This window comes from Chelonia mydas, chromosome 20, assembly GCF_015237465.2.
Source record: "Chelonia mydas isolate rCheMyd1 chromosome 20, rCheMyd1.pri.v2, whole genome shotgun sequence".
Lineage (NCBI taxonomy): Eukaryota > Metazoa > Chordata > Testudines > Cheloniidae > Chelonia > Chelonia mydas.
This window is the reverse complement of record NC_051260.2, coordinates 7,995,757-8,136,970: the sequence shown is the minus strand read 5'-3', so window position 1 is coordinate 8,136,970 and position 141,214 is coordinate 7,995,757. Positions and strand designations below refer to the sequence as shown.

Here is a 141,214-nt window from a genome sequence, read left to right as displayed (position 1 = left end):
GTGCTCCAGCCCCGGAGCACCCACGGAATCGGCGCCTGTGACTCCTGGTTAGAGACTTAGACACCCCTCAGGGGTTTCCGAGCAGCAGCCGTGTTAGTCTGTATTCGCAAAAAGAACAGGAGGACTTGTGGCACCTTAGAGACTAAACAATTTATTTGAGCATAAGCTTTCGTGAGCTACAGCTCACTTCATTGGATGCGTAAAGTGGAAAATACAGTGAGGAGATTTATATACACACAGACCATGAAAAAATGGGTGTTTATCATACTCATTGTAAGGAGAGTGATCACCTAAGATGAGCTATTACCAGCAGGAGAGTGGGGTGGGGGGAGAGAAAACCTTTTGAAGTGATAATCAAGGTGGGCCATTTCCAGCACATTTCCAGGAGTTAACAAGAACGTCGGGGGGGGGGGGGGGGAGGATAAACAAGGGGACACCTGTGTCTTTGCCCTGTTTTTGTAACTTTCCACCACCCCCCCCCAGCCCCCAAAGTCCTTTCAGACAGAGGAGGAAGTATCTTTTCCCTGCATAAGCAAACCCCTTGAGCGTACTGATAGTCATTAAAGTTAAGCACTTCCCATTCTCCTCAGGCCCTGAGTTGGGGGGTGCAGGTCTGGTGGATAAACATTGAGTCAGAGGCTTTCCATGATCCAGCAATGTCAAACCTTCCTAATAGCAACCAGATCTCTGTGGCACAGCTTTCTGAAATCTGAAATTGGGCATGTGAACAGACAAGTGGAAAAATATATCAGAAACAGGCCATTAAACTTAGAAGTGGTTGTTAGAGAGACATGGTGGCTGAGGTAATAGCTTTATTGGACCAACTTCTGTTGGTGAGAGAGACCAGCTTTCGAGCTTACACAGAGCTCTTCTTCAGAAGAAGTGAATGGTCAGAGAAGGGTTGGAAGACCCAAAACTAGATGGATGGATGTTATGCAGCTGCAGAGTTTCCGAGGAATTGCTTCAAGACATACAGGAATGGAGAAGAAGGCCTCAAAGAGCCGACCCCATAGTGAGGGGAGCAAAGGTAAAGAGGAGGAAGACAGATTTCTGAACTCACCCCAACTCCCAAATCAGAAAACACTTTGCCCTGGGGTAAATGGGAGCAGAAGGTCCAGGGCAAGGGCAGGCCTGCCCCACAAATGCTGCTGTCTTATAATGGTTCAGAGCTCGCTGAGTGAGGAATCTGGAGTTTGATGTGAAGCTGAAGAGAGAGGCCTGGTCAGTGTCTGGGCAAGGCTTGTGGTGGGGAGCGAATTCCAGTATTTCAGTGCCTCAGGCCAGGTCTGTCAAAGTGATGAGTGATTTTGGGGGGGGACTCAGTCTGTGGGAGCCCAACCTGAGACACCTTCAAGGTGCTGAGCATCAGCCAGTGCTGAGCACCTGCGCTGGAAATCCTATCAGGTAGCCCCAAATCACTCATTACCTGGGAAATTTCAGAGTAACAGCCGTGTTAGTCTGTATTCGCAAAAAGAAAAGGAGGAGCATCCGATGAAGTGAGCTGTAGCTCACGAAAGCTCATGCTCAAATAAATTGGTTAGTCTCTAAGGTGCCACAAGTCCTCCTTTTCTTTTTACCTGGGAAATGTTAGCCTTAGGCATTTTGTTAGGAATCAGAAGGCAGCTGCCAGTGTGAATAACAGCCTGTGCGGCACACAGCCTTTGTACCGGTACAGCGGTCTCAGTTCACAACAGCCCCTGCTCCTGCCAAGTGCTTGTCATCCGTAACTCGCACGCACGTTACACAGGAGGTGGGATCACCGCCCCCATTTCACAGGTGGGGACACTGTTGGGAGAGGATTTTTAACCGATCTCATTACACTGGGACAAGCCCGGAGTTGACGAACTTATACTAGGCGAAGGGGGGTGGTGCTGGATAATCAGCTGAACATGAGCTCCCAGTGTGACACTCTGGGGCCAAAAGAACCAATACCACCCTGGGATGCAATAAACAGGGGAATCTCACGTAGGAGTAGAGAGGTTATTTGACCTCTGTCTTTGGCCCTGGTGCCACCATTTCTGGAATCCTGTGTCCAGTTCTGGTGCCCACAACTCATGGAGGCTGTTGATCAATTGGAAGGTTCAGAGAAGAGCCACGAGAATGATTAAAGGGTTAGAAAACCTGCCTTATAGTGAGAAACTCCAGGAGCTCGATCTATTTAGCTTAACAAAGCAGTGCCTATAGGTGCCTACGTGGGGAACAATATTTAATACTGGGCTCTGCAGTCTAGCCGAGAACAGTCTGAACACGATCCAGTGGCTGGAAGTTGAAGCTAGGCAAATTCAGACTGGAGATAAGGTAAATTTGTAATGAGGAGAGTAATTAGCCACTGGAACGATTTATCAGGGTCGTGGTGCGTTCTCCATCACTGACCGTTTTGCAATCAAAATTGGCTGTTTTTCTTAAAGCTCTGCTCTGGGGATTCTTTGGGGGCAGGTCCATGGGCTGTATTTTGCAGGAGGTCACAGTTGGCCCTTCTGGCCTTGGAATCTCTGACTCTAGGGCTCGGTGCGCCACCGCGGGTGGTCAGACAAACAGGTTTTACAGTGGGCTGGGATATAATACTGCAGATGTTACTGGACTAAGGTGTTCTGCCCACCCCATCTCCAAAATATAGAGCAGACAGAGAAGGGGTCCAGGGACGGGGATGGGAAATGATTAGAGGTCAGGAGAGGTTGACAAGGTTAGGAGTGTTTAGAAAGGAGGCCAGGATGAAGGGGGAGCAAGAGAATATGGGGTGCAGAGAAGGTAAGTCAGGTGTCCCCAATCCGTCTTTCTCATGAACACTGGACAAAAGCAAAAGGCAACACATTTACAGCTGATCAGAGGGTCACATGATGCATAAATAACCTGCAGAACTCCCTGCCCCGAGACAGCCTGGAGGCCAGGCATTCATCTGGAGTGTAAAAAAGGACTGGATGTTTATATGGAGAATGAGAAAGCCACATGACAAGATAGGAGGCTACAAACCCTCCCACTCCAGGGCATGAGACCGACATGAGTTGAGGGGAGTGGGCCACGGGAAGAAACTCTGTCCCACACCTCAGTTCTCTGCTAGGGGGTTTCTTGCACCTTCTGTGAAGCAGCCAGTAACTGGCCACTCTCAGAGTGGAGACACTGGGCCTCCTGGACCCTGGATCTTCTCTGCTCTGGACTATGGTGCTCAAGGTTATGAACTGCCAAACCCACTCAGACCAGGAACCCATCTAGCCCGGTATCCCATCTCTGATGGGCCAGCCCCAGCTGCTTCAGAGGAAAGTGCAAAAACTCCTGAACTGCCAGCTCTGGGATAAACTGCCTCCAAGGAAAATGCTCTCCTGCTCCCCCTCCCCACTGATATACGTTCTGACACAGGAGGATATCTAGCCCTTCCCAAACTCCTGCTACTTCTTAACCCTCGCTGTGATTATACTCTGGATAATCTCATTATCTATATAAATGTCCAGGCCTTTTGGGAATCCTGATAGATTTTGGGCCCCAATGGAATCCCGTGGCAGGGAGTTCCACAGGCTAATATGGGTTATGTGAAAAAGATTTTTCCTTTTATCAGTTTTTCATGTGCTGCCTTTCGCTGCACCATGATCCCCCGCCATACATAACCTCTCTCATATAGAGCCCTCCCCCAAAGAGCTCACACTCTAAACAGGGAAAGCAAGAATTATCACCCCATTTTACCCCAGGGGAAACAGAGGCACCGAGCAATTAGGTGACTTGACCGAGGCCACTCAGGGAGCCTGTAGCAGAGCCAGGAATGGAACCCAACTCTCCTGGGTCCCAGGCCACAGACTGGATCACAGGACCATCCTCCACCTTTTGCCCTTGCTTTGGGGCTGGACTGGAAGCACCAAAACACCCCTAGAAACACTGTTGCTGTGATGCCTCTGCATCCTGCTGGGCTGGCACAGGGAGCTCTGGAATCCTCTCAAGAGAGCCTGGAGACCGCCTGCTCCACAGAGCCTGCCTGCACGTTCATCCCCGGAGCAGTGCTGGGGAGAGGTCACAAGGTGGACGTTGCAGGGGGAGAACCTGGGAAAGCAGGGTCTTGTCGGTCAGCACCAGCAGCATGTCTCCTCCGTGTGGTCATCGGAGCAAGCAGGGAAGAGCTGTCCCGGTGACAAATTCCCTCCCCGGCGGCGCTCGCTGGTTTACATCCTGCTCGGAAACCGACAGAAGAGCTGAACAATTCTTGTGCTGGCTCCTTCCGCCCATTTTAATGACAGACTTGAGGGGGCACTGGAGTCATCTCTCAGCCCCCAGGCCCAGACAGGCTGGCGGTGCCTCTGAGGGAAGCTTGCTCAGTGGCTGCCTCTTTCCGGGCGCTGGGTGCAGGGTATCAGCCAGTCCAGCCCCTCTCCCCGTCACGGAGCGTAGCCCACCTGCATCTCAGCCGATCTCTGGGTGGGAGGAGCGTTCTGCCGCCGCATCCCCGCGTGGAGGCTGGAGTCGCTCCAGGCCTCACCTCCAGTGACGTTTCCGGCTGCCGCTCGCTGCACGCCTTCATTCACACGCAGAGAAAAGGTACAGCTGCAGCAGCATGTCCCCCGAGGGACGCGATTGTCGTCCTCCCCGAGTGCAATTTGTATGGCAGAAGGACCCACATGGGCCAGGACAATGGGGGAGTCTGTCCCTGCAGCTGGTCACCAGCCGTGCTGTGTGGCCTCGGGCAGTTTCTTCAAGAGCTTCTGGCTAAACACGAATGCCAGTTCCAGCACGTGCAGCCGGCCAGGGTAAATCCCAATGGGAGTGCAATTCCCAGTGGATGGCCATGCAAAGCTGCAGCATGGCGTAGGGTGTGACTGCATGGGGTGGGTTGGCAGAGAGGATGCTGCCAGCTGGGTGAGTAACACCTGCTGCTTTGTCTCCATCCCAGAGACTTTGTATTTGTTCTTTATTTGTTGTTTTTTTCTGAATCTGAACTAAAAGGGAAAGATGGTGCAGTGCTTCTGGCACTAGCCTGGGATTTAGGAGGGCTGGGTTCAGTTCTCTGCTCTGCTACTGACTTCCTGTATGACCTTGGGCAAGTCACCGCGGCCCAGATCATCACAGGCTCTGGGCCTTGGTCTCTCTGGCCCCAATACACAAAGGTACGTAGGTGTCACTGTGATCTTCCCCTAGCCTTAACTCACTCAGTGGCTCTGTACTTCCACTACCAGCTCCTGGGCGCCAATGGTCTGACTCCCAACATGCACACGGCTGCCTTACTAGGCACACGGACCCACTGATTGGCTGGCCATTTTTGCTCTACTGATGATTGGCTGGCAATTTTTTTCTCTGCTCTTATTCTCCAGTCATTTTTACTCTGCTGGTGATTGGCTGGGGTTGTTTGTTTTTTGCTGGCTCTGCTGATTGGCTGGTGTGGGGCAGAGAGCGGTGCACTGAAAACTTTTTCTGCCCTGCTGGCCAGCAGGATGGCCAGGGTGGGCACCCCTCTGCCTAGCTGGCATGCAGGCCCTGATCCAGTAGGCACGCTGCGGGGCTGCCTTACTCCACACGCTGCAGGGGACACAGAAGCACCCTCCCCTATACCTTCAGGCTGGGAGGCGGGGCTGAGGGATTCAGAATGTGGGAGGGGGCTGCGGGTTGGGGCCGGGGGTTGGGGTGCAGGAGGGGGTGAGGCCTCTGGGCTGGGGGTGTGGGCTCTGGACTGGGGCTGGGGATTGGGGCTCGGGTTAGGGGCACGGGCTTACCTCCTGCGGCTCCTGATTGGTAGTGCAGCGGGGCTAAGGCAGGCTGCCTACCTGTCTTGGCACCGCAGCCAGCAGGTCCGGCACCTAGGTGGGGGTCCAGGAGGCTCCGCACGCTGCTCTTGCCCTCAGGCATCGCTCCCCCAGCTCCCATTGGCCAGTTTCCGTCCAATGGGAGTGCGGAGGCAGTGCTTGGGGCAGGGGCAGCCTGCGGAGCCCCATGGCCTCCCTGCCGAGGAGCCAGACCTGCTGGCCACTTCCGGAGCGCAGCGCGGAGCCAGGACAGATAGGGACTAGCCTGTCTTAGCCCTGCAGCACCGCCGGCCGGACTTTTAATGCCCCAGTTGGCGGTGCTGGGCGGACCCGCCAGGGTCCCTTTTTGACCAGGCGTTCCAGTCAAAAACTAGACACTTGGTCACGCGACCCGAGTGATAGTTGCTATGTCGACAGGACCCATCTCCAGCATGGCTGCGTCTCCACTGTGGGGTTTGTTGGCAGAGCGATGTCAGTCACAGGGGTGGTTCTTTCACACGCCGACCGATGTAACCCTGCCAATATAACTTTCAAGTGTAGACCGGGCCTCAGTTTCTGTGACATACCCGGGTGTAGTCCAGACCCGTGGTTGTGTCACCCCTACCCTGCAGCCATGTGTGCCGTTCCCCGCCTGGGCCACTCACAGACAGCCTTCCAGGATGCAGGTCACACCCAGAGTGTCTGTGCGATGTGACAAAGTTCCACCTCTGCCTTGGTGGGTCCTGCACTTCTTGGCAGATTTGCTCGCCTCAGAAACTCACGGCTGCCTCAGTTTGCCCACTTTTGCGAGTGTCTCAATCCTGCCATCCACTCAGCTAACCTCATCACTGGCCAGCATGTGGGGAAAAGGAAGGAGAACAATCCCCGCAGTCTCTGCTGGTCCACCTAGTGGGTCGGGGGACAGGCCAGGGACCTTCCCCACTGGTGGGACCCACAGTCCAGGTCAACACCTCCTGTATCCAATAGAGAGTTGGGGGGATGAGGTGAACCCGGGCCCACCCTCTACTCTGGGTTCCAGCCCAGGGCCCTGTGGATCACAGCTGTCTACAGTGTTTCGTGTAATACCTGTGTGACAGCTACAACTCCCTAGGCTACTTCCTCATGGCCTCCTCCCAACACCTTCTGTATCCTCACCACAGGACCTTCCTTCTGATACCAGACAGCATTTGTACACCTCAGTCCTCCAGCAGCACGCCCTCTCACTCTCAGCTCCTTGCGCACCCCTCACTGACCGAAGTGAGGTCCTTTTTAAACCAGGTGCCCTGATTAGCCTGCCTGTCTAAACTGATTCAAGCAGCTTCTTAATTGGCTCCAAGTGTCCTAATTAGCCTGTGTGCCTTAATTGGTTCCAGCAAGTTCCTGATTGTTCTGGAACTGCCCCGTTACCTTACCCAGGGAAAAGGGACCTGCTTAACTTGGGGCTAATATATCTCTCTTCTATCACTCTCCTGTAGCCATCTGGCCCGACCCTGTCACAGTGAACCGCAGCCTGCCAGCCACACTTGGGTGACCTGGCTCTCACCAGCCTTGGTTAGACTGCAGGGTGACCCCAACACATCCCCAGGCTCAGATTTTGCCCCAGTAATGTATGTGCGGTATTGCCCAGCCCTCTTCTGGACAATACCGTAGTTAAATCTTTTATTCCCTTAAGGGAATAATATGCCAGTTTATTAGTTCAAATAGTTATTCAGACACTTCAATTTAAACACACTGGATTAGATAAAACAGTAAAAAAAAGCTGATTAATGACAAAGAGAGAGATTTTAAGTGAGTACAAGTAATGAGCCATAAAAGTCAGAAATGGTTTCAAGAAAAGCAAGATAAAACATTTACTTGTTTCAGAGTAACAGCCGTGTTAGTCTGTATTCGTAAAAAGAAAAGGAGTACTTGTGGCACCTTAGAGACTAACCAGTTTATTTGAGCATGAGCTTTCGTGAGCTACAGCTCACTTCATCGGATGCATAGCATATCGTGGAAACTGCAGAAGACATTATATACACACAGAGACCATGAAACAAAACTTCCTCCCACCCCACTCCCCCGCTGGCAACAGCTTATCTAAAGTGATCATCAAGTAGAGCCATTTCCAGCACAAATCCAGGTTTTCTCACCCTTTCCCCCCCCCACACACACATACAAACTCACTCTCCTGCTGGCAACAGCCCATCCCCCTTTGAAACCCCTCTTTATAATGCGCATGATAATCAAGGTGGGTCACCTCCAGCACTAATCCAGGTTTTCTCACCCCCCGCCCCCCCCCCCACACCCCCCCTCCAAAAACCACACACACAAACTCATTCTCCTGCTGGCAACAGCTCATCTTACAATGTGCACAGCAATAATCCAAGTTTAACCAGAACGTCTTGGGGGGGGTTTTGCAGGAAAAAAACAAGGGGAGACAGGCTACCTTGCATAATGACTTAGCCACTCCCAGTCTCTATTCAAGCCCAAATTAATAGTATCCAATTTGCAAATGAATTCCAATTCAGCAGTTTCTCGCTGGAGTCTGGATTTGAAGTTTTTTTGCTTTAAGATAGCGACCCTCATGTCTGTGATTGCGTGACCAGAGAGATTGAAGTGTTCTCCGACTGGTTTATGAATGTTATAATTCTTGACATCTGATTTGTGTCCATTTATTCTTTTACGTAGAGACTGTCCAGTTTGACCAATGTACATGGCAGAGGGGCATTGCTGGCACATGATGGCATATATCACATTGGTGGATGTGCAGGTGAACGAGCCTCTGATAGTGTGGCTGATGTTGTTAGGCCCTGTGATGGTGTCCCCTGAATAGATATGTGGGCACAGTTGGCAACGGGCTTTGTTGCAAGGATAGGTTCCTGGGCTAGTGGTTCTGTTGTGTGGTATGTGGTTGTTGGTGAGTATTCGCTTCAAGTTGGGGGGCTGTCTGTAGGCAAGGACTGGCCTTTCTCCCAAGATTTGTGAGAGTGTTGGGTCATCCTTCAGGATAGGTTGTAGATCCTTAATAATGCGTTGGAGGGGTTTTAGTTGGGGGCTGAAGGTGACGGCTAGTGGCGTTCTGTTATTTTCTTTGTTAGGCCTGTCCTGTAGTAGGTGACTTCTGGGAACTCTTCTGGCTCTATCAATCTGTTTCTTCACTTCCGCAGGTGGGTATTGTAGTTGTAAGAATGCTTGATAGAGATCTTGTAGGTGTTTGTCTCTGTCTGAGGGGTTGGAGCAAATGCGGTTGTATCGCAGAGCTTGGCTGTAGACGATGGATCGTGTGCCTGTCTCCCCTTGTTTTTTTCCTGCAAAACCCCCCCCAAGACGTTCTGGTTAAACTTGGATTATTGCTGTGCACATTGTAAGATGAGCTGTTGCCAGCAGGAGAATGAGTTTGTGTGTGTGGTTTTTGGAGGGGGGTGTGTGTGGGGGGGGGCGGGGGGTGAGAAAACCTGGATTAGTGCTGGAGGTGACCCACCTTGATTATCATGCGCATTATAAAGAGGGGTTTCAAAGGGGGATGGGCTGTTGCCAGCAGGAGAGTGAGTTTGTATGTGTGTGGGGGGGCGGGGGGGAAAGGGTGAGAAAACCTGGATTTGTGCTGGAAATGGCTCTACTTGATGATCACTTTAGATAAGCTGTTGCCAGCGGGGGAGTGGGGTGGGAGGAAGTTTTGTTTCATGGTCTCTGTGTGTATATAATGTCTTCTGTAGTTTCCACGATATGCTATGCATCCGATGAAGTGAGCTGTAGCTCACGAAAGCTCATGCTCAAATAAACTGGTTAGTCTCTAAGGTGCCACAAGTACTCCTTTTCTTTTTAAAACATTTACTAACGCCTAACTTAATGAACTACATTAGATTCAAGCAAAGCTTCTCACCACATGCTCCAGCTGATTACTGACCAAACTCTACGTCCAGGACCCCTCCTCCAGAGTCCAGCGCCTGCTTCCTTTGTCTCGTCACGTGTAGTGAATGTGATGGGGGGGGGGTGCCTTGGGGTGTTTGTCCCTCCTTTTATAGTTTCAGTCCCCTTCTTGAAAAACATTTCCAGCTGGGCACTAGGAGACAGAGAGTCTATGTGGAAGGATGTTCCCTGCTGCTTTTTCTCACCTGTTTGAGCTTCCTTTGTTTCCCTTCCTTCTTGATGACTCTGGTTACTGCTAAATGCAAATTAAGGTAAGCACACATTCCTTTGTGTAGGACAGACCTGTTTGCCAACTTCTGTTTGGACAGCAATGTGGGGTTTGGAGCATGCGTTACTAACACCAGACAGGGGACTCTTATAATTTCACGTAGAATGTTGCCACACATATTTTACCAGGACAACACTGACCAGAAAATTATGAGTTTTCAAATGATACCTTACAAGGCATAGCATGTGTGACGCTGCACGGAATCTGGGGGACACTTTACGATATTATGAATACCAATATTGTAAAATGGCAATGAGTTGTGCCAGGTGTGCCGGGTGGGGTATCTGCAAAGATGTGTGATTTGCCACGTAGGATAATCTTGTTTATATGTTTGTATCACCTTCCTATTATGAGTTATAGATACGTAGGGTATAGCTGTATTTCCAACTTGTGCTGTGCATCTGGGTGACACCCCCAGACAGCTTGGCATCAGCACTGCCTAGCTTGCTTGATGGCCCATCAAGGGACATTGACTGTACAATGAACCCATTGGGGTCAGGGATATGCCGTATGACTTAGCAAGGCATGCAGGGGCCTGCCTATGGACAGAACTCTGAGGCTTCCAGGTCACGTGCTGAGCACCTTGTGTTTGGAACAAAGGAAACCAAGCCGCCTGGCAAAAGACTATAAAAGGCAGCTGCATCTTCTCCATTTTGTCTTCAGTCCTGCTTCTTGTCTTCATTCCTGCTTCTTACCTCTGGACTAACCTTTCTACAAACAAAGCTCTGAACAAAGGACTGAATGACCCATCCAAGCTGTGGATGTGTTCCAGAGGCACTTTCAAACCAGCAAACTCACCAATACTGCTAGGAACCTGATATATGGACTTTGAAATCTTTGTATGTATGTGTCTGCTTTACCATTTAACATCTTCCGTCTTGTTCTTTCTATTTTCTTTATAATAAATCTTTAGTTTTAGACACTAAAGGATTAACTGGCAGTGTGATATTTTGGGTAAGATCCAAACCTATAGTGACCTGGAAACGTGGCTGACCACTTTGTATATGTGAGCAGAGTTTAAACTAACTTCTCACTATATTGGACCTCGGTGCTGATTGGGAGCCAGAGACTGGAATGCAATAAGGGGCTGCGTGATTTCTTTTTTGCTTCTTGATCACCAGTGTGGGGGATCAGAAGCACAGTTTGTGGCTGGTTGGGGAGTTAAACTTCAGTGTTACCCACCAGTCTTGGGAGTATTTGCTCTCCCTTTTGCACGCTGTCCTGAGGTTGGTGTTTCCAGTGAGGGCTGCCCTAGGCACACCAGGTCACACCTTGTACAAAGATTATTGCAGCAGTGTGTAAGGTGTGACTACAGGGGTATATTATTATAGTAAAGTGTAGGGTGTGACTACAGGGGTGTATTATTACAGTAGAGTGTAAGATGTGAATACAGGGGTGTATTTTACAGTAGCGTGTAGGGTGTGAATAGATGGGGTGTAATACAGTAGGGTGTGAACACAGGCTCTATTATTACAGTGACATGCAGGGTGTGAATACAGGGGTGTAGTATTACAATAATATGTAGGGTGTAAATAGAGAGGTATATTACAGTAGTGTGCAGTGTGTGAATACAGGGCTGTATTATTATAGCAGTGTGGAGGGTGTGAATAGAGGGATGTATTACAGTAATGTGCAGGGTGTGAATAAAGGGGTGTATTTTACAGTAGTGTGTAGGGTGTGAATACAAGGGTGCATTTTACAATAGAGTGTAGGGTGTGAATACAGGGGTGTATGATTGCAGTAGTGTGTAGGGTGTGAATACAGGGGTGTATGCTGTCACAGTTTCCCCAGCTGTGAAAGGGGATAGTAGCTTTGCCTCACACAGGTATTGGGAGGGATTGTGACGTGCTGAAGTACTACAGTAATGGGGGTCCGATACATCCCACCATGATAAAGTGGGGGGTAAATATAGCCCAAACCAAGGGCAAATACCAAGCCCCCTTGAGAGAGAGCATGGTGTGTTGGTCCCTCCACAAGGCCCAGACAGGCCAGCATGGGGGGCGCCTCCCCAGGACTGGTGCCTGGAAGAAGGATGGTTTCAGGCTCTGCATTGAAGCGAACAGGGGTCAGTTCCTGCTGCTGCCACCACAGAACCTGTAACTGACATTTTCCAAAGTGTTCAGCACCCCGGCTTTCAGTGGGGGGCAGGGGTGTCTCCATTGCTCCAAGCAGGAGGGGTGAGTTTAACGCTGCCTGAGATGGCTCACGAGCGTGGTGCAAACCTCGGGGCAGGCTGTTAGGAAGCAGGGCACAACCCCAAACTGGCTGTGAGATCTGTGCTGAGATTTCTCCAACCAGTCATTGAGGGTAAACTCCTCAGGCACTGTGCCAGCCTTAACCTGGAGTCACAGCCAGTCCCCCAGGGTACTCCCATCTATCTCGCCACCCAGGTGAGCATCCCCTTGTGACAGATGGTCCCTTACACTAGGGATCGCAGTAATGGTCAGGTTACTTCCAATCCCAAAGGACCGGTCACTTACCCCAGGTCAGTTGTACCTCAGATCTCACACCCACGATAACACTTGTAGCCAGTCCTATAATAAACTACATACAGATTTATTAACTAGAGAAAGGAAACCAGAGAGTTCTTTACAAGGGTGAAGCAGGTAAACACACACACATGCAGGCACGCGCGCGCACGCACACACACACACGCACCTTCCAATCTTAAGTTTCAGAAGGGATTAGAAGCGTCTCTAATCAGCAAGCTCCATGTGCCTGTCGGGCTGAGCCAGGCTAAGCAGCGAGGGAGCACCCACTTACGCTTAGAAACACCTGCCCCCCCCGAGGCCAAGCACCATAGAGATGCCAAGTTCCTTTTGTTTGGGGTTTTCATCTCCCTTCTGCCATGTGCTCTGAACTGCTGGGAGGACTCCACTTGCAGACTTCATCTTCACAGGGGGGAGACAGGACACATCTTTTGTCCTCTTGTTGAGGCTCCGTAGGGAAATTCCAGTCCCACAATAGTCCATCTGGTATCGATGGCCTTGTCTTTTGGGAAGGGCGTAACCAGAGGTGAAAGTAAGCCGGTACGCCCTGGTATGGCATACCGGCAAGAGCTGGTGCACCGTACTGGGGTGGATCGGCTTCCCCAGGTGCGATTTAAAGGGCCTGCGGCTCCCAGCAGCAGCTGGAGCCCCCGGCCCTTTAAATTGCTGCCAGAGCCCCGCTGCCGGAGCCCTGGGGTAGCGGTGGCGGGGCTGGGGCGGCAATTTAAAGGGCCCGAGGCGGTAGTGGCGGCCGAGCCCTGGGCCCTTTAAATCATCCCCGGAGCCCCGCTGCTGCCGATTCCCCAGGGCTCCGGCAGGCTCCGGGGATGATTTAAAGGGCTCAGGGCCGTAGTGGCGGCCGGAGCCCCATCCCCTGAGCCCTGCTGCCGGAGCCCTGGGAAGCGGCGGCAGGGTTCTGGGGATGATTTAAAGGTCCCAGGGCTCCGGCCGCCACTACCGCCCAGGGCCCTTTAAGTCGCTGCCAGAGGCCCCGGCTGCCGCTGTTACCCCGGGGAGGGGGAAGAGGCACTTGCCGGTACAGGGTGGGCAGGGGCTGGCTCTGACCTCCCCCAGCCCAGCCCCGTACCGGTGAGTCCCGAGACTTACTTTCAGCCCTGGGCGTAACACCTTCTGTTGAAGCTCAGCCCTTCACACTAGTGAATGTCTCTCTCCTGGCTGGTGATTTACACAGAGACTCACAATGCAAATGCACAAATATGACCTTACGATATGGGATCCAGAGGCTCTAAGTGAGATTAATGCTGCAGCAGCTCACAAGCATTCAATAAAGTCTAAACACTAAACACAGTCTTGTCACCCTAATATCTATCGTAACAACACGAGCACGCAGCTGAGCCAGACGAGTTCCAGCTCGGGGTTGGTCAGTGTTCAACTCAGACACGGGGACCTTGGCACGAGCTGGCGCCTGGTCTTCCCGCGTCACGCTGAGCACTTTGGGAAATCTGGCCACTAAGCTCTGGGCCTCAGTTTGCCCATCTGTAAATGGGGCCGAGCATTATCCTGTCCCAGGGGGTGCCTATGTAGAAGACGCTATTGCTGTGTGAAAGGCTCAGGTACTTGGTGGCGCGGCTGGAGTTAATCTGGCCGGGGCTGCAGATCAGGAATTGTTTTTACTGAGTGGGTTTGTAAAGCGGCGAATGCGCCAGAGCCGAGTGCTCAGCGGGGCCGAGCAACTGCGGGAGAAACAAACATGTTAATTAATTAAAGCCAATAAATCTTGGAAGCACTCGCCTGCCTCCCCATCACCACGCTTGGCACCACCTGCCAGCCAACAAACTCAGCTTTAACGAGCAAAGCAGCACTCCACTCCACATGGGACATCAGCCGGGCACAGCTGTGTGTGGGGGGAACCCAGACCGGGCGGGTGGGGAAAGCGGGGAGAGCGGCTCTGTGGATAGCAGCACCGTGACCCCAGGGTTAAGTCTGATGGTGTCATTGCTTGGCACTGGGTGGTGTGTGTCATACAGACTGGGGTTCCTTTGTGTCAGCTCTGGCTCCACGACTCAGCGCCAGGGGATGGTAGTGGGGTGGGGGGAGGAAATGTCCCTGTTTAAGGGCCCCTTCTCGCACCTGTGCCGGTTCCCTGTGCTCAGTGGCCCAGGAGGAGCTGTGCTCATAAGCTGCACCCAGTCTGTGGGGATGGTCACACCCAGGCTGGTCTATCAGCCGGGAAAGGACGCTGGTGTGGGCAGCGGACTGAGCGGTCTGGCCTGGCTCGAGGGGCCGGGGTGTCTATGTCGCTGAGGGCTCGGGCTGCAAGAGTCCAGTGGACGCGGGCCAGGCTGTCCCCCCTCCCCCAGTCACAGCCTTTGGGCAAAACGCCGAATCACAGGTGCCCCAGCACTGCACCTGGCCTCAGAGTCTGGGGCCTTCTGTCCAGTGACTGGGATGCTCTGAAATGCAAACTATTGACTGGAGAGGCCGTGAGTTGAGTGGGGGGCTGGGAGCCAGGACTCCTGGGTTCTCTCCCCAGCTCTGGGTAGGAGAGTGAAGTTTAATGGATTAGAGCAGAGGGGGCCAGGGCACCAGGACTGGGTTCTGTTCCCAGCTTGGGGCAAGTTACTTCACCTCTATGCCCACTTGTAAAATGGGGTAATGATGCCAAATCCCTTCCTGGCTGAGGCAGTGACACCGAGACCTGTATAACCCCTCATGGTGAGCGCACGACCCCTCCACACAACTGGCAGGAGTTCTGGCTCCCCCTCCCACCAGCGTCCTGGCCAGATTCCTTCCCTCAAGCCCCCTGCAGTTTCCCCTGGATGCGGGGCTCTTCTTCCCTTCCTGCCTAACTGGCTAGCAGTGTTGCTGTGCTCATTTAAACAGCTGCTGCACCTCACTCCAGAGGTGGCTGCTTGTCAGTGGTGGGAAGGACTTTCCTGTGAATGGCACAGGGCAGTGTTTGGTCAAACAGTGCTGGAAAAATGCCAGCGCAGTGATATTAGTGCATGAATGATGAGCCAGATCCTTTGCCTTTGGGCCCTGATCTGAGCGTGGCTGCCCTGATTTACCCTGGCGCTGGCCCCATCTCTGTCGAACCCTAAAATCAGACACACCTACGTCACCCAGCCACTGCTGCAGGGGAGGCTGCCTGAGCCCGGGGTGCTGTGGGGACCCAAGTGGCTCGGTGCAGCCGGCAGCAGGGGCTTTGGGGCAAGGATGAAATGAGCCAGTGCTAACAGCAAACGCCAGCCAGTAGTGGAGCTGAGCGTTTCCCTGAGCCTGCACCGAGTAGGAGGCTGTGGGTGGCTCTGGCTCCGTGGGGAGCCTGGGCCCGGCTGCCTGCAGAAGCGTGTTTGTCAATTCCAGAACCATTGGAGTGGGAAGGGATGATGGAGCCAGGGAGACCATGCAAAACTTCAACTTCTTGAGATATTTGTTGAGGTTTCACAGGTCCAGGTTGGGTCTTAGGGGGACTTCGTCCACAGCTCCCACCTGCAGAAGGCCCTGCACCTCCTGAGCGAGCAGGCTCTTGTGAGAGGGGACCCTGAAGAGGGATGTGGAGGTCGGGGGAACAGAAATAAATTGAAGGATATAACCCTGAGCCACAGTACTGAGGACCCATTGGTCCGATGTTATAGAGGCCCAGGCCTGGAGGAAAGGGGACAGGCGGCTGAAGAAAATCCGGGAAACAGGATCCAGGACACAGGCTGAAAGGTCGCCCTCGAGCGCACCCTCAAAATGCCCGCTCACCACCTTGCTGGTTGTAGGTGGAGCTCAAATGAGCGGAGACATTGGCTGGTGGCCTTACCAGCACTTATAGGTCTTGCCCTTCTTGCGGAAGGGCTCCAACCGAGGCTGACTTTGCAGCTTAAACCTCTTCCTTGCCAGCCCCAGGGTGTACAGGCCCAGGGTCCACAGGGTTGCCCTCAAGTCTTTTAGACCATGCAACTTGATATCTGTTTGTTCGGAGAACAATGCTAGAACGTCGAACGCGAGGTCCTGGATTGACTGCTGAACCTCCGTGGAAACGCCCGAGGATTGTAACCACTGGTCTCATGGAGATGGCTGCAGCCATGGTTCATGCCACAGAGTCTGCCATATCTGAGGCCGATTGGAGGGCTGCCCTTGCCACCGCCTTGCCCTCTTCGAGGATTGCCAGGAATTCCTTCCTGGGGTCCTCTGGCAGCAAGTCTGAGGACTTGGCCATGAACTGCCAGATGTTAAAGTCATAGCCGCCCAGAAAGGCCTGGTGGTTGGCCACTCGCAGCTGGAGGTTGGAAGATGAATACATTTTTCTTCCAAAGAGACCGAGCCTCTTTGCCGCTTTATTTTTAGGTGTCGCACCTGGTTGACTCTGCCTGTCTCGCTCATTGACTGCAGACACCACCAGTGAGCTTGGGGCAGGGTGAGTGTACAGGTATTCGTAACCCATAGCAAGCACAGAGTATTTACGTTCTGCCTGCTTGGAAATGGGGGGGCAGCGATGAAGGCATCTGCCACAGGCACTTAGTAATTTTTGCCACCCCCTTGTGCACCTGGCAGGGGCTGCCGAACTTAGCACGTCGAAGAGGGAGTCTGAGGGCTCGGCCAACTCCTTAGCTTCTAGCCCCAGGTTCGAGGCGACCCTCTTCAAAAGCTCTTGATGAGCCTTGGCATCATTCTGGGAAACCGGGTGAACGGGCCTCGTAACAGCTTCGTCAGGTGAGGATGAAGAGGGGGCAGGTACCGGCGGGTCTGCCACCACCGATGCCTCCTCCACCCTAATCTCTCCTGTACACACTGCAGAGGCCATCTACTCCAGCTCACGCTAGTACGAGCTGCAGAATCTTCAAAAGACATTAAAAAGCCATAAATTTAATGGCTTTTTATACTTTTTTTCAGCAAGAGTCAAAAGGACTGAATCTCTTGGGAACAAATCGAAGATACACTGGGACTCAAGTTCAAATTAGTCCAACCTGGGAAAATCTGCTGGCTTTCTCATGAGCGATACTTGACTCTTGTCTTAAAATTACTGCAGCCGTTATTACTGGCTTTGGAAAGTATCCACCAAGATAGGACAGATCTAAGTAGTGAGGTTGGTGGACTACTTTTGTTATTAAGTTGAGAGAAGACTATCACCATTCTCTCTTTTGTAAGTCTACTGTTGAAACCACTTGGGTCATTAAACAATGTCATCCAGGCATCTGTTACAGCAGTAGTAGCTCTTTGTCCAGCAATAGACGCTACCCTTGGATCAATCAGAGATATCCATTGAAAATTTACTGGAAGAAGCAAAGACTTCAGTCCAGAAGTTGACTAATGAAGGTACTGATATTAACTCCTTAAGTGAAGAGGACAAGAAGAGTTTGTTAAGCCAGCTGAAAACGTACACAGACTTGATTCTTATAAATCTACCATAGTGATTTCTGGATTCTGCTCAACCTCTACGGAGCTTTTACAGATCCCTGTCTTATAAAACACCGACAGCTGAGTGGAGTGAGGCACTGCCAGCAATGGGGCTGCCGTGTGCTCGGGACAGGATAGAGGATTTTGAACACTGAGTGGAATATCATACAATGAATGAATGAAGATTTAACTTAAACTTCTTTATCGTCACTAGTGGCTCGACCCGATCTTTGTGCTGTTTCCTGGGATGAAAGAAGTAGGAATTCATCTCTTGCTACTCCCAGTCACAACAGCCACAGCTGAGCGTTCTTCTTCCCCATTGAATAGAGTTTTGTGTTCTGAAAGAAGTCGCCTTCTGCCTGATCCTGAGCACATCATGAAGGACTGGAAGTAACAGACACACAAGAAGACACCAAAGAGTTGTGCAGAACTACCAGAAACCAAGACGGATGTAGATGGAGTGCTTCATAGTAGGCTTGAGTAGCCAAATTTAATTTTTGTGACGATTTTAAAACATGAGTTAAATCTAATAAAATGGTCATGAAACATTTTTCAGTTTTTACTATAGTGCCATACAGCCCACCTTCGCCCTCACAGTCTCAGCCCTCACCCCCCACCCCCGAATTTTCCAACACCGTCCCCTAATTTCATTTCCTGGGGAAAACACTGGGTCCATCCAACGCGGGGCACAATCAGATCAAAACCTCCAAAGTTGTGGTGGGACGGAGCTGTCATCCCACCCCAGCGTCACGTGCAAGCCTGTCCTGGGGCCAGGAAGCCAGCTCCTTACTTCCCGCTCCTGTTCAGGGGCCTTCAGACTCCCTCCGCCCTGGCCACACTCCCAACCTCAGGGGTCCCAGATGTAGCTCATCCGTGGCCACCAGTTCCACCCCCAGGGGCCTTGGGGGCTTTGCCTTCCGATCCAGCATGATGCCCACAGCGAAGGTTCCCAGAAATGTGCTCCACTCACCGGTGTCCATCAGTATCGGGTCCCACGAACTCCCAGGGCTCTGTCACCCGGCTGGGGCGTCAGCAGCACCGACTGAACCCAGTAGCTCTGGATCTAAGTGCGTGAGCTGGAGAGCCACAGCTAAGGAGCTCGACTCCCTGGTGCAAAGGGTGTAGCAGGCTCCCAGGGCTCTGTACATGGAGTGGCCACTGGAGGGGAGCAGAGCACCGAGCTGCAAGCGCAGGGGACAAAACATCAGGGGTGCCGAAATGGGGGTGGGCCCAGAGGGCCATGGCCCCATCACTTTTCCCAGCCATAAGGGCGAGCGACGGAGGGGACGGGGCAGAGAGGACTGGAGAGGAGCGAACGGGGGTGGGGGCGGGGGGGTCTTGGGAGGAAGAGGCAGCATGATGGCAGGGGCTGGTGGAGAAGGAGCGGAGTGAGCACGGGGTCTTGGGGAAAGAGGCGGAGCGAGGGCGGGGACGTGGGAAAGGGGGTGGGGTGAGGGCAGGGCCTGGGAAGGGTCAGCGCAGGGGCAGTGGCTCAGAGAGAAGGAGCAGGGCCCCAGGGGTGCGGCACGGGGGGGGGGGCCATAGTTCGGGTGCCTTTGCCCTCCCCCTCCCATCTTTAGGGCTCTTCCGCTGCTTCTGCAAAAGAGCCAGGTGATGCTCAATGAAGGTGAAAGCTATGCATTAAACTCTTTGATGCATAGGCCATAATTAACCTGTGAAACTCACCGCCACAAGGATTTGTGCTTAGTAGGGTTGGATCATGTGAACGTCCAGTCATGGTGGAGGGCATAAAGGACACCTAGCTGAAGTCAGGCATCAGGGCCAGACTCACAAACAAGTTCAGCTCCATTGAGACACCTAAAGGAAACAGGTGGATTCTCTAACATGCTCCAGCCCTGGTAGTTCCTCCTCAGCAATGCCACGAGATCTCCCAAGGAGAGGGGCTCCGCTTAGGCTCTGGGGCAGCTGGGCAGGTTATTCAATAACTGCCCCCAGGGGGCTCTCACCCCTGGGTCTGAGACAGGAGACTGGGCTAGCTGGATGCTTGGTCTGATCTGGATCAGCCGGCCCCGTGCTCCTTCGGCAAGGCAGAGAGGTTTGCTTCAGAGGCTGTCATTGCGGGGCAGGGCCAGGGGCACTGGTGTTGATGGATCGTGTGCGTGTGGGTCTAGGGATTGAGTCCCACATCAGCAGGGCTCCCAGGGAGCACGTTAGGAGCTGAGCTCAGGCGACGCCATCCCCGGTGGAGATTCAGTGTGCCAGGAACCGACTGTGGCTGGTTTCAGCACCCCCCTGGCGGCCTCAGCCCCACAGGGCTGAGCGCGGCCCGAGGGCGAATGAAGGGGTCTCCAGCTCAAGCAGGAATTCTAGTGGGGCAGGTCTCTGGGGTCTCTGTACAGCAGCTGAGACCAGACAGTCACAGTGGTCCCTTCTGGCCTTGAGATCTATGAATGAATGACCCCTCGTGCCCCTCTCTGCTCTCACTGGGGATGGGGAGGAGTTCACCCTGTCTCCCCCAAGGGAGGATGGGTAAGTCCGGGAGGAAAGGTGTGGTGTGGGACTGCCCTGCGGGAAATCCCGTTCCCCCCTCCCCGAGCGCTGGGCTCCCCACTGACCCTCAGTCTGGCGGTGAATTCCAGGGTGGAGACTTTTTAATAAATCAAAATCCTTCCTTTTAAATAACGCCTGAAATGGCTGGTTTCAGAGTAACAGCCGTGTTAGTCTGTATTCGCAAAAAGAAAAGGAGTACTTGTGGTACCTTAGAGACTAACCAATTTCTTTGAGCATGAGCTTTCGTGAGCTACAGCTCCGATGAAGTGAGCTGTAGCTCACGAAAGCTTATGCTCAAATAAATTGGTTAGTCTCTAAGGTGCCACAAGTACACCTGAAATGGCTGTGGCCTGGCAGCCCTGACTCTGGGGCCAGCTCCTGGCAAGGAGCAAAGCCATGAAGCGAAGGAGTCTGTGCCTGGGCCGGGGCTGCATGGGGCCAAGAACTGGCCAGCCGGAGCCAGTTCCCGTGGGTCCAAGCCACAGCCCATCCCAGAGGAGGTCTAACCATCCCATCTCCCTGCACAGGCCTTGGGGCTTCACTTTCATTGCTGGCAAGTTCAGCTGAGGAGCAATTTCCATCTCTCCAGAAAGGGAGATAGAGCAGCTGGGAAGGGGCAGTTAGCTAGTAGGTGGGTCAGTATCATCATCTCCATTATAGAGATGGGCAAACAGGCTCAGAGAGGGGCTGGGACTCACTCAAGTCCACAGCAGGGCCACAAATAGAACACAGGAGTCCTGCTTCCAGCTCCTCTGTTCAAGCCCACTAGACCACACTCCCCTGCCAGAGCTGGGGGTAGAACCCAGAAGTCCTGACTCCCAATCCCCTGTTCAAGCCCACTAGACCACACTCCCCTGCCAGAGCTGGGGGTAGAGCCCAGGAGTCCTGACTCCCAGCCTCTGGCTCTAACCACTCCACTATGCTACCTCCTTTTGGAAAGGGGATGCATGTTGTCACGCTGCCTGGAGCAGCTCACAACCGTGAGTGCCGAGTCAGGCAGACTCTCAGAAGCAGGGCAGATACCCCAAGCTGGTGGTATGTTCTGTAAGTAGATTTCACCAAGCCAGTAAGAAATGTGAACTCCTGAATTGCTGTACCAGCCTTACCATGGAATCACAGACCCGCCACCCAGACTCTCCAGGCTATCTTGCTGTCCAGACAAACTGGACTTTGTGATAAGATGGTTACTTACACTAAAAATCACATCACATTTAGGTTGCTCCCAAGAGACTGGCTGTCACTTACCCCAGATCAATTGGTACTTTAGATCTTACAAAAATGACAATGCTGGCAGCCAATTCCATAGTAAACTAAAGATTTATGAGCTAAGAAATGGAAATGGGAGTTCTAGAGATGTTAAAGCAGGTAAACTACACACACAGGTGATTCACACTTAGTAATGCCAAATGGCGGCAGTGACGTAATAAACTGAGAGTTTCCCAAAAGTCTTTTCGGGGTACCCAGGTTGTCTCTAGGGATCTCTGCTCTGCATCTGCTACACTTCCCTGTCGGAGTCCAAACAGTCTAGAGATGAGAGATCTTTCCTTGAATCCAGACTTCCAGCTTCTCACAGAAAACAAGCTGTCAGGGTCACTACCCACGAGGGCTTTTCCTCTGATGACAGTGAGTACGGAACGCATTTGCAGGCTTTGACCTCTGGTCATCACGCACAGTGACCACTTGCTTTGAAATTAGCACTTTTCTGTGAAAGTTTTTTATGAGCATTGCACAAGGCTTCTTTCTCGTTTGATGGTTCGTTTGATGGGTTATTTAGTTACAGAGGAATACACAATATAAATGTTTGCTACTCCATTATAATGGGATACAGAGAAGTGAAAACAATACAAGAAACATCCCACTAGTTTTCATGAAGTTTCAACACCAGCTACACTCTTATACATTTAACAATCACTTTGATCTACACTGATACACAAGGGAATTGGCCTGGGGCTCTGGCATGAGCTGGCACCTGCTCTGCCAGCATCACAAATGGGTATGCAAATATGTACAGCCCTTAAGCCCTATGGCAATATGGGAGCCAGCTCCGCGACCTGGAAGGTGCGCTCATTTGCAGTGCTTCAGGGAAGGGGTGGGCAAAGGGGGGTGGGGAGCCCAGGCTGCAGCTGTCAGTGGGCAGGGAGTTTGCTCAGCACGAAAGCCCTGTGCACCTCGCGGTAGGCATTGCGGAGCAGCACATAGGGGAAGCAGGTCTCCAGCATGTCGACCGTCAGGAAGGACGACTCCTCCACGATCTGAAAGAGACACGCAGAAGAGCAGCATCAGGGCCTGTCTCCACCACGTGTCCCAGCGTATGGCCCCACGGAGCAGGGGAACCCCGGGCACGTCTGCCACGTGGGCCTTCTGGAGACCTCTGGGTATTTCATGGGGTGGTCAGCAGCGGGGTTGGCAGCAATAATGGCAATTTTCCTAGAGAGAGCCAGGTGGCTGGGCATGTAGACCTCAGGGACTGGGCACCCTAGCGAGTCAGGAGTAAAGGACCAGCTGCAGGGAATGTCAGGGGGAAAGGCAGGGCTGGTGGCTAAGGGACTGCCTGGGGACTCAGCAGACCTGGGTTCTCCCCTGTCTCCCTGGGGAACTCGTCTCTGCTCTGTGCCTCAGTTTACCCATCTGTACTAAGGGGTGACCTACAGCAGTGAAGAAGGGATAATTCATTAATCTGTGATCCTGTAGGGCAACAGGCGAGAGAGGGGAGCGGTGACTTTCCTGAAGTCAGGGAGCAAGGCAATGGCAGTGCAGGGGATAGAACCCAGGAGTCCCGGCACCCTTTGCATGGAACAGCTAGGCAGGGGAGGCCAGTGTCCATAACTGAGTGTCTTGCCCTCCCCTTTGCTCTGCAGATGTTAAGGCTACAGCTGTGGCAGAAATTCACACTGACTCTTAAGTAAAAGTGCTTCAGAAAGAAAGAACAGTGCTGCCCCTGGGAAATGAGGGGCCGGGAGGGGGCTGTGACGGCTGGACATCAGGGGAAAGCTGGGCCATGTCTCCAGGAGAGTCAAGCACAGCGTTCACTTTCAAAAGGGCTTAGTCTGCTCCTTGGATGGGGCCTTCCTTCCCTGAAAGCCCTGGCGGAGCAGGGTGGGCAGACTGGGAGATGGGCGTGGGATCATAACTGGCAGCCCCCCCTTCCCCCACAGCACACCTAGCCATCGCCCGTGGCTGGGGGACGGGGACGGGGCATCAAGCTGGGGGCAGAACGTCTCCCCTGAAACTTCCCAGCAGGGAGAGGCTGGGTGAGAGGGGAGCCTCCGATGCCAGCGCTGGATGAATGGGGGGGGGGGGGGCAGTGGGTTTCCTTCTGTCTCTAGTGCATGTAGGTCAGGGCAGATGGACCCAGCACCCTCCATTCACAAGACCAAGGAGCCAGGGACAGGGGTGTAAGAACAATTTGTACTGGTTCCCCAGCACCTCTCGTTCCAGCACCCCTGGGCCCTGGCCAGGGATGAGCCCAGGGCCTGTGCCCACTCTGCTGTCCCTGCTCCCCAGGCAATGCTGCATGGGGCGGCCCATCCCCCCCAGGCACCCGAGGGGGTTGGGGTGGGGGCTCAGAGTGGACAGGGACTGCAACAGCCACGGAATCCAGTATCCCCGACCCCAGCTGTGGAATTTCCCTCTCACCCGGCTGCAGCCCTGCTGCCAGGCTCTGTGCTTGCCCGCCTAGGTGTCATAGGCCCATGGGTCTGGCTCAGCAGCCGAGCTAGGCACAGAGCCCATGTGCTGGGCTCAGCAGCGCTCTCCCCAGATGGGGACAATGAGCCCAGGCAGCCTCATTCATAAGCTCTAGATTGAAACATTTGCATTTAAATTGCTTTGCTGCCAACACCCTGCTCCCCGAATACCAATCACGGGCAGCGGACAGGGGAGCCCTCGCCTTCCCCAGACACAGCCGTCTCCTCCCATCAGGGCAGAAATCAATATCCTTCCAGTGCTAATGGAGACAGATAGCTGGCTGCCCAGCCTGCACGGGGGCTGGGACTGCCTGGCGCAAGGGGGTACAGAGTCTGGTGCCAATAGGGCAGCGCCAGGGGTAGCAGCTGCCTTCTTAGAGAACCCCCCTCTCACCTGCACCCCCTGCCCCACACATTAGAGGGGAATGACAGATGCATTAAACAGCCAAGGAGGGGTCTCTCCCCAATGGAGAGCAGCTAGGAAGTGGGGGACAGGGGAGGCTGGGTGCATGCTGTGATTTCGGCCCACTGAAGAAGAGGCTGGACCTGCTGATCTAAACTTCCAGGGACTGAAGCCCGGACCCCTCTGACAGCAGCTCAGCAGCCCCACTGAGGGTAAATCCAAGTAAGGGCCAACGGTACCCACAGTTCCAAAACCATCCACCAGGGAGCAGTGAGGAGGGCACACACCGGGCCCTGGCAGTGCAGGGGAAGAGGCATGAGCTCTGCCCTGGACGCAGCCTGCCGACCGCCTGCTCTCCGACTCCTCGGGGAAACCTGGGCCCGGCAGGGTGACTGTGGAATGCACTGACAGAGGGGCGTGGGCACAGTGCCCTCTAGCGCCGGCCCCAGGCATGACAGCTGCTTTCCTTGTGCAGTGGCAGGGGCTTGCGTGTGGGTTCGACCCCCGCTGAGTGCCAGAGCACTCGCCTACACAGGGGGCTGGGTGAGCAAAGAGACAGGGGCTCTGTCCATCTGTGGGGCCATGATCTCGCCCCAGAGACAGCGGCTCGGTCCCCAGGAGGGGACAGATCAGGCTGCCATGAGAGAGCAGTCACCCGGGAGGCAATGGCCCATCGCTGGGGCTGGACGTGAGAACCACTGGAAGCAGCTCGCCCTGCTCTGCCCCCAGCAGCACCAGGGCAGCTGGAAAGCCCAGGCTGCAGGGGGACAGCCTGAAACCTAACCCAAGGCCTGGGAAGGGAGCCTGTCTCTGCTCCGCTGACTGCTTTTATCCCCTGCCCTGGGAATAAGAGCAGGGGAGGAGGCAGCTGCGGGAGCTCATGGCTTTGGAAGCTCTGTGGGAGCCCAGCCTCACCTCCAGTCTGGGAGCAGCTCAGCACCGGGCCACCCAAATCCTACCCAGGCCCAGAGTGCGTGGGGGTGTCTCTTAGCCCGAGTGTCTGCCGGGGGGATCTGTCCATTGTCCCCAGCGCGCAGAAGCCTCACCAGGTGCATCAGCAGGGAGATGGATTCACGGTTCTTGGATCGGAGCTTGTCGGTCTCTTGTCCCAGCTGCAGGAGGCTCACGGACGCCAGCTGTGAGGAGGGAGAGAGAGATGAGCTCTCGGGCTCTGCCCGCGGCGCCTCAGCAGAGTCTCCAGTTAATGAGGGAAGCGAAGCCACAGAGCCCCCTGGCCGGGTCTGTTGCTTTGCAGAGCGTGGCTGGGCTAGGGCCTAGGGCAATGCCTCTGGGGCGTGGCGGGGAAGGGGTGGAGTGTCCGCGGTGCGTGGGGAAGGGCGCCGAGGGCACCTGAGGGGCTGAACTTTGCTAAACACGTCTCAGTAATGAAAACTGGCTCTAAAGATTAAGACCTGTTGGCTTCTCCAGTGCCTGGGGATGGGGCAGGGCAGAGGCCTGCCCTGAGCAGGGGCCCTGACGGCTCCTATTCCAGCCCCAGCGCGGCACCGAGCCTGGAGAGGGAGAAAGGGTTCCTGAAGTAGAGACTCACCGGGCACAGGGAGGCGGCTCTTCGCCCGCCCCCTTTCCTGGCCCCTGGGTTGGGGACCAGCTGGGGAAGCTCCGAGCTGGCAGGGAGCTAGCGCCAGGCCCTTTTGGAGCTTGGAACTGGAACATCGGGGAGCTTGTGACAGAGCAAATCAGTGACCTGCCTTCACCAGGATCAATGGGACCAAAGAGACGTCTGGGCTGGGAGACCGTCTCTGACACCAGCCTTAGCTGGGCCGGAGGAGCAAGGTGAAAATGCTCATGGGGCACCTGGCCAGCTGCCAACTGTGCATTGGCCAGAGGTGCAAAAGGGCTTAGCTCCCATTGTTCGGGGGGAGAGGGGGTTCTCCATTGTTCCTACTGGGGGGATTCGTTCTCAGCAGAGGAGGGGGATTCTCCATTGTTTGCGGCGGGGGGGGGCGGGAGGGGGACTCATCATTGTTTGCAGTGAGGGGAGGGGGCTCTCCATTGTTCACAGCAGGGGGAGAGGGATTTTCCATTGTTCTCAGTGAGGGGGGAGGGCAATTCTCCATTATTCGCAGCAGGGGGAGGGGAATTCTCCATTGTTCTCAATGAGGGAGGAGATTTTCCATTGTTCTCTGTGCAGGGAAGTGGATTTTCCATTGTTCTCAGTGCGGGGGAGGGGGATTCTCCACTGTTTGCAGCAGGGGGAGGGGAATTCTCCATTGCTGTCAGGGGGAGCTGCTGGGTGTTCAGCACTTTTGACAGTCCCTCCCCACCTGTCCAGTCCCATTAGCTGAATCTCAGAACCGGGTCAGCTCCCCATGCAGGGCCCAAAGAGAGGGACAGCCAGAGGCTCCCAGACTTGGGGGATGTTGACACACACCCAGATGAAAGGCTGGCTTTGCTCTCCCTAGTGCTGGGCCTAGGGTGACCAGACAGCAAGTGTGAAAAATCGGGACGGGGTGGGGGGGTAATAGGAGCCTATATAAGAAAAAGCCCCAAATATCGGGACTGTCCCTATAAAATCGGGACATCTGGTCACCCTAGCTGGGCCCAGACTCACACCTCCACTTCCACCTGCCTCGCCAAGCCATGTGCGGGATACAACATCCCCCCGATCCCAGCCAGCTGTGGTTTGGGGGGCAAGCCACGGCCCGGCCTCCTCGGCCCCCCTCTGCCACTCACACAGTCAGAATTGCTTCTTCCAGAGGCCTGGGCCCGCTCCCAGCTCAACCCCCTCCAACAGCCTGGGAGCTGCGTGGTGAGTGCTGCCATGTGCTGGGCACTGATCAGAGCAGGGCCCCCCTCGTGAGCAATGGTGGAATAACCTTCCTGACCCCACTCAGCCAGGGCACGGGGTTTGCCCTGAAGCGGGAGGAGATTACAGTCTGAGCCCATGTCTACAGGGCCGGGACTGCAACAGTGCTGTAGCCAAGCTGTTGTAATGGCATATTGTCAACACTTCCTACAGCCAGAGAAGGGGTTTTCCCATTGTGCTAGGAGCCCCTCACGGCCCCTCCAGGGATGCTAGCGGGCTTGATGGAAACATTTTTCCCTTGACCTGGCTGCATCGCCACGGAGGGCGTTGGTCACACACCCCTGGGCGCTACAGCTACATCGACCTAAACTTTTAAACTGTAGAACAGGCCTGAACAGACAGACTGACAGACCCATCTCCGCGAGCAAGCACCTCTTCGCTCCATGCCGGCACGCTGGGGTAGGCGAGAACGGCGCCCCCTAGTGCGTCACCGGCACCACTGGCCCCAAGCCATGGGGTGCGATGGAATCCCCACCCCTGAAACATTCCCAGCTGTTGTGGGCTGTGAGCTGCCCAGGGGGACGGCACTGATGATCTAACAGGCTATGTGATTCTTCATGCCCCCTGTGAAGGGCAACCCGGGCTTGGCACCTGTCCTCAGCATTATTTATCTCTGCAGATGCCTGGACACCTCCCCATGCCCTGCATCTGTCTCCAGATCTCTGTGCTGGCCGATGAGTGTGCAGCAGCGGGCAGCGAACGGGCATGCAGAGCCCAGATGGCTTGTTTTCGGCTGCCCCCCGCAGCTGAGAGCTCAGCGCTGCCTGCGCTTGGCATGCTCTCATTACCAGCCAGCTGTGAGGCTCTCCAAGGAGCGGCCTCAGCTCCTCCACCAGTGTCTGGGCTTTGCAAAGTGCCTGGATTTCCTCCCTGTAGAATGTGCACATTGATGCTGGGGTCTGCCCTCCGCCACATGAGAATACGTCAATGTATCTGATCTCACACACACCGAGGTCAGTTAGGAGCAGCTTCATTGCAGTAAATGGAGATACACCAGTGCAAGCGAGATCAGGAGCAGGCCTGAGTAACCAGCCCCCCTCAGCAGCTGAGCCATGCCAGTCACTCGGTGGCTCGGGCCCGCCAGACCCTTAGCCTAGTGCAGCGGGTCAGGACCTCAAAGTAGGTCAGGGCCCCGTTCTAATAGGGTCACCAGGGCTGCCTTGCTGGACTTGCTGGGGCCCAAGCCCAAGGGCATCATCCCTGGGTGGCGGGGCTCAGGTTACAGGCCCCCCACCTGGGGCAGAAGCCCTTGGGCTTCAGTTTTGGCCCCACCAGGCTTTGGAACCCAGCAGGGCTTGGGTGGGCTCAGGCTTCAGTCTCCCCTCCTGGGGTCGTGCAGTGATTTTTGTTGTCAGAAGGGGGTCACGGTGCAATGAAGTTTGAGAACCCCTGGCCTCGTGGATCCAGCACTGCACTAGCACCCAGGAGACTAGGCCTGTAGTCCTGGCTTCCTGCTGGGTGATAAGGCGACCAGACACCCTGTTTTTAAAGGGACAGTCCCATATTTAAATCCTCCTGACTTTTTCTTAAAAATGGGCAAATTATCCTGTATTTTCCGTCTCCCGCGTCATCAGTACTGGCGGGTCCTGCTGTTGGCCGGATCCCTGCTTGCCAGCCACCGGCCCACCAGCGGTGAGTGGCGGGTCCAGTGGCCAACAATGGGGGTGGGTGTGGAAGGCTGGTGGCCGGACAAAGCTGCAGCACGCAGGGCTGGCTGCTCTCCCTGCTGGTCTGTCAGTGCAGCCCCCGCTGTGTGCTGGCTCTCAGCCAGCAGTGACCTGCTCCCCGTCCCTTTTCCGGCTGGGATTGGCTGCGCACTGCAAGCTGCGGTGGCTGGTGAGTGCGGGCAGGCGCCAGCTGGTTACTTGCCACCTCTACTGCCCACCCATCAGCCCTTTACATGTTCCCCCTCTCGCTGTCCTCTCCCTGCTTTGCCCCTTTGCTCCCCTGCTCCCTGGCGGGGCCCGTCCCACTTCCAGCACTGTGCAAAGAACCAGCCCCTGGTCGGAGTGCTCAGCTCACCAGCAGCCTGGCTGGCAGGCTCCTTCCTTCCCCCACTGCCTCTGGCTGGGCTGGCGCCCCAGGGAAGCCCAAGACCCTCCTGCCCAGGGCGCTGACCAGGAGAAGCCAAGCCCTGCATGTGCCAAAGCCCTGCACAGCACAGGGGCTTAGAACCCTCTTCACCTGCCCCCCAGGGAGCATGGGGCTGCTCTGTCCCCTAAGCACTCTTCTCTGCTGAGCCACCTCTCTGGCCTGGTTTGCTAAAGGGCCCTGGGGCACAATGCATCCTTAGGGCTTAACCCCTTCCTGACCAAGCTGTAGCCAGGGGACAGGAGGCATCTGGATTATGTTGGTGGCCAGCAGCAGCCTGGAGATGTTAGCTGCCTTTCAACACTGTGTGGACAGGAAGGGACAAGCTGCTTCCATCCACTGGGCGGGGTGGTTTGGAGATGAGTTCTGCGAAGACACAGGCCACATCATGCGGACAAACACACCCACACGCCCACACCCATGCACCCCGCACCTGGAAGCAGCTCCCATCCCTTTCCTCCCTCCCAAAAGGCTGCTGCTGGCCACATTCTGCTGTGAACCATGGCAGAAACCTGGGGGGGGGTGGCGCATGTGACCCTGCATCCCCCCATCCCACGTGTTGCCTTGGGAAGACGCCTCCCCTGCGTGAGAGAGGTGTATGGGAGGGGGTGTCACCTGTCCTCGCATGAACCTTAAAGCCTGACAGATAAGAAGCTAAATAAAAAGAATCCAAGTTCGCAGCATTGCTTTTTAACAGGGGCTCAGTCAACTCGATGTTAATGTGAAGGTTTGTACGGCATAGTTCTGATTGATTGCCGTTGAACTCGCTTGAATACGAGCAATTTTACCAGGTGCCCTGGGTTCAGCATAGGGAAATATGGCCACCCTACTGGGTGACCTTGGGCAAAACTCTCTACCTTGGATTCCCACCGGTAAAACAGGGACCGTGATACTGCCCTCCTTTGTAAGGCACTTCAAGAGCTAGCAATGATTGAGACTGAGGTATTATTAGCTGGCAACGGTAGTAGTCTGTTATCCTCTAGGTGGACCAGGGAAACACTAGGGGAAATGCAGTTTCAGTTCCCTGTTCTGACACAGACTTCCTGCATGACTGTTACTCGAGGCATGTCCACACTTGCAGTTAAACACCCGCAGCTGGCCTGTATCAGCTGACGTGGGCTATGAGGCTGTTTAACTGTGGTGTCAAGCGGGGTGGGTCCCAGAGCCTGTGCTCAAGCATGAGCCTTAATATCTACACCACAATTCAACAGCCCCGGAGCCCGAACCCGAGTCAGCTGACACAGGCCAGCACGCACGCATTTAATAACAGTGTCGACATATCCTGAGTCTCTCTGTGCCTCAATTCCCCAGCCATATGATGGGGATGCTAGCCCTGCCCTGCCCCCACGGTGCGTGTGGGGATAGATACATTAAAGATTGGGAGATGCACAGATGTTACATCAATGACTAAGCTAGACCGATGCACAATTTGCAAGTCTGTTACACTGTGATGCTTCTTCAGTAGGAAGTGAACTGAGAACTAACAACTCTTTACACATTGTGGGCCATCTGGAGATGCCAGCTTTTTGTTACTATCATCCCCGGCCAGACCCAAACCAGCTGCTGATCCCTGAGCTCTCGGCAGGGTTTGTGGCTGCAGGTGAAACTCGTCCACAGAAAGGATGGCACTGGCTCGTTTTGCAATCTCTGATGTTTCTAATCAACAATGAATCAGGTTCACTCCCTAGCTAGCTGTTTTCCCACAGGCCAAAAATAATAGTCTGATGCACAAGTCTTTTCCAATCCCCCAATTTCTCCGTCCATCACTCACTGCGAGCCAGGGAGAATGGCACAAGATTGATTTTCCCTGGTGTCTGGCCTTGGGACTCCAGAATTGCATGGAGCAAGGGCTCAAAAGCATGGAAAGTCTGAAACACTCGGAGAGAAAAGAACCAGGAGGCACTGGGAACCAGGCAGTGGCTTGTCCCTCGCTAAATTCCCCCAGTTTAACAGATGCGCAGGCAAAGCTCTGCCAAGACTGAGCTGTGCAGATAGGAGTAAATTGCAATCTTATCCAATATGTCATCTTATTGCTCTCCAAAGGCTCTTGCTTGTTTCTCTTTCCTAGGAAGGAATTTAAATGCCTCTGAAGAGCCCAAACAAGAACTCCCTGGGGAAGGAATCACTGTTTATTGACAGCAGCAGCTGCTCCCTGCTATCCTCCCATGGGGCATGGTTAATTAGCTTCTGTTATAGTACAGCAGGCCTAGAGACCCAAAGGACAGGGCTGGCCACGCAAACACTGGGAGACAGCCCCTGCCTTAAAGACCTCACAGTGGAGAAAACAGACAAAGGGGAGGGGGCACAGAGGCAGGTGAAGTGACTTGTCCAAGGTCACACATCAGGTCAGTAGCAGAGCCAGGATTAGAACACAGCTCTTCCCAAATCCTAGCCTGGGCCTTACCCACCAGCCTATGCCAGAGCCTCCAGCCAGCCTTTACCCCATGTTCAGTCTGCAGCCTGTTTGTTCAGGGGGGAACTGGTTGCCCAGCCAGCCCAGCTGGACTCATTTGAGAACCATCCACCTGGATTTTAAATGAAGCCACCACCCACTTTGGACCGCCTAGAAGAGTCCCTTCCCCTGCCAGAGTGACTGGACTGCTCCATGCACTAGGCCATAAACCTCGTCCTTGTTATGCTCCGGCTCAACCAGGAATTAGCCCCGGGCCGTGCCATGGCCTGGGCTAGGCAGGAGCTCAGACTACACAGAATCACAAATCAGGACGTAAAGCCTTCAAGTTACAGAGAATCCGCCATTTACACTAGTTTACACCTGCAAGTGACCCGTGCCCCATGCTGCAGAGGAAGACGAAACCCCTCACGGTCTCTGCCAATCTGACCTGAGGGAAAATTCCTTCCCAACCCCAGATATGGTGATCTTAGACTCTGAGCATGTGGGCAAGACCCAGAGCTCTCCCTATCTAGTGTCCCATCACTGGCCAGTGGAGATATTTGCTGCTAGCTGTCACAGACTGGCTACATGCCATTGTGGGCAGTCCCGTCATCCCATCCCCGCCAGAAATGTATCAAGCTCAGTCAGCTGTGGTTTTTTGCCCCCACTGAAGGGCTGTGAATAAGAGAAAACCTGAAGAGAGAGATAACAGCACCAAGCTCTGGGCTGGCATCAAACACCATTACATACCTGCCAGAACCCGGCCATCCCACTCAGCTGTACCCTTCTCTGCTCAGCCCCCACCAGGCTCCTCTGAAGCCAATCAAGGGTTAGGAGTGCCAGGACCCAGCCATGTGCCTGCAGGGCATTTTGCAGGTGTGAGAGCGAGGGTACAAACCTCCTCTGTGCTGAAGTTACCCCCGCAGCGGATATCCCCCCACAACTCTGATTTTGAGGGGTGCTGAGAAGATAAAACACCAGCTAAAACCAATATGAGCAGTGGATGCTCAGCACCTTCTGAAAATCAGCCCCAGGCGCCTTGAGATGGAACCCACAAACAGTGGCCCTCCAAGTCATTCTTATAGATGTGGCTGTCACCTCCTGCTATAATCGGGGGCCAGCCGAGCAGCCTGGCAGCTCTACCCCTCCGGCTGCAGGCCCCTGAGAAGGGACTCACCCTTGACTGGCCATAAGAGCTCGATTTGATGTCCTCAGTTCTCACTGACCTTCAGCCCCTGGCTGCCTCTAGCATCCCAAAGCACTTTGCACATGTCAATGTACACCCACAGGTGGGTCAGTATCACCCCCCTTTTACAGAAGGGAACAACTGAGGCCAAGAGAAGGGACTTGCCCAAGCTCCCACAGTAGGATCAGGAATAGAACCCAGGAGTCCTGACTGCCAGGCCCCCAGCTCTAACCAATAGTCCTCAAAATAGAAGCCCAGAGTCCTGCCTCCCAGACTGCTGCTCTACCCTGGGCCCACACTCCCTTCAGCGCTCGGAGTAGATCCCAGGAGTCCTGACCCCAAGTCACCTTTGGCTAATGACGAGACCCCATGGAGCCCTCAGGCACACGCACACCCCATGTGGATGGGTTGGAACTGTTCTCAGTTAAAATCTCAGCTAGAAGAACTCACTGATAAGATTCACGTTCTTGCCAGCAATGGACAGATTTCCAGAGCAGCTCAGCCCCACAGCTCCCACTGGCTGCCTGAGATGGAGATGAGGGGGAGGGGGCTCTAGTGTGCTCAGTGACTCTCCTAATACGCAGGTACGGTGGGGATGGGTTCCCCATCACTTGCATGGGGAGCTGCTGGGTGCCCGGCGGGAGAAGGGAACCAGCTAGCATGTCAGCTACTTGCTCTGTTGCTGCCAGTGGGAGTCCCTGGCAGGGAGGTGGCTTGGCTGGAATGCAGGTGGCTGTGTCCCTCCCTATCACATTGGACACTCCCTGCCAGCTTCCTGTCTGGCAGGGCAGCAGGGACAGCCACTTACTGGGGCTGTCGCCCTTCCCCCAATGCCAGCCACTTCCAATGCCAGATACCTGGGAGCGGGAGGCCCCTCGGAACCCCGAATCCAAACTCAGTGGGAGATGAATCAGGCAGGTCCAGCCGGCCTTCCCCTCCCACATCCCTGTGCTGTGATTGCTGCGGGGTGATGCCATCCCCCACAGACCCCTGGCTGCCTTCACGCTTGCTAAACACCTGGCGGTGCCTAGGAGACGGTGCCTAGGAGACGGTGCCTAGGCGGTGCCTAGGATGACCCACCTCGTGGGACCCAGGCAGTATTTGCTGTGGTCACTGTGGGTGAGGCTCTCTAGCCGGTGCTAGGCAGGAGCTCAGACTGGGTGATCACCCTTCTGGCCTTAACAGCTGGGGAGCTACCAGCTGTCAGGCAGGACACTGGAGTAGCTGAATCCCTGGCCATTCCCATGTGCCTGGGTTGGACCATTTGGAGGATAAACAGACTGTCTCGGGCACGGCCCACCTAGAAGCAAGAGGTAGCTATGAATTCACTGAGCACCTCATAACCCACATCCTGCAAGCACCAGTTCAGCTGGGGAGAACCATTCAGTTCACCCTTGGGCGCAGTACTCCCAGTACGCTCTAGAGTGCAATACTTCCAATATGCTCTTGGAGGCAGTACTCCCAGCATGCCCTTGGGCGCAGTACTCCCAGTACGCTCTAGAGTGCAATACTCCCAATATGCTCTTGGAGGCAGTACTTCCAGCATGCCCTTGGGCGCAGTACTCCCAGTACGCTCTAGAGTGCAATACTCCCAATATGCTCTTGGAGGCAGTACTCCCAGCATGCCCTTGGGCGCAGTACTCCCAGTACGCTCTAGAGTGCAATACTCCCAATATGCTCTTGGAGGCAGTACTCCCAGCATGCCCTTGGGCGCAGTACTCCCAGTACGCTCTAGAGTGCAATACTCCCAATATGCTCTTGGAGGCAGTACTCCCAGCATGCCCTCAGGGGCAGTACACCTGGCGCACAAGCCCGCTGCGTGGAATGAGACCCGCCCGTAGCCGCTCACCAGCAGGAACTCCTTGAGGTGCGTTTCAATGTTCTTGCTGTGGACGGTGAAGAGCGCGGCAGACACCTGGATGATGGCTTTGGCCAGGCAGTGGATATTGTTGTTGTACCCTGCAGGGAGAAGGAGACAGGGGGGCTTGGCACTCACAGCTCACTGAACTGCGTCTGGACAGGGAGGCTCGGCTTGTCTCCCTACAGCACCCCCAGTGCACCCCCAGCACTGTTACAAAGACACCACCCCCGCATCTAAGGGCCCGATCCTGGGAGCACTTACACACGTGCATCTCAACCCCACTGAAGTCACTGGGGTGAGTCCAGCGCTTATGGCCTGAGGAGGTATTGGCAGCAGAGCTAGGCCAGTATTAATGCCATCGGCACGGCACCGAGGAGACCGCCTCTGGAACACTGGGTGCAGCTGTGGCCAGCCTGGTTGATGGGAATGAATACCGACTGGCAGAGGCACAGAGAAGGGCTGCTAAGATGGCCAGGGGACGGCGAACTGATCTTACAGAGGAGACTGGGTCAGCCTAGCAAGCGAGGCTGAGAGGGAGGGGGCTGCTCTCTGCAAACCCTTCCGGGGGAAATGCCAGGGATGGAGCAGAGCTATTGAAGCTAAAGGACAAGGCTGACACAGGAACCCCTGCAGATAAACTGGCCAGGGATAAACGGAGGCTGGAAATGAGAAGCAGGTTTCTAACCATCAGAGGAGGGAGGTTTGAGAACAGCCCCCCCATAGGCAAGAAGCCTCTTGAGTTGGAAGATGGAGCTTGAGATGTTTAGGAAGGGGATGATCTGACGGGGCTGCCGGCAATAGCAGGGGTTGGGATGTGAGCGTCCTTCCAGTCCTGTATTCCTGGGGCAGGATCAGGGCCTAATGCTGAGAAGTCCTCTGCTTGTCACTGATGTGACGTGTACGAGCAGCCCTGTCCCAGCAGGGAGACGTGGGCATTTTTCTTTTTTCGTTTCTGTATTTTTCTTGACAAATGAATTATGGAAATAATTAAACACGTCAGTTGGGGCAGGTTCCCTTGAAATGTGAGTCAGGCCTGTGTTAAACAGCTCCGGGACCTCACTCAGCCTTTCCACTAATGCAAGTTGGGGTTGGAGTGCGGAACAGCACTTGAAACAAGGGCCCGTTTTCTGGGAGTGTGTGTTTTGTAACAAGAACTTCCACAAACTGCCCTGCAGCCTGAGCATTTGCCCCCACCCCGGGGCCATTCACCCAGGAAAGCAGGGTGGTGTCCTGGGACGCCCCCTGCAGGGCAGGATGGGGATCAGTCATGGAGCAGTGACGGCAAAAAACCAGATGGCGCCACTGGGCCATTTATTGGCATGTGTGGCGGGTGAATAGATTCCGGCGTTTGGAAAGCAGCCCGTCCCGGCCTCTTACCGTCCATCTCGATGCTGTAAATGGAGAAGGGGTCGGAGGCGAGGAGCGGCAGAGATACAGCCACAAAGACCAGCAGCAGACAGGCTGACTTGTACTCCTCCTCAGGGGACAAGCTGTCTATCAGGCAGAGGGAGAAGATGTACAACCAGAGATTTCAGTAATATGCTCGGTTTACACTGTCCGTTCTTCTCCCCGGCTTGGCCACTTGACTTACAAATATATCTATACATATATATGTATATAAAATCACCCAGCGGCTGTGACAGGCCAGTAAATTATCTGATAGATGGAGTCAGGTCTCTGCTGCTCCGGAGCTTTGAGTTTTACTGAACATAACTGACACTGCTCAGATTCGCTTGAAGCTGCATGTGCACCATGGAAAAAATTGCCAAAGTGGTGGGGTAAGGGAGAGCTCCCTTGGGAGTCCCAGGCTGGTAGGCGGCATGCAGACAGCTGGGGGACCAGAGCCGCGGGGATCCCGGCTGTGTTCCCGGAACGTCCCTGGATCAGCTGCGGCACCTGTGACAATGCTACGTGTGTTCTTAAGGTGTATTTGTCATCCCTGCCCAAATCTTAATTGGCTTCACTCATTGCACGGTGGCAGCTACTGATGGCTTCTGCCTCCAGCGACAGATGCTTGAGGGTAAGGCAATTCCCCCTTCTAATGGGCTTCCGCTAATAACAAGCTCTTAATGAAGAGAACCCAAAGGTCACTATCATCATTCCCATTTTACAGCGGGGAAACTGAGGTACAGAGCAAGGCAGTGACTTGCTCAAGGTCACCTTAGCTCTTGTATCTTCAAAGCACTTGGCGAACTAAGACCTGGTCCTCACTGGAAAGGTGTCCTGTTTTGGGCATGTCAGGTGTGGGGGGTGATATTGTACTGATATAGTTACCCTGGCACCAGCCCTAGGGGGGATGGCATCCCATTCAGGAATAGCTGGACTGGCATAAAGCCCCTTTAAACTGGAATAACTGCATTCATGCTGGGTGGGGATGTACTGCTTGGACTAGACTGGGATAGTTAAAATGCTACCACTTTCTAGTGTAGACAGGGCCTAACCCATCCAGAGCCCCTCCTTTGTGGGAGCTGAGTATTGTTACAGACACAAACATCTCTAGCATACGTGTCTGGAAACTGGGACAGAAGCATGTGTCACAATTCACAATCACATGTTGAATGAGCGAGTGCAGCCAGAACCCAGGGCGGTGTCAGCGCTGGGAGACTGGGCTAGAGGGCAGCTCCCAGCCTGGCTCTTACCTGTCTTCAGGTTGGAAAGTGCAGTCACCAGGGCTGGGTCAATGTCGCATGGGATCCCGGCAGCCGTGGCCAGCTCGAAGATGCTCAAGGTGACCTGGGGGAAAGACCAGGAGAAGGGAGGGTGTCAGCAAGGCTGGAGAGCTCCCAGGCTCCCTTGCTTCTGTTCCATGTAATGAAACAGCTGCATGTTTATGGGGAAAACAGGGCAGCTGCTGTGAGTGCCTGGTCAGCAGGCCATGGGCTGCTGTGAGCTGGGGAGAAACAAGCCACTTGTGCCACAGATTGGCACAGCCTCCAGCAGGAACCACAGACAGACCTGTCATTCCCCTGGGAGCATCTCCCTTCCATGCAGAGGAGCTGCGTGCCCAGAGCCCACTGGGATGTGGACACTGGAATGTGTGAGGCACCAGAGGCTGAAGAAAATGGAGCCTGGCAGGGATCAGAAACCCTGTGGGGCAGCAGTCGGGACTGTCTCCCTGGAAACATGCAGAGCACAGTGGAAAGGAGCAACACGCTGGGACCAGCTGCTGAGAGATCTGCTCTCTGGGGTGTCCAGCAGCACAGCGGGCAATTACTGGACCCAAACTGTGGCAGAAGTGCTTGATATTAGCTCCTACTACAAGCCCCTGGTGTAGACATGATTTACGCCAGTGCAGCTGGCTGGAGGCCAAGCCATAAAGGGCTAGCCCCCCCAGTATGGACCTAGGGTTTCAAACAGGAGTGTAGCTCCCCCATCCCACGGCCTGTGTCACTAGACTGCTATTTTTAGTGCCCGAGCTCATACAAAGCTAGCGCATGTAGATGTAGCTGAGCTGGGAATTACGCTTCGCAGCGGCCGTGCAGAGACCCCGAGGTGTGAGCGAAAGCTAAGGCACTTGAGACAAGAGCCTGCCCCAGGTCTGACTTTGCCATGCCCTGTGTCCAGCCACGAGCCTGTGCCCAGCCTGACCGCCTCATGCCCTGTGCCCAGCTGGGAACCCGTGCCCGGTCTGACCGCCCCGTGCCCTGTGCCCAGCCGAGAGCCTGTGCCCGGTCTGACCGCCCCGTGCCCTGTGCCCAGCCGGGAACCCGTGCCTGGTCTGACCGCGCCGTGCCCTGTGCCCAGCCGAGAGCCCGTGCTCGGTCTGACCGCCCCGTCCCCGTGCCCAGCCGAGAGCCCGTGCCCGGTCTGACCGCCCCGTGCCCTGTGCCCAGCCGAGAGCCCGTGCCCGATCTGACCGCCCCGTGCCCTGTACCCAGCCGAGAGCCCGTGCCTGATCTGACCGCCCCATGCCCTGTGCTCAGCCGGGAACCCGTGCCCGGTCTGACCACCCCGTGCCCTGTGCCCAGCCGGAAGCCTGTGCCTGGTCTGACCGTACCGTGCCCTTTGACCAGCCGGGAGCCCGTGCCCAGTCTGACTGCGCCGTGCCCTGTGCCCAGCCGGGAGCCTGTGCCCCAACCAAACCCAACCAACCCAGGAGAATGCTCTGGGCAGAGACAACTGGAAGAGCCCGTAACTGTACGAGAGCAGACAAAATGGCACGAGGTGTTATCCACTGCAGAGGGGAAACTCTGCCAGCGGGCGTGCAAAGTGGAGCCCAGTTCTCTGGACTGGGTGAGCGCCACAAGGGGGAGGGAGACCGTATTAGGACGCCGCTCGTTAACACACACTGGCTGTGGATTGCATTCCATGTTTTCTTTTAGCTGTAATCTTGTTTCCAAATCCTTAAACTTGCTTTTAGCTGAATCTGTCTCAAGCTCTGTTAAATAAACTTCCATTTGCTTTTACTAGACCCCTGTCTAAGTGCCTTGTGCTACAGAGAGTATTGAACTGAGGTGAGACCCGTGCCCTGGGCGCTGTTTCCACAGAGGCAGTAGATCAGTGAATGCTACGGATGTCTGGAGGACAAGGGACAGGGCACTCATTTCCGCTTGTGGGCGCAGACAGGCTGAGAGCAAGTTAGTGATGCCCCTCGGACACCTCAGGTAACCCCCAAGTGTCACAATTAGCTGGCCCCCGAGCCCCAGAGAGAACCCTTTACTCCTCAGGAGGGTAAGGGCTGCGGCTGGGAGATAAGAGCCTTAGCACAGAGCATCTTAAGCCCAAGTTGTGTGTGCCGCTGGATGGTGCTGTCCCCCACCCCCGGCACTCTGACCCAACAGGGCCCTGAACACCCTCCACGAGCAGCTCCAAGCTCTTGGGATTGTGGCTGGGGAGCAGAGTGATCGAATCCACAGCCCCAAGCCGGGAGCCAGGCTGGGCACTGGCTGCTCCAACAGCCACGAAGCTCTGTAACTCTAGAGAGGGGATTTGGGGCTGGAAAGACGGTGACATTAGGAGCTCAGGATTAGCCCCCGACCCCGCCCCCTGGCTGGAGTGCCGGACCAAGGCAAGCCCCAGACCCCACTCCCGGGTGGGAGCTCGAGGGCCGTAGTTTGCCCACCTCTGTCACAGGGCAATGCCTTCAAGACCCCGTTAGTGGTTGTTTTATGCAGGGAGGCTTATAGCCCTTGCACACCTACATGGCCTGTTCTCACTATCCGTACAAATATGTGCTCCTTGCTGGAACCCTGCTGAGTTCTTGGGCTCATTGACATCCTGTGGCAGGGAGTTCCACAGGCTAAATGTGCAATACATATAAGACTATTGCCTGGCTCCGTTTAAACGTGTGTCAGTTTTGTCCAGTGCCACCTCATTCTGGTGTTGATGAGAAGGGTGAATAGGAGCATCTGGTCTCCCTTCCCCAGCGCATGCATGATTTTCTACTCCAGAACCATGCCTCTTGTATTCCTCTTTCCAAGCAGTTCCCCTCTCTTCTAATGTCTTCTACAGCATCCTTTGCACTGAGGGGGTCTCCTGCCCAGGCCATTGGCACACAGGACTCTGCCCTGGCTGCAGCCGTGCTCTGGGCAGCTCCTGGCTGGTCAGCACTCCGAGCTCTCTGTGGGTAGGCAGGGCTGACCAAGGCAGAGGGGCACAACCCGGGGATCTGCTCAGCACTGGCTCTCTCAGCACTAGGTCTAAAGATGCTGACTGCTTGCCCTGTGGCTGCCACACTCCCCCCAGCACGGTCTCGGAGCACTGCTTTGGCACTTTGCCAGCTCCTGGCACTAGCAGTGTTCCCATTCCTTCCCTCCCATCTGGAGGGTGAGCCGTGGGTTGGCTGCTGGGCAGCTCCAGCTGATGGCTTTGTAATGGACCAGCTCTGCTGGGGCTGTTTGACTGCTTGACTCTCTGCGGGGCGCTGCGATGACTGGATCTGCAAAGTTACCCGAAGCTCAATTAGTTCATAAGATGTTACAGTAACCACGGCAAATAGGTCCAGGTGTTTATAACGATGAATGTTGCAATAGGTGCAGAATACAAACAAACCACTGCTCGGTGTAAATCAAGGATGGTGGGGAGATCAGACTTGGTGAACAAGCAAATGTGGGAACAAAGTTAGCCATGCCAAGCCTGGCCTTACAGAAATGGATTTCACTAGTGGACAAAATAATGAGGCTAAAACATGTCACCCACTTGTACTCCTTTTTGGGGCTCTTAAAAGACGACTTTGAAAAAAAAAGAATAATCTTCCCCCAGCGCCTCCCCTGCCTGCAGCTCTGCAACTCAGCTAAGACTCTTCCTGGGGGGAAGGCCGGCTGGCCTTGCTCCTGTTTGGGGAACTTTGTCTCTACCTTGTGAGTGCTGAAAGTCATCCCCTTATCCTGGCATCCAGCCCTCAGCCCACCAGTGGGGATAGCTAATTACTAGCACCCCAAAGGCACGTAAGATCCTACATTATATTCCCTTCCCGGGTTATTTTCTGCTTTTCATCCAAATTTGCCTTGCCTAAGCAGAAAGGATCCAACCCAATGACAGCCCTGACCAGACTGTAACTAACCAGGCTCCAAGCAGTAGGTGTCATGGTTGACTCACCAGCCAAGCTACCTACTCGTAACTAACCAGCAGTCCAGTGTTCCAAAAACATCAGCAAAAGCTGTATTTCATCCATCTTTTCTATCCCGTCTCTCCTTCACCTTGGCTCTGTCTGTTAGAACAGGCCACAAGAATTCCCCTCACATCAGGCCTGAGAGTAAAATTAACCTTTTCCTTTTCATTGAGGAAAGATTGTTCTGAAAATAAGAAACTGGTATTTTGACTCCAGAAGGAGAGAGACTGTGGAAACGCTGGCTTTGATTTCTTCTTCTTTCATGTGTTTAATCAATAAGCTTCCAATGTGAACGCATGCTCCTGGGTATGCCCAACGCCCGCTGAAGCTATCTCGTGCTGTTTAACACTGGACAGTGACGGGGTTTAAAACCCCTTTCGCTCTTCAGGCCTTTGAGATCAATATCCGTACAACGGTCAGGGATTAGTGAGGGACAAGGAGCCCTGTCATAAATATAAAGGGAAGAGTAACCACCTTTCTGTATACAGTGCTATAAAATCCCTCCTGGCCAGATGCAAAATCCTTTCACCTGTAAAGGGTTAAGAAGCTAAGGTAACCTCGCTGACCCAAAAATGACCAATGAGGGGACAAGATACTTTCAAATCTGGAGGTGGGGAAAAAGGTTTTTGTCTGTCTATGTGATGCCTTTGCCAGGGACAGATCAAGGATGCAAGCCCTTCAACTCCTGTAAAGTTAGTAAGTAATCTGGCTAGAAAATGCTTTAAGTTTTCTTTATTTTGGCTTGTAAATTAGCTGTGCTGGAGGAAATGTGTATTCCTGTTTTTGTGTCTTTTTGTAACTTAAGGTTTTGCCTAGAGGGATTCTCTATGTTTTGAATCTGACTGCCTGTAAGATTATCTTCCATTCTGATCTTACAGAGTTGTTCTCTTATCTTTTTTTTTTTTTTGTTCCTCTAATAAAGTTCTGATTTTTAAGAATCTGATTGGGTTTTTTGGGTCTTAAAAATCCAAGGGGTTTGTGCTCATCTTGTTTATTCTCAAGCCTCCCCAGGAAAGGGGGTGTAAGGGCTTGGGGGGATATTTTGAGGAAATAGGAACTCCAAGTGGTCCTTTCCCTGTTCTTTGTCTAAAACACTAGGTGGTGGCAGCGTTTTACCTAATCCAAGGGCAAAGACTTTGTGCCTTAGGGAAGTTTTAACCTAAGCTGGTAGAAATAAGCTTAGGGGGTCTTTCATGCGGGGTCCCCACATCTGTACCCTAGAGTTCAGAGTGGGGAAGGAACCTTGACAAGCCCTAAGAGCAAGGTGCACCCTCACAACATCCCCTAGAGACAGGCTGCGAGGGTCAAGGCCCTAGGCCCTGTTATAGGCTGACAGGCTCTTTAAGGGCAGACAGGGCCCAGCCACCACCTGGACTGATTAGCTGCCTCCCAGCAGAGACCTGGTCCATATAAAGGGTTCGGCTCAGGGAGAGACTCAAAGGAGCAGGCAGGCTGTGCTGTACAGAGAGACTTGCCTTAGTCCTAGCTGGAGGGCCTGGGGAGTGCGGGGTTGCAGAGAGCAGCCCGTGGGAGCTGGCCAGGGCTCTGGGAAGAGTAGCTCTGGGAGCCTGTGCCCTGTACAGGTGCATCTGTGCTGTGTCTGGGAGTGAGCGACTTCTCGCTGCTTCCTGGTACATCCAGCATGACCTTGCCTTTCCTGATGCTCCAGTCCCTTACTCAAAAGAACCACACCGAGAACAACAAACCACAACCTTTTCTTTACCTGTGAATCTCCGGGTGTCTATGTTAACTGTATATAAGTGCCCGGAGCGTGACCCTTCGCTAACCAGCAAACTGAGTATAGATCCAGCCAACTATGTCACTGTGAAGCTCCCCAGCAGTACCCAGGCCCTTCACTACACTTGCTCTTAGCGTGAGAGTCTTGTCTGTGCCTGCTGTGGATCAGCTCCGTGACTCCACCAGCCTCTGACAGCACAAGCCTGGCCTCCCAGGCCTGCGCTGGCCTCGCTCTGTCTGTACAGGTCAGCGATAGGCACACACCAGCCCTGAGTGCTCTGAGCATCCCTCTGGAGGGCTCAGCCCTGATCCAGAACAATCACAGAACCCTCCGAGTCTCTGCTCCCCAAGGAACAGTGCACACCAGCTCAGTGGTTTGAACTCAGGATCACCACTCCGCTTAACACACCGCACTTAGCTACAGCCACAGTGAAAACGAGAATGAGTTTATTATCAGAAACGCCAATGATAGTAGGTACGAGGACTGGAAACACAGGGTTACACATGAAACAAAATCATAACACGCTTTCTAGAGCCTCAACTTAACCCACAAGACAGGCTGTCTCTTGCAGCCTAGTTTACCCCCAGGCCTTTTCAACCAGCATGGCTGGGATCCCCCTTCATCAGATCGACCCTGCTGGCAGCTTCTTGTCACCAGAGTGTTTCTCTGCGTGCCCAGAAATACCAGAGCAGAACTCTGATCTTCTCCTGAAAACAGGCCCCCATCCCCCACTGTCTACTTCTTCCTGTTCCTTTGCTTCTGAAATCTCTGCGAGCTCTTCATTAGCATTTGACTCACTTCACCAAGAGACTTCTGGTGTGACACACACAATGCACCAGGGCGATAGGGTCTCCCACCTCCTGTCTGGAGGAGTTTGTCTCCAAGCATGACTGAGCGGCTTTTAACGATAATGCTTAGAGAACATCATTTTCAGCATATATCCAGAACTCCTCACATATTTTCTGCACGTACGTCTCACAACGATTGATGTGTGTGACACAGGCTATAAGCAGACGCCTTACAGGGCTTTGTTTTGGTGAACTCAGGGCAACCCTGTCCCTCTATGTCCCCCTCTGCCAGCTGGCATCAAGTGGATCTTGAGTCACAGGGGTGGGGGGCAGGTTGGTATCTTCTCCAGGAAGGGGAGTGTTGTGGACACACTGAGATAACGGTTATTTATCACTTATGTTGCAACAATACCTAGACGCTCAGTCAAGACCAGGGCGCCAGACGGAACAAATGCGAGTCACGGCCCCGAGGACTTTGTGGGTTAAGGAGGGACCTAGCCGTGGTAACAGCACAGACCAGCTCTGCACTCCATCTGGGGCCAGGCAGCGACATGATTGCAGCTCTCCAGCAGTTTAATGAGCACCAGCTTTCAGTTCCCTATCTGCATCATCCCAGAGCGGGGCGCTGGGGAGGGATTTGAAGCAGGATGAGCTGCTGGCTTTATGGATCCACTCAGGGAGCTTCTCCAGCTTGAGGAGGGAGGATGGAGGGGACTGTGGGGAATCAGGCTAGGGAGGGTGGGGTCTCTCTGACCTTGTGGTATGATAGTAGATGGTGAGACATCGGGGGCTAAGCTGTGCAAGGGGAGGGGGGAAGGGTTTGCCCGCGTGAGGAGAGACATCTGTGTTGGAAGAGGGGTGGCCAAGGGAGGGGTGCCGGGGCCGGGGCGACGACCCAAGCAGATGACCTTAGCAGCAGCATTCCAAATGGACAGGGGAGCGCAGGGGAACTGCAGGCATCCAGGCCAGAAGGGTCATGTGGTAGCTGCGGCATTAGGCGAGAGTTCGGGCCAGGTGGGCAGAGAAGGAAGGTCACAGCTTGGCAATGCTGCAGCAAGACGTGAGATGAGACAGGAAACACTGGTCATACATGGGGAGAGGGTGAATGGCATAATCCGAACCTCGCCTCTGGCAGCTCTGTCTGACAGCATGAGCCTTCTCACCTTGTGTGAGACGACAGCTGGCAGGGAGATGCCTGAAGCTACTTCTGTCTATGCAACACGCGAGTCACCTGCAGCACCAGAACATCCCAACGTCAGCTCTACCTAGGCAATTATCCAGCTCATCATCCTCATACCGAGCACCTGCTTCACAACCTCTCCTCACCTCCCCTCTCCCCCGTGAGGAGGGAACTCCTAGCCCTGTTCTATACAGAGGCACAGGATGAATTAAGTGCCTTGCATAAAGTCATCTACCGACTATGTGGCTAAACTGGGAATTGGACCCAGCTCTCCCAAATCTTAGTCCAAAGCCTTAACCACACAGCCACCCTCCTCCATCCCCTAGGAAATGGTCATTTCACTGCAACACAATCCCCAGACAAATCCCTTGACAGGTTAAAAACAGAAACTAACAAAGAGGAAAGCGCAGTTGAGCATCCAGGAAAGAGGAGAGCGTGCCTGGAATCTGAACAGCTAAATGCTGGCTGTGAGCTCCTACCGAAGAGCCCCAGAGAACGTGGTCGGGTTCTATGGGCTGTGAGATCCTATGGAAGAGCCCTGGAGAACATGGTTGGTTTCTATGGGCTGTGAGATCCTATGGAAGAGCCCTGGAGAACATGGTTAGTTTCTATGGGCTGTGAGTGCCTATGGAACGGTTTCGGAGAACCTGATCGCGTTCTATGAGCTGTGAGATCCTATGGAAGAGCCCCGGAGAACGTGGTTGGGTTCTGTGAGCTGTGAGCGCCCATGGAGGAGTCCTGGAGAGGGTTCTATGGTCTATGAGCTCCTACCAAAGAGCCCCAGAGAATGTGGTCAGGTCTACTGGGATTTCGTTGTGTGCTCATTGAAAGGACTCTTCAGAGCCTGGGGATTTCCTAGATAACGAGGGTCTGTCTTGAGGATTTCAGCTCCATTTTAGAGTAGGGACCCTGTTCTCTCAAATCCTACATGGTGGATCATTGTCTATTACACCCTAAAGGAAAAGCAGCACGTGGGGAGCGAGCATCCATGCCGACACTAACAATGAGTAGGACTAGTGACCATCTACATCTCAAGGTCACAAAGGTCACGTGGATGGGAACTAAATGGGCAGAGCTAATGTTAGGGCTCTGTGTTCATTACCCCAGATCCCAGCTCTGTGCCCCAGTGTAGGACCAATCCTTTGGAACACTCTGCATCTGGACAAACACTTCTTAGCAGCGTTAATTAGACCAGGGTAATGGGACATTACACACCAAATAAGAGACATCCCTCAAAAAACAGGACAGGTGGCCTCCCTAATTAGAACTAATGTTGGGCATTAAAGGTGACTCCAGCGCAGGCAGAGTGCAGCCCTCTGGCCACATGTGGCTGGGAGGGAGAGGTTTCTAGTCCTTAAAGGATCCCACTGATACCCCATGTGCTCTGTCCTTGCTGTGGGAAGAAACCAGGGTCCAGCCCATCCCAGAGGCCTCACCAAGAACTCAGGGATCTAGGGCCACGAAGGGCTGGTGAGTCTCACCCGCTGAGGACTCTGGAAATCAATAGCTGGAGGATGGCTGCTTTCTATTTGCAATGAGCATGATAATCGGTGGAGAGGAGCAATTGACATGCCCCCCAGGGGAAGGGATGCTGATCCAGCCCTGATCTAGGAGGGGTGACCCCCCTGCCTCGCCCCGCCAAGGTACTTAGCCCAGCCAGGCTAACCCCACAAGGGTGCGGCCCCTGATCCACTATGACAGCTCAGTCAGAGGGGCAGCTGTCCTCAGACTGAGATGCACAGGGGGACTCGGGTCTGCTCTGCAGAGCGTGACACTGCCCAGCTCTGGCTCCCAGCACCAGGCCATTCATGACGCATCACAGCTACCACAGTTGCCAGCTGACGGAACCTCTCCAAGCTCCCGTGACGTAGGGGAGTGTGCCAGAGCGGGAGCCATCAGTGGTCTCCAGTCCACCAGGTCCTCGAGCCTCTGAATCCCAGCTGTCTGGGGAAGCAGCGCGAATGGCAGGGCAATAAGTGGAAGTGGGAACCCACCTGCCTCGCGAGGAGTCTGGGCCGGGATCCAAAGAGAGGGGGCAGAGAGGAAATGCCCCCCAGAAGTGACAGCCAAGGCAGTGCCGGTGCTGGCTGCCCCGCTCTTCCTTGCAGGCCCCCCTCCGGTAAACGGCTCGGCTCTAAGGCATCCGGCAACCTGCTGTGTCACCCTCATGGCAGTTGCTGACAGGCTGTCACTGGGTAGGACACGCCAGAGACACTGGAGAGGGCTGTGAATGGCACCGAGAGAGTGAAGACTCACCCCAAGCAGTGCAGCCCACAAGCCAGCGGCTGTCCCAGACAGAGGGGCCCGGCTACACTAGGGAAATGGCGTTTTGCTGACACTGGCCGGGAGAGCTGCATTCCGTCCCTCCGTGCAGCAATGCAACTGGGCACTAGGCTGCCCCAGATTTGTCCATGGCCCAGTGTGACCCGAAGAGCCCCTTCCCAGTAATAAGGGGAAAGCCTAGCATGATCTGGCCCTAGGTCCAGCCCCACCTCCCTCTCTGTCAGAGGTAGCCGCACAGGCTGCTCCTGGGAGCTGGCTGTTTCTCCATCTGCACCATGGATCCGAGAGACCTGCCAGGAGTCTGGTACCAGAATGTGGCAGGTAAATCAGGGCAGTGTGGGGAGCAGGGCTGGCAGTGGGATGGGATGGAGCGGTGCAGCCATGGTAGGACACGAGTGACTCCCAGCGACCCCACAGCTATTACTGCCAGGGGGACTGGGCCCTGGGGTCTCAGTCCAGGTTCTAGTGTCCATGGTGGTGGCCTGTGCCCACTACCTTGCCTCCTGGCTGGGATCTCAGGCTCCCGGCTGGCTATGAGCAAGCCCTAATCCTCAGGGGGACTGGATGGGCTGCACTCACTGTGCAGCTCGCTGGGTAGAAGCAGGGGGAAGGCTCCAGGCTGCCCAGGACAGGGCCCTGAACTCACATTGCTCAGATGGGCTTATTCTTTAGACAGGTAAAGGGAGAAATGCAGGCAGCCCAGAGAGAGACAGACAGACCGACCTGACACTGAGAGAGACAGATGGACAGCCATGACACACACACACACACAGATGGACGGACAGTTCCCTTCATGTCTCAGGAACCGAGCTCATTGTATGGAGCAAGATAATGAGCTCACACCCATCGCTCCTCCCTTTCAGCTGCACCTACAGGAATCTGGGGCCTAGCGCTTGCGCCAGGAGGAGGGAGGCAGGACTCCTGGGTTCCATTCCTGGCTCTGCCACGGACCGACTGGTGACCTTGGGCAAGTCACTTCCCCTCCCTCTGCACTGCAACTTCCCCCACTATAACATGGGGATAACAAGGGAGCCCCTCCCTGTGGGTTCATTCGTGTCCCCAAGCACCAGGGTCCTGAAGCCCAGGCTTGTCTGTACTCTGCCACTGAGAGCAGGTCATCCTCAGCTGGCAGCTCCGCAGGTCCCAGCGCATACACCAGAGAGCTGATCCCCCCTGTGTGCTCCAACACAGCCCCTGCCTGACAGCTGAGCCAGCTGCAAATTCCAGCATGACACAGACCCCTCAGCAGCTGGGCTTCCTTTGCCCCTGTGTCAAGCCCCAACTCATGCCTGGGAGGGGTGGGTTTTCCTGACCTCAGCATCTGGCTCTCAGCCTCAGCCCCAGCCGTGTTATCACCCCACAATCTGATAAGGCCCATTGGGCAGTGCTGGGTGTTTGATTACTGTCCTTCCACGCCTGCTGAAGGTGAGTAACCCCATTACCATTCTCCTCACCCCTCCATTCTGCCAGGAACCAACCTCCGGTCCTGCTTCCCTGTAATTGCTTTGTGGCTCTGGAGGCATTCGCTCCCTCACTACCGGAGCAAAATGAGTTGCACTCACTCCTTATCCGTGCCGCACTGCTGATAATAAAGCCATTAACTCGGCAATGAAAAATCACCCTGCTTACATCCCTCTCACCCTTCCCCACCCACTGGCTTCACTGGGTGGGCAAATACAAGATCGCTTTCTCCACCACTCTAATGCAGCCACCTCTGGGGTTGAACACAGAAGCAACACCACAGGAGAGGACCCATGGGTGCACAAGGGAATATTGGTGATGTCGCTGAAATCAACACCCACCCCAGGGCCAAAACCCAGACTAAATATCAACCTAGTTACACATCCATGGGTCCGAAATGGAGAATCAGAACATCCCTGGCCCAGCATCTCCCCGGAGATCAAGGAACAGAATAACCCAGTTCCCTCCCACTTCCAGCTTGACGTTGTTTGAAGATCTGGCCCCACAGCGCCACTGCACAGTTCCGACCTGCCCGAATACACCAGGTGAGCCCAAAGGGGCCAGCATGGCAACTTGCCGGACCCATCCCACCGTCTCTGAACACGCACCCGCCTGTAACACGGTGCCCATCCCAGCTGTACAGAGAGGGGCTCCTCCCCAGCAAACGCAGCCCCAGATGTCCCTGTCTTTAAACGTGCCATAGCACAAGGCAGCACCTAGCCAGAGGTCTAATGTGCTGTCTGCTACTGCCCCCTGGGGCTCATGCAGGGTATGACCGCCCTGACCCAATTACCCAGGTACTGATATTCTCCCAGCTCTGCTCGGGGCTCTTCCCTGCAGATAACACCACACTGCCCAGAGACCCAGCCCTCCTGGGTGTTTCTCAGGCTTGTCCCCCGGCTAGTCCCCATCAATGGCCCTGGGAAGCACAAGCAGTAAAACGGGACAGCACCTAGATGCACCCATCCCTCCTGCCTGTGTTGGCCAAACTCCTGGGGATCTGCGCCGGTGGCGTCCATCCTCTTGCACGTGGATCAGGACACATGGCTGTGTCTCCCAGCCCTGCACACCTGTGTCTTGCTCCCAGCAATGCTCCCTGTATGCTCCTCACCACTGCTTGGACCCCAGCCGAGCGGGCGTTTGCATGTAGTGTGCATTTCCCGCTCCAGGCCCCTCAGTCCGGGCTGGGCCCTCTGGCTGCTAGAGGCACCATCTGGGCCTCCCTGCTCTTTCTAGCCAGGTGGCTGCTGACACCACACTAGTTCTCCTGCAGCAGCCAGTTCCTTCCTCGCAGGTTCTCCATGCTCTGAGGGTGCAGCCCATCCCCCTAGGGAACAGCGGAGGGCCTGGCTCTGGCTGAGGGGACGAGGGATGGATACAGCAGCCCCGGGCATGCTGGGGACAGAGCTGCCAATCCCACCTGCACCTTCCCCACTGCTCCTGCATGCTCATCCCCCTTGACAGTGCCACAACCCCAGCTCTCGAAGCTCTGGGCCAGCCCAGTCCTGCCTGCACAAGGACACTGGGGTCAATGGGGGCATGGAGGACAGGACCCAACCAGCAGCTCCAGGCAGCTCTTCCCTATGCTCTCTATGGTTCTTGGCTCCCCTCCATCTCTCACTGATCATCACTGGCTCCAGCTGCATTAGCCTAGCCCCATGGTCCATCTGCCAGGTGCAAGTGGCATCCAGACCTGGAGTGACTCATTCCCAGCCCTGCTGAGCACCTCCACATCTGACAGGCCTCAGCACGACAGATTAGCTCAGCCTGCAGATGACAGGTGTGTACTGCCATCGCAAGATCCGGTGGCCGGAGCCCCTGTGTGATCTGCCTGAATCCAGCCAGCGTGACGGTCACCCCTGCAGGGGGTGCGGCACGGGCCAGTGTGCCACATGGCCAGATCCAATGTCCTCGGTGCTGCGAAACCCATCTTGCTAAATGGAGCTGGAGTGGGGTTCCCAGCCCTCTGTCCATGGTTCTGAAATATGGGCAAGTGCTGGCGTGTGCTTCTCTGGCAGCGTGGGCATGTTCATACCCAGCCAGCCCAATGCCTGGCCACCACACACCACTACTTGACTGTCTGTGGACTGCGGTACAGTAAATACTCCACTGCAGCTCTGCATTCACACCCTGCATCATTAACACACCAACCCTGCCCAGCTCTGCATTCACACACTGCGTCGTTCACACCCTGCCGAGTTCTGCATTCACACCCTGCATCAACACACACACCCTGCCCAGCTCGGATTTCACACCGTGTCATTAACACACACATGCTGCCCAGCTCTGCATTCACACCCTGCATCTTTAACAAACACCCTGCTCTACTCTGCATTCCCACCCTGCGTCATTAACACTCACCCTGCTCTGCTCCGCATTCCCACCCTGCGTCATTAACACTCACCCTGCCCAGCTCTGCATTCACACCCTGCATCATTAATACACACCTACTCTGCTCTGCATTCCCACCCTGCGTCATTAACACAAACCCTGCCTGCATTCACACCCTGCATCAACACACACCTGCTCTGCTCTGCATTTACACTCTGCATCATTAACGAACACTCTGCTCTGCATTCACACTTTATGTCAGTAACACACGTGCTGCTCTGCTCTGCATTCCCACCCTGCATCATTAACACACACCTGCTCTGCTCTGCCACTACCCTCAGGCCGACCTTTCAAATATCAGTTCAAAGGATGGGTCCCATCTAACAGGCATGTCCCCTTGGTGCCCCTGAGGACCCCACAACAGCAGCTCCTTTAGGCTGAAAAGGGGGCCCAGCCAGGAAAGCTCAATTTGAACTGGCAGCCACTAAACACAACCCTGTGAGCCGCCGCCTTGGGAGGGACCCGCCACGCCAGAACGTTCCCGTCCCCCAAAGCCAGCAGGAGCCCACCGTGCTCGTACATCATGCCACGCCCCCAGGGACCAGCGCACGAGCGGGTATGGACCAGTCAGGGCCAACTGTATCTGCACCTCCCAGCTCTGCCCATCTAGGAGCTGCCTGTGCTGAGCCCAGGGCAAACTCTGGCTTACAGGGTTAAGTTCATCAAGTCCCACAATGTGCTCCAACCCCAAGGACACAGCGTGTGTTTCGACCTCTCCACATGACAGAGCATCCCCAGACCCTGCCACCCTGGCAGTGCAGCGTCCCTGTTCAGAGCAACGGTGCTGGCTGGGCTGGGGGCACGGCGCAGGGCTGAGCACAATACGCCACACGCCTCGGCAGCGCTCGGTGCAGCTCTGCCTAGCCCGACAGAGACCCCCAGCTGACCTGCACGTCAGGCTGCCTGGGAACCTGCTCTCCAGAGGAGACTCCACTCCCACCCAGGACTGGAGGTCAACGATCCCGCCAGGGCCCCGGACACAAGATTGTCCCGCCAGGGCAGCCCTGGGGACTGCGGGCTGAACCACAACCCACTGATGGCAGGGGAGTTTTGCCACCAAGGCCCATGGGGCTGAGATGACACGTCCCCAGAGTGCTGCTCTGGCCAGTCACCCTCTGGTAGTGGACCCCTCCCCCGGGGCTTATGCCCCCAGCACAGTCTCCAAGAGAGGCCCACCCAGCCCTGGCACCGGGGTGGGAGTTGGCGGGGGGGGGGGGTGTCTCCATTTCTTACCCTGGGTCTCTGCACCATACGAGGCTTGGGTTCCCTCAGGGCAGGGCAGAGGATTCGCGGTGAGCTCTGAGCACTTCTCCCCTCTGCAGCAGCCCCCAGCAGCTGCGATCACTGGCCCAGGCCCAGGCAGCCACTCGCCCCCAGCACTCCCCGCCTGGAGACTGCAGCGAGTGACCCGGGGAGGCTGCTGCTGGCCGGGACGATGCCGGGAGCTCTGTGGACACTGCCGCACGCTGGGCCCAGGCCCTGCAAGGTGACAGTTCAGACAGACCCAGACTCCCTCTGTGGCGGGCAGGCGTCCAGCATCGCCATCTCTGCAGCATGGGCAGGGGCTAAACTCAGACCCAGAGTTTCCATCACGCTCATGGATAAATATTAACCCAGGTGCAGAGGAGAGATCCCTGGTTCATGCAGCAGCAGCACCCCTCGCCCATCCTCGACTGGGTCTGCAGACCCCCAGCTGCCGCTCCTGAGAACCTGAGCCAGGCAGCCGCAAGGGGGCTAGATAGGAGGGTCAAAGCGAGCTGTGCTGGGGGTTGGAGGAGAGCTGTGATTTTTGTCTCTTGGGGGAGGGAGCGTCTCCCACGTGACTGGACAAACCCCCTAGCCCGTGGTTAGGACGCTGCGGGGCGTGGCACACGCTGCCGCATGCTGGATCCCCAACTTGGGTAAAGGCTCCTGGCAGGAGGAGGGCCGCCCTGGCCAGTTGCCCCAGGGCCCTGGTGTGGAGAGCGGCGGGAGGCTGCCTGCCCAGCAGCCCACCCTGTTCTCTGACCAGCCTGCCTAGCCGCAGAGCCCACCCACAGCAGAGAGAAGCGCGAGGGTCGCCCCCACCTTTATGTCTGTGTCTGGGGTGACAAAGTCCTTCAGGCACTCGATGGGGCCCATCAGAAACGGGCAGCGGTTGGAGAAGACCTGCAGCGAGGAGAGAGCCAGCTCTTGAGATGGCAATGGACACAGGTCGCCCCCTTCTCATGTAGCAGCCCCTGGCACCTGCCCCATTGCTCTGCCCTCCCTCTCTGCATCACAGTACCTATGATGATGCCCATACAGGTGCCAAGCTCCCTTCCCTCTGCCCTTCACCCCACAGGCTCCAATGGTATTGCGCAAACTGTGCCAGGAGCACTTCACCCACCACTGATATGCAGCCACCGCTGGGGTGGGACGTGGCAGCTGTTTAACAACTGCCCAGCAGCCAAGTGCAGGAAATGAGCAATGCAATGCTTGAGGCTCTCCAAGCACCACACAGGTGTTAGCCAATGAACCCTCCCCGCAGCCCCAGGAGAGGGGCTGGGGCCAGTTACTGTCCCTGCTTTCGAGAAGCCACCTGGGCAGAGCTGGGATCAGCTGCAGGAGCGTCTGGCCCCAGAGGCCTGTCCTAGGGAGGGATGCAGGACACTCACCACTCCTGCCCTGCTACGTCCCCAGCAACAATGGGGTTGGGGGGGTCAGTGACTCCCCTCCACAGCAGCCCCATAATGCTCCACGAAGAGTGTGAAAGGCCAGCTCCCCAGCCCTGTCCCACACAGCTCCGATGCTGCCTTCCAGGCTGGTGCAGAGTGGGAGCAGCCAACTCCTCCGCCCCCGGCCTGGGGGGAGTGGCTGGAGCATGTGGCTCTCACAGTCGTCAGAGGCAGGGGTGACACAAAGCCGTCCCTCCCCCATTTCGGGTGCTCTCTGATCACACGCTAACACTTGCCCTCCGACACTCCCATGGTTGTGTACTAGGGGTGGAGCCAGGGGCAGGAGGGGGCGGGGCTAGAGTGTCACACCCACACATATTTTGGGCTGTGCTGCAGCTCAGCTTGGCCAGCTACAAATTAGAGCGACCCCCAGGGCTGCTGCTCTAAGGGTCTGCGTACACTGCCATGAGACACCAGCGGCTGGCCCGGGCTCGCGGGGCTGTGTAACTGCGGTGTAGACATTTGGGACCCTCCCACTTCGCTGGGTAATTCACCCTCTGGAGCATCCTAGAGCCACCAGGGCTCAACACAGCTCACCCCCCGCTCGCCCCACAGAGACTCTCACTCCAGAGACACGAGACGATTAACAGATGAGCAGGCCACAGTGGTTCCATCTCTCGATGGGCCGTATCTGGGTGCCTCACAGTCTCCCCACGCATCTCTGTGGGGTGGGGAAGGGCTAGGATCCCCATGGGACAGATGGAAACAGAGGCCTAGAGACCCACACTCGCAGGGTCACCCAGGGGTTGGGTGATAAAGCAAGGAATTAAACCTGGATCTCCCAAGTACCATGCTAGTGCCCTGACCACTGGACCTGTCTTCCTCTCTTCCCGGCCTCATGTTGCCAGCCACAGATGGGACAGGCCCAGCCTTGTGTGGGCGCTCCCCGCAGATGGATCAGCATCTCCCTCGCTCAGCCCCCCCGAGATGGCCCAGCCTCGGCCTTGCACCCCCCCCCCCCCCCACACACAGATGGGCCGGCTCTGGCCTCGCTCAGGCCCCCCCAGCCCCCCAGACGAGCTGGCCCTGGCCTTGCACGGCACCCGCCCTAGACGGGCCAGCACCCACCTCATGCAGCCCAGTCTGTGCCATGGAGCGGAAGCTCAGGATCTCCCCAATGATGGTCATTCTTTTCAGCACATTGTCGGCAGCTGGGGGAGAGCAGGGAGTGGGGGTGAATTGCAAGGACACAAAGGAGATGGGGCTCCAAATCACACGGAGTACAACATACCCCTTGGCCTATGCCTGGGAACTGCTTACATCTCACTAGCACCCCACACCCCAACCCTCCTGAGCCCTCACCCCAAGTTCTGCCAGTGCCCCTCACCCCAACCCTCAGCCCCCCTCCTGAGCCCCCAGCTCTGCCAGTGCCTCTCACCCCAACCATCAGTCCTGTTCCCCTCCCCCGGCTATTCCCCACCTGAATCTCCTCTCCATTCAGCGCTCATTGCAGCTCAGCCCTGAACTCCATCCTCGGCCGGCTGTGGATCGGGCAGGGGGTTCAATGCAGATGCCAGGGAGGGGGCTATGGGGGCAGGGGGAACGACACTTACACGTCAGCCTGGGGAGCAATGACACCATCTGCTCAGGTTTGTAGAAGTTGGAGCGGATCTGCACCAGCACGTCCATGTTCTCGGTGACCAGTTTCTGCAACAGAAACAATCACCATGCTAAATGGGGGCCAGCCAGACCCAGAGCCAGCCAGAGCCAGAGCCAGCCAGGCCCGACTGACCCAGAACCAGAACCAGCCAGGCCCAACTCACCCAATGCAAGAACCAGCCACGCCCAATTCAGCCAGAGCCAGGGGCTGCTGCCATGGGACTCTTCCCTGGTATCAGTATTTTGCCCAGTGCCAGCACCTCCAGCTCTGAAGGGAACTCCCAGACACGGATGTACTGAGCCCCGTATAACAATCACATGAACCTAGGAGCGGTGGCCCTGTGCTCCCCGCAGTCAGCTGGGAGCTGAGGGGATATCTCCACTGGGGACACAGCAAGTCAGTGACAGGTCTGGCAATAAAGCCCAGGAGTCCTGGCTCCCAGCCCCTACCCTGCTCTATCTTGCTAACCCTGCACCGCTTCCAGGAGTCCTGGCTCCCAGGTCCCCCTGCTCTACCCTGCTAACTTCACACCGCTCCCAAAGAGCCCAGGAGTCCTGGCTCCCAGACCCCCTTGCTCTACCCTGCTAACTCCACACCACTCCTAAAGAACCCAGGAGTCCTGGTTCCCAGCCCTCCTGCTCTACCGCGCTAACCTCATACTGCTCCCAGAGAACCCAGGAGTTCTGGCTCCCAGCCCCCCAGCTCTAACCCACTAACCCCACACCACTCCCAGAGAACCCAGGAGTCCTGGCCCCTCTGCTCTAAGCACTGACTCCCACTGCCTGCCCAGCCCATAGCCCTAGGGAGTTGAGTGCAGCCAGCAGTGGCCCCTCCTGCCCCAGCCTCCTACCTTCAGCTCCACCACCTGCGAGGTGACGTGCCACATGAGATTGTCGCTCAGGAACTTCATGCCATAGGGACCCAGCAGCTCGGCCAGCGCCCGCATCTCTGGAGGGAGGGGAGCGGATCATTCACGGGGCGTTAGCTCCTTCTGGCCTGCTTGGGTCACGCCCAGGCCCTCGCACACCCCAGAAAGACTTGTCGTCCCCAGAGCCGTCCCGCCGCTGTGCGTCCCCAGCCCCATTTCCAGAGCCGTCCCGCTGCTGTGCGTCCCCACCCTCAGCCCCAGAGCCGGCCTCCGCCATGCATCCCCAGCCCTGTTCCCAGAGCCGGGCACCGTGTATCCCCATCCCCGTCCCCAGAGCCAGCCGTCCTGACCGCGTGTCTTCACCCCCCGTCCCCAGAGCCGGCTGTCCTGTCACCGCGTGTCTTCACCCCCCGTCCCAGAGCCGGCTGTCCTGTCACCGCATGTCTCCACCCCCCGTCCCCAGAGCCGGCTGTCCTGTCACCGTGTGTCTCCACCCCCCGTCCCCAGAGCCGCCTGTCCTGTCACCGCGTGTCTCCACCCCCCGTCCCCAGAGCCGCCTGTCCTGTCACCGCATGTCTCCACCTCCCATCCCCAGAGCCGGCTGTCCTGTCACCGAGTGTCTTCACCCCCTGTCCCCAGAGCCGGCTGTCCTGTCACCGCGTGTCTCCACCCCCCGTCCCCAGAGCCGCCTGTCCTGTCACTGCGTGTCTCCACCCCCCGTCCCCAGAGCCGCCTGTCCTGTCACTGCGTGTCTCCACCTCCCATCCGCAGAGCCGGCTGTCCTGTCACCGAGTGTCTTCACCCCCTGTCCCCAGAGCTGGCTGTCCTGTCACCGAGTGTCTTCACCCCCTGTCCCCAGAGCCGGCTGTCCTGTCACCGAGTGTCTTCACCCCGTCCCCAGAGCTGGCTGTCCTGCTGCCGCACATCCTCACTCCCGTCCCCAGAACGAGCCAGAGCCAGCTGTCTCGCTGCCGTGCAGCTCCCTCTGCATCCCACCGTCATGCGGCCCCATCGTCAGGACATGGAGCTGCCACAGCTCACCTGAGATGTCTGAGAACTCCTCTGCACTGAAGCTCTGCTCCCCCTCCTTGGGGACACTGATGAAGGCCTGCATGGCAGGAGAAAGCACAATAGCCCCAGTGCTGGCCTGGCGCAGCAGCGCCTCCAGGTACCTGCATGGAGCCAAAGAGCATCCACTTACACCGGACAGCCAGGCCCCAGCACTGTTCTCCCAGCCTGCTCCTAGTCTGCCCTGCCAGAGCCCAAACTCCCTTGTACCGGTGTGTGAGCATGGGATGGGATTGAGGGGCACTGGAAGAGCTGTGTGGGGAGCCCAGGGCTGAGATATCAGAGTCTGCGGGTCAGGATTGAGGGGCACTGGCAGAGCTGGCGGGGAGCCCAGAGGTGGGATAGCAGGGGGCTGCGGGTCAGGATTGAGGGGCACTGGCTAAGGGAAGCTCTCACATGGGCAGCCTGCCCCCTCGTTGGCTCTAGAAGTAGGTTTTTGTTCCTTCTCCTCCCCTTCCCTATTTGCCCAGAAAGTGCAAGATCGAGGGGCTTGTGTCTCCCATTGCTGCCCCATACAGGGCAGGGCCACCCGTCGCTCTCCAAGCACCGGATTTCCAGCCCCATGGAATCGCCAGGTGCACAGAACCACAGAAATGTGGGGCTGGAAGGGACCACAAGAGGCCACATAGGCCAGGCCCCTGAGCAGAGGCACGGCACCGGGACCGTCCCTGACGGGTTTGTCCAACCAGTTCCTACAAACCTCCAGTGATGGGGATTCCACAACCCCCTCGGAGCCTGCTCCAGAGCCCAGCGACCCCAAAAGTCAGGAAGCTTTTCCCACTATCTAACCGAGATCTCCCTGGCTTCCTTCATGTCCCATCAATGCACATGGAGAACAACTGGGCATCGGCCTTATTCAGAACAGCTCTGACCGTAGCTGAAGACTGTTGTCAAGTCCCCCCTTGGCCTTCTCTGCTCTACACTTGACATGCCCAAGACTTTCAACCTCTCCTCATAGGTCAGCTTTTCCCACTTCCCCCATCCCTCCAGGCATCTCGCAGGCTCTCCCGCCCCATGGCCCAGGGGTACTCAGAGCTCTCTCCTGCCCTGTGGCCCAGGCCAGGCTGCCCCCAGCCCAGGCACCCACCAGTTGGTGTAGATGGTGGTGAGGGTCTGCTCCCCGCTGGAGTCCAGGGGCTGTGTCTGCTGAAGCAGGACGCTGCGGATGATGCGGCTGGCGTCCACACACGTGAACTGCCCCAGCGACTGGATGAAGGCGATGTAGGAGCGCAGGCCGACCAGCACCTCCGAGGGCCGCGCAATCTCCTGCGTAGCCTGGTTGTAGTTGGCCATCCACACGAAGGATCTGTAAGGGGATGTGGGGCTCAGAGGGGGCCCAGCACAGACCCCCACAACCTCCCCCCTGAAAGCACCCAGCCTTCCTACCGTGTTCCCTCCAAATGGGCATCTCCCAGCATAACTCAGCTCAGAAGCTGGCTGGGGCTTGTGGATGTAACAGCACCAATAGCCGAGTCAGTCTCCCCTGTCGGAGGGCCATGGGCAGGGACATGCCGCATCCCCTCCCGACCTGTCTGCCTGAGGGCCATGGGCAGGATCACGCCACGTCCCCCTCCCCACCTGCCTGCCTGAGAGCCATGGGCAGGATCACGCCATGTCACCATCTCCACCCACTCGAGGGCCCTGGGCAGGGACACGCCGCTCCACTGTCCCCACCCACCTGCCTGAGGACCATGGGCAGGGACACTCTGCACCCAGCCAGCTAGCCACGGGGCCCACGTACCTGTTGAGCCGCGTCTCCAGGTGGCTGCTGAGGTACTCGGCAGGCGTGACCACGTGCTCAAACACGGTGAAGCTGGGGACATGGTTGACGCTCAGGGAGAGCTCGCTCAGCATCTGGTGCAGCTTGTCCATGCTGGGGGCAGAGACACCAGCGCGGTCACCACTCACCGCAAATGGCTCTGGGGCCCGGGCCCCTCTCCCACACCTGTCAGCCCAACGCACCCTAGTGCTCAGACCCCAAATGCGGTGGGATCATTCAAATGAATTGGAAAGTGGGCAGCCCGGACGCCTGGGTTCGCCACCCCCTATGCTCTGTGAGGGACGACGGGCATTCCGGACACTTGGGTTCACCCCACCTTCGCTCTGAGGAGCAACAGGCAGCCTGGATGCCTGGGTTCACCCCACCTCTCTTCCGAGCAGCGATGGGCAGCCCGGACGCCTGGGTTCTCCACCCCCTCCGCTCCGAGGGGCGATGGGCAGTCCAATGAACCAAGTGTATCTTGGGCAGCGGGCAGGCTGGGAGTGCTTTTGAAGGGCCAGGTACCAGTGTCGCTTCCCGGATCTGAGCCATCAGCCCCTCTGGGGACCCAGAACCTGTTCCCCCACTGCCCCTGTACCCCCAGCCATCCGAGGCACAGGGGGAGGAGTCCTCTGAATGGGGACGGCCCCCCCCAGGGATGGCAGAGCAGCTCTAATGCCCCTTGGGAGCCCCCCATGGTGTCGGCTTACTTGGTCACCACAATCCGGTCCTTCCTCTGGCTCTCGGCCCCCGGCTTGTCCCGCTCCGCCTCCCCCTTCTTGGGGGGCTGCTTGTGGGCCTTCTTGTTCCGCGCCTTGCTGATGGTGGAGGCGCAGTGTTTGGGCAGCAGCTTCCCAGGAGATTGAGACAGGGGCACTGAGTGAGGGAGGGGCTGGGAGCCTGGCGGGCCAGGATTTAGCAGCCCCCCGGATGCACATAGGGTCCCCTCCCCGCATGCCCCAGTCCTGGTGCAGGACACACCTGTGACTGTGACAGCACGGCTGTGCCCAGGGTGAATCCCACCTGCCTGGCATCCGGCTCTCCTTGCCACAGAGCCGCTGGCCACGCTGTTGCCCACCCCCCACCGCCACCAGGGATCAACAAGCTGTAGTCACTGGCCATCTGGTTCGCTGACAAGGCTACATGACTCCAGCCACGGCCACCTCCAGAGCCCCCAGCACCAAGCAGCCCTGCAGGGGTTTGCTAGCCTGGAGAGCAGCCTGTGGAGGGCCGGCCACAGCCCTCAGCCAGTGTGCCCGGATGGTGAGCAAACCTGGTACACGCGGCTGCTGCTGTGTGTTCAGGTGCCCCAGGCTGGCGCCTCAACCAGGTATCCCACCCAGGACCATGCCACACCCTGTGCCCCTCACCTGCCTGCTGAACCCCAGGCTGGAAGCTCACCCAGGCAGCCCACCCAGTGACATGCCATGCCCCAGAACCCCCCATTGCTCACTGATGAGCCCCCAGTCTGGCAGCTCCCCCAGCACCATGCCGTGCCCCTCAACAGCTTGCAGAGGTGCCCCCACGCTGGCAGCTGCCCTGGGCACCCCCCAGCACCACGCCACGCCCCTCACCAGCTAGCAGAGGGGCCTCCATGCTGGTGGCTTCCCGGGGCCCCCAGCACTGTGCCATGCCCCCCACCTGCTCGCAGAGGAGCCCCCAGGCTGGCAGCTGCTCCTGGCACCGCCCCCAGGGTGGAAGCTCCCCCGGGCACCCCCCAGCACCATGCCATGCCCCTCACTTGGTCGCAGAGGTGCCCCATTACCCCCAGGGGGAAGCTCCCCCAGGCACCCCCCAGCACCATGCCATGCCCCTCACCTGCTTACAGAGGGGCCCCCAGTCTGGCAGATCCCCCGGGCACCCCCCAGCACCGTGCCGCACCCCTCACCTGCTCACTGAGCTTGCGCTGCTCGGCACACGCATCCATGATGCAGTTGGCAGCCTGCTTGGCGATCTCCTCTAGGAAGTTGTTGCACAGACCCAGGCTGCAGCTCTTCAGGTGGGGATACTGCGGAGAGAGGCCAGGGACGGCTCACGGCTCTGCCCCCCACACCTGGCACCTTCCAGCCATAGATCTCAAATGCCAGCCACTGAGCTTCTTACCCCATGGGGGATGCAGTCGGCACCCCTGCCCCTCCTCCCATGCATTGTCTTGTGCGTCCCCCGCCTGCTCCTCACCCATGCATCTCCCCTTCTCCCCTCAAGTTCTCCCCACATGCATCGTCATGCATGCCTCCCCGCCCTCCCACAGGGGGTTCTCTTCCCCTTTATATTGCCCCCCGTGTGCCCCACCTCCCCCATGCATACCGCGCATGCCCCCAGGGACAGTGACACGCACCTCCTCTGGGCACATGGGGTGGGTGCAGTGGGCAAAGTGGCTGCAGACGAGCGGGAAGGCGATGGTGAAGCGCAGCATGGCCGGCTCCTCCATGGTCAGAGCAAACAGCTTCTCAAAGGGGCGGATGTAGAAACTGTCGGGGTAGAAGGACACATCAGCGCAGGTGGGGCAGGGAGAGTCTGCCTGCAAATCTGTGCGTGCACACACACACATGTCTTTTCATGTAGGTGTGTGCGTGTGATTCCGTGTTTGTGTGTATAGGTGTGATTCCATGTGCGTGTGATCCTTGTGTTTGTTTGTGTGTGATTCCATGTGAATGTGATTCCATGTTTGTGTGTATGCATGTGATTCCATGTGCATATGATTCCGTGTTTGTGCGTGTGTGTGATTCTGTGTTTGTGTGTGTATGTGTGTGATTCCATGTTTGTGTGATTCCTTGTACATGTGATTCTGTGTTTGTATTTATGCGTGAGTCCATGTGTGTGTGATTCTGTGTTTGTGTGCATATGCCTTTTCATGTAGGTGTGTGCATGTGATTCTGTGTGTGTGTGATTCTGTATTTGTGTGTATGCATGTGATTTGATGTGTGTGTGATTCTGTGTTTGTGTGCGCACGCATCTGCCTTTCTATGTAGGTGTGTGTATGTGTTTGTGGTTGTGTGGGTGTGTATGATTCCGTGTTTGTGTGTATGTGTGTGATTCCAGGTGCATGTGGTTCCGTGTTTGTGTGTGCGCGTCTGATTCTGCGTGAGCCGCACCACCCCAGCCCCTTCACATCCCGCTCAGAGGCCTGCATCCCACTGGCTGCTGTGCCCTCTGCAGCTGCCTTCTCTGTCCCTCAGACCCTGGATCAGTGGCTGCGCACACGTGTGTGTGTGGTTCCCTATGGGAGGGGTGTGGGTCTGAATGGGTCGAGCCCAGGGCCTGAAGCCAAGCCTTAGCAACGTTGTTGGGCTAGCTGCACCAACTCTCCCCACCCACCATCTGACTGTCCAGGGTTCCCAGAGCGACCCCTGCACAGAAACATCAGCGAACAGGCCTCACACTACGGCTCCGAGGGCAGCAGATCCTCTCCCGCAACACATGGTGTGATGGGGAAACTGAGGCACTGCCCAGCACCGGCCCCAGGGCTCTGGGCGGTGCTGGCCTGCCCGCGCCAGGTGCTGTGCATACACACCAGAAGGCCGACAGATCCGATGTCTCCACTACCAGCTCCTCCAGTGAGTCCAGCATCTTGGAGTGAAACATGATGAGGTTCATCACACGGCCCACGTCCGGGCTCTCACGCAGTTGCATGGGGGCCTTGGCCACACTGGTGTAAGCCTGGGGGGCGATGGGGGGGCAGAGAAGTGGGTGAGAAAGAGCCCAGCCCCAGGGTTCAGGGCAGCCACATCACCTCTCTCCCACCATCAGCCCTGAGGCTCCCCAAGTCAAGCAGAGCAACTCTGCTAGCTGCCAGGGCAGGGCGCTGTGTGCTTGGTGCTGCCAGCTCCGAGGTCAAGCCCCGCCAGGAGCCGTTCCACCTGCTCCCGCTCCCACCTGCCTTTCCCATGGGCCTGTGGCTGGGCAGGGGGAGCTCCCAGGGCAGGGGAGCCCAGAGTCAGGCCCTGGCCCTAGCTAGTGAACAGAAATGGAGCAGAGCCGATGTGGGTGTGGCAGGGGGCAGGGTTGCCAACTGTCGACTCACTCAAACCCAAATGCCCTTGCCCCGCTCCCTGCCGCGCCCCTTCTCTAAGGCCCCGCCCTCACTCACTCCAGCCCCCCTTCCCACCATTGCTCACTCTCTCTCATCCTCACTCACTTTCACCGGGCTGGAGAAGGGGGTTGGGGTGTGGGACTGGGTGTGGGCTCTGGGCTGGAGGGTGGGATCGAGAGGTTCAGAGTGTGGGAGGGGGCTCCGGGCTGAGCCTGGGGCAGGGGTTTGGGGTGCAGGAGCGGGTGCAGGCTCTAGGAGGGAGTTTGGGTGTGGGAGGGGGCTGGGGTAGGGGGTTGGGGAGCAGGAGGGGCTTCGGGGTGCAGGCTCCGGCCAGGCAGCACTTACCTCGGGTGGCTCCCAGAAGCAGCGGCACATCCAGCAGCAGCTCCTAGACTCAGGGGCAGCCAGGTGGCTCTGCGCGATGCACCTGCCTGCAGGCACCGCTCCCACAGCTCCCATTGGCCACGATTCCCCGTTCCCAGCCAATGGGAGCTGCAGAGTTGCTGCTCAGGGCAGGGGCAATGTGAAGAGACCCCCCTGACCTAGCCTCCGCCTAGGGGACGCAGGGACATGCTGGCTGCTTCCGGGAGTGGCATGGAGTCAGGGTAGGTAGGGAGCCTGCCTTAGCCCCACTGCATCGCTGACCAGATTTTTAGCAGCCTAAAATCTCCTGGATTGGTTTAGTTGCCTCCGGGAGATCGAGCCCAATTCCGGGGGACTCCCAGCCAAACCGGGAGGGTTGGCAACCCTAGTGGGGGGCTGGGCTGGGTGCGGGAGGTCAGGGGTTGCTGGCTGCTGCCTGTCAGGGGGCTGAGCAGGGGAGGGGAGGTGTTGCTGGTGCGCGCCTGGTAGGGGGCTGGGTGGGGTGTGTGCGCCCTGGGAGATGCCCAGCCCCTAACGGGATGCAAATTTATGGGGAGGGAGTTACCTGCAGCCGGAACCAGTCCAGGCGAAGCCCTGAAAAGTCAAACTTCTCCTTTTTGTCAACTGCAGGAAAGAGAAGCAGCTTTAGAGAGCTGGCAGCGGCCGCATGGGCTGGGGGCTCTCCCCTCTGTGCTAGGGTTGCCAACCCTCCAGGATTGGTCTGTAGTCTCCAGGAATTAAAGATTAACCTTTAATTAAAGATTATGTCATGTGATGACATCCCCAGGAATGCATCCAACCAAAATTGGCAACCCTACCTTCTGTGTTCCTGCCCCACAGCAGCAGGGGCAGAGACAGGGCCTTGGGGCTGCAAAGCTACCTGGCTCAGTGCACCTGTGCATGGGGCTGCTTGCATGGTGCAGGAGAGCTCAGCTGGCAGGGCTGCTCCCTTCTCTAGGGTGGCTGTGTGACGAAGTGGGACTGTTCTTAATGTTCTCTCTGAATACTGAAGGGGTGCCTCAGTTTCCCCTATGCATTTCTTAAGTCTCTAGGTGGTGGGATAAGGGGGTGTAATTGTTGCAGAGCAAAGGGCCAATGTACCTAAATGGCTGACACTCTTGTCTCCTGGCAACTGATGGCCTGGGCCCTTCCCCCCTGCAAGGCGATAGCTAAAGGGTTGGAGAACAAAGGAATCAGGTGACCTCCTGGCCTGGAAAAGGGACAAAGCCCAGAGGAGGAGGGGTTGGAGAGTGTGTCTGTTTGGGGCTGGCTGGGGACATGGAGTGAAGTGCAAACGTGATTGTCTGGCTCACTGCCCCCCAAAATGGACCCGGCTGAGGGGTCCTGTCCTCTGTACCTACAAGCTCTGTTTTAGGCCGTGTTCCTGTCATCTAATAAACCTCTGTTTTACTGGCTGGCTGAGAGTCACATCTGACTGCAGAATTGGGGTGCAGGACCCTCTGGCTTCCCCAGGAGCCCTGCCTGGGCGGACTCGCTGTGGGAAGCGCACGGAGGGGCAGGGGATGCTGAATGCTCCGAGGTCAGACCCAGGAAGGTGGAAGCCGGGTGAGCTGTTTGCCCTGCAGACAGGCTGCTCCCAGGGAGGAGGCTCCCCAGAGTCCTGCCTGGCTGCGTAGGGAGCAGGTCCAGAGCATGGCCTGGGGACGCCGTGACAGGCTGGTCCTGGCCGCTGGTCCTGGCTGGCTGCAGCGTACTGCCCTGTCACATCCATTCAATGCGCAGCGCCAGCAGCAGCCAAAAGAGCCAACGGAATGTTGGGAATCGTCAGGAAAGGGACAGATAATAGAACTGAAAATAGCATGTTGCCTCTATATAAATCCCTGATACGCCCACACCCTGAATACCACCTGCAGATGTGGTCGCCCCATCTCAAAAAAAGATATATTGGAATTGGAAAGAGTACAGAAAAGGGCAACAAAAATTATTAGGGGTATGGAACAGCTTCCATATGAGGAGCGATTAGTAAGACTTGGACTTTGCAGCTTGGAAAAGAGATGACTAAGGGGGGTATGATAGAGGTCTATAAAGTCATGACTGGTGTGGAGAAAATAAATAAGGAAGTGTTATTTACTCCTTCTCATGACACAAGAACTAGGGGTCACCCAATGAAATTACTAGGCAGCAGGCTTAAAACAAACAAAAGGAAGTATTTCTTCACACAACGCACAGTCAACCTGTGGAACTCTTTGCCAGAGGAAGTTGTGAAGGCCAAGACTATAACAGGATTCAAAAAAGAACTAGATGAGTTCATGGAAGACAGGTCCATCAATGGCTATTAGCCAGGATGGGCAGGGATGGTATCCCTAGCCTCTGTATGTCAGAAGCTGGGAATGGGCGACAGGGGATGGATCGCTTGGTGATTACCTGTTCTGCACATTCCCTCTGGGGCACCTGGCATTGGACACTGTCGGAAGACAGGATACTGGGCTACATGGACCTTTGGTCTGACCCAGGATGGCTGTTCTTATGTTCTGGGCTGGAGCGTGGCCTGGGGCCTGCACACCCCACAGGGGGACCTGCTGCTCCGGGCACAGCAGGGAGCCGTGGGGGCACCTGCATACCTTGTTTCAGAGTGAGAGACGACAGGGTGCTGACGAAGGATGACATGATGATGGACTCCTCCTCGGGGCAGACGGTCAGATTCTGAAAGAGACGGGCACAGCTTAGGGGGGCTTCTTGCAGGCAGCTGGGCAGTTGCATTCTGGGGTGCGGAGAGCCCATGGCGATGGCAGAGTTCCTGCCCAGAGATGGGGCTGGCTACTGCAGGGCTCCCACGCCCCAGGGAATTTTCCCCTCCCAGGGTTGTGTGTCTCACTGTCGGAGTCCTGGCTGCCCGGATCTCAGAGCCCTTCCCCTCGGTGTACCTGGATGATATCGCTGAGCAGCAGGGCGTCGAAGCGAGCCAGGTACTGGACGTGGTAGCGCTGGATCACCGTGCTGTGCTTGTGCACCAGGGTACGCAGCTGCTCCATGAGGAAGAGCAGCTCGGCGATGTGACTGCAGGGGTGACACGGGGCTGGGTCAGGCTTCTCTGAGGGAGACAGAGCGGCCTGGGCTCCTGCAGGCAAGAGCCACTGGGGAGCACAACCCTCCCCACATATCGCCTCACCTGGGGACGGGCAGGGCTGGATCCGAATCTGACAGCTTCAGGGTATCCTGGAAACAGGGTACCCCAGGGCAGCCCTGTGCCCATTACGGTGCCACGGGACTCCTGCCACGCCCCCACACAGATGTCCAGACAAGTGCCATGCCCAGAAGGGACCCCTCTGACCACTGAGTCCGAGCTCCTGCGTAGTGCAGGCCACAGGACTTCCCTGAACTCATTCCTGTTCCAACTCAAGCAGATCTTTTTGAAACTGCCAGTGGTGGAGAACCCCCCGCCCCCCTGGGTAATCTGTTCCAATGATTTAATTATTTCCAGCCTGAATGTGTCTAGCTTCAGCTACCAGCCGCTGGAGCACGTCAAACATTTGTCTGCTAAACTGAAGAGTCTCCATGCATCGTTTTCAGTTTCCCCGGCCGCAGGTACTATGGACCGTGGCCTGCTCTTTGTGAAGACAATCCACGGAGCTCCTGCAGTGTTTCGCTAGAGTATTTTCCAATGCTACGGGGAGCTGCTTTAGCTCTCCTGGCAGGAGTCTGGCCTGCGGTGCTGGGGCTGCCGACTCCCCAACCCCCAGGGCAGGATCCACGGCATCTCCCCTTCCCTGCAGGGGTCATTTCCCATCTCCCCTCACTCGCTCTCAGCCCGTTCGGCGACTGCCACGTGGGCCTTGCAGCATCCATGCCCCCTTTGCACACCTGCGCTGGGGGATGACACACACACACTGCTGGCTGAATTGGGCCCGGGATGGTCACCGGAGCAACAAATTCCTGCCATGTCTCTTGGTTCCATTTCCTACCCCCAAAGCAACGCCCCCAGCCTGTGGGGCCCTGAACGGAGACCCTGACTTTCTCCTTTGCCCAGGGGGCCCATGGGTCCGGTGCACCCCACGCAGCATGGGGCCCACACGGCCTCCCATGTCTCACAGCAAACAGTGTCTGTCCCCCACCCCCGAGAGCCAGACCCCTTCCAGTGCCTGTCCCCTCCAAGAGCCAGCCCCCCCCGCCCATGCCTACCCCTCACAGAGCCAGACCCACCATGGGCCTGTCCCCTCAAGAGCCAGACCCCCCCACACTGCCTCCCCTCCCCAGAGCCAGACCTGTCCAGTGCCTCCCCCTCTCCACGCCAGACCCGCAATGGGTCTACCCCCCCACACAGAGCCAGCCCTCACCAATTCCCCCCGACACAGAGCCAGACCCCACAATGCCTGTCCCCCCGCAACAGAGCCAGACTCCCTCAGAGTTCCCTAGCCCCGACAGCCAGACCCACCCAGGGACTGGCCTGCCCCTGACAGTCAGACTCCCTAGGGCCTGTCACCCCCAGAACCAGACCCACCCCCAAGATCCAGACCACCCCAAAACCTGTACCCCCGCCCCCAACAACCCGACCTCACCTTGGGACATCCCCCCTTACCCAGGACACTCTAGGCCCCATCCCTGCAGTGCCCACCCCACGCCCCCACAAGACTGGCCCTGCCCTGACCTGTCAGCATAGTCCTCAGGGGTCTTGGTCTTGGTGACATGCTCAGCATGACGCACCAGCCAGTTCATCTCGTCGCGGCACAAGGAAAGTGCCATGAAGACGCAGAGAGCCTGGCAAAGCAGAGATCGGTGGGGTCAGCTCCAGGCACGGACAGCTCTGGCCTGGCTGCATGCCGGGCACCTCACAGGCACCACCGCAAACCAGACAGCAAACAGGGGAGGGGCCGTCAGAGCCAAATACCCCCACCCCCCCACGGGCAGCCAGGGGAAGAGGGGTCGTTCAGGGCTACCTGGGATGCGGGGAATCACTTCACAGGGGCAACAGAAAGGAAACAAACCTCACGGCATGGCCCCGGGATGCAGGCAGGCCCACACGTGCCCTGGCGGTTAGATTACGTCTGTGTCTGATCATTTCCTCCCTATGACACTGAAGAGGGGCGAGGGGGGCTCTGCCAAGAGCTAAGAACTAGTTGATTGTCCTGGGATTGCCAGACCTTGGTACGGGAAACACTGTCCGAGCTATGGGACATGTGGGCTGTTAGGCTCCAAACCCGAGGAGGGGAAACCTGTCCCAGGGCCAGGGACAAGGGACAGCCCAGGGCTGAGCCCGCTCGCCTTCCTGTCCAGGGAGGATGCACCCTTGAGCCTACCCAAGACAAAGGAAGCCCAGGGGAGGTCTCGGTCAAGGGTCCGGGGCTCAGGCACTGACTGGGATTGAACAAGAGATGAGAGGGAGCACACTGTGTGCTCCGTCCCCGTCACAGGGGGAGACTCGCCAGCGGTCTGGAACTGCTGGAACTGGAGGAGCGCCGCAAGGTCTGATCATTGGGCGAGACCCCTAGTCCCCCCGCACCCGGGACTGCAGGGCAGACACGGGAGCACTCCCTGTCAGTGCGACAGGCAGGATGTGGGGTGGACGGACACTGGAATAAAAACACATGGCACCACAGTGACCCACTCACTCCCCTTCCCAGTTCCCCCCCTGCCCCGCCCCCTCACCTTGGGGCCCAGCAGCCCGGGCTGGTCGCTCAGCAGCGCCTCCAGCTCCCGCACCGCGTTGCGTAGGAAAGCCCGCCGGTTCCGGTGCAACTGGCCACTGTGCAAGAGGGGAGCCGGTGATTGAGCCGGACACTGCGCTGCCCACCCCAACCCCGGTCCCATGCCCGCCCCACAGCTCGGCCCAGGACCAGGGAGTCCAAGGCTGCTCACTCCACCATGGATGCAGCTACAACAGGGCAAGTCCAGTGTCAACCCAGAGCCATGCAGGGAGGTTGTGTGGGGCAGCCGCATCAGGGGAGTTACGGGGGGCAAATATCTCTCATCCCTGTCCCCTCATCCCCTCATATCTGTCCCAGCCACAGCAAGGACCCCAAACAGCAGGGACTGTGCAGGGGAGCCCAGGGCTGGGATAGCAGGAGCCGTGGGGTGGGACTGGGGGCCCTGGTAAGGTGGTGGGGGGGGCCCAGGGCTGGGATAGCAGGGGCCATGGGGCGGGACTGGGGGCACTGGTAAGGTGGTGGTGGGGGGCCCAGGGCTGGGATAGCAGGGGCCGCGGGGCAGGACTGGGGGCACTGATAGGGCAGTGGGGCAGGACTGGAGCAGCATGAGGTGCTGCGTGTTAGCAGAGGCGTGTTGGACACCTGTCCTGCCCACACTGCAATGGGCACTGGCCAGTGCCAAGGGGACCTCCCCGCCACGGGTACTAAACCCCGTCCCCGTGGATGACCCAGGATCCATGTGTGTATGGGGATGGGAGGGCTCGAGGCTGAGGCAGCCTGTACCTGTGCGCCACAGCGTGCTCCTTGCACTCCTTGACATCAGCCACCCGCTTCCCGTACCTGCGGAGGGGGCGAGAGTGAGTGCTGATCGCCAGGGCAGCCCCCAGCCAGCCCTGAGCCCTGGCACAGCCCCCAGTGCAGCCCCCTGACGCAGAGCCCCGGCACAGCCCCCAGCGCAGCTCAGCCCCCTCCCCTCCCTGACCCACTGGACTCCCACACAGGCTTCGCTGCATGTGACAAAGTAGGAATTTTCTGTAATATTTTTATGACACCTGTGCATGCCTCAGTTTCCTCCAGAGTGTGCATTGCTACCCGGTGAGGGGGACAAGGGTTAAGTTTGGACTCAGGGCTGGTTAAGAGATGGGGCAAGGGGTGGGGGAAGGCTCGGCTGGCTAACTGACCCTGAATGGGTCACTAAAAGTCTGGCTGAGGCTGACCCATCTCAATGGGAAACCCAGTTGCCAGGATGGTCACACCTTGTGCCCAGCACCCAGTGGGAGGAGCATGCCCCACCTGGGGAGCAGGCCTGGGCGGGGGGAGGTGGGTGCCTGAGTGTTGGCTGCTGGAAGGAACCCCCAACCCCTGGGAGCTGAGGAAGTCAGAGGGGGAGACACGAGCCTGAAAAAGGGGCTCCCTGGGGCCCTGGGCTGGCCAGGTCGGCCTGTGCTTTCCTCTTTGGGGTGCTCTGCTGAGGACTCCACCGCTGGGCTTCAGGGGACACAGCTGGGCTGGGGGAGGAGTGTCCAGCCCTGAGGAGGGGACCCGGCTGCACCAGGAGCCTGGCTCAGGTGGAGTGGCTGAGCAGAGCTCCCGGGTTGGGTCAGGAGGCTGAGGGGCCCCATGGCTGCCCTGGAGGAAGTGAGACCTCCTGGGGGTCTGGCACATCAAAGGGGTCCCTCCAAGGGGCTGTCCCAAAGCTGCGGTGTGGCACTGATCCTGGGATCCGGGACTCTGTACTAGTCACTTGGGCCCTCCCTGCTCTTCCCCTGGGTCTGATGGGGATCCCCCTCCAACCTCCACCCGCCACCCGCCCCCACCAGCTGCCCCTGCCCTCCGCCTCCCTGCCAGCCGCTTCCCTGCCCCAGCCACTTGCCTTCCACCCCCCGCCTGCCTTTCCCCCAGCAGCCCCCCTCCATGCCCATGCCAGCCCCCCACCCATCAGCATCCCCCCCCAGCACCCCGTTACCCTTTCAGACTGCCGAAGAACTCCTCGGTGACCTTGTGGATCTGCAGGGCATCGTCGCGGATGAGGCTGATGTAGAGCGAGCCCTGCAGGCCCAGCTTCCACAGCTCCAGGCACTGCGGGTTCGAGCTCAGGCAGCCATGGCACAGGAGGAAGCCGACTGCAGGGAGGGGCAGAGGGGAGGGGTCAGGGGCACAGAAGAGAGGTGAGGAACACAGGGGGTGGGGCGGCAGGGGGCAAGGAGTACAGGGGCATGGCAGGGATGCAGAATGTGGCAGGTCAGGGGAGAAGGTGGCAGGAGAAAGGGGCACTGGGGCTGGGGCAGCAGCATGGCAGGGATAAAGTAGGTGGCAGGGCATGGGGAGGAGGGGGCAGGGGCACAGCAGGGAGGTGAGGAACACAGGGGGTGGGGCGGCAGGGGGCACAAGGGCTGGGGTGGCAGAGGGCGAGGGGCCCTAGGGTGGGGCATGGCAGGGATACAGTAGGTGGAAGGGCATGGGGAGGAGGCAGCAGGGGCGAGGGACACAGGGGCTGGGGTGGCAGGGGGCGAGGGTCCCCGGGGTGGGGCTTGGCAGGGTTACAGTAGGTGGAAAGGCATGGGGAGGAGGGGGCAGGGGGCACAGGGGCTGGGGTGGCAGGGGGTGAGGGGCCCTGGGGTGGGGCATGGCAGGGATACAGTAGGTGGAAGGGCATGGGGAGGAGGGGACAGGGAGGAGGGGCACGGGGATGGAGTGGCAGGGGGCGAGGGGCCCTGGGGTGGGGCATGGCAGGGATACAGTAGGTGGCAGGGCATGGGGAAGAGTTGGCAAGGGTGAAGGGCACAAGGGTACAGAAGAAGGGGAAGGGACGCAGCGGGGGGGATGTCAGGGGCGCAAGAGGCTCTCCATCCTGCCCCCTCCCATCACCGGGGGCGAGCAGGCACTGCCAGGCATCCAGAGGTCAGCAGACGTGGGAGCTGCTGGGCCAAACGGGGCAGTGATCCCCAGCACTGAGGCCCCAGGTTGGGGCTCCTAGTGTGAGGTAATGGGCAGGGCTGGGCAGGGCTCTGGGACCGGGCACCTGGCTGGGCTGAGATCCCAGACTGGGCTCCTGGCTGTGCTGTGCTCTCTCTGGTCTCTGGTGCTTGTGACTTTCAGAGAGGTGGGACCTGCCTGATCCCTCAGGACCAGGCTGGTGATGTGGTGAGCGTTAACCCTTCCCTGCCAACTGCCTGCCCACCACACTGGGGGCCTTGTACTGTGAAGGGGGCAGAAAGCACCAGCCTGTGAGCCACTGGGCAGGGCCTGAGCACCGGGAGAGAGAGAGACCCCTAGACAGATGTGGGGGGTCATTAATATCAGTGGAGACTTTCCCTTGGATTCTACTGAGTGGTGGGTGGGTGGGTAGGTGGGTGGATGGATAGAAATGGATGGGTGTGTCCCAGGAAGGGGGATGGGTGTGTATGGGCAGGGCAGGGGTGAAGTGGAATGATGAGTGTGTATGGGGATAGGTGTGTATGCGGATGGGTGGGTGGAGGGGAAGGTTCTCATGGGGAATGGGAAAGATGGGTACGTCTGGGGAGCGATGGGTGCGTATGCGGATGGTTGCGGATGGGGATGGGGAGGGATGGGTCCGTATGCAGATGGGTGCATATGGGAATGGGGAGGGGTGGGTGTGTATGGGGATGGGTGGGTGGAGGGGTGGGTGCATGTGGGGATAGGGAGGGATGGCTGTGTATGGGGAGGAGTGGCTGTGTATGGGGAGGAGTGCGTATGGGGATGGGTGCGTATGCGGATGGGTGCATGTGTGGATTGGGAGGGGTGGCTGTATATGGGGACGGGTGCGTAGGGGGACGGGCGGGTGGAGGGGTGGGTGAGCCTGGGGAGGGATGGGTGTGTATGGGAATGGGTGCGTATGCAGATGGGTGCGGATGGGATGGGGAGGGGTGGGTGCATATGGGGACAGGCGGGTGGAGGGGTGGGTGAGCCTGGGGAGGGATGGGTGTGTATGGGAACGGGTGCGTATGCAGAGGGGTGCGGATGGGATGGGGAGGGGTGGGTGCGTATGGGGACGGGCGAGTGGAGGGGTGGGTGAGCCTGGGGAGGGATGGGTGTGTATGGGAATGGGTGCGTATGCAGAGGGGTGCGGATGGGATGGGGAGGGGTGGGTGCGAATGCGGATGGGTGGGTGGAGGGGTAGGTGCAGATGGGGATGGGCCCTTCCCGCCGGGTGCGGCGTGACTCACTCAGTATCCAGCGCTCCATCACCTCCAGTGACAGGTACTCGCAGGCCATCTGGGGAGAGAGGGGCCCTTCCTCAGCGTTGCTCTCCGCAGCCCTTCCCAGCCACCCGCCACCAGGAACAGGCACTGGGGCAGAGCCACTGTCCTGGCTCTCGACCCTCACTCTCCTCGGCCCTGTGAGCTGGCCCAGCTTCTGCCCTCCCAGCCCCCGCCCCCATGGCCAAGCACTTGGGATCACCAGGTCCTTCCTGAACAGCTGCCTGGGCCGGATCTTGGCATGGGCCTGGCTGTGACAAGCACAACCTGGTGGCTCCCAGCCCTGTCGTCACGGGCACCAAGAGGCACCCTGGCATGGCGGCCTGCCCTCGGCTCCCCACGGTCAGGGATCGGAGCAGCCCCACTGCCATGCGTGCTGGGAGTCCCTACACTGGCCCCTACACTGCTGGTCTGCCCCCGCCCCCTGGGATCCCCTCAGCTGGGCGAGCCGACTGCGGGCAGAGCCATCGTACAGTGTCCTGTGCGCAACACCCCGCTCAGGGCCCCCCGCAACGGCCCCCAGGCCCTGGAAGGCCAGACTCACGACGTCCGAGCTGGCCGGGCTCAGCATGGTGGCAGAATTGTTGATCAGGCTCAGGAGCTGGTCGCTGCGCCACTGCTCGACTGACTGGTTCCTCCGGGCAAAGAGGAAACGGAGAGACAGGAGGGCGCTGGTCATGACCTGGAGGGGGGCAGGGGGCAGTTAGCAGGGGCAGCAGCAGCAACAACTACAGCTACACAGCCTCCTAGCAGGAAGGCCGGGAGCCAGAAATGGGCCTGTAACCATGTGCTGCCCTCAGGAGAGGATAGCACCCCAGGGGGCATGGGGCAGGTCATGGGGCCAGGCATAAGGCAGGATGTGGAGCTAGGTTTGGGGTTGGATGCGGGGCCAGGCCTGCTGGGGCAGGTTCAGATCTCAGCTGCTCCTGGCTGCAAAACTGGAGTGAGCCGGGTGCTGTCCATACCACACCTCCGGCCTCGCACACATTGCCCCACAAGCAGCGTCCAGCCCCCTCACATGCACCATCAGCATAAGCACACATGCAAACCAGGCCAGGCTGGAACAACTGCACGTCGGCTGTGCCTTACTGAATTCCAGGTGGCAGGGGGGCACAAGCCCGTCCGGATCGAAAGGCCCCTCCCCAAACCTTACAGGAGGAGCCACTGAACCCAGGGTTCAACTGAGGACAACTAAGGAAGAACAGGGTCGGGAGTGGGCATCTGTGACATTCCATACCATGGGGGAGTCCTGTAACCCCCATATTTCTCATTTTCATGTAATCGTGATCTTACATATAAAGCAGGCCTTGTAAGGTATCAGGGGAAAGCTTATAATCTGCTGAAAGTCATTTCTCTATCCATATATGTCTATCATTAATGCATATGAAGTTATGAGAATTGTGTTGTATGGTTGTCACTAAAACATGCTGTAAGTTGGGGTATCAGCCAGATATTAGCTCCCCAGAGGCAACAGCAAGGAAAGTAATCAACACCCGGGTGGGGTTTCAAACAACCCATCAACAGCCATTGTCTAGCAAGGGAGCTACGATGCAATGATTGACCTGCAGGAGGCCACACCAGGGAAATTGCTCAACCTTGCCTGGAGACTCAGCAATACCGCCAGACATGCCTGGACTTGTGTTTCCTAAGCACATGGACTGAGGGTATAAAACAGACAGAATGAACAGACAGAGGGAATAAAACAGACACACTGGGCCTTTCTCCTTCACCCACCTATGCTGCAAGCATCAAGGACACTCTGAAGACTCCAACTGAGGGGACTGGCCCAGATTTCAAGAGGAAATCTGCGTACTATGGACTGCAATATCCAGTGGGGTGAGAAAAACTGCTTAAGCTAGATGTTGCCTAGTCTAATAGGGTCGAGAGTTTAGACTGCATGCTTATATTTTCTTTTCTTTTGGTAACTAACTCTTTTTGCCTATCACTTAATATCACTTAAAAGCTACTTTTACAGTCAATAAATATGTTTAATTGTTTATCTTTACCAGTGAGTTTGTATGACGTGTGGGGCAAATCTGCTCAGCTTTGCAAAGGCTGGTGTATATCCACTTTCCATTGTTAAAGTGATGAACCAATTAATAAATCTGCACTGCCCATCTTGAGCAGTGCAAGATAGTGTATTCCTGGGGTACAGTGCTGGGAGCTGGGGGGATCTGGCTCTGGTGCCTCTTTCTCTGTGTGATTCAGGAGTAGCTCTGGGAGCATCCATGCAATCTAGCTGGGTGTGGGGCTCCACCTGCTGTTTTGCTGAGTGATAACAGCACCTGGAGGGGTTTGCTGCTGGTCACTAACAAGGCATTGTGAGAGACACCCCAGGCTGGAGAGAGTTAAGGGGGCACAACAGTCCCAGGCTGCACCCCAGGGATCCCATCACAGTGGCGCAGCGAGCAGGGTATGTGAGAGGGTAAAATGCACAGCTTGTACTGAGCAAAATTTGTACTTCATACACTGGTGTAAGGATTTTAAGTGTGGTGGCTAAGGACAGTCAGGTGGCGGCTACCGGTTTGTTATTTTCTGCTTGCTTATTTTGGGAAAGGGAAGTAGAGACAGAAAATCAGGAAAATGAGTGAAATCAGTGAAGCGATCTTGAAGTTGGAGATTTTTAAGCTGCAGGTTGCAGGAAAGGAGAGGGAGCACCAGAGACTATCGGAACTGAAAGAACTGGAGATAAAGGAGAAGTGGGGAAAAAAGAGAGAGAGCAGGAAGAAAGAGAGAGCAAACACACCAACTGGACCTGCTAGAGAAGCAGAAGCAGAACCAGAACCCACCAGCCCCAGCAATTCCCATTACCCAAAAATCCACAATTGGGACCATTTATGTCCTGCATACAATGAGGCAGACAATATTGCTGAATATCTGAGCACTGTTGAAACGCTGTGTGCAGTGCATGAGATCCCTCATGCCAAGAGGGTTCCTACCCTGATTGCAAAATTAACTGGTAAAGCTCTAAATGTGTTAAATGAAATGCCTATTGAGGATGCTTTAGACTATTGTAAATTTAAAAACACTGTTTTGCAAAGGTTTCAGATTCCCCCTGAAACATATAGAGTTAAATTTAGGACTCTTAAGAGGGATATGGGTATGAGTAATGGGGACTATGTGAACAAAATGAAAGATTTGATGGGAAAGTGGGTGAGGGGCAAAGGTGTTATAAGCTTTGAGGGAATGTTGGATCTTGTTCCTCAAGAGCGTTTCCTAGGCATGTGCAAGGCTGACGTGAAGCAGTGTCTGTGGGACAAAGATGTCAAGTCTGTGGATGAGATGGCGTCTCTCGCTGATCCCTTTGAACAGACTCAGGCGCCTATTGAGGGCAGGCCACAGAAAGAGGGGTTTAAAGCTGGTGGGAAGGGAAGATCCCATTTTATCCCTAGCAAGAGGGAGGGTGGCTGGAGGCCGAGTCCTCACTGCCCCAGAACCATTCCTCTAACCCTTGTCCCAACCATCCTATAAAAGCAGAAGAGCCCAAAAGGTGCTATCAGTGTAATTCCAATGAGTGTCTGAGGAATAAATGTCCTGTGCTAGGAGGTAGCAGGCACCCAATAGCTCATGTTAGTTCTGCTGTCCTCCACACAGAAACCCCCCAAGCAACTGGAACCGATCATATTGGTTCTGAGAGGTTAGCCTCTGCAGAACCAGATATGGAGCACGTTAAGGTTGTCGAAATTGAAGGCAAGGAATACCTGGGGCAGAAGGATACTGGGGCCCAGATCTCTCTAGTTAAGCAGAGAGTGGTCCCAAAGGCCAGTATGTTGCCTGGCCAAATGGCAGAGATGGGGGTGGGGGGAGACAAAAGCAGATTCCTCATACCCCTAGCTAAAATCCATGTGGTTTGGAAAGTGTTTTCACTGCGGGGGGTATGGAACACCTCCTAGTTGACCTGCTCCTTGGTAACGATTTTTTCCATGTAGCTCAGGTTAAGGTATTTGCCCACAGCAAGAAGGAGTTTTATGCTGGGATCCCGAGGGAAAGGGTAAGGTCTCAGGAACGGTTGAGAGAATGGGAGAGAGTCTCCTGGATTCCTCTGCAGCAGGGGGAAGCCACATGCTTCCAGGTGGGAGGGTGGTTGAGACCAACTCCTGCACTGCAGCTGGAGGCAACACCACATCAGGAAGGGATGGGGGTGTAACGCCTGCCAGGGAGAGAATTGTCCAGGTTGTTAGCTGCCAGCAAGTTGCAGCTTGAATCAGAGACAAACCCGGCTCTAGGGAGCATAGAGCAATGTGTCCCAGAGAAGAGACAGGGACTCTCAGAAACCACTGAGGTGGGTGAGGATTCCTGTGACTCTGTAACACTGGGAAGCAGGGTGCTTCCAAGTATGGGAGGGGCTGAGACTTGCTCCTTTCCAGCAGAAGGCAACATGCCCTCAGGCGCAGGGGCAGGAGAGGTGTTGTCAGTGATTAAGGAAACTGTCCCAGTTGTTAGCTGGCAGAGTTTTGCAGATGAACAAGGGAGGAGACCCCTTCCTACGGAGCACAAAGAAATGTGTCTTAGGAGGGGGCCCAGAGGAGGAGACTGGTGAAGGAATAGTGCAAGTACAGGAATGTCTCCTCACTGGTCACTTGGGGCAGGATGCCCAGGGCACTAGGAGGATGGCTGAGTCAGCATCTGTGCACCCAGGCACTCAGCCTGTGATCCGGGTTTTGAGAAGGACCTCCTGGAGGGGAGCAGTCACACAGCTGACTTCTTAGGGACAGAGAAAGGGGTGGTGGAGCGTACCCCAATCCAGGTCCCAGTTTTTCAGGATGCTATTTTTGATCAGTGTTTGGAACGTAACTGTCTCTTTAAACCAAGATGCAGCTCCAATGCCTGTGACACCAGAGGAGTTGAGACCAGAAAATTGCCAGGGGGTGGTTTGTGAGAGTGCGAATGACCCAGCGGACGGAGAAGGGGGTGTTTTCCCCCAGGCTGGTGAGACACAGAGCAGTTATGGGAAAGCTGCTTGAAAAAGGTGCATCTGAGCAAAGGGTAAACAAAACGAGCCCAAAGAGCACAGATAACAGCCCTCTCGGGGGCAGGGAAGAGCTCAGTGCTGGGAGGGGGAAACATAGGGTAACCTCAAAAAGGGAACTGGATTTTTTTGCATATGTATAATCCTGGGATTGGGAGGTAGCCCCCCAAAGGGCCAGCCAGTGGGCAGGATCCACCTGGACCCTTATCTGGCCAGACCCTGAGATATGAAAACCCCAGAAACGTGGTTAAATTAAGAGCCCACTTAGAAGGTAACACTGGAGGGAAAGAAAAGCCAGTGACTGATTACATGGGAGAGAGTCAAAGGACACCCTGGGTAATGAACAAACTAACCTCAAACTACACTATCTGAACAGAGGGCGTGGTATCATAAAGATACTTGTAAACACCCATCTGTGATAAAAAAAAAAAAAAAAGTTAAGTTTGTTTTGGGATAAGAATTTTGTTATTGACGTTAAACCTTATGGTAATGCTAGTTCTCAGTTAATACCTGTAAACAGATTTAAAGCTTATCACAGCAGAGAAACCACAACAAACCTGGCTTGCTGTGTGTGAATGGGGAAACTGAGGCACACTACCTCATAGCCTTGATGGCTGGATGCCAAGAGAACTATAACACAAACTGCCTTTGAGTTAGTCAGTGACTAACCCTCTTGCAGGAACCTAAGAGGGGAGGTGTGACATTCTATACCTCCCAGGCTGCAGAGAGTAAAGGGGGCACAGCGGTCCCACAGTCCAAGGCTGCACCCCAGGGAGCCTGTCACAGGGTCATAGGTATAAAAGCAGGGATACAGAAGGGGACACAGAGCAGAGTACCCCGGACAGCGCCCACTGCTCCTCAAAGGTGTTTAGGGAGCCAGCGGATGCGACCCATAGGAACTCTGCGTGAGACAAGGGAGGAACGGAAATAGGCCGCGCAGTCGCAGAGCACCCCCTCGTCTCGCATCCTCCCCCTGGTGCTCTAGACGGGCACTTTGGCCAGCACCAGGAGGAGGTTGCTGAGGAGGTCTTGTGTCCTGGTGGGGCTGCGGACAGGGTGTGTGTATATGAAGAGGTGTGGCGAAAAGTGCAGCCAGAACCGTAGCAGGAGGTTCTGGAGGAGCCAGAAAAGGGGCTGCAACCTCGTGCATTCCAGACGGGCGTCAGGGTCTCCCTCACGCTGCAAAATGGGCAGGCGTCAGGATGGGGGTGAACCGCGGCAGGGGCACGCCCGTGCTCACGGCTCCATGAAGGAGTGGCCAACCGATGTCCCCAGTGGGCCGTGGGACCAAGGTGGAGGACAGGCTGGTCCACCAGGGTTCCTCACCCTCCGCAGGTGGTGAAAGGTCCCGCCACTTGGTATTGGGGCGGGACACAAGGGTGAGGAAGTGAAACACATGCAGCACGAGCGTGTACAGGCGTTCCCTAGGCGCGGTTCAGAACGAACCAGCTACAGGGCTCGCAGCCGAATGGGGCTGCAGAAAGGAGTGGGCCAGGGGGCTCGTGGGGCAGGAGCCCAATGAAAAGGTCTGGAGGGCCAGCAGTCATCACTAGTGCCAGCCACCCCCCTCCCCCCGGTCCACAGCCCCTCGCTGTGCCCAGTGGTGATCACTAGTGCCAGCCCCCTCTCCCCCCACAAGCACAGCCCCGCTCCAGCATCGCTCACCTTGGTGTGAGGCCCAAACTCCTCTGTGAGTTTCTTGAGTGGGGTGTCGTACTCCAGCACCATCTGGGCCAGCCGGGCGTAGCTGGGGTCGCTGCAGGGGGATGGCAAGGGCAGAAGTTTGGCTCATGCCCCCATGGCAAACTGACCCCCAGTGCCTGGGTCATGCACCCCCCAGCAAACTGCCCTCCGCTGCCTGGGTTGTGCACCCGTCACTAAACTGCAGTGCAGTGACCAGGTCATGAAACCCACAGCAAATGACCTTGCAGGCTCTGCCAATGCCCCTCACTCCTCCACATGGGCACTACTTCTGGGATTTATACACTGCCCCCTGGAGACCTCTGATCCACACATACCTTGCAGCAGGAAGTCCCACTGGTTAACTCATCCTGTGACCCAGCCCAGCACTGTGTGAGCCACCCTCTCCTGCACAACCCCCCTTAGTCCCCTTCCCCCCCAGTTCCCTCTCACCCGCTGCCCTGGATCATCTCATGGGCGCAGTTGTACATCCCGATCAGGGCTTTGCGGTCCTCGATGCGTGACAGCAACAGGATGACAGATGTGTAGGTCACCACCAGGTCCAGGTAGTTCTTGGTGAGGTCATAGTTCACGTGCTGTGGGGGGGCAGTGTAGTGGGGGGTGTCGGTGACCGGGAGCAACAGTGTGTGTGTGTGTGTGTGTGCACGTGCAAGCGCTGCCCCCTGCTGGAGGGGATGAGCCCTGCTCTGTGTGTGTCGTCTTGTGCATGGGGGCGGTATGTGTATGCTACCCCCCACTGGAGGGAATGAGCCCCACAGTGCAATTGCACTGTTGTCTGCAGTGCATGGAGATGGAGGGTCCTGCAGAGAGGAGAGCAGCAAAGCCGGGGAGCGGTACGGACTCTCCCCATGCCCAGCACCCCCCAGGCTGCTCCTTGCACACAGCCCTGCTGGCTGTCAGTGTTGGGAGACATTCCTGGGGGAACAGCAGCCCCCACAGGGTGGGACGTTGCCCGATGCATTATGGGCCCACCGGAGATCGGGGCCCCAGGTGCTGCATGGAGACAGAGCAAGAGGCCGGTCCTGCCTCTGGTAACACCCTCGGGATTATCCCTAATCTGCCCATGGGCAGCTGGGGCCCAGAGAGGCAGAGAGAAGATGGCAGGTGCTGGGGGCATTGTTGGGGACAGTGCCCAGCCAAGCACTTGAGGATCCAGCCTGAGGTCACACTAGGGATCGGTGGCTGAGTTGGGACTCAACGCCAGATCCCCTGACTCCCAGCCCAATGCATCATCCCCACAATCTTCCTGCCTCCCCAGGGAAGCAGAGACACCAGCCGTCTGTCCCCCTCTGTGCCCCTGCCCACACACCACCCCTTGCAGCCCCCTGTCCATGCACCACCCCCGCAGCCTGCTCTGCCCCGGCCCACGCACGGCCCCTTGCGGCCCCCTGTCCATGGCCCCCCCGCCCCCGCAGCCTGCTGTGCCCCGGCCCCTTGCGGCCCCCTGTCCATGCACAACCCCCCCCCCCCCCCCCGCAGGCTGCTGTGCCCTGGCCCACGCACCGCCCCTTGCGGCCCCCTGTCCATGCATCTCCCCCCCTGCAGGCTGCTGTGCCCCGGCCCACACACCGCCCCTTGCGGCCCCCTGTCCATGCACCAGCCCCGCTGTGCCTCCGCCCACATGCTGCAGCCAGGGGACCTGCCCGGGACTCACAATGTCGAAGTAGCACTGGCTGACATCGATGGTGTTCAGCAGCTCGTACACATGGTCCTGCCAAGGGAAGCTGTGTCAGTCGCACCTAAGAGTCAGGACCCCCCAGCCCCCAGCTGTGATTCGCCCCTCCCCCAGTCCTCAGCCCCGGCAGCCCCATGTCCCGGCATTACAGGACAGCTGGCTGTGTCAATAGGGGCGGAGGGCTCCGTTACACAGTACAAGTCCTGGGTACGCCAAGGAGGGCAGGCGGCTTCCTCACCCAAGATTTGGCACCTACAGTAGGGTAAAGAGTCTCCCCACCACCCCCCTTCTGCTCCAGGAGCAACGGGCCCTGGTGTAACTGGTGCCCATGGTGCAGGGATGCAGACGCCAGGCCTGGAATGAGCCATGGGGAAGCGCTCACGTGGAAGCTAGGGCCATGGGGACGGCCACAGCCCCAGGCAGCCTCTGTGACACGGGCCGCAGGTTTAAGCAGCACCTGCTCCATCCATCATGAACCGACTCAGATTGGTGCAAATCAGGTGAGAGCTGGGTCCAGCATCCCCCACTTGTCCCATGACCACAGCATCTGGGCACCCAACAATCTTCGGTGGAGTTACCCTCCTCCCCACATCCCCTGTGGTGCGGTGCTGAGCTATCCGCTCCATGGCGCAGAGGGATTAAGGCCCAGACCTGAAAGGTATTCAGGCATTTGACTCCCACAGGGTGGCTGGTCCAGGGGAACCCAGGGAGTCTGTGGCAGAACCGGGTCTTGTGAATCCCAGGCCAGCACCTTACCCACTGGGCCACCCTTCCCCCACCCCGCTGCCACTCCCACAGCCTGCCTCCATGCCCCCAGCCACTGGCCTGCACCCACCGTCTCCCCAGGGCCATGGCGCCCCCTGCAGGAACTCACCCGGAACTCCATCACGTCCACGAAGGACTGGTAGTAGCTATTGAGCACTTTGATGATCTCTGCCTTCTCCTTGTGCACCGGGCCCAGGTGTTGCTAAAGCAAAGAGGAGACAAGGAGAGCAGATTTCACCCTGACTGGCCATGGGGGGAGCCAGCCATGTGGCCCTGCCACGGAACCAGCTACCCAAACCCTCACAGCTGGGGACAGAGATCACGGACACACACAGGGCTGGATGCAGCTGCCCTGGCGCACTCACCCCTGGCCATCTGCAGCCTTCAAGCTGGAGCTGGGTTGAGAGCCCCCATGCCGGGGTGGTGCTGTGCGGATCCAAGCACTGCACTGGCCGGGGGTGAGGCTGTATGGATCTGAGCACCGTGTCAGCAGGGGAGAGGGGGGACCTGTACAGATCTGAGCGCCATGCCGGCAAGGGAGAGGGGGGACCTGTACAGATCCAAGCACCACACCAGTGGGGGTGGGGGCTGTACAGATCCAAGCACCACACCAGTGGGGGTGGGGGCTGTACAGATCCAAGCACCACGCCAGTGGGGGTGGGGGCTGTACAGATCCGTGCGCCATGCCGCTGGGGATGGGGGCTGTACAGATCTGAGCACCACGCCGGCAGGGGGGAAGGGGGCACCTGTACAGATCTGAGAATCATGCTGGCAGGGGTGGGGCTGTATGGATCTGATCGCTGTGTTGGCAGGAGGGAAGGGGAATCTGTACAGATCCGAGCACCGCGCCGGCAGGGGGGGCCTGTACAGATCCGAGCACCGCGCCGGCAGGGGGGGCCTGTACAGATCCGAGCACCGCGCCGGCAGGGGGGGCCTGTACAGATCCGAGCACCGCGCCGGCGGGGGGGCCTGTACAGATCCGAGCACCTTGCCGGCAGGGGTGGAGGCTGTATAGAGCCGAGCGCTGTGCCAGCATGAGGGGGTGCCTGTAGAGAACCGACCGCCACGCTGGCGGCAGGGAGGCTGTATATATTCAAGTGCCGCATCGGCAGCAGGACCTCTCCAGATCTCAGCAGGAGGACTGTACCGATCTAAGTGGGAGCTGTACCATGGGGCAGGGGCTGAGCCTCTGGCTGAGGGAGGCTGCTCACCGTGCTGCTTCGCGCGTCCACATTTGGGAACTTCTTGTTGATGTATTTGATGGAGGGCTCCATGGTCTTCTCGGTGAAGAAGGGGGGTTTGGTCCTGAGGTCTGAGCATGTCTGTAACAGAGAAAGCCCCAGGGCGTCAGCAGGAATGAGCCTCCAGGCAGGGCAGGGACAGCTCCAGGGGTTCCTGCTGTCCACAGAACTGTCCCTGCAGTCACCCAAACAGGTGCCACCTTACTGCCAGAGAAATCTATCCCCTGCCCAATAGTGAGGCTCCTCAATGAGCGCCCACAGCCCCTGCTATCCCAGCCCTGAGCTTCTCCCCACTCCAGCTCTGTCAATGCCCCTCCACCCTGGCCTGCAGCAGGGGTGCCAGTTAGGAGGGACAGTTTCGTACAGGAGGTGGGCTCTTAACTGCACAGCCTGAGTGTGGAATGTGCGTTGGCAGAGGAGACCTGCTGCTCCCAGCTTGTGCCCCTGGGCAGGGAGTCAGGATTCTGTTCACAAACAGAGGCAGAGTGATTAAGATAAGAAAGGGCTGGTAATTAAATTAAGGATCTGGAAGTCCTTAGATGAGCCTCTGGGGGAGGAGGGTTTGAAGAGAGAATAGGGGACGCAGAAGACATACAGCCAAGCCCTCTAAGCCAAGGTTACATTCAGAAAAGAGGTAGATTTGAGGGCGTAGGTGAAAATAAGTGGTCAATAGCCAGGGAAGGGCTAGCAGTGTATAGAGAAGTTCCCACTCTAACCTGTGGTATCTGTTAGTCTTTAAGGTGCCACCGGACTCCTTGTTGTTTTTGTCGATACAACCTAACATGGCTACCCCATGATATGTGGTACTTATGTGGCCCCATCACCATAGTATCTGAGCTCCTCATAATGTCCAACCTATGTCTCCTCCCAGCCCCTCAGTGAGGTCGAGCAGTGTTGTTATCCCCATTGTACAGATGGGGCACTGAGGCACACACAGACTAAATGACAGATTTTCAAAGGTATTTAGGCACCTCGTGGGATTCTCAAAAGCACCTACGTTAGGTGCTTTGTAAAGCACCACCCACTAGATGCCTAACTGCATCTTTGGATGCCTAAAAACCTTTGAAATTTTGTCCCTAAGGCACTGGCCTGAGGTCATACAGGAAGTCCACGGGGGGGGGGAGTAGAACCCAGGTCTCCCAGGGCTAACTCCCTAGCCACTGGACCAGCCTAGCTCTCTGCTCCATGTTGCAAGAGAGAGGAATGTGGTAGATGGGAGCAAAACCAAGAAGGCCAGTCCTCCAAGGCTCCAGCAAACAGTCCCAGGTAATTAGGAAGGATTCATGGTTGACAGCATGAAAAGCAGTACAGAGGTCAGGAAGAACAGAGCCCCAAGGCAGGGGTGGCCAACCTGTGGCTCCGGAGCCACATGGGGCTCTTCAGAATTTAACGTGCGGCTCCTTTTATAGGCACCGACTCCGGGGCTGGAGCTACAGCCACCAACTTTCCAATGTACCGGGGGGGGGGGGGGTGCTCACTGCTTAACCCCTGGCTCTGCCACAGGCCCTGCCCCCACTCCACTGCTTCCCACCCCCTCCCCTGAGCCTGCTGTGCCCTTGCTCCCCCCCTTGCCGCATGCCTACTGCACACCATGAAACAGCTGATCGGGAGGGAGGGGAAGGCGCTGATCAGTGGAGCTGCAGGTGAGCAGGAAGTGCTGGGAGCGGGGGAAGGGGGGGAGACATGACCACGGGACACGACTGATAGGGGGCTGCTGATGTGTTACTGTGGTTCTTTGGCAATGTGCATTGGTAAATTGTGGCTCCTTCTCAGGCTCAGGTTGGCCACCCCTGCCCCAAGGGGTGGCAGGTTCAGCCCCAGGCAGGGTTGTAGAGCAATGGCTGCTGTGCAATTTTACATTTTAACTGAAAACCATTTTGTTTTGTCATTTTTTGTTCTGAGTTTGAGGAAAGGAAGGAACGAGAAAGTGTTGTATGAGTAACAGATTATGTCTCAAATTCTTGGGGTTTCAGCTGAATCCAGGACAATTCCAGAACAAAGAACAGAAATTGCATTCACAGAGCCCATAAAATTGACAATTATTGTCATGATTTGTATTATTCATTGGGCACCATCTGGGTGCTCAGAAATTTTCACAATATGCCAGAAAAATGTAGTCCCTGAGCCAATGTGTATAAAATGTGTAGCCCTGGCTAAGATGTCCCAGATATTTAAGTATGACATATGTAGTAGAAAGAGAGCTTGAAACATGAGACCTTGGATCAGAGGCCTGAACTAAAGTGGTCGTCAGGCCCTGCTAACATAAAGCAAAGTTAGCAAAGGCCAGGCTGTGAGCAGAAGTCAGGCTCTGCCTGCCATACAGGCTCACAGAATCTGGCAAGAACAGCGCTGGGATTGCAAAAACCATACACATTCCTGAGAAGCGCTAGGCACAGGACACTCTCACACAAACACATTCCAGAAGGGCGGTGCCAGAACACCCCCGATACCAAGTACAAAGAGGTTTCTCAGAGTGAGTGTCGGTGGTCAGCCTAGGGGGCAGTGGAAAATCCACCACTGACTGAGTTGGGTCCATTGTCACGGGGATATGTGTTTTAGTATCCCCGCACAATCTGCCGGATGACAAGTTTCAGAGTAACAGCCGTGTTAGTCTGTATTCGCAAAGAGAAAAGGAGGACTTGTGGCACCTTAGAGACTAAACAATTTATTTGAGCATAAGCTTTCGTGAGCTACAACTCACTTCATCGGATGCTTATTCTCAAATAAATTGGTTAGTCTCTAAGGTGCCACAAGTACTCCTTTTCAATCTGCCAGATGTTATTACTGTGCTTCGTTGACAATAAACCTGACCGAGTGCCTACGCGACTAACGGGTCTGTGGTTACTGGGCAGTTCAATCGGTGTCTGCAGTACGGACTATCTGGCCAGAGCCTGTGCAGCACGCAGAGAGAACACACATGCAGCCAACAGGTGACAACAAAATGTCTGGTTTCAGAGTAACAGCCGTGTTAGTCTGTATTCCTAAAAAGAAAAGGAGTACTTGTGGCACCTTAGAGACTAACCAGTTTATTTGAGCATGAGCTTTCGTGAGCTACAGCTCACTTCATCGGATGCATAGCATATCGTGGAAACTGCAGAAGACATTATATACACACAGAGACCATGAAACAAAACTTCCTCCCACCCCACTCTCCTGCTGGTAACAGCTTATCTAAAGTGATCATCAAGTAGAGCCATTTCCAGCACAAATCCAGGTTTTCTCACCCTTCCCCCCCGCCCCCACACACACATACAAACTCACTCTCCTGCTGGTAATAGCCCATCCCTCTTTGAAACCTCTCTTTATAATGCGCATGATAATCAAGGTGGGTCATTTCCAGCACTAATCCAGGTTTTCTCACCCCCCCCCCACACCCCCCCCTCCAAATACCACACACACAAACTCACTCTCCTGCTGGCAATAGCTCATCTTACAATGTGCACAGCAATAATCCAAGTTTAACCAGAACGTCTTGGGGGGGGGGGTTGTGAGTGGGGTGGGAGGAAGTTTTGTTTCATGGTCTCTGTGTGTATATAATGTCTTCTGCAGTTTCCACGATATGCTATGCATCCGATGAAGTGAGCTGTAGCTCACGAAAGCTCATGCTCAAATAAACTGGTTAGTCTCTAAGGTGCCACAAGTACTCCTTTTCTTTTAACAAAATGTCTAGTCATTCAGCACAAGTTAATATCTATGAGTCCCCTGTGAGTGCAGGGACAAAATAGGCCCACTGCTCCACCTGTATGTCGTAAGAGGCAACTAAAAGGGGGCTGCCTGGAGAGGGATGGGCTCCACCAGGTTAGAAATTTGCCCAAGACACGCCATGTGATGAGCAAGTCAACAAGGTCCATACCGGATTGATCACAGCTGGGGTTAATAATGACCGCCATCTGTCTCCCACCAGGGCAGACACGACAACTATACTGCTGGTGTAACCCCAACACAGAGGATCCATGGAAGAGATAACATCACCATAGCCACATGGAATGTAAGAAGAAAAGGAGTACTAGTGGCACCTTGGAGACTAACCAATTTATTGGAGCATGAGCTTTCGTAAGCTACAGCTCACTTCATAAATTGGTTAGTCTCTAAGGTGCCACAAGTACTCCTTTTCTTTATTTGAGCATAAGCTTTCATGAGCTACAGCTCACTTTATCGGATGCATTCAGTGGAAAATACAGTGAGGAGGTTTATATACACACAGAACATGAAAAAATGGGTGTTATCATACACACGGTAAGGACAGTGATCACTTAAGATGAGCTATTACCAGCAGGAGAGCCGGGGGGGGGGGGGGGGGGGGGAAACGTTTTGTAGTGATAATCAAGGTGGGCCATTTCTAGCAGTTAACAGGAACGTTTGAGGAACAGTGAGAGGGGGGAATAAACATGAGGAAATAGTTTTACTTTGTGTAATGACCCATCCACTCCCAGTCTCTATTCAAGCCTAAATTAATTGTATCCAGTTTGCAAATTAATTCCAATTCAGCAGTCTCTCGTTGGAGTCTGTTTTTGAAGTCTTTTTACTGTAATATCGCAACTTGCATGTCTGTAATCGCGTGACCAGAGAGATTGAAGTGTTCTCCGACTGGTTTATGAATGTTATAATTCTTGACATCTGATTTGTGTCCCTTTATTATTTTACGTAGAGACTGTCCAGTTTGACCAACGTACATGGCAGAGGGGAATATGCCATCATGTGCCAGCAATGCCCCTCTGCCATGTACGTTGGTCAAACTGGACAGTCTCTGCGTAAAAGAATAAAGGGACACAAGTGATGATGAATATCTATGAGTGGAGGCACTGAAGGCAATAGAAGTTTTACTTCATTAAAGACTAAAAGATTTGACCCTCAAACTTTCTTTCAAGAGGAAGAGCTGCCCACAGCTCCTGTGCCTGTTTATTTTCCTTTCCTGACTGTGGTGGCCCTGATATGCCTCAGAAGTCTCAATTTTTTTCTCAACTTTAAAATGTGGAATTTTCTTGGTGTTTAATTTTAAATAGGGCTGTCAATTAATCACACTTAACTCATGCGATGAACTCAAAAAAATTAATTGCAATGAATCACAGTTTTAATCACACTGTTAAACAATAATAGAATACCAATTGAAATGTATTAAATATTTTTGGATGTTTTTCTATATTTTGAAATATATTGATTTCAATTACAACACAGAATACAAAGTGCAGTGCTCACTTTATATTATTATTTTTATTACAAATATTTGCACTGTAAAAATGACAAACAAAAAGAAATAGTATTTTTCAATTCACCTCCTACAAGTACTGTAGTACTGTGTGTGACACCCACTCAGCACCCTCCCCTAACAATCCAGTGTGTGGCACTCCCTGAGGAGTTTACCAAAACAATCTAGTGTGTGACACCCCGTGAGCACCCTACCAAGACAATCCAGGGTGCTCAGTCAGAGTCACACTCTGGATTGTTAGGGTAGGGTGCTGAGTGGGTGTCACACACTGGATTTTTCTGGTAAGCCCCTCAGGGGATGTCACACCCTGGATTGTTATGGTAGAGTGCTGAGTGGGTGTCACACCATGGATTGTTTTGGTCGGGTGCTCAGTGTGTGTCACACACTAGATTGTTTTGGTCTCTTTACCATGAAAGTGCAACTTACAAATGTAGATTTTTTTTTTTGTTACATAACTGCACTCAAAAGCAAAACAATGTAAAACTTTAGAGCCTATAAGTCTGCTCAGTTCTTCTTGTTCAGCCAGTCGCTAAGACAAACACATTTGTTTACATTTACGGGAGATACTGCTGCCCGCTTCTTATTTACAGTGTCACCTGAAAATGAGAATAGGCATTCACATGGCACTTTTGTAGCTGGTCTTGCAAGGTATTTATGTGCCAGATATGCAGGGCCATCCCTACCCATATACAAAGTACGCAGCTGCATAGGGCACCAGGAAATTTTGGTGCCCCGAATTTCTGGTACCCTACGCAGCTGCGTGCTGCTCCAGCCCCGGCTTTGCCTCTTCCCCATGGCCCCCGCCCCTGCTCCGCCCCAGCTCCGCCTCTTCCCACCCCTGCTCTACCCTGTCCCAAATCCAGCCCTTCCCCAAAGCCCCACCCTGCTCCGCCCTGCCCTTACCAGCGGCGGTAAGTAGAGCAACCCAGCCCACTCCACTCCCCGGCTCCCAGCCGTGCCGCCGGTGAGTGCGGGGGGCTGGTTCTCCCCTGTCCCCCAAGCCTGGGAGCCAGGAGAGCAGAGCAGAGCAGGCTGGGGCCTGGTCACTCCACTTCCCGTTGCTCCATGAGTGCGGGGTCAGGCCTGCAGATATGCTAAACATTCATATGCCCCTTCATGCTTCAGCCACCATTCCAGAGGACATGCTTTCATGCTGATGATGCTCACTAAAAAAAGAATGCATTAATTAAATTTGTGACTCAATTCTCTGGGGGCGAATTGTATGTCTCCTACTCTGTTTACCCGTATTCTGCCATATATTTTGTATTATAGCAGTCTCGGATGATGACCCGGCACATATTGTTCGTTTTAAAAACACTTTCGCTGCAGATTTGACAAAAAAAAATGTGTGATTTTTAAAGATAGCTACAGCACTCGACCCAAAGTTTAAGAATCTAAAGTGCCTTCCAAAATATGAGAGGGACGGGGTGTGGAGCATGCTTTCAGGAGTCTTAAAAGAGCAACACTCAGATGTGGAAATTACAGAACCCAAACCACCAAAAAAGAAAATCAACGTTCTGCTGGTGGCATCTGACTCAGATGATGAAAATGAACATGCGTCAGGATCATTACTGAGCAGAACCCATCATCAGCATGGACGCATGTCCTCTGGAATGGTGGATGAAGCATGAAGGGACATATGAATCTACAGCGCATCTGGCACATAAATATCTTGTGACACCAGCTACAACTATGCCATGCGAATGCCTGTTCTCACTTTCAGGTGACTTTGTAAATAAGAAGCAGGCAGCACTATCTCCCGTAAATGTAAACAAACATGTTTGTCTGAGCGATTGGCTGACCAAGGAGTAGGACTGAGTGGGCTTGTAGACTCTAAAGTTTTAGATTGTTTTGTTTTTGAGTGCAGGGTTGTTGTTTTATTTTTTACATAATTCTACATTAGAACTTATTTGTAAGTTCAACTTTCACGATAAAGAGATGGCACTCCAGTACTTGTATTAGGTGACTTGAAATACTATTTCTTTTGCTTCTTTTTTACAGTGCAAATATTTGTAATAAAAAGTAAATATAAAGTGAGCACTGTATGCTTTGCATTCTGTGTTGTAACTGAAATCAATATATTTGAAAATGTAGAAAACATTCAAAAATATTTAAATAAATGGTATTCCATTATTAACAGTGCGATTAATTGTGATTAATTTTTTTAATTGCTTGACAGCCCTAGTTTTCTATATTCTCCTGTGAGAACTGCAACTCAATGACTGGAGTGTTGTGTTTCAGAGCCTTCTGGAAAGTCACTCGCCTTTAAACAGAAGTGAAAGCCCTGTTGCCAACTCTCATGATTTTGTCATGAGTCTCATGATAATTACTGTTTTCCTTAAAGTTCCAGTTCTTCGAGTCAAGTGGATATGTGATGATTTCAGCCTTCATTGTTAAAGAAAAAATGAAGTTCCTTTGGCTGTGGAGACAGCTTCAAAATGTGACCCTAGTGCGCCCTAAAGTCTCAAAAAGCAGAAGGTAAATAAAAAGAACACCAATGCTATAATGTTTACGTAATCTCATGATTTTTGGTGAGCCTGGTTCATGGGTTTTGAACATTTTGGGGTTGGCAATATTGTGAAAGTGACTTGAAAGTGTCACTCCGAGACCCCTGGGTAGATGGCAGTATAAACTCAGGGAGCCTTGCCCTAGTAGGATGTTTCCAAAGGTTAAAAGGTTAACCAAGCTTGGCGAACTACAAAAATATGATAGAAAATCATCTAGATTTTTCTACATTTGGTTAAATTGTTGTATTCAAGAGTAAGAATATACATTAAAATTGTAAAGCTAACCAGTGTCCCTTGAGTGACTTGACACAAGATGTTGAAACATGTTCGTATTAGAGCTGAGTGGATCTAATAGTTATTTAGTTTTCTTTCTTTATATGGGAATTAGATACACTGCTGCTGTCAGCGAATTTTAAATTATTCTGCAAAAAAACTAGAGTTTTCAGGTGCCTAAGTAGCCCCTGGCATCACAGTTAATGTTGCCCCCCCCCCCCAAATTAAATGGCACCCTTGGCCTGCAGGCCCTCCCAGCCCTGTGAAGCAGTGGGTGGATGCAGGGACTGGGTGCAGTGAACTCATGATGCCATTTAACCTTCCATGGGGTGGCTAATGGAAGGAGCTGGCTGGGGTGTCTGTTCATCACTGCCCTCTACTGGGTTGAAACAGAGCTGCTCAACTGTGTGGAATAGACCACGTACGGTCTATTTTTTGTCAAGGTCCAAAATTCTTGGTCAAGGTCCAGACTCCAGAGAAACTAGTAAAAACTAATAACAGTGATAACAATAAGTAAATAAAAAGATTTTGGGCTCCGTTCAAAAGCGTCTGGTGATCCAGATGTGGCTTGCGGTCTGCCGATTGGCTACCCCTGCTGTACGGCAAGCAGCGATGGAAGAGCCCCCTGTGGCAAGCGGAGAGCTTTCAGGCATGGTAGGGCTCTCCTGCCGCTGTGGCACACCCGGAGTTCAGGATCAGTGGGTTAAATCAATCTGTGTAAACAAAGGCCAGGAACTCCTCCCCCAGCTCTGGGAGGCCCAGCAGGGAGCCCTGGGGAAGAACAGTCCCGAATGGGAGCAGGGCAGGCCGCTATCACCAGGCCCAGATGGGAAAGAGGAAGCTGCCAGCCGGTCCCACCAGGAAGGGGGCAGGTGGAAGCTGTTTCCGGTTATGGCTGGAACACCTCCAGGCCCTACCCAGCAGCCTCTTGCCCCAGCTGGGTGCTGACCACCAGGGCACTGGCACATTAGCCAGCCTAACTGCAGCAACCCTGGCAACAGCCAGATCAGGTGACCCTCAAGCGTAGAGAAAAGGCCCCCTCCCCCATGCTAACCCCCACCCTGATCACTGTCCCAGTAATGCCTAACATTCATCATCCAACAAGGATCCTCAGTCACTTCAGATAGCTGGGTCCATCTCCTCCTCCCCGTGTCATAGATGGGGAAACTGAGGCACCGTGGGGGTAGGGACACAATCAGTCAAGGGCAGAGCCTGGGAGGGAACCAGGAGTCCTGTCTCCTACCGCTGCAGTCTGCTAGGCCCATGCTCCCAGCCCCAGCAGCACACACAAGCTAGGATTTTGCCTCCAGCCATTGCTGGTTGGGAGGGGAAATGGGGGTGTCTGATAAGCATGTTACAGTCTTGAGGAACCCAATAAATGCATGAGCTGCTGGAGCCGCCAGCCGAGCATAGGATGGGGCAGCCCACAATGAAAGGGGCCAGGGTACAGCCAAGCCGGGGTTCAGGGTGAGTTCACTGATTACCTGTCCGTGTTCTGGGCAGGTCACATACTGAGCTGGGACCCCTGGGAATTGGGAGTCACAGCCCCTGCCCCTGCCTCTGCCCCTGCAGCAGGATCTATAGCCAGAGGAGCCTGCCTCCGGGCTGTGCACTGGGTGTGGCTCGCAGGAGATTTGAGGCCCTGGGTTGGGCCCTCCTGGGAGCAGCCGGTCTCCTGAGGTTTCCACCAGCTGGGTCCAAAATCTCAGGGAGCAGCTCAGTGGGTTTGAGCCTGAACCTTCGCCCTGCATTGTCCTCAGCTGAACCTTAGCCGAACCCCCTCCCTTCCCTCAGGAATGAGCCCTCACAGCTGCCACGAAGGAGCTGTTAGCCCATGGGACAGTGAAAGAAACCAACTTCCCGTAAGTCCTAGAACAAGTCCGGCAGCACTGGGACTCCTGACCACCTCTTCCTGCTCTAACCGCTAGACCCCACTCTGGTCGCTGGGGAGAGTCCTGGCATCCTGGCTCCCACGCACCCTGCTCTAACCACTAAACCCCACTCTCCTCCCTGGACCAGGAATGAAGGCATGCCGGCACCCAGCCCGCTGCTCTGATCACGGAAGAACCATCCTTTCCCAATCAAGCCAAAGGTAAGGCTGGTGCAAACTCAGCCTCTTCCCCCACCCCCACCCCCACCCCATCCCGCAACCCCGCAGGTCGGCCACACCCACCTTCTTGATGTTGTATATGCGGATGAGGACGCCCTTCCCCCTGTCATTGAGGATCGTCAGCTTCTCCGCGAACTTGTGCTGGTAGATGGAGGGCAGAGACATCTCCCCAGATGAGCTCTCACCCCTGCTGCACACCCAATAACCCACTGGAAGGAGGCGGCCAGGCCTCCCAAGGGCTACACACCCGACAGGCTCCAAGCCACCAAAATGGCAAATCTGCGCTGCGGGGGAGGGGGCGGCATTGCTGCTGCTCCTCCGATTGGCGCTTCGTTTTCGGCTGTGGGGGGGCGACAGCAGGGATCCCACTGATTGGTCCAGGCACTCGAAGCCATCGCAGAGCCGAGCTTCACCCCGCAGCGACACTTCCCCAAGCGCCGACAGCAGCTTCCCCTTTTGGGCCGTGGCTTCCTGGGCTGGGCTCAAGCGGGGACTCAGCAGGGCCTCAATGCTCTGCGGCAACCCCCATCACCCGGAGCAGCCGTCTGCTCTGCTCTTGCCAAACCCCGGCTGTTTGACAGCCCCTGAACATTCGCCATCAGCCCGCGGCCGAGCAGGGCCTGAGCTGGACCCAGGGGTGCAGGGCTCACTGCTCAGTGCCCCCTGCCATTCACACCAGTGCAAAACAAGTGAAAACACCAACACCCTGATCCAGGGGCGACAGATTCTGCCTAGAAGTGGCGGGGAGGGGGGGGGCATGAGGCCCTGCCCCCTCTGTGGCCACACCATTCTCTTCCCCAAAGCCCTTCGCCCCCAGCCAAGTCACAGCCGGGCTGGGCCAGGGAGCCCCCATCCTGTGTCCCCACCCCGTGGGCCCCCTACCCAGGGCAAGTAAAAAATCCGTGCCTCCCCACATTGCCCAGGCTCCCTGGGCTGGGCTCCACTTCCTGCCTGGCTGGGAGGTAGGGCCTTGCGGGGAAGAGGAGGGGCAGAGGGCCAGGCCCCTGGTGAAAAGTGGACAGGCCAGGCCTCTTCTCCCCACCCCCCCACCCGCCCACCTCCGTTCTGGTGCCCCTGCCCTGATCTGGCCATGCATGTCACCCATGTGGCATGGGCCTGGCCCAGAATGATGGCTTGAAGTACAAGGCCACAGACAACCAGGGCCATGAGCAGCTGATACAGGACTCGATTAATAACAAAGGAGCATTATGTAGTTAATGCAAATCAGCAAGGGTTTATGGAAAACAGATCCTGTCAAACTAACTTGATAGCTTTTTGATGAGATTACAAGGTTGGTTGATTAAGGTAATAGTGTTAATGTAACAGATTTACACTTCTGTAAGACATCTGACTTGGTGACATTTTGATGCAAATTCTAGGGAACAATTGTGACACCTCCTGGCGCTCTCCAGCTCCTGCTTTGCCCCCTAGGAAGGGGCACTCCCGCACTTTGCGAAACCTGGAAACCTTCCAAATGAAGGGTGCTAGACAAGGGTCCATACACCACACTACAGTCACAATGGAGCCAGGGAACCTGGGGACAAGATGTTTCCAGTCTGTGGGATGGATGGGAGAGCTGCCCGGGGGGCAGTCTAAAGAAGGAAACTCTCCCAGGAACAAATGCCTCTGGGGGAACTGACTGGCCTCGTGGAGGATTGTGGCCTCTTGTGCAGGTTCTGAGGCCTAGCTCACTGCCTCAAGAGTGCCCCCTCTATTAGGACACCTGAGTGGGTCATAAACTGCCTGTGTATGAGGCCTAATCAGGTTAGAACACCATGCTCTAGCCTTGGATCTTAACCTGCTCCTACCAGACAGCTCTCTCTCACAGTGTGAGCAGCCTCACAGCCACAGAAAGTCATTGCCCTGAGCTGTGTATGGGGGAGGGTGGGGGTCAGTCTAATTCCTAGTGGCCCTGTTGCCGATTCACAGGATCTATGGCCAGCCTGTAACCTGTCCCTTGGGAGTAACCCTGTTAGTGTGCCTGGCCCCATGGACCCGCACAGTTCCACAGGGCCAGGCCCATGGCCTCCACGACTCCAAAACTTGATCCTTGTCTCTCTCCTTGGCTCCACACAGAGAAACCAGCCAAGCCAGACCCCTGCCGGAGGCTTGTACTGACATTGTCTGCTTCAGGGCACAGCGCCCTCAGGGAGGATTTGAAGCGACATCAGCAGCTTTTCAAAACAGATCAGGGTCTTTTAGTGAACTGGAACCCAGCATGGGAAGTCCTTAGGTCAGCAGAGAGAAATAAAGTTAAAGAAAGAGTCCATCAGGCCAAGCCAGAGCAATCCACCAGCCAAGTGCTCAGGACGCCAGTTCTGATTCTGGTTCTCTGGGTCACTCAGTTTGACCCAGGTGAGAGCAAGCCAGCCTCTTCCAAAAGCCAGCTCTGATTCCCTTCCTCCACCTCTTACTGGAGATTAGTCCTTTGTCTTCAGGCAGAGCCACCCTGAGTTCACATACTGCCTGCCTGAGCTTCTCACACTGTGGGGGTGTCAATTGTTCAGCCCTTGGGGCTTCCATTGTCTTTTCAGATTCTCTGTTGTTACATGGGTGGGTTCCCACCAGTTCCTTAAGGACCCATCCTTCCATCCCAGACAGTGACTTAACTCTTTTGCATCCACTGAGTAGCAACGCAAAGTACAGAGGGAAACCGCAGTATAGGTAGGAGTCATAAAAATATTACAGACTGTCCCTACTTCGCCACGGGCCCTAACTGGCCTCCTGGCTGGCAGTGCCAGGAAAGAGATGAAGACTGAGCTGAGCTGTTTGCGGGGCAGTGCGAGAATCTTCCATTGCCATTTGCATGTTGGGGGATAAGGAGATGAATGAGCCTCTAGCAACAACTCTCTGGCACCTCCCACCATCAATATCACCACGCACAGTGGCTCACTGGCCAGTTGATCATGGCATACATCACAAGAACACCTAGGGGCCCAACCGAAATTAGGGCCCTGTCATGCCAGGCGCTACACAAACACAGAGCAAGAGACATCCCTGCCCCAGGGGGTTCACAGTCTGAATGGACAGGACAGGCACAGAGTGGGTGGGGAAACATAGGGCAAGCAACTTGCCTAAGTCACACAGCAGGCCAGGGAATAGAAGCCAGGTCTGAGAACTCCCAAGTCCCAGGCCAGTGCTCTCCTCACTGGGCATTGCAGCCTGCCTGACTCACTTGCTGAGCCCAAGAGGCACTAGGGAGACAGATTTTCAATAGCTTAGGATCCCAGGATCGACTTGCATTCCCTTGGAATCTATCACAATTGCAAGTGTCAGGTTCCCAGCATGGCACCCACCAGGGCTCTCTAGGGAAACCACCAGCTCCGGAGTCCTCAGCATCCTCAGGGGTCTCCCATCCAGGCACTGACCCAGCACAGCCCTACTGAACAAGGGGAGCGCCCAGGCCCCAGTCCAAGCTGGCATTAAGGCTCCCCCGTGTTGTCCGCGTACACCACGCAGCTGGTATAGGATGATGTCACTGAGCATTCTCAAAGCTCCTTTGCCATTGGCCAGGCCCTCAGTGGCCCCTGCACCCAGTTCCAGAACTTAAACCATGCAACTGTTTAGCCTTGATTCCATGGGAACAGCAGGGCCCCATCCCTGCACAGGGACCCCCAGGCTGAGCCAAGTAAGGAGCCGTATAAGCCAGCCATAGCCACCACCAGGGGGAGCTTGTTTTCATACTTGGGAATAGATTGAAGGGAGGCTTTTATCTGAGAGATAAGGTAGGAATTTGCCCTCACCTGTGCTAAAGAAGTGGCCTATAAAAGGGGCTGAACACTGCTTACTGAGAAGAACAGGGCTGGCTGGCTGGTCAGGACATAACGGCCAGAGAAGGACTTTCTGTGCGGTGGTGAGTACAGACAAGACTCTGTGGGAAGAGTTATGGTGGAGTAAGATCAGGGTTTGGTGTTTAAAATTAGCCTGAAAGACACTTAAAGAGACTGTCTGTCTGGGATTCTTTAGTTGGTGTCTGGTTTCTAGCTCCAATGTTGGCCTCTCTTTACTCAGAGGGTTAGGGGCTGGGAGGGAAAGTAGCTGCTGTGGAAACCTGAGGAAAATGGGAGATGGGAATTGAAAAAACTAAAAGCAACCTAGCTTCTGAGCTGAGTGGTATTGCAGCTTGAGTTGAGATCCTGGGAAGGGGGTAGAGAGCTAGCAAAGGCACTTACAAAATATTCAGTGGGAGGCTTTCTAGCTACCTTAGCCTGTTGAAGCTGTGATAACTGCAATACCTAGGGTTTCTACTGAGCCAAAACACTACGTATCTCAAAGTGCTTGGTGCTGGGCAATGGAGCAGTGCAATGTTGTCTCCATTTAGTGGCTGTAATGCTGCAGTATGTGTGCTGGGCTGCTTAGCTCTATGAGCCAGGTCCTTGTGCTGACTCTGTAAGGCAGGGGTTCATAGAAGGTTAGGATTGGAAGGGACCTCAGGAGGTCATCTCGTCTAACCCCCTACTACAAACAGGACCAACACCAACTAAATCATCCCAGCCAGGGCTTTAAGCCAGGCCTTAAACCTCTAAGGATGGCGATTCACCACTTCCCTAGGTTTCAGAGTAGCAGCCGTGTTAGTCTGTATTCGCAAAAAAAAAAAAAGGAGGACTTGTGGCACCTTAGAGACTAACCAATTTATTTGAGCATAAGTTTTTGTGAGCTACAGCTCACTTCATCGGATGCATTCAGTGGAAAATACAGTGAGGAGATTTATATATACTCACAGAATTTAGGCTTGAAGAGAGACTGGGAGTGGTTGAGTCATTACACAAAGTAAAACTATCCCCCCCCTCCCCCCCCCCCCCCCCCACTGTTCCTCAGACATTTGTGTTAACTTTTGGAAATGGCCCACCTTGATTATCACTACAAAGGGTTTTCTCTCCGCGCCCCCCCCCCCCCCCCCCCGCCCACTCTCCTGCTGGTAATAGCTCATCTTAAGTGATCACTCTCCTTACAGTATGCATGATAAACACCCATTGTTTCATGTTCTCTGTGTATATAAATCTCCTCACTGTATTTTCCACTGAATGCATCCGATGAAGTGAGCTGTAGCTCACGAAAGCTTATGCTCAAATAAATTGGTTAGTCTCTTTTCTTTTTACCACCTCCCTAGGTAACCCATTCCAGTGCTTCACCACCTTCCTAGTGAAATAGTTTTTCCTAATATCCAACCGAGACCTCCCCCACTGCAACTTGAGACCATTGCTTCTTGTTCTGTCATCTGCCACCACTGAGAACAGCCTAGCTCAGGGGTGGGCAAACTATGGCCCACAGGCTGGCCCATGATCTGTTTTAAGCAGGCGCATGAGCTCCTGCTGGGGAGCGGGGTCTGGGGCTTGCCCTGCTCCAGCTAGGGTGCTGAGCCCTGTGGTGCAGCCCTTGGCCCCTGGAAGCCATGGCATGGCCCCGCTCCAGCTCCTACACGTTCCAGTGGCCCCCTCCAGCACTCCAATGGGAGCTGCAGGGGCAGTGCCTGCCAATGGGGCAGTGTGCAGCCAGGGCCGGCTGAACATTTTTTGCCGCCCCAAGCGGCAAAGGAAAATGCCGCTGAAGAGGGAAGCAGAGGAGCTGTCGCTGGCGTGCCTCTGAAAGCTGCCGCAGTGCCGCCCTTTCCTGCTTGCTAGGCTGGTGACTAGAGCCGGCCCTCTAGGCAGCAGAGCTGCCTGGCCGCACCTCTCTGTAGGAGCTGGAGAGGGGACATGCTATTGCTTCTGGGAGCTGCTTGAGGTAAATGCTGCCTGGAGCCTGTACCCCTGAGCCTCTCCCCATGCCCCAGCCCTGATCCTCCTCCTGCTCTCCAAACCCCTCGATCCCACCCCAGAACCTGCACCCCAACCAGAGCCCTCACCCCTTCCTGCACCCCCAATTTTGTGAGCATTCATGGCACACCATACAACTTCTCTTCCCCGATCTGGCCCTCAGGCCAGAAAGTTTGCCCACCCCTGGCCTAGCTCCAGCCTCTCTGGAACCCCACTTCAGGTAGTTGAAGGCTCCTATCAAATTCCCCCTCACTCTTCTCTTCAGACTAAATAAGCCCAGTTCCCTCAGCATCTCCTAGTAAGTCATGTGCCCCAGCCCCCTAATCGCTTTCGTTGCCCTCCGCTGGACTCTCACCAATTTGTCCATATCCCTTCTGCCGTGGGGGGCCCAAAACTGGATGCAATACTCCAGATGTGACCTCACCAGTTCTCAGTGTTTTCTTTCCGAGGCCCTGACAACATCCTATTAAACTCCACAGCCCTCTTGTACCACCACAACAACTGTTTTTTGGCATATAAAAGCTAAGACCAGCATTGGGGGTAGCAAGCAGGGCAACTGCCCAGGGCCCAGTGTCCTGTGAAGCTAAGTTGCTCAGCCTTCAGCTTTAGCCCTGGTTGGCAGGGCTTGGAGACCCTGACTTCATCCCCCTACAGTGGAGCTTTGGCTTTCTGAGTGCCAGCAAGTCTAATACCAGCCCTGCCTGTTGCCCCCCTCCCCCCAGGGGGCCCCAGGCCCCTGGTTGAGAACCACTGCTGTAAGGCACTGGGGACCTGATCTGCCTTGCCTGGCCCCAGGCATTGATGTGACTAGCCCAGGATGGCAATGTGTGCTGGCTTTACACTGCTATGAGATGACAGCATGATTCACAAGACAGGTCTGGCCTTCTGTAAGCAGCATGGCTCTTGTTGGTGCTACTTTCATGGCTGTGTCCAGAGGCAAATCTACTGCTCGAGCCTTGTCTGGGGAAGGAAATCATCTTCTCTCCCCCCCCCACCCCCCAAAAAAAAAAAAAAAAAACAACAAAGTTTTTGCCAGAGCCTTTGCTTTATCCTCAGAGATAATTGTGGGAGGGGGGATAGAGCACTGAACTAGGACTCCACAGACCTGGGCTCCTTTCCCAGTTCTGCCACTGGCCTGTTGGGTGACCTTGAGCAAGTCACTTCCCTTTCCTGTGCCTCCATTCCCTATCTGTAAAATGCTGCAGAGCACTCTGAAAGAATGAGGTATTTATTATGTTGGGGGCAGGGGGAGAGAGGATCATTGACTGGCATAGCTATAATGGTATACCATTAGACTAGTCCTGCCAGTCAGCTTCCCAGTGTAGCCAAGCGACATTGCTCAAATGGAGCAGAATTCTCTTGGTGCTTTGCACACGTATTAGGGCTGAGCCCCACTGGGTGTCTCTGAAGAACACTCAGGCGTCCTTCCCATGCAGAAAGCAGCACTTAGCACTCTGTAAACATTCGTCACTTGGAGACACACTGAAGACTGTGGCCTGGCCTACACTTAACTGAGGTGGCTGCAGCTAAGGTGCTGGAGGAGGTGGCTTTCCTGCAGTGACAGGAGGAGCCCATCTCTCAGTGTAGGCTGTGTCTGAGCTATGACGTTATGCCAGCATAATTACAGCATTGTGGCTATGCTGCTGTAGACCAGTGGTTCTCAACCTATTTACCATCGTGGGCCACATATGTGGCCCACAATATGTTTATGTGGGCCGCATCCAGTACTACCTGTATGGCCCTGAGGATGTCATGGGCTGCAGCTCTGGGCTTATTGGGCCCTGCAGGTTCAGAGCCACTGCTATAGACCCTGTAGTGTAGACAAGCCCTTGCGCTTCAACAGCTGTCTGCATCCCCAGCTGGGTGCCAGCTGAAGTGTCGATATCTCTTGGTGAAAATCATGCTCCCAACCTTGCCTGCCTGCCAGCGTGTCTGGGAGGCTTTGCCAGCTCCTGTGCCATCCCCATGGCAGGTGGGCAATACCACCAAGGCTTGTGGCTCTTGCCTTGAATCTATGGAGCCTGGTGTCTAACACCCAGCTCCTGGAAATGTGACACTAGGAGGATGCTTCTGGCCTTCAGTTACCTAAGGTCTAGCCTCAATGTAAGGGGGTGGCTAGCCCGTCACTGGGGTTCCTGGGTTGACCCTCTCCCAGTGCCCAAAGGAAAGGGGACAGTGAGTTTCAGGATCTTGATTTCTCACTGGCCCTTCCCCAAGGCCAATGAAGGTATCGCCTCAGGCAGCCTACCCCTCTTTCTAGCCTCACTGTGTATTGTGTGCCTTCTGTTATGCAGGTGTGATGGATCCTGAGCGGCTCATCCCATGCCCCTATGACAAAAACCACCAGATCCGAGCCTCCAGGTTCCCCTACCACTTGGTCAAATGTAAAGAGGTAACAGCAAGCTACCCAGTGGGACAGAGTCTGAGGTGCCCAGAGGGGGGATGGCCACCTGTCTCTGTTCCTGCAAACTATTTTCCTCTGCCTCCAGTGCAAACACAAAATGGGAAATGACTGCCTAGGAAGGAGCACTGCAGAAAAGGATCTGGGGTTTGTGACTCATTTAGTCTGTGATCCACTATAATGTACTACTATTGCAAAAAAAGCAAACATTAATCTGGGATGTAATGTCAGGAGTGTAAGACAAAAGAAGTAATTCTTCACTTGTATTCAACATTAATAATGCCTGAGCTGGAGTATTGTGTCCCGTTCTAGGCCTCTCACTCCAGGGGAGATGTAGACAAACTGGAGACAGTCCAGAGGAGAACAACAAAAGTGACTAAAGGTCTAAACATGACCTATAAGGAACAATTGAAAAAATTGAGTTTGTTTAGTCGGGGTGGCTAATAGGTCTTGAAGTAGGTAAAATTTCTTATAAAGAGCAGAGTGATCTACTCTCCTTATCCACTGAGGACTGAACAAGAAATAATGGCCTTATATTGCAGCAAGGGAGATTTAGGGAGACTTTTAAGAAGAGGTTAGATAAACACCTGGGATGGGCTAGATAACAGTTGGCCCTGACTCCATGCAGGGGACAGACTAGATGACCTACCTAGGTCCCTTCCAGACCTACATTTATGTGAAACTCACACTTGGGGCTTCTCTTCACTGCCCAGTTAACTCAGGTATTGCCACTACCCTGGCTTCTGTCCATCCACACAAACCCTCTGGCCCATGTGTGGAGGTGCTTCACACCTGGGTTAGCCGACCCCTGCTGGAGTAGGAGGGAGTCTGATTGCCTCTCTTGGTAATCTGCCCACTCTGCACTGAAGACCCAGACTGAACCTGATAGTCCTTTCATGCCTTCCTACAATTCACTGGGGGAAAACATCAGAGCAGCTCAGCTGAGAGCCAGCAGCTACACCTCCTCTCCGTCCTCTGTGGGCTGCCCCCAGCCCCGAAAAAGTCTGAGCCTTGCATGAGTGAGTGTGGCCCCAGCAGCTTGGGCAGGGCTCTATGGTCTGGCTGTTTACCTGGGCTAGGCCAGCTCAAATGCTGATCACTTGAGTTATGTCTTCACTGCAGAGTTAACCCTTGGAGACACCCAGGCTCCAAAAGCTCCTGAACTTCAAGGCAACTTAGATCCAGGCCTGCCCTGTGTCACTAAGGGGCTCCAGTGCCTTAGTGAGGTTACACTAATGTCCCTTTAGGATACTCTGGCGGCACAAAGGGGCCTGAAGTGTGTGGAAATGGTCTCCTGGGAAAACAGCCTGTAAAGGGCCTCCCTGGGTTGGGTGCTGGCTCCAAGCTAGCCCTGCTCCATGCCCTGACATAGGGGACAGGTTGTGGCTGCATTGGGTGTAGCTAGAGTAGTTGTGCTATAGCTAGGCTCTGCTGCCCAGGGCTGTGAGAAGTAGAGCAGCCCAAAGGCTGCTCTAATTTGCAGCAGCAAGGGCAGGAGCTGCTCAGTCCAAGTCTAGGGAGAGCTAAGGTAGCCTGAAGACCATTCCCCTGTTCCATTCCCCACCACTCCCCACCTCTTCCTGGACAGATTCCCTGCATGTACAGGTATGTCTATGTAGCAGCTAGGGGAGAGTCTCCTGGCCCAGGTAGATGAGCTTAGAGTAGTGGGGCTTGAGCTAGTGTGGTTAAAAATAACAATGTGGATGTTGTGGCTTGGGCTCTTAAGCCCACTTCTCTCTGTAGGTTTGAGTCCAAGCTCCAGTCCCCACTATAGCATCCACACTGCTATTTTTAGCACACTGCTTTGAGCGCCACTAGCTCAAGTCCATCTGTCCAGGCAGGAGGCTTGCTCCCAGCTGCAGTGTGTAGACCTCCTGAGTGGTGCTCTCTCACTAAGCACTCGGCAAGTCAACGCTTTGTTTCCAGCTCGCCAGTCTTCTGGCTCTGATGCATCCCTAGAGATACTGTCCGCTGCCTCCCCTTATAAGCACCTGTGGAAGCACTGAGCAGAGGCCACAGCAGTACCTCCCTGCTGTCTCTGCATCATGGCATCTTGTGGCTTCTCTTCCAGAATAACGAGAAAAGAGCCAAAGAGCTGGCCACGTGCCCCTACAATGCTCGCCACAGAGTCCCAAAGCAAGAGCTCCAGCTGCACATCTCCACCTGCACGGACAGGGTGCCAGAGCTCTTCAGTGGTAAGCTTGGGGGAGGGAGCCAGTAGTCAGCAGGAGCATACATGTATTAAAGCAGGTGTGCTACCGACTTGACCTGCCCCAGCCTAGGGAGACTGCAAGGGAGTCTGGACAAGGGCATCTTGCTCTGGACACCAACGCAAGCCCTGAGCAATCTGTAGCTCATGTGATGAGTGCAGGGTATGCACACAACTACTGTAGGTGCACTTGCTCTGAGCAAGGCTGAGCGCTGTTGCCCAGCACATCCCTCTGTACCATCGCAGGGCTGGGTATCGGCCGCAGGTGCTGGCTTAGCTGCACTGGTATAAATTGTGAACATGCAGCGTTTGCTCTAGTGGCTGAAGTCCCAGTGTAGAGCAGCACAAGCCCAGCCTGTCTTCATTAGCAGATTCTACAGGAGTTGGCTAGGAAATCCCTTCCCCTCCCCAATGCCCACAGCCAGCTGTTCATAGCAGGCTAAGGCAGTATCCTCCTGACTAGCTGGGGGAAGTGCTCACTGCCTGGCACAGCAGGGGGCAGGTCACCTGGCATCACTGAAGAGTCGTGGTGTCTACCATCTGCTCACTGGGGTGGGAGCTGCTGACCACAGGGAGTGGGGGACAGGCTGCAAACCTGCATCCAGAGAGCAGAGCACTAGGAGCCACCATTTCTGAAGTGCCCAATGCCAGGCTCAGGGTGTTGGGGCCCTACTGAATGGCTAACTAGGGGCTTAGGAGAGCCAGTGGGGAATGTCAAGGAAGCATTTTTGTCAGAAAACCCTGATCTCCGTGAACACCTCATGGGAAAGGGCTTTTTGGGCTTTGACACGGCAACTTGGAAAATCTGAGTCCCGTTGTTTGGCTCTTGAAACAAGAAAATCCAGTTTCTGGTTCAAAATGACCGTTTGAAACTAATTGTAGTTAAAATAGTCCAAGACCAAAACATTTTCACTTGAAGCCAATTGGGGGAGGGGGGCTAGCTGATTTTGGTGGATTTTTTTGTTTTGTTTGGCTTTTACTTTTTGTCCTGCTTTGGGACAGGAAACTCACATTTCCTTGGGCAGGAATTGGCTTTCCTGTCCCAGCTGTGGTGAGAACCTGGCCCCACGGCTGTAATGAGAACTCTGGAGATCAGTGCATGTACTGAGCCCCATAGGGTCAATGGTATCAGCTCTGCGTGAGCCCTGTTTATTGCAGTGGAACCATATTGGCCCCATTGTGTAATGTCAGGGTGCTTGTGGGGAGTTCTCTGGCCTTCCCAGCTAGGCTTGTAGGAGCCAACACTTCTCAGCTTGTCAAGCTGTTTGGCTTTTAAAGGCTTCCCCATCCTGTGTGTGGCAGGAACCTGGGGGTGGATGAGCTTGTGCCCTGGGGAACAAAGGCTGTCCAGCTGGCTGGAGTGAGCTGGGGCCACCACAGGAGAGCAGAGACCCTGGACGTACTGCAGTCTGACCTGAGCCTGGCTCTGAGGAGAGTTCAGAAAATCTCCCCCACTAAGGAGCATCTCCAGTTAAGCATGGCCTCTGACCCCTTGTAATGCTGGGCCTCTGGCTAACAGAACTGAGCCCTAATCCACGTAGACAACCATGTTTCACTCCTAGACCAGCTACCTGGCTTCTCCTCTTCCTTCAAGTCTTGTAACATGTCTCCTCTGCTTGCAGAGACCTCAATGAATTTCTGTCCCAAGAAGGAACAGAAAGAGGTGCCAAGATCCTGGCAGTGTCCCCCCTGCCAAGAGGACTGGGAGGCAGGTGAGTGTCAGTGAAGAAGCTGTTGCCAATGATATTGGAGACATGTGGTACCTATGCCTTACAGGACTTGACTGAGGCTATGGTTACACTACAAGTGCTATAGTGTAGGTACTTACTGCAATAGTGGAAGGGATTTTTCAGTCACTGTAACTAATCAACCCCCTCGAGGAGGCGGCTAGGTTCTTCCATTGACCCACTGGTGTCTATACTAGGGCTTAGGTTGGCTTAACTACATCTCTTGAGGGATGAACGTTTCACACTCCGAAGGGACGTAGCGAGGTTGGTGTACGTTTTAGGTGTAGACCAGGCCTTAGAGCATGAAACCAGACACCATGCTGCCTTTAGCTTTACCAGTCACTACTATACCTTGTCTACACATGGAAGCTGACTGGCATAGCTATTGTGTGATACAATGAATCAGTGATACTTCCCTGAGTATTTAAGAATCAGGGACTTCGATTCCAGAATAATTAGTGTACTTGATAAGCAAAGTAATCCTGGAATAAAATCATGCTTGTTAAGAAATAGCCCCACCTCATTTGGGCACTATCCCAGAATAGCTACTCTGGTCAACTCCCCCTCTAAATAACCCAGTTTAGACCGCTGTGGGCTCTTCCTTTAAATAGGATTAAAGGTTTGGTGCTTGTGGTGGCTAGTGTTTCACTCAACCAGTTTAACACATGCTAAGGGACAACTGCTTTGTCTTGACTAGTTAAACTAAGCTGTATAATGCAATGCTTACCACATTTAAATGCTAAACAAGGTGTACAGTGGGCAGGGGTGTGAGGGTGTGTGTGGTTAACATGTCAAAATCCTACTATGACCAAAGCATGCTGTAGCTGACAAGGCTGTGTCTGTCTCCACTTGGGGAATTTGGGGGCCACTGGCAGGCCCCCTCCCCCCACCTTGCCCCTGCTGAGCTCCCACAGCTTCAATATTGTTGGAATTTGCATCAAGGCTCTGGGGCTGCAGGTTTAATATGGTGGCACTTTGTTTCCAGCTGCTGAGGTTTCTCCTGTGCCCAGGTCCTGCTGTTTTATCCGAAGCAGTGGGGCTGCAGGGAGGAGATTCCCATAGCATGGATGAGGCCAGATCCCTGCTGCTAAAATCAGTGAGAGCAACCATTGGCTCCTCCAGGGCAGGACAGAGCCCTCCTGCTGGCTCCTGCATAAGTAGTTAATCCATTTCAAGGGACCATTCATGGTGAAGTGGCCTGTTAACACCTCTCCAGTCATAGGAGGTGGGGGGAGTTGAGAGTGGATTGTAGATTACTGTACAAAACCATAAATGCAGTGTCTCTTCAATCCATGATTTTGAGTGTCTAGCAAAGTTAGGAATTTCAGCTTTCAGGCTTGTCTCTTCCAGGGGTTGTGCAGGCTTCACTTGAGGACAGGGACGGAGAGGCCAGCTACAGAGGGCTTGCCTACACTGGCAACGTTACAGTGCTGCAGCAGTTCTCTAACATGGCTTGTGTAGTCAGAGCGCTCTCCCCGGGCTCTAAACCACCTCCACAAGGGCCACGGCTCCAGGCACGGGTGTGCTGTCCGTACTGACGCATTACAGTGCTGACACTTGCAGTGCTGTAGGGGGGTGTTTTTTCACACCCCTGAGTGAGACCATGGCAGGGCTGTAAAATGCCAGTGTAGACCAGCCCAGAGTGATTGTTTTGTGAAAAGTGTTTGCCCGCAGGTAAAAGGGTGTTCTTGTCTTATCATTTTCCTGTCAGAGGTCATTCGATAGCGTAGCGATTGGCTGTCTGGCCTCACCCACGTTGCTGTTGGCGTTTAGTGCCCTGGATGAGGTACACCACATGTTGATAGGTATGTATACGACCATGGATCTTGACAGTGGAGCCATGTGTGTAGGTTTTGCAACTGTTAAAGCAGCAGCAGCAGACCCTGCTCTGAGTTGATGTCCTGGTCTGTGGGGAGCTTGCTTCTGATGATCTTGGAGAGGCTGGGGAGTTTCCTGAACCCCATTTTCTGGTCTTCAGACAAGATATATTTCAGAGAGGTCCCCACTGAGTATGGGTTATAGTTAGAATTGTAGGACTGGAAGAGACCTCAAGAGGTCTTCTAGTGCAGTCCCCTGCACTCAAGGCAAGACTAAGTATTACCTAGACCATCCCTGACGGGTGTTTAGACATTTTTAAGAGCAGGTTAGACAATGACCGGGATTCCACAACCTCCCTAGACAATCTATTCCAGTGCTTAACTTCCTGTCAGGGCAGTCTTTTCCCCTATGGCTAACCTAAATCTCCCTTACTGCTATTTAAGCCCATTGCTTCTTGGCCTATCTTCAGAAGTTAGAGGACAACTTTTTTTCCCTTCCTTGTAACAACCTTTTATGTACTTGAAAACTTATGTCCTTCCTCAGTCTTCTCCTCTCTGAACTAAACAAACCCAATTTTTCTTTTTCAGTCTTCCCTTATAGGTAAAGCTATGGTTTAGTCACTGGCATTTTTTAGTAAGTCATGGACAGGTCATGGGCCATGAACAAAGTCACATCCCTTGACCTGTCCATGACTTGTCCTGTACCCCTGACTAAATCTTGGGAGTGCCAGGGGTGCTGGGGCAGGGAACCGTGGCCAATGGGAGCCGCAAGGGCAGTGCCTGCCGGTGGAGGCAGTGCACAGAGCTAGAAGCTGAGGGACATGTTGCTGCTTCCAGGGAGCCCCCCTCCCCACAGGTAAGCATCACCCAGAGCCCTCACCTCCTCACCCAAACGGCTCCTCCTGCTGTTGGGTGGGGGGTGGCCCAAGACTGACCCCAGCAGCAACTAGTGCAACTGTCCCAGACTGAGTTGCTCAGCCAGCCCCGGAGCCAGGCACACTGGCTGCTGCGGAAGTCACGGAGGTCATGGAATCCACGACTCTGACAAACTCACAGCTTTACTCATAGGCAGTGTTACTTATTTTTTTCCATCCATGTGTAGAATACATTTTTGTTATATGCACCGAGGTATGTGTGGATGTGCGCCACCAGTAGAAACAAAAAACCTAGTTTGTTCTTTTTTAATATAATTTGCCATAGGGATAATTACTCCAGCAAGGACAGGCTAGGCATTTTAGAACTCGCTACTCAAACTACCATTTACTTCAAACCATTTCTCCAGTTTGTCCAGATCATTTTGAATTTTAATCATATCCTCCAAAGCACTTGCAACCCCTCCCAGCTTGGTATCGTCAGCAAACTTCACACATGTGCTCTGTGTGCCAGTTTGATACCCAATATGGATTCCAGTGTGAGGTGGCAGGGGTGTGCAGTTGAGCCGGGGGGAGGAGATATTTCTGTATTGAAGCAGGTTCTCTTGGAGTATTTGGGTGTCCCATTCCATGATGGGGGAGCTACTTCTCTGGAGTGTCCTTCTTTGGTAAAGGCAGTTTTCAGTATGTTAAGGTGTATATATCCAGGACTTGCTCCTTGGAGCATATTCTGGTATCTTAACATCTACCCATAGATAACTGTTTTTGGTTTTGGTTTTTTTGGCACCCAAATAGCCTGAGAACCTGCTTCAATAGGGAAATAAAACACCCCATCTGACCACACACCCCTAGTTGTCACCTGCAACTCAAACCAGTACAACACATACCAGGTAGGGACCCCTCCTGAAAGATCTTTCCTGAACCCCTTCTTCTGTAGCTCCAAGCTAATCTGAAGCAAGGTCCCCACAGACAGAACACACCAACACAAAGCAGCACCAGTCCCATTTAGAACAACAGATGCAAAACTTGTAGATACATTTCCACTGCTACAGTAATCAAACCCCCTCCCCACAACACCTCTTTCAAAATCCAGGGGGGGCCTTCACATGCCTGTCAGATAATGTGGTGTACTAAATGCCCCAATAACTATGGGGGTGAAACTGGACAGACCATCACTGTACTCTCGAATGAACTCTCTCTCAGAAAAATGTTAAGACAAAAACATCCTCTCATCTGTGGGTGAACAGTTTTCAAAGTCCTCACTCTATCTGACCTCTCAGTCCTCATCCTCAAAGGAAACCTGCACACACCCTTCAAAAGACAGGCTGGAGAGCTCAAATTCCTAACTTTGCTAGACGTTAAAAATCATGAACTGAAGAGAGACTGGATTTATGTATCAGAGGGGTAGCCGTGTTAGTCTGTATCCACAAAAACAATGAATCTGGTGGCACCCTAAGGACTAACAGATTTATTTGGGCATAAGCTTTCATGGGTTTTAATAATAATAAAAAAAAAAAAAATCCTACTTCAGATGCATGGAGTAAAAATTAGAGGCAGGCATAAATGTACTGAGATGAGGAGAAGGGAGTTATTTTACAAGTGGAGAACCAACTCCCTCCTCTTCATATCTCAGTATATCTATGCCTGCATCTGTAATTCAGTCCATGCATCTGAAATAGGACTGGTTTGGTTTTTTAACCCATGAAAGCTTGGTCTTTAAGATGCTCCTAGACTCCTCACTGGATTTATGGCTTATTACAACAATCTGTAACCCACTAACAATCCCCCCAACTGCCTTTCCCCCTCTTCCTTCTCTCCTCCCCCCCCAATGACTGGAGGGGTTTTAACAATTCACTTCACATTGAATGGTCCCTTTGTTTAGAATATATGCCATCTGTTCCACTTGTGTTTAGCTGTGATGCTCTGAGTACCATTCCCAGCCCTGAAGATGAGCTCTTTGTGGTTCCAAAGTTTCTCTCTCACCAACTGATATTGATCCAATAAAAGAGATCGCCTCCCCTACCCCATCTCTCTCATCCTGGGACAGACACTGCTACACCAACACTGCAAACATCTCAGGAGTTGTCAGCCTTGTGGTCAGGAAAAGTCTCTTGCAAACAAGCCTATATCCTGCTCCAACCCTCTGGCAGGCCCCAGCCCTATCAATTGCAAGCTTAACTGTTGTGCAGGTATAAAACCTCTCTGGGCTGTTACTGAGGGCCTGAGCATGTTAACCCTTCAGGGTGTTGGCAATGCTCCCAAATCCCAAGAGAATCCCTTCCACCAGACCGGCTAGCACCCCAGCATTGTGGTTCCTCTGCTTGTCCATGCCCCTTATAACTCAGGAGGGCAGCAGGATCAGGGCTAGCACAGTGGGCATTCATAAGAACGGCCATACTGGGTCAAACCAATGTTCCATCTAGCCCAGTATCTGGTCTTCTGACAGTGGCCAGCACCAGCTGCTTCAGAGGCGGTGAACAGAACAGGTCAACTCCCAAGTGGGCTGCTTCCAGCAGTTAGAGGCTTAGGACACCCAGAGCATGGAGTTACATCTTCCTTCTGAAGCATAACTAAGGAGAACTCTGGAACAGGATCTGTTCCAAGCAAGTGGGCTGGGGAGAGAGCAGGGCCAGTGGCCTCCTGTTCATGTGATCTGTGGGTGTAGAGTCTTGGTGTGTTAAACCTGTCCAGTAGCCTTTCATTGTGCACTCACACTAAGCTTTTCCTCCTCAGAGGCAGATGAGTCCGCTGCCACTTCTCCTTTTGTTCTTGGCTTCAAGGCAAACTGCACCTTAAGCGCAAGTCAAAGGTAAGAGCTAACTCTCCTTTCATGTCTTCTAGCAGCCACTTTGCACCCCTCTGGGAAAAGAGGGCCACAGATCAGGCCGGGTCCCCCACTGGCATGACTGTCCCGGCTCTACTGTCATCAAGAGCTATGGCACTGGCAGTGCTGCTAACTTGGATAACTCTATCAAAGGCTCATGATTCTTGGTGGCTTTTTTGTAAAGCCCCAGCAGCTGGGAAGCCGAGAATGATTTCAAACAAGTGTCTAGCCCTCCTGGTTGAGAGAAAAGGTTGAAAACAGACTGTGTAAGCCTAAATGGTCCATAACCAGCAGACAAAGAAACCAACCCCTAAGATTTCATGGGGTTTTGGGGCCTGACTTTTAGGTTGGCTTGTGTTTTAACACTTGTGGCTGGCCACACACTGTCTGGCCAACTGGGTTCTTGCCCTTCTAATAACTCCGTGCACTCCTGCAATAGTCACTCTTGGATGCTGCCGTTCTATTTGGGTGACCAGAAATCTAACAGAACTTCACTAGAAACACCCCTGCAATATCCAAGGCTGTTGTCAGGGTTCCCTCCCCACTCTGAACTCTGGGGTACAGTTGCAGGGACCCGCATGAATGACCCCCAAGCTTATTTCTACCAGCTTAGGTTAAAAATTCCCCAAGGCACAAATCCCTTTTGTCCTTGGACAGTATGCTGCCACCACCAAGTGATTTAAGCAAACATTCAGGGAGGGCCACTTGGAGCCCTTACACCCCCTTTCCTGGGGAGGTTTGAGAATAACATCCTAACCAACTGGTTACAAAGTGAGCACAGATCAACCCCCCCCCCCCCGGTCTTAGGACACTGAAAATAAATCAGGTTCTTAAAAGAAGAACTTTATTTAGAGAAAAGGTAAAAGAATCACTTCTGTAAAATCAGGGTGGAAGAGAACTCTACAGGGTAACAAAAGATTCACAAACACAGAGGAACTCCGTCTAGGCTTAGTTCAAAGTTACAAAACAGAAATAAACCTCCCTCTAGCAAAGGGAAAATTCTCAAGCTAAAACAAAAGATAATCTAACACTCCTTGCCTGGATTTACTTACTATTTTTGTAATATTAGATTGGTTCAAGATTGGTTGGAGGAAATAGATTTTTTTTTGGCCTGGCCCCTCTCAGTACCAGGAGAGAGAGAACCCCCAACAAATCCTCCCCCTCCCCAGATTGGTCCTTCTGGTCAGGTGCCAACCAGGTTATTTGAGCTTCTTAACCCCTTACAGGTAAGGAGGAATCCTAGGCTACCCTTAGCTGTATGGTTATGACAGCTGTAATTGGCCTGCTTCTGCTCATGTTACACCCCTGCAATCTACAGCCCTTAGTCACGCTGCGCAGGTGTAACTGCGGTCAGAACTGGGCCCAGGGGTGAAAGTAAGTCTAGGGACTTACCAGTACAGGGCTGGGCTGGGGCTGGCTCTGGCCCCTGGAAGGGGTGGGGCCTCGGGTGGAAGGGGTGGGGCTGGGGGAGGTCAGAGCCAGCCCACCCTGTACCGGCAAGTGCCTTCTTCTCCTCCCCAGGGTAACAGCGGCAGCCGGGGCCTCTGGCAGCAGTTTAAAGGGCCCTGGGCAGTAGCAGCAGCCTGGGCCCTTTAAATTTTCCCCAGAGCCCTGCCGCCGCTTCTCCGGGGACAGAGCTCCAGCTGCCGCTACCACCCCGGGCCCTTTAAATCGCCACCCCAGCCCCACCACCGCTACCCCAGGGCTCCGGCAGCAGGGCTCTGGCAGCAATTTAAAGGACCGGGGGCTCCAGCCACTGCTGGGAGCCGCAAGCCCTTTAAATCATGCCTGGGGAAGCTGATCCACCCTGGTACGGCCCACCAGCTCTTGCCGGTACACTGTACCAGGGCGTACCGGCTTACTTTCACCTCTGACTGGCCCATTACATGGTTCTGCTGAGCATAAATGGAGCCACCAAGAGAACTGCTTGGAGACTCCTGCCTGAGTCAGAGCCACTGTCCCCATAGGTCTTGGCCCCATCTGTGACATGTTTTCCCCAAGTGGGGAAAATGGAGGTCATGTGACTGGGTCATGTGACCCACCAGTGCGGTCTCTGTGATAGGTAAGGAAAAGTTCTGGGGAAGCTGCAGAGAAAAAGGTGGCTCCAGCTGGGTAGGACTGGGAGCGGCCTGCTAAGGCCAGAAAGGCCTGTGAGTGGTGTGATACAAACCTTTAAAATATATGCACTCTTGCCTGGGGCTTGGAGGACTCTGTTTTTGGAGCTGTTTGTGCTAAGTCAGCCTCAGTAAGGGCGTAACCGGCTAGGAGAGTCTCTGTGAAACCACTGAGGAGCCCTGAGGAAAGGGACACTGAAGCTGGCCATGCCGGAGGCAGCAACCCTATTAGAAATACCTGCTGTGTTCCCTTCGCCACATGCGCACGAGGGGGGAAGCCCAGCCCAGTTTCTGTTCCTTTGGATCTGTCTGGGCCAGAGTCTGTGAAATTGCTAATGGAATTTCAGACATCCTGGAGCATCTCCTAGCTTGTACCCATGTAACTGAGAGCGCTGGGGCTCCTTGGTCCTTAACCCTTCTCATGGCTTAGGGCTTGTCTTCACTACAGCTGTAGCACTGTACATGCTTTCGTGAAGACACTCCTGTGCCAATGGGAGGGCGTAGCCAATCCACCTCCCCAGGAGGCAGTCGCTGTGTCGATGGGAGGAGCCCTCTTGTCGACCCAGCATGGTCTACCTGAGGGGCTAGGGCGGTATAGCTACATGGCTCAGGGGGAGGGGCGTACACCTGGCCTTGGACAATGCAGTGTGGCGAGTTACCAAGCTCGTGCCCCTGTAACTGCCAGGGTTCAAGAGGGGCAGAGGATCCAGAGTTCAGTGGAATGGAAGCCACGCTGTAGCTTTGGGGGACAAACGGCTGAACACCAGAGATGTGGGGGGATCTTGCTGGAAGTGAAATATTCCCTAAGGGAAGGCAGGTGGAGTTCCAAGGCAAGACTGGTTATGCAGGAGCAGTCAGCTGTTGGCTGCTTCACCCTGAAATCCTTGCTTTGTGAGTGGAACATGTCCCGCTCCTTCCCCCGTTTAACACATGGCTGGTACCCCATGGCAGCAGGAAATGCTGACTTATGCCAGCTAATGTAAATGCATTTTCTAAGCGGGATCAGAGGGGTGGTAGCACCTAGGGACCTCAGATGGGGAGCAGGACCCTGCTGTGCTAGGTGCCGGGCAAACAAGCCAAGACTGTTAGTGTCTGGATCATGAGCTCTCTGGGGCATAATGGGCACGTTCTCCACAAACCCTCCTCGCCTGGAGTAAAATCCAGGCAGATGCCTCAACAGCTGCTGTTTGCCAAGGTGGGAGGGAGCCATCCTTCATGTGGGCTGCACTGGGAAGGCACATGGCAGCTTACAACCAAGGCATTGCCCCTGCCCTGGGGACAAGACTTGCCTGTTACCAGGGGTATTATGGGGAAACAATCCAGTGCACACTGGCATAGAATGTCATAGAGGCACACTGCTGGGAAAGCCCAGCTGGCAGAAGGGGGGACCTTCAAGCACACACAGGTAGCAGATCCAGGGAATGCTATGCGGTCCTATTTAGAACCGGCCTTCAGAGCTGGGTAACCAAGACTAAAGTGGGGACATGCTGACAAGTCTCTTCAGCTAGCTGCATGTGACACTGGGAGTGGGGCTTATGGAGGCAGTCCCATGATGCAGGCATGTCCTATGGACTATCTGGCAGTCTGAGATGGGCCATGCTAACTCCTCATCCTGGTGTAAGTACTAATTCTTCTCCATTTCCATCTCATTGTCCAGTCTTGGTGAGACAGGCTGGGATGGAAACCGGCAAATGCAGGCCGGGAGCAGCACAGCAGCATGGACTCCGAAGGGTCACTCCTGGAGAAAAGGTACAAGGCAGGGGCACCACAGGAGTGGGACTAAACTGTTCTAACTGTCTGGGAGGTGGGGAAGGGTCATAACTTGATGTTTCAGAAGCTGGTCATAACACCCTGCATGTCCCAGCTGCACTGGGTCAGCCCTGGGTCTTACTGTACTCATGTCTTGGGCATGTCTTGTACTCATCTAGGACATTTGCTGTCCGATCTCTGAAGGGAAGAAACCTCTTTATTTCTACTTCCACTAGTTACTAAGGTACTTGCTCAAGGCACACTGCTTTCATGAGCAGAACGTGTCCTGTAGCTGGGAGCCAACAATCCCATGGAAAGAGGGAGAAGTGGAACAAAGATACCAAATGGGGGTAGAGGCTAGCAAAGCTGCTTCCTGCCCAAAGTGAATATTACTGAACCAGTGTCACTTCCTGAAAGCTTGGTGTCCTAGAGGACTTTCCTCCACTGCTAGAAATGGGCTGATGTTTTTGAGTCAGAAGCTCTCGGGGGGGGGGGGGGCTAAATAGTGCCGCCTTGTATAAGTAACATGTGACCCTAAGGCCTGCTTATAAATGTAGTACCTTTCCCCACCTGTATTCTGTCATAATTCCTGGCTCTCTTTTTCTGCAGGCTCTCTGTGAGGCTCTTGCTATGGGAAGGTGCAGCCTGGAGAAGAGTTGAAGAAGCTTTTAAACTTAAATATTTTTAAACTTGTTCTTAGTGTCCAGACTGAAAAATAAAACGTCCCTTTGTATGAACAGTGTGGTGTTGTGTTCTCCACTCTGAGAAGAGACCATATTGATGGTCTGACAAGTGCCACATTCCACCTTCTGGAAAGTGGATTTCCCATCTACTCTTCCTTCCCAACAGAGGTCGCTTGGATGGCATGAACCCTTCATTGCCTATGAGGAGCAATTAATAAGTCTGGGACTCTTCAGCTTGGAAAAAAGACAACTAAGGGTGGATATGATAGAGGTCTATAAAATCATGACTGGAGAGGAGAGAGTGAATAAGGAACTGTTTCAGAGTAGCAGCGGTGTTAGTCTGTATTCACAAAAAGAACAGGAGGACTTGTGGCACCTTAGAGACTAACCAATTTATTTGAGCATAAGCTTTTGTGAGCTACAGCTCAATTCATCAGATGCATAAAGTGGAAAGTACAGTGAGGAGATTTTATACACAGACCATGAAAAAAATATACATTATGCATCCGATGAAGTGAGCTATAGCTCTCAGAAGCTTATGCTCAAATACATTGGTTAGTCTCTAAGGTGCCACAAGTCCTCCTCCTTGTGAATAAGGAACTGTTATTTACTCCTCAACACAAGAACACTAAGGGTCACCAAGTGAAATTACTAGGCGGCAGCAGGTTTAAAACAAATAAAAGGAAGTATTTCTTCACACAACGCACAGTCAACCTGTGGAACTCCTTGCCAGAGAATGTTGTGAAGGCCAAGACTATAACGGGGTTCAAAAGAACTAGATAAGTTCATGGAAAATAGTTCCAACAACAACTATTAGCCAGGATGGGCAGGGATGGCATCCCTAGCCTTTCTTTGCCAGAAGCTGGGAATGAACAACAGGGGATGGATCACTTGATGATTACCAGTTCCGTTCATTCCCTCTGGGGCACCTGGCATTGGCCAGTCAGAAGACAGGATACTGGGCTAGATGGACCCTTGGTCTGGCCCTTCTTATGCCTCTTAAGATCTAGTGGCCCCTTATAGCCTGACCTAGTTATCACAGGCCAGGAACTTCTCTGTCCCCCCCCCCCCCCGGGCCATATCAAGCCTACTAACCTGTTTGCCTAAAGCATCTTCCAAAAGGCCTCCAGCCTGAATTTGAAGACCTGGCTCACAAGAAGGAGAGTAACTCCGATACCTCTCAATGGCACTGATACGATGAACAGCCTGAGCTCCCTGGGTTCACTGCAAGGCATCTTCTCCAGTCCTTGAACCATTTCTGTAGCTCTTTCCTGCACCCTCCTTAGTTTTACAACACTTGTTTAAATTAGGGCTCTCAATTAATTGTAGTGAACTTTCATAATTAACTCAGTGCAATTATGATTAATTTTTTTATTAAACAATAGACTACCCCCTGAAACGTGTTAAATATTTTGGATGTTTTTCTACACTTTCAAATATTTCAATTACAACACCCTACAAAGTGTACAGCCCTCAATTTTTTTATTACAAATATTTGCACTGTAAAAATGATGGAAAAATAGTATTTTTTTTCAATTCACCTCATACAGGTACTGTACTGCAATCTCTTCATCATGAAAGTGCAACTTACAAATGAAGTGTGTTTTTTTTTTTGTTGTTGCATAACTGCATTCAGAAACAAAACAATGGAAAAACTTTAGACCCTACAAGTCCGCTCAGTCCTACTTCTTGTTCAGCAAGCCCATGTGAAAACATGAACAGAGAGGCAGTTCACACCTTGTCAGGACATGGATGGGACAAGCCCAGCCCTGCTCAGCCTCACCAGAACAGTGGACACTGGCTCAAGCAGCAACAAAAGAATCTGTTACTCCCTGGAGGGAGTCACCCCCTATGACATTATTGACATAATCTGGGACCAAACAGATCATTGTTGCAACCAAGGTCCTGTAATGGCACCAAATCTTGTATAAAGGGGGTCAAATAAGGTGTCTAAGACGAGGTTATGATTTGCTGGTTATGATTGTGCTGTCTATATGTGGGTGTCATTTTTGTAGTTAAAGTTATGAATGTTGGCTCTATACTGTCTCTTTCAAACTTGTGCTATGCTTCTGGGTGACACCCCAGACAAGCTGATGTCCGCTCTGCCTAGCCTGCTTGATGGCCCATTAAGGACCATCAGCTATACAATTGACCAATTGAGGGAAGGCAGATATGCCCTGTGACTCAGCAAAGTATGCAGGGACTTGCCCATGTGACTCCAAACTCCATTTTGCTGTAATTTTCCACAGTAAGAACAAAGAGGTGTTCTTACATGTGGAAAAGACTCTCAAAGGCTGATGCCTCCATCTTGTCTTCAATCCTGCTTCATACCTTGGAGGAACTTTGCTACATGGAAGCTTTGAACAAAGGACTGATGACCCATCCCAGCTGTGGATGCTCTCCAGAGACTTGATTTGAATCTGCAGTTTATTCCATCACTGCTACAAGCCTGAACCAAGAACTTTGCCATGACTGGATGTAATGGATTCCATTTAACCAACTCTTGCTCTCATCTATATCCTTTTCCATTTATGAATAAACCTTTAGATTTGAAAGGATTGGCAACAGCGTGATTTGTGGGTAAGATCGGATTTGTATATTGACCTGGGTCTGGGGCTTGGTCCTTTGGGATCGAGAGAACCTTTTTTCTTTTACTGGGGTATTGGTTTTCATAACCATTTGTCCCCATAACGAGTGGCACTGGTGGTGATATTGGGAAACGAGTGTCTAAGGGAATTGCTTGTGTGACTTGTGGTTAGCCAGTGGGGTGAGACCAAAGTCTGCTCTGTTTGGCTGGTTTGGTTTGCCTTGGTGTGCATAGAAACCCCAGCCCTGCTTGAAGCAATTTGTCCTGAATTGGCACTCTCAGTTGGGTCCTGCCAGAACCAGCACCCTTACACCCCCTTCCTCTGGGACTGTGATGAGATAATGCTCCCCTGACTCTGAAGGGGGAGAGGGGGGGCAAAGCCGAGAGGAAAGAAAGGACCTGATAAAAGGGAGAGACATTTTGCCATGCTCTTTCTCTCTTACATCCACATCTACAGACCCCACCACCACCAAGCGACTGTAGAGCTGAAAAGTAACCAGCCAGCCTGTGGTGAGAAGCATCTAAGTTTGTAAGGACATTGAAAGTGTTAAGATCAGCTTAGAATGTTTTACTTTTATTTCATTTGATCAAATCTGACTTATGCTTTGACTTATAATCACTTAAATCTAGCTTTAGAGTTAATAAATCTGTTTGTTTGTTCTACCTGAAGCAGGGCATTTGGTTTGCAGTGTGTCAGGAACTCCCCTTGGGAGAACAAGCCTGGTACCTATCAATTTCTTTGTTAAATTGACAAACGTATATACTACTAGACTACTTTGTGATAAACTCAGGACAGACAGCTGCAAGGGCAGGGTAGAAAACAGTCCCAGAAGGGTAAAAGGCCCTCCTCCCTATCAACTGAGGAGGGGTGACTACAGGTCCATCAGGTTCAGCTGAGATGGGGTTACCAGAGATCAATTAGGATCAGCTGAGAGGGAGTTACCTGAGGGCAATTAGGATCAGCTGATTCCAACTAAGGGCTGCATGAGACCTTTTTAAACCCTCCACTGTTGGGGAGAGAGGGAGTGGGGAAGTCAAGCTGCTAGTAGGCGAGGAACAGCAACACAGCTGGCCTCACCAGGAGGGGAGGCTGCATTCCCTCCCCTAAGGGAGCAAAACAAGCCTAAAAGATTGGCTGAGAGAAGGAGCGGACTATTTTACCCCCAAGCCCATCTTGCCAAGGCTAACAATAGCTGAGGCTGGTGAGACCGAGAGGGCCCTGTGATGGCTTGGATCACAGAAACCCCCTTGGGGTTGCCAACTGATGTGCCAAGATTACTTCTTCCCCCTGCTTTCCTTCCCTGGCAGCTTAGGACTTTGGTGCCTGCCTGGTTTGAGCCAGACCCACTAGCGTGCTGCAAACCAAGACCCAGGTCTGAATCACGTCCGCTAACAGCTATAGTCTCAATTGAAAGCAGCTTACAGAAGTGTTCCTATCTTGAAAACTCAGATGCCCAACTCCCAATGAGGTCCAAACCGCAAATAAATCCATTTTACCCTGTATAAAGCTTTCCCCCACTACTGCTTCTCAGACACTCTTGTCAACTTCTGGAAATGGCCCACCTTGATTATCACTACAAAAGATTTCTTTTTTTTCTCTCCTACTGGTAATAGCTCACCTTACCTGATCACTCTCGTTACAGTGTGTATGGGAACACCCATTGTTTCATGTTCTCTGTGTATATAAAAATCTCCCTACTGTATTTTCCACTGCATGCATCCGATGAAGTGAGCTGTAGCTCACGAAAGCTTATGCTCAAATAAATGTGTTAGTCTAAAGTGCCACAAGTCCTCCTTTTCTTTTTGTGGATACACACTAACACAGCTGCTACTCTGAAACCTGTCATTATGCAAGGCACTGAATTTAGCCGTATGGAGTGGAAATCTATCAACTTCATGAAAAAACTCGTACAGATACAGATAGACATCTTCCTTTCCAAATGCAAACAGATGGACATATACCAAAAGGACTGAAGGTAAAAAATCCATTATAATCTACATACCATACAGACTATGCTGACAGATTGTGCCACACGCTCTCAAAGAAACTGTGGAAACACCTGATCAACATCCTATACAGCAAACAGGGAAAGATTAAGAATGAGCTCCCAAAACTGGATTCTCTCATAACAAAAAAAAAAAACCTTCCACACAAACTTTCTCATGGTTGGACTTTACAAAAACTAGACACGCCATTTACAACACACACTTTGCTTCTCTACAAACAAAAAAGGACACTAAACTACTACATGCCTCAACAGTGGTTCCCTTAACCCACCCAGCAACGCTGTTAATCTATCCAGCTATCCTCTTAGCCCAGCAGAAGAATCTGTCCTATCTTGGGGCCTCTCCTTCTGCCCCTCCACCCTCACGAACATGATACGGTTCTGTGGTGACCGAGAATCCTATTTTCGACATCTCCGACTCAAGGAATGTTTCCAACACACCTCTGAACAACATACTAACCCACAGAATCCTTCCTACCAAGACTACAAAAAGAAGGATTCTGGGTGGACTCCTCCTGAAGGTCAAAACAACAGATTGGACTTCTACATAGAGTGCTTCTGCCGATGTGCGTGGGCTGAAATTGTGGAACAGAAGAATCACTTGTCCCATAACCTCAGCCGTGCAGAACGTAATGCCATCCACAGCCTCAGGAACAACTCTGACATCATAATCAAAAAGGCTGACAAAGGAGGTGCTGTCGTCATCATGAATAGGTCAGAATATGAACAAGAGGCTGCTAGGCAGCTCTCCAACACCACTTTCTACAAGCCATTACCCTCTGATCCCACTGAGGGTTACCAAAAGAAACTGCACCATCTGCTCAAGAAACTCCCTGAAAAAGCACAAGAGCAAATCCGCACAGATACACCACTAGAACCCCGACCAGGGGTATTCTATCTGTTCCCAAGATCCATAAACCTGGAAATCTGGACACCCCATCATCTCAAGCATTGGCACCCTGACAGCAGGATTGTCTGGCTATGTAGCCTTCCTCATCAGGCCCTATACTACCAGCACTCCTAGCTATCTTCGAGACACCACGACTTCCTGAGGAAACTACAATCCATTGGTGATCTTCCTGAAAACTCCATCCTAGCCACTATGGATGTAGAAGCCCTCTACACCAACATTCCACACAAAGATGGACTACAAGCTGTCAGGAGCGGTATCCCCAATAATGTCACGGCAAACCTGGTGGCTGCTCTAACCCCTCAGACAGAGACAAACACCTACAAGATCTCTATCAAGCGTTCTTACTACTACAATACGCACCTGCTGAAGTGAAGAAACAGACTGACAGAGCCAGAAGAGTACCCAGAAGTTACCTACTACAGGACGGTCCCAACAAAGATAATAACAGAACGCCACTAGCCATCACCTTCAGCCCCCAACTAAAACCTCTCCAACGCATCATCAAGGATCTACAACCTATCCTGAAGGACGGCCCATCACTCTCACAGATCTTGGGAGACAGGCCAGTCCTTGCTTACAGACAGCCCCCCAACCTGAAGCAAATACTCACCAGCAACCACACAACAAAATCACTTACCCAGGAACCTATCCTTGCAACAAAGCCCGTTGCCAACCGTGTCCACATATCTATTCAGGGGACACCATCATAGGCCTAATCACATCAGCCACACTATCAGAGGCTCGTTCACCTGCACATCTACTACTGTGATATATGCCATTATGTGCCAGCAATGCCCCTCTGCCATGTACATTGGCCAAACCGGACAGCCTCTACGCAAAAGAATAAATGGAGACAGATCAGACGTCAAGAAATATAACATTCAAAAACCAGTCAGAGAACACTTCAATCTCTCTGGTCACCCAATTACAGACCTAAAAGTCGCAACATTACAACAAAAAAACTTCAAACAGACTAGAACGAAAGACTGCTGAATTGGAATTAATTTGCAAACTGGACACCATTAAATTAGGCCTGAATAAAGACTGGGAGTGGATGGGTCATTACACAAAGTAAAACTATTTCCCCATGTTTATTTTCCCCCCACTGTTCCTCACACATTCTTGTCAACTGCTGGAAATGGCCCACCTTGATTATCACTACAAAAGGGTTTTCCCCCCCCTCCCCTGCTGGTAATAGCTCACCTTACCGGATCACTCGCGTTACAGTGTGTATGGTAACACCCATTGTTTTATGTTCTCTGTGTATATAAAATCTCCCCACTGTATTTTCCACTGCATGCATCCGATGAACAGGTCTGACTACCGAAAGGAGGCTGCCAGACAACTCTCCAATACCAAATTCTACAGGCCACTTTCCTACAATCCCACTGAGGAATACACTAAGAAACTGCACCATATACTCAGGACACTGCATACACTAACACAGGAACAAATCAACATAGAATAACCCCGGTCGGGGCTCTAAGGGTATCTACTACTCAAGATCCACAAACCCGGAAATCCTGGATGCTCCATCATCTCGGGCATTGGCACTCTCACTGAAGGACTGTCCAGATATGTGGAGTCTCTACTCAGACCCTATGCCACCAGCACTCCCAGCTATCTCCGTGACACCACTGATTTCCTGAGAAAACTACAATGCATTGGTGATCTTCCTGAAAACTCCATCCTAGCCACTATGGATGTAGAGGCTCTCTACACAAACATCCCACACGCAGATGGAATACAAGCTGTCAAGAACAGTATCCCTGATGATGCCGCTGAGCTCTGTGACTTTATCCTCACCCACAACTATTTCAAATTTGAGGACAATGTATACCTTCAAATCAGCAGCACTGTCATCGGTACCCGCATGGCCCCCACAATATGCCAGCATTTTTATGGCTGCCCTGGAACAATGCTTCCTCAGCTCTCGTCCACTCATGCCCCTTCTCTACCTATGCTACATTGATGACATCTTCATCATCTGGACCCATGGGAAGGAAACCCTTGAAGAATTCCACCACGATTTCAACAGCTTCCACTCCACCATCAGCCTCAGCCTGGATCAATCTACACGGGAGGTCCACTTCCTAGACACCATGGTGCAAATAAGTGACGGTCATGTTAACACCACCCTATACCAAAAACCCACTGACCACTATGCCTACATTCATGCCTCCAGCTTCCACCCCCGACACACCACACGATCCATTGTCTACAGCCAAGCACTGAGGTACAACCACATTTGCTCCAACCCCTCAGACAGAGACCAACACCTACAAGATCTTCACCAAGCATTCTTAAAACTACCATACCCACATGAGGAAATAAGGAAACAGATCTTCAGAGCCAGACGTGTACCCAGAAGCCTCCTGCTGTGAGACAGGCCCAAGAAAGAAACCAACAGAACTCCACTCGCCATCACATACAGTCCTCAGCTAAAACCTCTCCAAGGCATCATCAGTGACCTACAACCCATCCCTGGACAAAGATCCCTCTTTCACAGGCCTTGGGAGGCAGGCCACTCCTTGCCCATAGACAACCCGCCAACCTGAAGCATATTCTCACCAGCAACTACACACCGCACCATAGTAACTCTAACTCAGGAACCAATCCAGGCAACAAACCTTGATGCCAACTCTGCCCACATATCTACACCAGTGACCCCATCACAGGACCTAACCAGATCAGCCACACCATCACCGGTTCATTCACCTGCACGTCCAACAATGTAGTATACGCCATCATGTGCCAGCAATGGCCGATGTACATAGCAGAGGGGCAAACTGGACAGTCCCTACATAAAAGGATAAATGGACACAAATCAGATATTAGGAATGGCAATATACAAAAACCTGAAGGAGAACACTTCAGTCTCCCTGGACACACAATAGCAGATTTAAAGGTAGCCATCCTGCAGCAAAAAAACTTCAGGACCAGACTTCAAAGAGAAACTGCTAAGCTTCAGTTCATTTGCAAATTTGACACCATCAGCTCAGGATTAAACACAGACTGTGAATGGCTCACAAACTACAAAAGCAGTTTCTCCTCCCTTGGTGTTCACACGTCAACTGCTAGAAGAGGGCCTCATCCTCCCTGATTGAACTAACCTCGTTATCCCTAGCCTGATTCTTGCTTGCATATTTATACCTGCCTCTGGAAATTTCCATTACATTCATCTGACGAAGTGGGTATTCACCCACGAAAGCTTATGCTCCAATACGTCCGTTAGTCTGTAAGGTGCCATAGGACTCTTTTGCCACTTTTACAGATCCAGACTAACACGGCTGCACCTCTGATACTTGAAGCTTTGTAATGATACCTTACAAGAGACCTTTTGCATGAAGCATATTCCAGTTACATTATATTCCTACTCATTATATGATTTTATGAAAATATGCTAGAGTGCAACGTCACGGGCCCCTTGGCACAGCTTGCAGCATCCAGCGGGCATAACTGGATACTGCAAGACGGAGGTTCCCAAGGTTGTGTCTGGGACTGGAGATATTGGCTAGTGTCATTCATTTACGAGTAGCTGGGAGCAGCTTCCATGCCAGAGGCTGTGCGTGAACAGCCCCGGAGCGGGGGTTCTCACAGCAGAGCAGGGTAAGGCTGGCTCCCAGAGTCGAGGATTGGAGTGGCCTAGCAGATCACCGGTCCAGACAACACCAGAGGGGAACGTGTCAGCGGTGCAGCAAGCAGGGTGTATGTACGGCTTGTTACTCCAAGTGAAGTTCACACTTTAAGCACTGATATTTGTGACCTTAAGTCTTAAGTGCAGTGGCTAAGAACAGTCAGGAGGAGGTCACAGTTTTATTTTCTGTTTGCTTATTTCAGGAAAGGGAAGTAAGAACAGAAAAGCAGAAAAATGACTACCAGTGAGGCAGCTACAAAACGAGAGCTGGCCAGACTGGAAGCGGAAGAGAAGGCAAAGGACCGCGAGTTCCAAATGTGGCAGGCAGAAATAAGGCTCAAAGAAGAGGAAGCTGCAAACAGAAGGGCCATGGAAAAGAAAGAAAGAGAGTGACAACACGAACTGGACCTGCTCGAGAAGCAGAACCAGAACCCCCTGACTCCAATGAGTCCCATCACGCCAAAAATCCACAAATAGAACATTTATGTCCTGCATACAGTGAGGAGGAGCATATTGCTGAATATCAGACTACCTTCGAAAGACTGTGTGTAATACATGAAATCCCTGATAAGAGAGTTCCTACCCTGATTGCAATATTAACCGGCAAAGCTCGAAGTGTATTCAATGGAATGCCTACTGAAGATGCTTTAGACTATTGTAAATGTAAAGATACTGTTTTGCAAAGTTTTCAGTTTAGCCTGAAACATACAGAGTTAAATTTAGGAATCTTAAGAGGGATATGGGTATGAGTAATGGGGAATATGTAAACAAAATGAAAGATTTGTTCGGAAAATGGGTGAGGGGCAAAGAAGTGGCGAGTTTTGAGGGAATGTTGGATCTTGTTGCTCAAGGGCGTTTCCGAAGGATATGTCAGGCTGACGTAAAGCAGTGTGTATGGCACAAAGATGTCAAGTCGGTGGATGAGATGGCTTTTTTAGCTGATGCCTTCGAACAGACTCAGGCGTCTATTGAGAAAGAGGGGTTTAAAACTGATGGGAAGGGAGGATCCCATTTTGTCCCGGGAAGAGAGAAGGGGGCTGGGAGCCTAAACAGTCTCTTACACAAAAACAACCCTCTACTGGTAATGCCTATCCCAAATCTCCTGTCAAAGCAGAAGAGCCGAAAAGGTGCTATCAGTGTAATTCCATTGATCATCCGAGGAATAAATGCCCTGTGCTAGGAGGAAGCAGGCAACCAATAGCTCATGTTAGTTCTGCTGTCCTCAACACAGAAACCTCCCAAGCAATTGAAACCTATCATATTGGTTCTGTGAGGTTAGCCTCTGCAGAACCAGATATGGAGCATGTTAAGGCTGTCCAAATTGATGGCAGGGAATACTTGGGGCAGAAGGATACAGGGGTCCAGATCTCTCTGGTTAAGCAGAGTGTGGTCCCAAAGGCCAGTATGTTGCCTGGCCAAATGGCAGAGATTGTGGGGGTGGGCAAAAGCACATTCCTCATACCACGAGATAAAATCCATGTGCTTTGGAAAGTGTTTTGGCCGTGGGGGTAATGGAACACCTCCTATTCAACCTGCTCCTGGGTAATTATTTTTTCCGTGTAGTTCAGGTTAAAGTAATTGCCTGCAGCAGGAGGGAGTGTTATGCTGGGACCCCCGAGGGAAAGGGTAAGGTCTCAGGGACAGCTGAGAGAGTGGGAGAGAGTCTCCTTGTTCCTCTGCAGCTGGGGGAAGCCACATGCCTTTCCATGTGGTGAACTGAGCGGCCACCTCAGGTGCCAGATTGGGGGGTGGCACTAGGACCCAGAGTGTAGAAAATTGTGTCTGCTGCTGGTGCATCTGTATTCTCCCTGCTCTGAGATGCACAGAGATGGTGGAGTGCGGTGCTGGAGGAAGGAGGGCACAAGAGACATAACTGGCAGGCAGGAGAAAAGGGGAGAGGGAATAACAGAAAGCAGCAGGAGCTGCAGGGAGAGAGAGGAGGAGGAGCCTCTTATGGACCTCTCTAGCACCCCCAGGAACCTGGACTGATTAACCCCAGCTTCTCAGGGAGCTTCCTGTTTCCTGCTGCTTCCCTGAACCCAATGAGGAGAACAGGCAGTCAACTGAAGTAGTAGGAGCCCGTTAGGCCCTTAAGACGCTGATATCTTCCCTCACTCATGCCCTGCTACCAGCCTGCTTATTTGTCCCCTTCAATTGAGTGTTGAGAGCCTCTCTAGCTGGCACAGAACATCAGTCATGAGTGAAAGAAGAAAACGCCCCTCTGGGGCAGCATTCAGAAAAAGCAAGAAAGCAAAGGAAGCTTTTCTATCTAAGCAGGAAGGAGCTTTCCTGAGATACATAGACACAAATGTTTACAGTGAGCCTTCCCGCCCCAGTGAGGATGTGAGTGGTGAGGAGATGCCTGATCTTCCAGTTCGTCAGAGTGCAGGTGACCTGGCAGCTACTGCAGCATCCGTATCTCCATCTCAAATGGATGTAACCATGCACATTGCTGAAGAAAAGTGTAGATCAGAGAAGAGTGTGGTGGAGGCACAAGAAACAGCTGCTGCTGAGTTTAGTTCCTTAAGTCTAGATGATCCAGGACTGTGGACCCACTTGAGCAGTAGCCTGAGGGACTTCCTTGTACTGCATGGGCCACAGCAAGTGAAAAATTTCATGTTCCCCAAAGACAATGAAAATAGAAGTTTCCATCTAACACATTACTGGCGTGAAATCCCCAATGGTGAAAAAGTGGAGAGGCCATGGCTTATGTACTCAAAAACCCAGAATGCTGCATACTGTTTTTGTTGCAAACTCTTCCACTGTAATGTTCCAGCCACATTGGGTTCTACAGGAACAAAGGACTGGAAAAATCTGGCTAGAAATCTGGCTTGCCATGAGAAGGCAGCAAATCACCAAAGAGCATTCCATAGGTGGAAAGAGCTTGAGATGAGACTAAGGTTAAAGGCCACCATAGATGATCAGCATCAAGAGAAGATTGCATCAGAGTCTCTTTACTGGCAAAGTGTTCTGAAAAGGCTCATTGCCATTGTGAGAATGCTGCTACCCAAAACCTAGCACTGCACAGCACTTCAGATCCGCTGTATGTGCCAAACAATGGAAACGTCCTTAAAATTGTGGAGCTGATGGCTGAATTTGATGCTGTACTCTAGGAGCATCTAAGAAGAGTTACCACACACACCACTACCTTGGAAAAACCATTCAAAATGAGACCGTTACTGGCAACAAAAGTCAAACAGAAGATTGTGGCAGCTCTGAAGTCAGCAAAATATTACTCTGTTATTCTGGACTGCACACCTGACATCAGCCATATGGAACAAATGACTTTAATGGTGCGTTTTGTAACAACAACAGAACCTAGTGAAAATGTCCCGGCAGCGGTGACTGTCAGAGAGCATTTTCTAGAATTTATTGACACTGATGATACTACAGGAGCTGGTATGACAAATGTGCTTCTTAAAAAGCTGGAAGATACGGGAATTGCGATAGCTGACATGAGAGGTCAGGGCTACGATAACGGTGCCAACATGAGAGGAAAGGACAGAGGAGAGCAGACACGGATCCGAGAGTTAAACCCTCGAGCTTTTTTTGTCCCATGCAGTTCTCGTTCATTGAACTTGGTGGTCAGTGGTGCAGCATCAGCTTCTAGTGAGGCTGCTGAATTTTTTAATGTAATTCAAAGCATCTATGTATTTTTCTCAGCATCAGCTCATTGATGGCAAATTTTGAAGCAACATCTGGGAACATCCTCTCTGCCACTGAAACCACTGAATGCCACACAATGGGAAAGTTGAGTGGAGGCGATAAAGCCCATCAAACACCAAATTGAGAAGACAGATGATGCCATAGTTGCCATTATGGAGGATAAGGCTATGACAGGAACTGTTCGTGGGAGAACAGTGGCAGAGGGAAATGGAATCACCAGAAACATACATCACTTCACATTTCTGTGTGGCTTAGTGTTGTGGCATGACAGACTGTTTGAAATAAATGTTGTAAGCAAGAGACTCCAAGGTGTTGACCTTGATATATCTGGAGCAATGGAACAACTGGACAAAGCAAAGCCAGACCTACAGTCTTACCGGTCAGATGAGGGATTCCAAACATTCTGACAAGTGCACAGAAGTTGGCAGAGGAACTTCACACTGAAGTTATTTTCCCACCTATTCAAGAATACAAGAGTCACCGAAGAAGAAGACATTTTGATTACAAGGCACGGGATAATCCCATAAGACCCCAAACAACAATTCAAAGCTGAATTCTTTAATCAGGTGCTAGATTGTGCAATACAGTCAGTTGAAGAACGTTTCATGCAGCTCAAGGAACACAGTAGTATATTTGGGATGTTGTATGATATTCCAAAACTCCTCACTATACCTGGAGAAGACCTACACCAGCAACGCAGGGCACTAGAGACAGTGTTGACACATGCGTGATATTGATGCGAGTGATTTAGGTGATGAACTGAAAGCCCTTTCAAGTTACATTTCAGCAGGATCAACTCCAAAGGCTGTTCTGGACTCTATGAGCACAAATAAGATGACCACCCTCTTTCCAAATGCTTTAGTTGCTCTGCGCATACTTCTAACACTTCCTGTAACAGTTGCCAGTGGAGAACGCAGCTTCTCCAAGCTGAAGTTAATGAAAACACATCTACGCTCCACAAGGACACAGGAGAGGCTGGTCAGCCTTGCAACCATCTCAATAGAGCATGAGCTGGCCCAGACTGTGGACCTGCAGCAGGAAGCAGTTCAAATCTTTGCAACCAAGAAGGCACAGAAAGCACCACTTTGAGTATTCAAACAGATAAAAATGCCAGTGTTTACTATGCAGACAAGAAAAGATACATTTGCTGTTCAGGCGTGTGAAAGTTAAGTGTTACTTAAAATTTTTGAACAAGGCATTTTAAGTTGTTAGTTCTCCTTTATTGGGGTAGGTAGCAGAGCAGTACCATGAGAGCAGTAGAAGAGGAAGAAGGCAGAAGTGAGAAGTTTCAAAGTTTTGGCCCAAGCAAGGGGGCATGGGGGCGTCATTTGAGCTCCCGGCCTCAGTGCCAAAATGTTGTGGGCCTGCCCTGCGCATGTTTTCAGGAAGGGATGGGGGTGTAACGCCTGCCAGGGAGAGAATTGTCCAGGTTGTTAGCTGCCAGCAAGCTGCAGCTTGAACCAGAGACAAACCCGGCTCTAGGGAGCATAGATCAATGTGTCCCAGAGGAGAGCCCAGAGAAGGGACTGGGAATCTCAGAAACCACTGAAGTGGGTGAGGATTCCTTTGACTCTGTAACACAGGGAAGCAGGGTGCTTCCAAGTATGGGAGGGGCTGAGACTAGCTCCTTTCCAGCAGAAGGCAACATGCCGTCAGGCGCAGGGGCAGGAGAGGTGTTGTCAGTGATTAAGGAAACTGTCCCAGCTGTTAGCTGGTCGTTCTGCAGCTGCACAAAGGACAGAACCCTTCTTAGGCAGCACAGAGAAATGTGTCTTAGGAGGGGGCCCAGAGGAGGAGACTGGTGAAGGAATAGTGCGAGTACAGGAATGTCTCCTCACTAGTCACTTGGGGCAGGATGCCCAGGACACTAGGAGGATGGCTAGGTCAGCATCTGTGCACCCAGGCACTCAGCGTGTGACCCAGGTTTTCAGAAGGACCTCCTGGAGGGGAGCAGTCACACAGCTGATTTCTCGGGGACAGAGAAAGGGGTGGCGGAGGGTACCCCAATCCAGGTCCCAGTTTTTCAGGATGCTATTTCTGATCAGTTTTTGGTAAGTAACAGTGTCTCTTTACATCAAGATGCAGTTCCAACAGCTGTAACAGCAGAGGAGTTGAGATCAAGAAATTGCCAGGTGGTAATCTGCCAGAATACAGATGAGCCACCTCACAGAGGTGGGGGTGCTTTCCCCAGCCTGGTGAAACCCAGAGAGCAGTTGTGGGAAAGCTGCGGGGAAGAGGTGCAGCTGATCAAAGAGTAAACACACCTAGCCCAGAGAGCAGGGATCACAGCCCTCTCGGGGCAGGGAAGGACTCAGTGCTGGGAGGAGGAAACATGGGGTAACGCCAAAAAGGGAGCTAGATTTTCTGCATGAGTACAGTCCTGGGGTTCAACGACCATGGCCCAAAGGGCCAGCCAATCTGCAGGATCCCCCTGGACCCTTATCTTGCCAGACACTGAGATATCAAAATGCCAGAAACATGATTAAATTAAGAGCCCATACAAAGGGAAACACTGGAGGGAAAGAAAAACCAGTGACTGATTACATGGGAGTGAGTCAAAGGACGCCATGGATAATGAACAAACCAACCTCAAACTACACTATCTGAACAGAGGGCGTGGTATCATAAAGATACTTGTAAACACCCATCTGTGATAAACATTTTGGTATTAATGTAAAGTTTTGGGATGAGAATTTTGTTACTGATGATAAAACTTCTGATAATGCTAGTTTTCAATTAATCCCTATAAACAGGTTTATAGCTTATCACGGTAGAGAAACCATAAAAAACCTGGTTTGCTGTGTGAATGGGGAAACTGAGGCACCTTGCCTCATGGCCTTAATGGCTGGATGCCAATTGAACTTTAATGACAAGCTGCCTTCGAGATAGTCAGTGACTAACCCTCTTGCAGTAAACTGAGAGGGGAGGTGTGCCACTCTGTACTTTGGGGGAACACCCTACACCCTCATGTTCATCTTTATAAAATGATGGTGTGGTATCCAATGCAAAGTTTGTCATATTGGGTGTCTCGGAAGGCTCATAAGGCACTGAGCATGGTTGTTATAGTGACGTTATAGTAATAGTTAAGTTACAGGTTATAATGTCATGTATATAGTTATGAGGCTGAAAATGTAACCTCATGGCTTAAAGCAAGGCCATGCAAAAACACCCCAAGAACAGGGAGGCAGTTCACACCTCATCAGGGCATGGATGGGACAAACCCAGCCCAGCCTCCCAGGAACAATGGACACTGGCTCAGGCAGCAACAAAATAATCTGTTAGTTAGACCCTGGAGGGAGTCACGCCCCACTTCTTTTGTGCAGTTTGGGATTGCCATGGGGTAATGCTCACCTGACTCTGAAGAGGGGTGGCAAAGCCAAGAGGAAAGAAAGGACATAATAAAAGGGAGAAAAGGAGTACTTGTGGCACCTTAGAGACTAACCAGTTTATTTGAGCATGAGCTTTCGTGAGCTACAGCTCACTTAAAAGGGAGAGACATTTTGCCATGCTCTCGCTCTTCCACCATCTACAGACCCCCCTCTTCCCCGCAAGCGACTGAAATGCTGATCAAAGGGGAGAGCCTGACTGAAGGGCAACCAGCCAGCCTGTGAGGAGAAGCATCTAAGGTTGTAAGGGCAGTGAAAGTGTTAAATCATCTTAGAATGCATTTTGCTTTTATTTCATTTGACCAAATGTGACTTGTGCTTCGATTTATAATCACTTAAATCTATCTTTGTAGTTAATAAATCTGTTTGTTTATTCTACCTGAAGCAGTGAGTTTGGTTTGAAGCGTGTCAGAGACTCCCCTTGGGATAACAAGCCTGGTGCATATCCATTTCTTTGTTGCCAATTGACGAACCCATATAAGCTTGCAGGGTCCAGCAGGCATGACTGGACACGGAAAGAAGGCGGTTCCTAGGGTTGTGTCTGGGACCGGAGATATTGGCTCGTGTCATTCAGTTGCACAATCCAAGGAGCAGCTTCCATGCCAGAGGCCGTGTGTGAACAGCCCCGGAGTGGGGGTTGTCACAGCAGAGTGGGGTAAGGCTGGCTCCCAGAGTCAAGGATTGGAGTGGCCTAGCAGAACACCGGTCTGGATACCACCCGGAGGGGACCGTCACAAGCTCCCACTCTTCCTTAAAGGTGAGTCCTATCATGGCCTCAATGCCTCAGACTGAGCCTCTGGGCTCCAGCACGCCTGCTTCACACCATGCACTCTGCCCAAGGGCTCCAAGTGAGATAGACGCCTCTTCAGACCCTGCCCTTGGCGGGGATCATCGCACCTCAGCATGTCTTTGCCGTAACACCAGGCAGCCTTTTCGAAAGAGGTCAGAGCGTCTTGTGCGTCGGAACACAACAGCAGGAAGCCTTACGGTAGCACAGCGAAGCCATGGTAAAGACAGGTCAGAATCCAGGCAGGCTGCTGTCGTGGCGGTACCTAGCCAAGCTCCTCTCTCTCTCTGTGCCCCTTGGCCAGTCCCCTGGGGCAGCTAGTACGTCTCTCCAAAGGCCAGCTTAGATCCTAGCCTGCTGTCACCCCCTTTCCGTTGTCTTCCTCCTGCAGCCCTCGCTGAGCTCACATGTTCCACCTGCCACAAGTCTCTGGGGCATCCTCTTGTCTGCCTGGGTTTCAGCCAGTGCTTAATAGTTTATTCATGTCACTCCAGGCAATTGCGACCCAAGCACTGCGTGTCTCTTGCTTTGCTGCAGGAGCATTTTGACCCTTCTGCACCCTCTGGGTAGCAACCCCTACTCAAGTAAGTCCTCACCCTGCCCCTCATTCATAAAAATATAACCGAAAATTCCCACTTGGCCACACCCTGCAGCAGTGTCTTCTCTAGCTCAATCTTTTGGTTTTTACGATGTTCAACAGTATCACAAATGCCTCAAATTGCAGAGAGGTGGCAGCCAGTAGGGGCTGAGGCAGCCAAGCAAGATCCCTTTGCACATCAGCCCTGTGCTGGTTGGCTGTTTGCTCCAAATACTTCCACCCCCCTCCCACTCTGTTCACCTCAGCTCCAATCCACAGCTTCCCACCCCACTTACCCCCTTCTCTTCTGCCCTGTCTAGGGTGACCAGACAGCAAATGTGAAAAATCAGGACAGGGGGTGGGGGGGTGGGCAGTGTCATCTCCTGTCCAATGAAAAGTCTACAGCCATCCGACAAACCATTGTGGAACAGCTGTGGACAAAAGTTTGTTGATCGTTCCTCCTACACCCACGAAGAGGAGATATGCACAAATGCTTGTCCCACCAGTTTGAACTCTGGGGGAAGGGAGTAAAAATGCCTGACCAGAAGGAACTTTATCTCTATGCTTTTTGAATATGGAGAGGCAAAGGCTTCTAAACACAAGCAAGAGATCCCCAGCCGTCTAGCTTGGGTCAGCCTTAAAGGACACGTGGAAGCTTCTATAATAAGCAAGCTGTATTACCTTTAGAACCTAAGACTGTAACTCTTGTGTGTGTGTGTGTGTGTGTGTGTGTGTGTGTGTGTTTACCTGCTTTAAGCCTGTAAATAACTCTTATTTCTTTTTCTTACCTAATAAATCTTTAATACATTTATTATCGGATTGGCTACAAGCATTCTTTGATATAGAATCAGGAATGCAGTTGACCTGGGGTAAGTGATTGGTCCCTTCGGACTGGGAGTAACCTGAATATTGTTGTGATACTTTTAGTGTGAGGAACCATCGATCACAAGGGCAAGCTCTGTGATGGTTAAACCACAAACCAGACTGACCACATGTCAGGAGACCGGGTTGTAGGCGGTCAGGCATAGTGGTCAGACTGGGAGTCATGCCTGGTGGTGAGTGTCCAAATGCCAAAAGCAGGGATTGAGACAGGGCCAAAACCAAGAAGCAGGTCCAAAGATTAGAACTAGAGTCAGAATCCAAATGCAAGAGCCAAGAATCAAGTAGGGTGACCAGACAGCAAATGTGAAAAATGGGGGCAGGGGTGGGGGTAATAGGAACCTATATAAGAAAAAGACCCCCAGATCAGGACTGTCCCTATAAAATTGGGATATCTGGCCACTCTAGAATCAAGAGAGAGTCGGAGTCAGGAATCAGAGCCAAGGGTCAGAACCGGATCACCGGGGGCAGGGAAGAAGGGAGCAGGGCTGGTTCTGAGGCAGGAGCAAGGCTGGGTGTAGGACAGGATCTGGGCTGAAGCTGTGGAGGAGCAGAGCAAAAGCAGGGCTTGGCAAGAGCTGAGCCCAGGGAGGCAGAGAATCACTGAGCACCCAGCGAGCGACTGCTGCTGCTGAGTTTAAGAACCAGACAGCTAACTTCTTCAGCCAATCTGGCAGGGTGGTCCAAGCAGGACAGTGTGGGAGGATGGTGCCGTGGGGAAGGCGAGCAGAGCTTCATCATCGTGGGCTTGCTTCTGGACGGCGCCGTGCCTTGTGGTGCCGGAGGTCTATCTTGCCTGGTGGGAAACTGCGGTGCCATCATGGCAATCAAGTCCCTGGCCACCTCAAACGTGTCCAGGATGGAAGGGAGCTCCTGCTCCTCCACCTGGCACTCTCTAGCAGGAGGGTCCAGTGGCACCAGACTTGATGGATCCCTCTGCAGGCCCAAAGTCGACAGTGCTGATCCCTGCGTAGGACGCATACCGCTTATGCTGTCAGACTCAGTGCTCTGACCATGGGTGAGCGCCCTCTAGTCGTCTTCTTGTGCTGCTTAGGTGGCACCGGTGAGTGCGAGCCGTAGTTTCTCTAACAGAGGCCAGAGCGCTGCGCACAGAGGTGCTTAATGCCAAGTCCTGCTCGCCCAGAGCCGGCAGGGGACGGAGGGCTGTCTCCATAAGGAGTTCTCTGAGCCTGAAGTCCCTTTCTTTCTTTGTTCTCGGGCGGAGAACTTTGCAGCTCTTGAAGCGATCTGTTTGATGTGCCTCCCCCAGACACTTTAGGCAGGAGTCATGGGGGTTGCCCATTGACATGAGCTTGTAGCAGGTCCCGCACGGCTTAAACTCCTGGGATGGAGGCGTGTGCCGAACCCAAAGAGGGGAGAGAATTGGGGTTGGGGGAACCCCCCACTTCTATCAAACTAATTACTGAAAACTAACACTAACTAATTAACTATTTACAGGTTAACAGAAAGTCCAATCACTGGGGAAACTGCTTGCGGAGGCAAGAGAGACCCACAGCTCCAACGACCGTCAGAGGCGGTAAGAACGAATTGAAGAGGTGGCGGGTCGGCAGGGACCTATATACACCGCCATGAAGGTGCAGCTCCGGGGGCTCCCCAGCTGACCCGACGGGTACTGCTTGGGGAAAAACCTTCCTACGACTGTGCACGCGGCATACGCACACCTACTTGGAATCGACATGAGCAAGCACTCGAAGAACTTGGCAGATTCCCCCACAATGAAACCCTAATGCAGGGCAGCTTCACCGTTAATCTGTGCATTAGATTAGGAGTCAGCAAGCACCTGACAGGGCTGTAGCCATGGGTGCGCCTGAGTGGGCTGCGGCCACCCACTTAGCATCCAGGCCCACCCAGATCGGGGCTGGAGCCCCCCGAATCCACAGGCTGGGACTCCCAACACCGGGTCGGTGTCCATCCGTGTCCCGCTCCTGCCAGCGCCACATGCTGCTGCCCTGGTCTCCAGCCCTGCCCCTACAAGGTTCACCCCCGCCCTCCCCCAGGCAGCCTCATGGTCTGGTGCCTGCTGAGCAGTAAAGGACGGCCGGAGATGGTGGGGGAGGCCGGTCTCCCTATCCCCAACCGCCCCATCATTGCCCGCCCAGTTTCCCTGTCCTAGCTACGCCACTGCCTGTAAAGCTTTTCCTACAGAAGGAAAGTGCTCTCTTCAAATCACCACTCTGCCAGCAAAAATAGCTGAAGGCTGGTTCTCATCAGCCTTCCCTTGAAACTTCAGCAAAGCCTTAAATACAGGCCCTGGCAGAATTCATCTGAAAGGAGATCCCGACAAAGGTGTGGTGAAGTCAAGGGGTAGTCAGTCCGTATAGCAGAGGGTACAGTTTCTCAACCAAGAAACAGGCCTTCTATCCCCAATATTCAGCTAAGCTCTATTCACGGTACCTCTACCACTACCCGACCGCAGAAAACGTCTCATTTAAAAGAGGCTCTCTGAAAAGGCCCCCTTTGTACACTGGAAAGTGATCTCAGCAGGATTAGAATTAAATCCCATTTCCTTCACCCTTTTTAAGAACACTAGTACAGCTGCTTTAGTCTCCAGAGTGCTTTAGAAGCATTCCCAAGAGCACCTGTGTGAGACAAATCATCCCGTCGTACTCGTGGGGAAAAAAGCGGGCACACACAGCCTGACACATTTCAGGCAAGTCACTTAATACTGAGAAAACTCTCAGGAGTCCTGCTAGAAGCTGCCGTTACGCAATAATGCTGAATTTACTCCATTTGCTTTTCCATGACAATAGTGTGATGCCACAAACCCAGGATAATGACACCATAGCAGGCTCAAGTTCAAGGAGAGGAAGAACTGGGTTACAGCCATGCATGTATTTTATTCTCACGCAGAGACCCAATAACAACAATTGTATCCAACATGCAAATGCCAGCTTTTGCAGCACTGAGTTCCAAATGTACATATACCCAGAGACAACAGTAGCAGGGGCATGTCTAAATGTAAGTAACATTTAATCGGTGTTTTAAAGAATGCAAACGGTTCAGTTCATAACAAGCATTTCCAAAAGCAAGTAAAAACCCATCACCCCCTTCTAGAAGGGGAAAAAAGATGCAAACTATTAAGATAGTCTGTAGGTTTTTCACAGCGGGGAAAAAATATGCCGGATACAGTGATTTGACCAGTTGTCCGTGAGGTGTCTTTGTATCTGTGATTTTAATAAACTCACCTTCCAGTCAGGGCTCCTGCCCTGCGGAGCTAGGCCTGGCTCCCCGCTCCCCATCATGATGGAGGGGCTGCTAGGCCAAACCTGAGCATCGCTGCAACCCCATGCACCAGGTTCCAGCACCCAGGAAAGGAAGGAGCTGCCATTGCAGGGTGAGTGTGGGGCAGGCTTGTTCTCCATCCCCATCACCACCTCACTCGGGCCCCTCCTCCTTGTTTGTCATGGCATTTTTGTTTTAAAATATCAAAAATCAAGCCCGTGACTTTACTAAATGTAGCATGATTGCACCGTGATTTTTGATAAAAAATGCGATGACAAATCTTCAGCACGAGTTATCATCTGAGATGTAATGCCCCCTCTGAAGTCTGTGTATTTTTGAAGATTTTATCTACTGAGTTTTCACACAAGTCGGTATGACTCACGCAACTCTTTCAAGAAATTGCTTTAGGGAGCAAATAATTAATGTAAGTTGTTCCTATCCCCAAGAGTATGATTCTATTAAATGTTGAAAACTTAAAGATTTTTAGAAACCAACCTACTTAATGACATCAGAATTTTCCAAATAAAAACAAGAAACACTGCATCATCCTTTTCAAATGAATTTAATGCCACTGGAAGAAAATGCATTGCCAGCACTAGAGAGTAAAGTCTTATTTATCTGTAGAACAGGTACAGGACAAATGAGCTTCCACTCTGCCTGGCAGGACCACGTCTAAGAATGAGAGGACAGTTCAGTCTCTTAACTATTCAACTATGCGTATTTGTGCTAATTTTGTAGAGATTTTTTTATACAGATCTGTGGAGGATTGATAAAGACCAATTCACTTCACATAAGCTGTCAAACAGCCTTCAGGTAGTAATGGCTTTTAGTCCCTTCTGACCTGTACCTAGCTAATCAGGTTATTAGTTTTCTTCCTGTGATCAACACACACAGCTATTTAGTTGCAAACACTCAAATGCAAATCATAATTAAACATGTACCTGGCTGTTCTTCCCACTCTGTGAATGTATGTATTTGCATCCTCCGGACAATCAAACTGAATGACCCAGTTCACTGCAGGGAAATCTGTGGAGAAAGAGAAAGAGATTAAAGCTTTAACACAGCGCAGTATTTTATTTTGTACTACTATTCTGAGAGAGCCATCATTCAGATCAACTTGTAGACACGGCCTGTGAACAATCTCCTGAATTGAAAATTAATTGCATGTATCAGCATATCATAAACAGCTATCCCCTTTGTCAAAGTGAACTAAAATTAATGGTGTCTTTATTTCCTAAGTAATGACAGAGCACTGAATGGAACATAATTTCACACCTGGCAAGGACAGGTCTTACAGATAATAACATGCCCTGGGATTTAATGATTAAGTGATTTGACCCACTTTTTATGGAGAATATCAATTTACTATACAATCAGAGCTTGAAATTAGCTGTGGTCAGCTGCTTCTACCATATCTATCCAGGTATTAAAACATCACTTTCTATTTCTATGACAGCAAAGAGGGGGTTGCTAGGTAAGACTCAACAGTCCACATTGAAAGGCAGTCATAATTAAAAGGAAGAAAAATTCAAATTGAATGGGTTTCAGAGTAGCAGCCGTGTTAGTCTGTATTCGCAAAAAGAACAGGAGGACTTGTGGCACCTTAGAGACTAACAAATTTATTTGAGCATAAGCTTTCGTGAGCTACAGCTCACTTCACTGGATGCATTCAGTGGAAAATACAGTGAGGAGATTTATATACACACAGAAGATGAAAAAATGGGTGTTATCATACACACCGTAAGGAGAGTGATCACTTGAGATGAGCTATTACCAGCAGGAAAGCGGGGGCGGGGGAGAGGGGGGGAAGAAAACCTTTTGTAGTGATCATCAAGGTGGGCCATTTCCAGCAGTTAACAAGAACGTCTGAGGAACAGTGGGGGGAGGGGGAGGGAATAAACATGGGGAAATAGTTTTACTTTGTGTAATGACTCATCCACTCCCAGTCTCTATTCAAGCCTGAGTTAATTGTATCCAGTTTGCAAATTAATTCCAATTCAGCAGTCTCTCGTTGGAGTCTGTTTTTGAAGTCTTTTTGTTGTAATATTGCGACTTTTAGGTCAGAGATCGCGTGACCAGAGAGACTGAAGTGTTCTCCGCCTGGTTTATGAATGTTATAATTCTTGATGTCTGATTTGTGTCCATTTATTCTTTTGCATAGAGACCGTCTGGTCTGGCCAATGGACATGGCAGAGGGGCATTGCTGGCACACGATGGCATAGATCACATTGGCGGATGGGCAGGTGAACGAGCCCTTGATGATGTGGCTGATGTGATTAGGCCGGTGATGGTGTCCCATGAATTTAACGGGCATTCCAGGCTAACAGCAGCCAAACTCTGTTGCACTGTGTAGAATCAATATTTACTATTTGATGATGGTCACAGAATATGCAACAATTATCCACACAACTGTTTCTAAACAGATGCATCCACATAAATTCCTTAGCAGTGAGAACCAAACCGTATGGAAGGTAGAGATGGAGTCCTATGCTCTGTCGCCTCCTAATTTAGAGTATTTCCCTCTTCTAATCTGTTGGAGACAAGATGATATTTTGGGCCAGTGAATTTTACTTCTGAATGTTTGAACCCAACTTCCGATGTCAGACAAGTGCAAGTGAGTTCTTGAAAGCACTTTGAACAATTACACCTAATCACTTTTAAGTTATTAAGTATGAAAAATTATATTGTAAGTTACAAAAGCACAATGAGAAAACAAGGGAACAACTAATGTGCTTTCCTTCTAACAAAAAACAGTCAAAGGAAAGCAAGACGTACATAAAACTACTTCCATCAATAGGAATCTTCTTGTTCTTGCCTCAGCTATTGTTTTACCTCGTTAGAAGCAAGAAAGGAGAGCTGATTTTTCCCACATTGACATTTCAATTCAGAGGCAGGCATTACAAAAATCCCTCCAACTTCCTCTCAACAGCTACTGGTTGGCTGCTCCTTTTATCTACTTTTTAGACTAACCCATGGAATGCAAGAGGCATCAGAGTATTTAAAGCCTTTGAAAACTCTCCTTCTGGCATTCAGGACATCCCGTTCTTGTTATCTATTTCCTGAACACAAATTACCGAGTGCTGGAACAGCTGGATGGTCTATGGATTAGAGAGCCACACAGCTTCAATTCAACGCGTCAGTAATGAACAGCATTACAAGATTGCTCAAAACAGACGTTTTACAAAGTCAAACAGGAATAAACTAAACTTCAGATTACTGAAGTGAGGCCCCGTTAAAGAGAGAGACCACATTGAGGAGACAGTATTTTAATTATTTTAGTTTTTGGATATAATGACTGGCTTTTAGATAAGGAAGCAACAAACTAAATGTAGACTTATCTTGTTTTTAAAAATGCTTCTTAAAGCCTGTTTTCTAACAGAATGCACTGCTAAGGTATTGGAACAGGCTTGGAACATCACTCCACGGATACATTATTACCCTGAAGGTTACCTACCCAGGCCTCAAGCTGCAACGTCTGTAACAAAAAGCACTGCTGATTTCTTGCGAACAAAGTCATTGTAGACCTCCATTTTTTCTTCTGTTGCTGTTTGCCATGGAGAGCCAGTATAGGTATGCCAGGGTGGAGCCTCCAGAACGCTCTGAACAAATACTGAACCTGTCGGTCAACGAGTCCAAGAGAAGAAGTGAATGTGATCTTTCACTGT

The 141,214-nt window shown here is 53.5% G+C and overlaps 2 protein-coding genes and 2 long non-coding RNA genes across 5 annotated transcripts; 1 reads left to right on the top strand and 3 right to left on the bottom strand.

Moving 5' to 3' along the window:
• Positions 1-393: 393 nt before the first annotated feature.
• LOC122463385 lies at positions 394-4,265 on the bottom strand. The gene is made up of 3 exons (XR_006286688.1): positions 3,796-4,265; positions 1,578-3,284; positions 394-1,426 (listed from the first exon to the last, which is right to left on the bottom strand). It is a non-coding gene; the product is annotated as an uncharacterized LOC122463385 (long non-coding RNA).
• Positions 4,266-21,520: 17,255 nt separating this feature from the next.
• NCKAP1L (NCK associated protein 1 like) lies at positions 21,521-94,162 on the bottom strand. Its single transcript, XM_037883978.2, has 31 exons — positions 93,780-94,162; positions 83,591-83,701; positions 82,489-82,581; positions 81,594-81,650; positions 80,372-80,514; positions 79,904-79,994; positions 73,814-73,951; positions 73,237-73,285; positions 71,016-71,172; positions 69,833-69,889; positions 69,051-69,147; positions 68,053-68,162; positions 66,332-66,464; positions 66,029-66,110; positions 64,012-64,070; positions 62,565-62,710; positions 61,389-61,521; positions 60,939-61,058; positions 59,761-59,900; positions 59,033-59,164; positions 58,379-58,597; positions 57,265-57,395; positions 56,206-56,303; positions 55,309-55,402; positions 54,824-54,906; positions 53,127-53,207; positions 37,308-37,401; positions 36,046-36,162; positions 34,657-34,766; positions 25,358-25,447; positions 21,521-22,474 (listed from the first exon to the last, which is right to left on the bottom strand). The coding sequence occupies exons 1-31, from the start codon at positions 93,879-93,881 to the stop codon at positions 22,349-22,351; spliced, it is 3,393 nt and encodes a 1,130-aa protein (XP_037739906.1). The 5' UTR covers positions 93,882-94,162; the 3' UTR covers positions 21,521-22,348.
• LOC102944887 (gametocyte-specific factor 1) lies at positions 74,943-115,919 on the top strand. Of its 2 annotated transcripts, XM_037883979.2 has the most exons (9): positions 74,943-75,105; positions 91,171-91,304; positions 93,626-93,698; positions 101,767-101,864; positions 103,945-104,068; positions 105,705-105,794; positions 111,232-111,307; positions 115,094-115,185; positions 115,795-115,919. In XM_037883979.2, the coding sequence occupies exons 4-9, from the start codon at positions 101,772-101,774 to the stop codon at positions 115,803-115,805; spliced, it is 486 nt and encodes a 161-aa protein (XP_037739907.1). In that variant the 5' UTR covers positions 74,943-75,105; positions 91,171-91,304; positions 93,626-93,698; positions 101,767-101,771; the 3' UTR covers positions 115,806-115,919. The 2 variants fall into 2 exon arrangements, with proteins under 2 accessions (XP_037739907.1, XP_043388699.1); XM_043532764.1 differs by lacking the exons at positions 74,943-75,105; positions 91,171-91,304; positions 93,626-93,698 and adding an exon at positions 97,425-97,569.
• LOC122463383 lies at positions 113,006-135,166 on the bottom strand. The gene is made up of 4 exons (XR_006286680.1): positions 135,157-135,166; positions 133,720-133,726; positions 115,062-115,066; positions 113,006-113,148 (listed from the first exon to the last, which is right to left on the bottom strand). It is a non-coding gene; the product is annotated as an uncharacterized LOC122463383 (long non-coding RNA).
• Positions 135,167-141,214: the final 6,048 nt, after the last annotated feature.

What these genes read in the sequence shown, in the direction of transcription:
- LOC102944887 (XM_037883979.2), top strand. Translation starts at nt 101,772, where the DNA reads ATGGATCCTGAGCGGCTCATCCCATGCCCCTATGACAAAAACCACCAG. An exon ending in ACTTGGTCAAATGTAAAGAG is followed by an intron (nt 101,865 to 103,944) that starts GTAACAGCAAGC and finishes CTTCTCTTCCAG; the next exon opens with AATAACGAGAAAAGAGCCAA. An exon ending in ACCTTAAGCGCAAGTCAAAG is followed by an intron (nt 111,308 to 115,093) that starts GTAAGAGCTAAC and finishes CTCATTGTCCAG; the next exon opens with TCTTGGTGAGACAGGCTGGG.
- NCKAP1L (XM_037883978.2), bottom strand. Translation starts at nt 93,881, where the DNA reads ATGTCTCTGCCCTCCATCTACCAGCACAAGTTCGCGGAGAAGCTGACG. An exon ending in AGTTTGGGCCTCACACCAAG is followed by an intron (nt 73,952 to 79,903) that starts GTGAGCGATGCT and finishes GCCCCCCTCCAG; the next exon opens with GTCATGACCAGCGCCCTCCT. An exon ending in ATTGCTCCCCAGGCTGACGT is followed by an intron (nt 54,907 to 55,308) that starts GTAAGTGTCGTT and finishes GCTCTCCCCCAG; the next exon opens with CTGCCGACAATGTGCTGAAA.